We start from the raw sequence: 144,179 nt of genomic DNA on the forward strand, positions 1-144,179 counted from the left end.
TCATTTAGAAAAGAATACTGTGGAATTTTTTTTGTGTGTTTTAAACTACCATTTCTTGGCCCTGTGCCTGGATTCATTCCATCAATCAGTTAGATTTGATGGGCAGATCTCCTCAAAGCTCTTATCTATCCCAATAAAATGACGTCTGTGAAAGTGGAGTGGCGACAGCTGGGAATGTGCATGAGGAAAAATGTGCTCGGTAGGCGTGTCATTGGAAACCAGCAATTGTTTCTGAAATCTATGTTTAACAGGTATATGCTCATTTTTGCTTTGTAAAATAAGCAAAAACTGCAAGAGGCCCTAAACAAGTAGTCCAAAACAAAGCTGCTGTCAGTGAAATGTGATTTTGTTTTATACCTGTTAATACATCTATTGGGTTCCATTCATTTCAGTATTACTCTATGAGATATGAAGCATAAACGTGAAATACACCCATCAATCCACTACAGGATCCATGTCGCTGTCATGTTTTGCTTCGACAAGGAGTGAAAAGTAATGTGCCGTAGGTTGAGGCACCAAAAACCACTGATTAGGGTTATTAGAGGATCATGAGTTGGGTTAAACATAATAAGGCCATAACTTGGTTAGGTCTATCGGCACCAAAGCACCAAGCAATTGACGTGAGTAACGTGACCTAAGTTATTTAAGGTACGTTTAGTGAGTTAAATACGTTACATTATGGAAGTAACTTACTCGGATTACTTAAAATAAATCCACACTGATCGTTGCTTTCTCACTCCAACACCAGTGTCCTGAGTGAAAGTCCTGTGTTTGTTACGTCCAACCACCTCCAACTTTCTCCCTTTGCAGACTTTATCACTCTTTGTACTTTGTCACATTACCTCCTTGACGGTCATACATATGTGTACTTTATTACATGCTTTGGTGTGATACCGGTCTGCAGACTCTTGAAACTTAAGTTGTGTATTAGTGACTATCGTCTGCTTTCATTTTCCTCCAAGTTGTATTATATCTGCGAGGTTATGCGTCACAGAATTTATTTTTTTTACTCAATCTACACTGAAAGGATTGTTCTGTTTTTATTACAACTTGAGTCATATTTTTTGTAGATTTAGCATTCCCACCAGTAATATTAAGACTTTACACACCACATTGTTTGAGATCGTGGGATTCAGTGACCAGTCTTTTGTATGAAAAATCAAGCCAAACAGTCACAGTCATTCTCTGACCACCCGTAGGCTCTACTGCCGCAGTTTAACGGGCAGTACCACCGACACAAATTCAGGCAAAGTTGAAGTTCGTGGATTGTGTACACAACATAAAATAAGCATGACTGCTCGTTTTTTTTTTTTTTTAACACTACACAGAAATGAATGAAACTCGATGGCTGCTTTTAACAGAAGGAAAAATAAACCTGAAAACCTAAAGCTGTACGGCATGCTGTCTTTAGTGATCAATAGAAATGTAATGTGACTCCATCTGTCCTTACGGTTTGCATGTTTTATGAGACAAAATACCCAAGTTTGACCATATATTTGCTTCTGTGTGTGTGGTGGTCCTTCTTCCTGTCTCTGTGTGCGTCTCCAGCGCAGAGTGTGTCAGCTCTTGTTGATTTCCGCAGGGGAAGTTGCCTCAGTGCTATCCTCAGACAAAGCCCTGACCCCGGGGGTTAAGGAATGTGAACCCGGGGCTGTGACGATCAAGACCTTCCCTCGGGGCAGACAATGCTGGACACCTCAGCAAACGGCCTAATGATCTCAGATGCTTTTGTGTGTTTTCATGGCACACCTCTTTCCTCTGTCCTCAATCAACTGGTCACATCTAAGTGGAATCAGATTTAAATAGGATAAATGTCACTTCCTCCTGATGAAGACCAATTCAACATGAGTATAGGCTTTAAATTGTTTCCTCTACTTTGTTAAGAGGCATGGATTGAATTTAAAAATTGGGATTCCAGTAGTTATTAATGGATTAGCTGATTTTGGACTTTCAGAAAATGATATTGAAGCATTTTTCGTTCTTATCTGACAATTTATTGAAAAACAAAACTCATATTTATTTGTACATTCCTCAAGATTGGAAACCATTGTCATTGCCACTAAAGGAGGCCATAATAACTTTTACAGATGAGCTTGTTGTGAATGGTCGAAGTACAAAGGAGACCAAAAGGCCCTTGTCTCATTTATCACCCGCTTTAAGAGAGAAAGGGGAGGAGGATGGGGTGCTGTCAAAGCAACCGTAGTGGAGTGTATCGTTACAGTGGTGGTCCCTCGTCCCCTGAGGCCCAAACACATTGCATAAAGTGGAGAAACAGAAACCGAAAGAAGGGAAAGAACTGAAGTATTGCGACTTAGAGGGAAGTGTCGACTCAAAGACTCGAGGAGGAGAAGAGGTGCGAGAGCGTCGAGGACAGGCAAAACAGCCTCGAGAGGATTTATATGGATGGAGGTGAAGGGTTAGACCACCATTAATCATGGCCCAAGTTGAGGATTAAATAGCTCGGTGTAGTGGGAGGATGAGAGAACCTGGCCTCGATCGAGGTGTTTAAAAGTTCTGTGTTAGGTCTGTCTTTTATTACACAGCGACGGCTGGAGGCGAAACAGCCTTCTGAATCAAATAGGTGTCCAATCCCTGCTCCCCCCTCTACCCCCCCCCTCAACTTTCCCCCCTCCCTCCCTTCTCTGATGAGCATTTAGCCAGCCAATTAACTCACTTAACAGCATTATGCAAACATGATACCATGTGATGACTGATCATTGTTGACGTGGAAGATAAATGAAGGAAATATTCACGCAAAAAGCATCAGTCGCTCTAAGGACTTTTTTTTTCTCCCCTCGCACGTTTTCACACCTACACAGCAACACACACACACACACACACACACACACACATCTGTCCACACACATGCGCACAAAGACACCTTGAATCAGTGCCCAGTCAGACTTGATTTTTCCCTTCTTTTTTTTCCCCTGCACAACTGCCTTTGATCTTTGATGTGCCATGCATTGCATTAATTATGCATCTTGCCTCAGCGCAAAAGTGGCGAACACCTTCTAGCCCTTAATAGGAGCAGGCTCATCACAGGGGCCTCGAGGAGGGCTGCGGGAGACGTGTGCATTACCCCTACATCTCTCCTGTATGCGCTGCATGAAAGGAAAAATTTCTCCTCCAATCTGGGACATTTTTCACTCTTCCCGAGACGCCGGTATGTGTGCAGGACTGAGAGGTGAATGAGATGAAAATGCACACGATGTGGGTGTGACTTGAATCAGGCGTGAACTGTTGTGGTCAGAGCAGATGGAGCAATGATGGAGGAGTGATCTCGTTTGTCTAATGCAGTGAGAGTTATGCAAATGAGCGCTTGCTGTAAAGCCCTCGAGGCGGGGGGAGGGCGGGGGTGAGGGGGGGTTGGGGGGCGCTCATGTGAATCTTCCCCAAACTTTCATGCATCTGCAATATATTCATCGATTTTTTTTTTTTTTTAATTTTTTTCTTCTTTTTTCTTTACATTTTTTTATGCCATGTTGGCAAATCACAGCATACGTTTCATAACCACGGGCAGATCTAGAGTGGAGAGATGTGAGAGATATTCATGTTGTAACTGTGTGCAACTTTAGTTTGGGCAATTTTATTGGTCTTGATTGTTTGTTTTATTGTTTACACATACCTAAACACACTATCTCATTGGTGGGATCATGAGCTTCGTTTTGGATCTGCTTCAAGTTGGTAAAATTTCTGGGTTTGTTAAGCTTTGGGAATCAGAATGGGAAATTAATATATGTTTCATTAGAAAGGAACAATGTGTTTGATGTACCCTGAGAGACATGACTAATTAGGAATGGGCAAAATACTAGTATTATATCAATATCATGACATGAGACATAGATCATCTTAGATTTTGATATAAGTGTTGTCCTTTCCTGGTTTTAAAAGCTATATTACAGTAAAGTCACGTACTTTTGTGACAGTTTGGCTGATCATTTACCATTACCCTCTTGGTCATTATATCCGCATTACTGATGTGTGTTTATCAGAAATCTCATTGTGTAAATGTTTTGTGAAAGCCCCAGTAGTCCTGCAGTATTGCTGATTTCAAAGTATTTGGTCACAAATACTGTGATATTTCATTTCATCCATGTCACCCAGCACTATGACTAGTTTCCATTTTTCTTCGTCTAATTCACAAAACATTCAAAGTTGCAGGTACAAGTTGAGTTGTAGTCCTCTGAAAGCAGTCTGAGCTTTAACAAAATAAGTTACTGAACAGTTCTCAACTGTGAAAGCTAAACCGTGATTCAGCAGATTTGAGATCACTTCCATGTTGGGTATCAGTCCTGCTGTGTAGCTGAATGTGTTACTTCTTTTTTTTGTTCTTTTTCAAGAGAGAGCATATTTCCCCCATTTGAGATTCCCGTCACTGGCTTCCTTTATAACTGAGAATTGAATTTAAAATTCGGCTCCTCACGTACAAAGCCCTGAACAATCAAGCTCCACTTCATATCACAGCTGTCTTAGCACTCTATCATCTCAACACTGAGACCCAAGCGCTGTCAGTGCGGCTTCGCTTCTGGTACCGAGACTTTCCCGGATTAGATGGGAGGCAGGGCCTTCAGTTATTAGGCTCCTGTCCTGTGGAACCAGCTCATTTTTTTTAGTTTCTCTTTTGTTTTGTCATTTGTCATATTTTAGTGAGGTTGTTCTTTGTGTTTATCTGCACTTTGTGTGTTCTTATTTCCATATTTGTCTTTCTTTTTCGCGTCAATAAAACCGAATTGAAATTGAATTTCATGCTGTGGCAGCTTCTAGAGAAAGACGGGCAAAAAAAAAAAAAAAAAAAATTCTGCAGCGAGGAAAGACACTTGAAAAATCTGTCTGCTTCGCCAACAGCCCCGGTTCAACACATGTGACCAGGTTAAAATAACAGGAGATAAGCACTGAGGAGAATAAGTAGCTGCCGCTCAGCTGCGAGGGCTCCACGTGAACAAAACAAAACAAAACAAAAAAAAACTCTACCTCGAGGAAAAAAAAAGTAGACTTTTAATATATAGGATGAAACGTTCCGTTCATTCTTGTTTTTCCTTCTTTGGTGTTGTTCATTTCAAAGTTGACGGCGTGCCTCCGCTTTCTGGCTGGCGCGTCGCTGCAGCGCGGGCTGCGTCGGTGGGAGTACCCCCTGCGCGGGTCCCCTTTTGCAGTGCGGATCCAGTAGTTGGAGTTGTTGTACACGGAGCGCGAGAGGGAGAGGAGAAGGAGTGCGAGCGCAGCAGCTGAGTGAGCAAACAGAAACATTAGGTTATCTGCCGAGACTATCAGACATCGACCTGTCACTTTTACCGCTTAGAGTCAAGTCCTGTCTTCTTCGAGAGGTCCACCACCACCAGCAGCAGCAGCAGCAGCAGCACCACCAGCAGCAGCAGCAGCAGCAGCAGCGCCCTGGTCTGGTCTGGTCTGCTCGAGCAGCGCCGCCTGTGAAAGAAGAAAAAAAAAAACCCAAAACTCCCGAACGCGGTCGTCTCAGCTGGCATGAGCTAACCTACGAGTCAGACATGGAAACCAAACCGTTCTTGTCACTGGGTAAGTTTGTTTTGTTTCGTGACTTGCTGTGTTACGCGCGGTGTTTTTTTTTTGATAACACTTTCATTCGGCTGGTTAGTGTGAAAAGCGTCCTCGCGCTCTGTTGTCTTTTTTTTTTTTTTTGACAGCGCGTGGAGGAGCGAGTTGCCAAATTGATCAACATGTTTGGAGCGGTTGACGCGCTGGAGCGGTCGTTGCTTTATTTAATCTCTCCGACACGGACTAATAGCTCGAAATGAAAGCAGATATGCCCTCGCTGCGTTGCATATCTAATGCTGCTATTTGAGCTGATGACATGTCGCTTTGATACGGAGTGACATCGCTCGAGGGGCCAGGCGGCGTTCGCGCATACCTCGCGTGCGCTGCAATTCAATTTACTCGTTTGAACTTTCGCGTTCACCGGGGACACATTGTGTCCCCACCGCGAGACAAAAGTGTCAACCGAGGTGGAAGTTTGAGCTTTAACCACGTAGGACTGGAGCATTTGAAACATCACTGCAGAAACGGAGGGATTTTTTTTTTTTTTTTTTAAACTCAGGCAAGCAGTTCAGTTTTTCCTTTTTTTTTTTTTTTTTTTTCCTTTTTTTTGTGTGCATTTTTGTCCATGTTAAGTTAGCACATGTGTAGCACTTATGTTTTCAAGTCACTCGTTAACTATTTTTAGGAATATAAATGGAAAACTTTGCAAGCTTTATGTTTCTTTTTTTTTCGCGTGACTCGGTTTAATTTGCGACTGCATTTGTTTTTTTTTTTTTCCATTTTGAAAATGCAGCATAAAACTGCGCTTCAACTTAAAACTGGCCTCAAACTAAATTGCTCGATTTATTGAGGACAGTCTGGGCTCCAGATGAATGCCAACTTCATGTCAGTTACAGGTGACATAGGTGAGGACCTCAAGTCTTGAGACTTGAACAGAAGCCATTTTTTTTTTTTTTTTTGAATTAATAGTCCAGGTGATCTTCATAAAGATCCCAGTGTGTGAAGGGTTTGGCATTCTCAGGGAGAGTGGCAAATTTCACATTCATTTTTCATGCTTGTTTTTTTTTTTCCCAGGAGGTGGAGACTTAAATGAAAAAAATTGGGCTTTTATAAGAGTGTTGTAGTTTTTAAAATTTTTTTTTTTAAAGTTGCTAACACAGGATGTGTTGAAATACACGCACACACACACACACAAAAATACAATTTTGTTGTATATGAATAATATTGTTTCGTAGTCTCGGGCCAAGTCTGATTTTTTTAATTTTTTTTTTATTTTTTAGTGACGAATCCTTAAAATGTCCAGTTGAAAGACACGCAAGCGCTTTCACACTGTAAATCATTCACGCTGAATGCCGCTGTAAGTTTGTCAAAAGTGAACGGAGCAGACCCTCGTCCCCCCCCCCATCCCCCCCGTGGCAGAGACCAGCACGGAGCTGCAGGCCAGCGCTCTTATTGTGTCTGTTGCTCTTTCATGGGGCGGGTGGGGCGTCGTGTTACACCTCGACACGTACCGTCAGCTGCCTGTACGCACCGAGGACATTCACAGGGACTTCTGAGACACCGGGGCGGCTTTCTTTCTGTTAAAGGCCCCGCTCGCTGCCGCCGCCGCAACGCCCTTCATGTGGCTTCCCAGAAATACGCTAAACCGCCAGTGTTACACACACACACACACACACACACACACACACACACACACACACACACACACACACACACACACACACTGACGGGCTGTTATTACAGGTGCACCGTATTGTGTGTCCGCGCCGAAAGTGATTCAAGTTTCAGTTTGCCCAAACGTGCACCGGAGCAGCTCGCGACAGCACGGACAGCCAGGACAGCGGGGGTCTCCGATCTGGAAAGCCTCAGCGGTCGGTGTGAGGCCGGACGCTCGATGGCTTCGGCGAGGAGGAGCGCTTTTCCACGTGGAGGGGCTCGTCTTTTCCTCCAACGCTGTGTCAGCAGCTTTTTCGTCGCCCGCGGTCTTCATCTGTCGCTTCTTAAAATCGCCATTTCTATTTAAACCCGTTCCGTCGAAGGTCCACTCGAGCGCCGATTGTTAATTGGCCGCTTCAAGGACGCCGCTATCTACAAAGTCCTTGGGTTTATCGATTAGCCGCTCACTCAGTGTAATTATCTGCCGCGCCGCATTAGAAATTCTGACACGCAACTGTTTGAAATGACAGCGAGTACATTTTGCCGTTATGGATCGGTTGTCGGCTGTGATGACGACACCCTCTCCTTTTGGCACAGTAGGCTCGGTGCTGCGTGCCGACGTGCTGCCCGATCCCGCTAACAACTCGCCCCGTCTTCAATCCGACGTAAAGCTCTGAAGACTGAAGGGATGACATTGAAAGGAGAACGTGTCCTTTTTGTCGGTGTACTGCGGAGCTGATCGGGACAGCCCGTCGGGAAATACGCCAGTGTGGCTGTGAAAGGGGAGTTTTTGAACAGTGCTCAGCTGAAAGCCACTTTTGTTACGTCATTTGTCCGGAGGTATTGATTTACTGTTTGGCTGATTATTTTGTGGCAAATATGTCAGCGCCGAGGTAGTTCTCCGTAATGAAATCCCACCAGCTGAGTGTTGCACACGTCTGGTTTTTATTGGGTTTTATTGATTTCTTCATTTCCCTTATCCATATCAGAGGGTCTGAGGCTGTTGCTCATTACCTAGTTCAGGTTGTGAAGTGTTCGGAGACAAACCCGGGCAATTTAAAGCAAATTCACTGAAAGAGACTAATGCATGAAACGGAAAGCCATCGTTTGAAATGCATTTTGGATTCTGATTTCTTTCTGATCTCATTTTTGTTCCTAACTGAGAAAACGTCCAACTTTTTTTTGGTTTTTTTTGTAAGGAAGTCTTAACCAGTTTTTCTTCTTTAAATTAGTAGAACTTAATTGGCTCGTACATGTTTAACGAAAAAGAACTTGTCAAGTCTAACTTAAAGACTGGGACGATAAATCAGTTACACTTTAAACAGGGAATCGTCTATTTGTGATAGACATTTTATATACAAACTCTTTCTGATAGACGGAGCTCTATTCATTAAAACTTCGCCCTCCAACTGCCTTTGATAGATCGCCGTGTTAACACGAGTGAAAAGAGCCTGATTTCCCACTCCGAGGCCTGTTTTACTGCCTGCTGGAGGGGTGCGTGTTGTTTATCCTGCTTTCGATGGAACTGCTGTTTGGCGCTCCCTGTTTGTTAGAACATAAGGTTCCCCATCACACAACCTCACAGGCACGCACTTCCAAAATCAATGAAGTTCATGGTCTTTGATGAGAAAGTGAGATTTGTGTGTGTGTGTGTGTGTGTGTGTGTGTGTGTGTGTGTGTGTGTGTGTGTGTGTGTGTGTGTGTGTGTGTGTGTGTGTGTGTGTCGTGGGGGGTGGTACTGAAGGTTACATTCCTCTTCTGGCAGTAACTGAGGAACAAAGGTAATACTGGTAGAGGTTGTGTGTGTGCCGGGAGGTGTGTGTGTTAGTGTGTGTGTGTGTGTGTGTGTGTGTGTGTGTGTGTGTGTGTGTGTGTGTGTGTGTGTGTGTGTGTGTGTGTGTGTGTGTGTGTGTGTGTGTGTGTGTGTGGTGGGAGTGGGAGTGGGCTGGTGGAATTGCGCTTGCCAAAAGCATTTGGCCAAGTTTGTCTTTTACGGCCGTCCAGTTTTGTGTTCCTGATGTGATGCCTTTGCTCCCCTTTTGAGAAAAGGGGCTGCAGCTGTCATTTTTATTGGAGGAGTTTTATAGCGAGAGTTAATGGCTTAAAGTGACAGCTCTCTCTCTCTCTCTCCCTCTCCTCTCCTTTCTTTCTTTCTTTTTTTTTTTTTTTTCTCTCCCCTTTCTCTCAATCTCACCCACGAGGCCTTTAACTCGAGCAAATCAAAGAAAATGTGCTCTCCTTCTACGTGCTCCCCCTCCACCTTCCCCGCCCCTCACCCGTACGCACCGCCGTCCGAACCAAACTCTCCGACAGGAGAATAGATTCGCGCTCCCATCGTGAACGCGGCGAGAGCTCGCGGACGCGCGCGTTCTTCCTCCGTGGAATATCTGTTCCGGTCAGCGCGGGGCATTCATGACACTTCGCGGCTGAGAAGAAGAAGCGGCGTCGGCTTTCGGGTGAAACGGCGCCGACGTCGGCGTGCCGCGCTCTCCCTCCCCCCCCCCCCGTCTCCTCTGCAGCCCACACGTTGTTCTGTTCTAAACGTAGGACGGATCAGAAAAGCGCTCAAAAGGCTCGTTAATTATTTGTGTAAGGAGCCTCTTGCTCGCAGGAGGTCTTTTATTGATAATGGCCAGAGTGAACTTTACACCTCACACCTCGACCTTTGCTCCCCATATGCTCGATCATTTCAGGAATTCGCCTTCGGCATCCAATCTGTTGTTTAAAGTGTTAAAAAGACAGTGGCTTGTAGTTCTTTTTTTTTTTTTTTCCCTTTTGTGCCTATTTCTTTGATGATCTTTACGTTTCTTATTTCTATCCTTCGATGGTTCGTTTTCTCTCAAAGAATGCGCAATCTGATTGACTTTGATCGGAGTTGCGAGTGAGGTCAGTTCACACCCGGTCCGTCAGATGGTGGAAAAAAAACGGGCCTCCCAGAGTTCAAGGTGGCGTCTTCACGTTGCTTTATCGTTTCACCCCATCTACAATCTAAAGCGTGGAAATCTTCTGTGTTAAATGACGCTTAAAAAAAAAAAAAAAAAAAAAGGAGAAGCGGAGAATCTTGACATTTTAAACACCAGAACCAGAGAATATTTGCCGTTTTTGATCCACGCGTGCACCGAGCGCTAAACGTCTGGCGATCAAACGGATCTGGAACATTTACATTCACAGTTTAGATGAACAGAAGCTCGGTCGTTGCCGCGAGCGCTTTCCCTCCTCGGCGCTGGAGTCGTCTGAGCACCACCGGTCTCGGGCTTCACTGCGGGTCCTCCCGAGCGTCTGAATGGCTTTTCTGCGGGCTGGCATTATTCGGGCCGCGTACGGCCGCCACTCTTTTGAAGTGGAAACGGTCTCTGTGGGGATTTGACCAGATCGCTCTGGTAATTCGTAGCGAGGGGAAGGTCGGTTTGCCCTCCTCCAGCCAAGAACTCTCTTCTCTCTGTTCCGTGCGCATCGCAGAGCAAAGTAGGGAAAGACTCAGACGGTCGATGCACACCGAGATAAAAGAAAAAGGACACGGTATAAATAAAGAAGAAAGGAACAAGAAGACCGCTGCGTGTTGGCATTTTTGTCGCGACATTTAAAATGCTGCCAAAAACAGGAGCTGTTGGAGGCTAACTGCCCCTCACGCCTCCGCCACGACCCTCAAGTCGGCATGTTTTCAGCGATTTAAACAAAACAACAACAACTGTCGACTCGTCTTCTGCGATGGCGGTAATGCGTGAGAATATCTGGGCTGTTTGGCACTCATGACGTGTTCATTAATTATGTTGTGAGTGCGCGGGCTTTGATGGTTGTTCTCTGGGGACGGATGATGAATCAAGTGAATCTTGGATATGTCCGGCTTCTTCACGTCATCATACATCCTGACGCCTGCAGTTTTTTCCCACCACTAATTGTAATTGGCCCCAATGAGAACCGCTGATTTCTTTCTTTGGAAAAAACAAAACAAACAAAACAAACCCAACTATGTTGGTTTATTTCACTTGAAGCAGTCATGTAGATCGACGCGGAAGCTCATTTTATTCTCCGCGTCTAGACGACGCGTGACAGAAGTAGGAACAGACTCCGGTGGGCGGCTGCCGCCTTACGTGTGGTAACAACATGGATCCGTTACATTTGGTTGAAGTATCATCGGCGTGTAACGGCATCAAAAGCTGGAACGAGGTGTTTGATGGTTCTTCTCTCCAAAAAGAAAGAAAGAAGAAAGAAAGAAAAGAACGAGTCTACGGACTCCAACCGTGAGCTTTGTCGTTCTGCAGCCGTGTCTTCAGGTGAACACGCGTTACTCTACCTGCCGGTCTTCACCAGACACAGCCCGTGTGCGCCGCCGTGTCTATGTACATGTAAACACTCGCCGCAGCAGCAGAAACAGAAACAAAAACAGAGCCAGAGCCAGGTAATTAAGACTGTGTCTCGCGCCGCTCCATCGCACTTTCTTTTTGAGGTCACTGGCAGCGAGAGGAGGTGTCCCAGGGTACCCCACGCCCTCCCCCTCTACCCACCGCCACCGCCTTTAGGATTGTCTGTCACCTCGCCAGATGCTGGGAGGGGGGTGGTGGGGCTTTCACGCACCGCTGGGCACGGGGCCACGGAAATCCCACAGCATGCAAAACACCTCGGTCGTGTTCTGTGTGTGCATGTGTGACACTGTGCGAGTGGGTGGGTGTTTGGGTGGCGCAAGCAGGACGCGGCAGTTTCAGAGCTCCGTACGTTCACACCCGCGTGCCGGCAAACATCCGTCTGACTGATCGAGCAGCTCCGCCGTCTGTAGATCTGCACGTCAGATTGCTTGTTACCATTTTTAAAGCCCTGTGGTTAAATGCTGTATTTAGATGTCTTTCAGGCTCAGTTAATAGTTTCTTTAGTGTTTTTTTTTTTTTTTTTTTGGCATTGATACACTTTATATTAAATGCAAGGTTTGTCACATGAATACTCCGTGACGAATGTGAAGACAATCTGTAATTTTATAAAAGAAAGGTTTTGAGAAGGTTGGACGAGATTCGCTCCATTACCTGTCCATCGTTTTTCTTCCCCCCAGTATGTGGATTTATATTGGCATGAAAATGAGATGTGACCCCAACATGTCTCCCTCAGACTGTCAAATTCGGGACCAGTTCCAGCTCCCAAGTGGAAATGCAGTTATTTCTTCTTCAGGGGGGAGGGGGAGGGAAGTAATGCTGGCTTTGAACACACAGAGATGCTTTCATAGCTGGAAAATTAACTTATCTGGCAACGGCTGCGATTCAAATTAAACCATGACAGAATCAGGAGCAGTGGCCCGTGGCCACAAACACAGGTAGCTTATAATAGCCAATGACTCAGTTCTCTGAGGTCATGTTTTTACACTGTACACTTTCTCAGGCTACCTGTGGATGTGACAGTAATGTCTATGATGTACAAACCTTAGCCAGTGACGAACTCCACTTTGCCTCGTCACTATCGGTTTGTAAAACCTGACATTGTCTGAGGTAGTAAGACGTTATCTGACAGACATTTATTCATTCTTATTTTTCAGAAGCTCCACTTGAACAAACGTTCCTTTATTTTAACGTTGAGCTCGCCGGGCAAACGCAAGCCAAGATGTGTACATCTGCAGGGAATTAAAATGTAACATTGTCTATTCCTTGATGAGTAATGGAATATCACCATCAGCCCTGACGACCTTGTTTTCAGATACAAATATCATCGAATCCGTAACTATTTTCGTTTACTATGTGTTGAACTCGATCCACTTCCTGAAGCTATTTCTCTTCCCTGCCTTAAAAAAAAAAAAACTCCACATGAGTCTCTCTCCCTATTGAAACCACCTCTTCACCTTAGGATCTCCAAGATGCTTTGTGAACAGCCTTTATGAGGATGTAATATTCAACTTTAAGGGAGAATTCAAAGGAAGTGGCATTATTCTAAGTACTTCCTCAGAGTTTCATAACTTGGTCCAGATGACGCACTGTGGCGGGTTATTATGATGCTGCACAGCAATATACCGCTGCGAGACCTGCTTGTTGAGAATAATGGCTGCTGTTCTTGCATAATTGGATCAGAACAAATGCCACACACTCCAATAACATATTGTATGTACTTTTTGTAAGCTTGGACGCGGTCAGAGACAGAGATTGACCCTGTACACCAGGTGCAAATGGATGCGACTTGCAAGCAACCGTAGTTTTTACATTGCTTATAATAGGACTTTTACAGTAGCCACCTGCTATCGTGTTCTTTTTTTTTTCTGTAGTGACTTTTGCGCCGAGTATACATTTGATCACATTTCAACAACGGGGGGCCGGTCGTTGCTCTCACCAGGTTTTCACATTTGCATCGGTTTCTATCATGTTGTTTAGAGTCCCTGAATATCAGATTGCAGAATAAATCCTGCAAAATAAAGTGAGATTCACTTTCTTCTGTTTTCTTGCCCCGTTGCTCACAGATGTCCTGGTTTTATCATTTCGGAGGTTCTCCCCTCTTCATTTTTCCCTTCCTCGGAGTCCGTCCTGCTGGGACCGGGGATAGTTTAAGCTGCTGTCGAACCAGAGTATTTCCAGATACTGTAGGAGGGATCTCTCAAGACACCACGCATTAGAAAGTTTTCTTTGACTTTCATGTCCATCTTACAATAAAACAACTGGATTCAGGTTCAACTTTTTGCAAAGGGCCCTTTAAACCAGTCTGTGAGATCAAAGACTGCAACTGCAATTATGATGAACAGTAGATCCATTACAGGAACCACCAAACAGTGTCGGATTACTGACGGAGATGCAGGGATATTAAAAAGGATCGACACAGGTCAGCTCAGATTTCGACACGCAGCCTAAATATCTTTGTGTCTAACAAGCTGTTGCTTTCCTATTATTTTCACAAATTACCATGCACGAGAGCGAGCGGAGGGAAAAAAGGATAATACGTGAAGATAGCAGAGGTCCTCGGTGTTGTTGTTTTTCTCTCAGCCTGCAGTAGTGAAAGACCGATTAACTATTTGTTGACGCCTGCAGGTCTGGCGTGTTCACACATCCACCCGGACTGTGTCCTCCACACGCACACGCACACGCGTGTGCTGCAACACTCTGACTCTTGATATTGACAGTTGAACTTGCTGTACCAATTATTCCACCTTGAAGAGCACTGTGAAAAACAAAATGCTACGTTTCTGCGGTTGCCATTTGTAACCGTGTGACATTAATTTGGCTGTTCCTCCCTCCGTCTACCCGCAGCATTCAATTTATTTATTATAATCTATTTTAACATTTTACTGTCCCATAAAGGACATTTACTTCGCAGACGGGCCTTGCAGTAAAATCACACAGCACGGCCATTTAATACAAAACGACACAGACGACATAATACAAGACGGCCATGAAACACAGTAAAGCACTCCAATATAACCCCATCTTGACCACGGTGAGACCAAAATACAGGGGACACTTGTTTCCTTATTTTTTTTCTTCTCTTTGTTGAACTGAGCACCGCTACTTATTCCCTGAAGGTAGAATGGATGAATTCAGAAAGCGCATTAAGTGGTTACTGAGTGAATCTCACTCTTGTCGGTTGTAGAATTTGCTCATGTGCTTAATAGACTGAAAAAGGCCCTCACATTGTGCCACCAAGGAAAGAACTCTTGTCATGTAAATGGATTACGTACAAGGGTTTAGATCATCGCCGGAGGGGAGAGCATTTTTCTTGAACTTTCTTGCTCCTCTGACATGACAAATACAGAAACGCTGTTTAGGAGGAAGAAGTTGAACAACCAGGTATACTAGACGGGCGGACGGGGGCGGACGGAGACGGAGACGGGCAGGCAGGTGCTGGCCGTGTCTTTGTCATCAGCTCTCTGCATACCAGAGCGCTGACAGTTGCCCGCACAAACGGCTCCGACGAGTTCAAGTGTCACTTTTAGGATGCTTTCTTCTGTTTTAGGCCCGAGTGGGAAACGGGAGACGGCGGTCGATTTTTAAACAGGACAGATGGGAGCGCGGCGCTGCTGTTATTGCCCGAAAAATGTGCGTCCGTGTGTGTTTCTGTAGTCACGGCCTGCCCTGCAGCTGACAGTCACTTTCAAAATTCATCGTCGTTGGGCTTCTTTTTTTTGAAATATATATATTTAAATTGACTCATCACGTAGTTCGTTTTTTTTTAAATATTCAAAACAATTTACCCCAAGCTGTCGAGATAAGTGTTTTTTTTGTTGGGTTTTTTTTTTACATTCAGTTTACAAAAACATATAATATAGAAAACAGAGAAAATGCCAAGTTTGAGGAACTTGAACCAGAGCGCGTTGAGCATTTGTGCTCAATCATTACGATCAAAAATCCACGATGCTATTTTTTTTTTTTTTAGCGATAAACTGAAGGATTTGTCGCGCCACATTTTTTGTGTAACTCGAGCGTCGGGACGCGCTCGCACGCGCTCGCTCGCTCCTACGGTGCCGTGCGGACACGACGGGCCGACGCGGCGCGGAGTCCGAGAACCGGAGCGCTGTCTGGGAGACGGTGAGGTCAGGGGGTTGTGGCCGGGTCACGCTCGCCGGGGGGGGGCAGACATGACAGCAGACATGACAGCGATTGGGGGGGGGGACGCAAATCTGATCAGTGGTGAGTCTGGGAAAAAGGAAACGGGAACAAATGTTGTTTTTATTTAGGTCTTGCTTCACTCAGTGCGTGGCTTTGTTTTTGTTTTTTCCCCCCTCATCGTGCGGCTATTGTTAGTAACAGAGTTAATTGTTAATTGATCCAAAGAGCGATAAAACAAGGCAGCTAATCTCCCTCTCTCTAACACACACACACACACACACACACACACACACACACACACACACACACACACACACACACACACACACACACACACACACACACACACACACACACACACACACACACACACGGGCTGTAGAGAATGAGAGTGGATGTTTATTACAGGATCCTAGTGGATGCAAAGGAGCCCTGGGGGCTATTAAAGCCCTCACTTAAAAGGTACTATCAGGGAACAGTGATGTGGGCTGCTTGAAGGAGGAAGCGGTGGACGGGGCTGCAGACGGAGAATGAAAGGGAAGAAAGAGAAGTCCTTGGAACACCGTGCAGAAGGAGGGAATAAACAGAGTGAGCACATCTGGATTGCCTCAGCAGAATATTTGTGCAACATCTGGAAAAATTCCCTGGAATTTAAGGGTCCCCTCCTTTCATTTCAGTTATTTTTTTTTTTTCTCCTCTCCACTTCTTCTCCGTCCTGTTTTCTGCATCTTCAAAGTCTCTTACCTTCGCGCGGCAGGCACGTAAATACTCCCAAAGTAATGCATGTTGAGCCCTCGTGGACTTTATAGCAGGCCAAATTGGGCCCATGTGACCAACTCTCCTTTGTGCGGGGCTGGGCTAATTAAGTGGCACAGAAGTGAGAGGGCACCCGGCTGTGGATCCAGACTCTGGGCCAGGCCTGGGCCAAACACAACCCCTCATAAAAAGTGTGTTGGGGGGGGGGGGGGATGCCTCCACTTTCCACAGACGGTAAACTTTTAACTCGTAGCATTAAAAAAAAAAAAATAACCTCTTTGTTTTGTTTTCAACACAACAAGTTCTGGTGTTCATGAAAGAGCCACCATGTTGTGATTAAAACACCAACAGGCTCCCTTTGTGTTCTTTGGAACACAAGTTGAGCTTTTTCACGTCGTTTTGTTGTCATTGAAAAGGACGTACGGAGATCGTGGTCATGAGCCTCCCTTCGAGATCTGAAGTCCCACCGTGAACAAAAGAGCCTCAGTATTTAATCAAGCGCCATCACTCGCTTTGTCTCGCTCGGGTCTTCGAAGAGTCCACGGCGCTGCGTTCGAGGCCCTCACGGTACATTAGAGATGCGTGGCGGTGCTTTTTAAAAAAAAAAAAATATATTTTTTATCTCGTCTCCGCGGAGAGATCACAAGACTGGTTCTCTGTGCTCTCATCGCTGGCGAAGCCGGCCGGTGTTCGTTAGCGATTAAGATTCAGGGAGTGGGTTGGGGGGGGGGATCGGGGGGGGGCTCCGAGCGCCTTCTGCCTCACCTGGGCGAGGCTCCTCGTGGGTCGGCGGAGCTGACAGGCAGGTAGCTTACTCGGAGCGCAGAGGTACATGCTAATGCGCGCGACGTGGCTGATCAAAAGAGATGCATCACAGGTCCTCCCTCTGATGGGCTCGCTGATGCCGGCCTCCCCTGAGAGCTACAGTATGCACAGGCGGTGATCAGAGGGAGGAAGGAAAGGAGGACGGGGGGTGGGGGGGGGGGCATGGAGGGAGGACGGGAAGAAAGACACGGACGGGGGAGACGTGCCGGTGAACGAGAAAAGATAAAGGCAGAAGGAATATAAAGCAGTTTTGTCCTGAATCGATACGGATTTACTGACTGAACACTTCAATAATTTGCCCGACGAATGCTCGGAGCCTCCGTGTGTTTCGGCCTCAGATATTAGAGGAATAATTTGTCACAGCTGTTGCGCAGCATCTCGCTCGGCCCGTTTCTCATGAAGGTTGTTTCCTTCATTATCTGCTTATCTTAAAGAGGCGGCAACTATTCCTACAATCATCTCTCTTTCTGTGAGGACACTGAGCTTTCTTTTCTTCTTTTCTTCCCCCCATGTAGCTCTGCAGTTGGCCTACATCTTTCTGCCTGGCTGAGCTGGCAAGTTTCACTCTCCTTTCTAGGAATGCTGATGGTGATGATACAGTTGACTGTGTGTCTGTGTGATGTGAGATTATTTGTCTGCCAGAACAGTGTGAGCCGAAAGAAAGAAAGAAAGAAAGAAAGAAAGAAAGAAAGAAAGAAAGAAAGAAAGAAAGAAAGAAAGAAAGAAAGAAAGAAAGAAAATCGGATTTTTAAATTTTTTTTTTTTTTTTTATAACAACACAAACATTGAGCTCAAAATTAGATTATTGAAAAACTGTTTGCGGCCGAAACTTTTTAGCTTTTTTTTGTAAATGACTTTTTCCTGGTAGAGTATCAGCAGCTTGCTTTCCTTCCTTTTCATTGCAACCTCAATAAAAACTCATTTTCACAAAATTGTGATTTTTAATTTTTTTTAATTATTTTTTTCCCCTATCAATTCCAGAAACATCACTGTAGATAAAAGAAGCGCAGCAATATTGGTAATTTGTATTTCCGTTATCGATATCACTTTACAGTGGTAGAAAAAAAAAAGAAAAAGAGAAACAAACGTGATCGATTCTCACCTTTTGAGAAGCTGCTTATATTTGGATATTTTTTTTTCCTGAGTAGATTTTGAACAATTAAATGAATTATCAAATTAGCCGGTGTATCATTTCCTGTCCGTCGCCTGTTAAATAAATTGTTCCGGCTCTCGCAGAAACACGCACTGACACAGAAATGAACAAACGCGGTCACGGTTTGATGATTTCATATCATTTACATGCAGGATTTGTTCCTGGGATCAGATTATGACAGTGCGGTTCATGCTTTATTTAAAAATTACAATCTGACAGCCCGACGGCCGTGTAATCCACGCGACCTCGACGTCCGGCCACGCTGGGAAACGTCCCGGCCCGTGCCTCCAGGTCACGGTGTACGCAGCGCAGCGCGCCGACTCCGCTCTGGCTCGCCCACTTGCCCGTCCTTTGATCCAAATTAACTCGGCTGCTTTGGACTCTTACTTTTTGAGACGGGGCGCCGTTGCTCGGCTCTAAACCGATCTGACGGTCTTGTCTCTCCTGGTCAGTGATTGTGACTTGAGATGAGAGGTTTTTTTTTACCCTGCGAGGCAGATTTAGTATTGTTGGAGCGGCCTCTTGCTTCGCTGGCTCATCACATCTCGCGGCGTCTGCAGGTAGACGTGCGGTGATGTCATCTCTGGCATTTCAGTAGCCCTCCAAAAGTTCCTCGCCCCTTTGACCCGGACCTCCCGACGGCATCAAAGTATACTGGATTCTTATCGCTGTGGCTTTTTTTTTTTTTTTTTTTTTTTTTTTTTTTTTTTTTTTTTTTTTTAATATGCTTAAGAGGACCAGCGCTCTCACTCCAAGTCTACGCAGTAAAACTTCAAATAAATCTCTTTATGTTAACCAGCTGTTTAACTTTTGCATCATAAATGCTTCTAATGAATAATAAAGTTAAATCATTGTTTACATTTGAGATTTTGTAACGGTCATTAACCTTAAATTGAGCGACTGTACACACAGAGCAGTGGAAACGGGAGCAATAATCAGGTATCGTATTGTAGTTGCATTCAAGGAAATTTTTTTTTTGTTTCCATTTCATTATCACTGCCACAACTCAAACATGCTTTTGGCAACTAAACTGTGAAGACTTGTTAGCCAAGATGTCTGATCACTCCTGTGATTTGTTTAATATAGAAGATTTCATTGGGAAGAGTTATGCCCGATACAAAAAACTACTCTTTTTAAAATCCATGTCCACAGTTGCAAGACTTTAATAGATGCTACTAAATAATAACTTGCAGAAAATGCGAAGTTTAGGCATCAGTTCCGTTACGTGAACACGCATACAGTAGCACAGGGGATATTCATGTCATACCAGATTCACGGAGGCATCGGGTCCTCGGTGTCGTCAGTGATTTGAGCCGCCTGGTTTTGGCGGCGTTGTGCCGGTGACCCCGCGAGGCCGAGGGTCAAACCCATCGTAAGAAAGAGTCACATGTGGGTCTGGGACATCGGCGGCATCACGTGACACTGATTGCCTCCGGTGGGGGATCTCCAGGTGGACTTCACTTATTGAAATTATGCTAAACTGGAAGCAGATTTCAATGCAGTTAACCAGCTCAATCTCGCTCTCGCTCTCACTCACTCTCTCGCTCTCACTCACTCACTCACTCACTCATTCTCTCTCTCTCTCTCACTCACTCTCTCACTCACACACACACACACACCCACACACACACATTTCCTCTGCGTGTCGCCCTGCTGTCGACTGACCACAGATATGAATGACTGATTGGTATTGCACATGCGGGGCTCCAGGGGATTGACTGAGTTCATGAATCAGCTTAGCCTGTAGTACTGTGCTTGATTGGCAGCTGTAGTTTCCTGGTTGGATGCAGCAGGGTGGATGGAGATGGGGCACCAGTAGCATCTGACATCTCACAACACGTCACCCTGCATTACTAATGTGTGTGCATCTCAGTCACACATTCAATAGTCCACTTAGACGGAGCTACGAGTCACTAATACGTGCGTCAGTCAGAACTGCCTCATTTTGAGCCATCTAGTAAAATACTAACTCTTAATTGTTGTTGTTGACTGATTTTACTAACAATATCCACATTTGTTGTGCTTATTTGCTTACGTCCCTCGTATCAGGACACACGTTCACACGCTCCCGGTGTCCGGACATGATGGCACACTTTTGCTGTCACTGTGTAAGGAGTTAAAATATGTGACATCTTTTTTTTCTTCTCTCTTCTCATCTCACTGTCCTTTGCATTTCCCCGGGATAATGGGCAGTGTATGTTACAGCCATTAGCCTGTCACAAAGGCGCTGTCTCGCGCTGGAACCGTGTCCTCTCCTGTTATGATCATTTTCATGCTATCTCGGGGTCTCGCTTTGTTTCCCGTCTCAGAAGGGAACGGCTCGCTCAAGTCTTTAATGCTCTGTTTTTGTGCCCGCTGAAAAGCCCTCGCTTCCAACCGGCGACGCAGCGTAGCCGAGCCTCATCCCCCATGGAAGAGAAATAATTTATAAAATGAAATCTACATTTGTTGTGTAAATGGCCACATGCTGTAGGATATTTAATCCCGCCTGCAGTCGATCCCAGTCATGTGACTTGACCCAGTTTTGAATGCCTCCCTCTGCCTGCGTCTCCTCTTTTTTTTTTTTTTTCCCTCTCTTCTATTCTCTTGTTCACTCTTTCTGGCGCTCTCCTGTTCTTCCTCTATCTGTCGTTCACTTATTTTTCCTTTTTTTTTCTTTCTCTTTTCCATCCTTCTCCCTTTTGTTCGCCCCCATGTTGGCTGCTGTCCTTTTTTTTTTTTTTTTTTTTTTTTTTTTTAAAGTTGATCCAAGGATTTGTCTTTTTCCTCTTGATGTGTTAATATCTTTAACGATGTGGCCAATAATGTTGTCTTTGATGAAGTGCTGAAACAAAGTTTTAAAATGAGGCATATCTGTCAAGCGAAGGACATCAGACTCCGTGACAGCAGAATATGGGTCGGCACTGATCTCGTGCGTCATCTCCTCATCCTTGACACGGACGCGATTTGTACCCACAAAAAGAAAACAAGAGGGTTTTTTTTTTTTCTTTTTTTTTTTTCTAGCTTCCCAGGTTTGACTTTGTTCTGGTGAAGTTCACCTTGTCAGAGTCAACGGTTTGAATCTCGTGGTATAAAAATGAAACATAATTCAGGAGCATGATTCTGACTTCATGCTTCCGTCCCGGCGCCGGTTTACACCGCGGCGTCCTTGTTTTGAATTTTAGTGCAAACTTGCAGTCGTGCAGTTCGGCATACATCGCAGTAAAGCTGTAAAGCGGCTCGGCAAATTGTCCGAAGCCACATGTCGCCATCCCGTGTGCCCGTGAAGAGAAATGGAACGGGAGGGCGTGTTTCCACTTTCGTAGTTGAAGTAGAGGACAGGATAGATGGATAAAGGGATGCGTGTCTGGATGGACGTCTCTGTTAGAGCAGCTGCAGCGTGCTCGGCACACCCTCGAGTGGAACGATTCGGTCGCCTCTTGGAATGCGCGGCATGTATCCATTCCTGAAGAGCACAGGAGATCACTCAGCCTTTGGAATAATACTGTAACCCATAACAAGCCTCAGCTGTTTTATTCCCTCCAACGAGCACCGCACGCTCTGCATTTCAGTCATTTCTGCACATTTCATGTTTGTCGTCACGCCGGCTCCTTTTGACGCCGCCTCGCAGGTGGTTTACAGGCTATTATATTACGTCTCTGCAAATATGAATCGATAATGGAGCCTGGTGGATGTCGAGGCTGCTTCTGAACAAATAACAGGGAAAGTCACTTGTTTTTTTTTTTTTCATCTGAAGCACACAGGACATGAATCACACAGCAGAGCTGTATGCAAGGTGTTATATTAACTGCTCGTGGCTGGACAGTCACACTACCGTCACACTTCTTCCCTCCTGAATGGCATCCCAGTGATTGAAAATAAATGACAGCGGGAATGATTATTCCTGTCGAAGCATTCCTTTAGATAAAACTCATAACGTTTAATGAAAGTCTGTTATCATGAACCCATTTTGCAGGATCGGCCCATTTAAGAGTAATTATTATACCGCCGACTTTAAAGGCTCAGAAAGGTTCGGCTCCTTGCACTGTTGCATCATTTTTACATAACGTGCAGAACGAGCCAAAGAGCCAAGTTGAGAACCTCAGTCAGAGTTTTTCATGGACCTTTCGAAAGTCTTTGCTAAAGATCCAAAGATTAATGATTTGGCCTTTGCTTTTCCAAACACGGGGTCATATTAGCGCATTAATCGGCTATGGGATTTATTTCTGGCTTTAAGCTCTCCTTATTATATCGGCCTTTGGAAATCCACTCAGTCGACCTCTGGCCATGAATATGTGACTGTGGTGATTGTAAGGACAGAAGCTGCGGAGAAAGGGATAAAGATACAGCATCGTATTTTTTTTTCTACTCGGCGTGTGCTCACTTCAGCCTCACACAAATAGAAATCATTTCTTCTCTTGCTGAATGTCATTTTTAAATGGCGTGCTTGCAGCTTACTGTAGATGCCAGCTCCTTCTCGAGGTGCAGCGGTCTTAAGCCATGTCATTAATAAGGACCCTAAAACACCGAAGCTTGAAGGTTTACTGGGGGGACAGAGACCTGTTGTCTCCATTTGTTCTCTTGGCCCAAACTCTTCGTTCCAAAACTTGACTTCTGTCTGAAAGCACAGTTCTGCTGTCCAGCTTGGCCCTCTGAGAAGTGCTGATACTGAACCAGAGGTGTGCGCTTCACGACCAGTTGAATATAGATTTGAAGTCCCAGGCAGGGTTATGGCAACGTCTTCCCCCTCCGGGGTCCTCCGCTCCCTCGTGGAGCTTTACAGTCAACAAGCTGTGATCAACATTACTGGTTTTAAAATCTCCGTTCATATTTAATGTCTCCGACTCAAAGAGGCATTTTAGCCAAAGAGTGCACTTAATCCCAGTTTTTAAATCTGTCCTGCAACCACTCTTGTCTTGTGTAATTCTTAGTCTTCTCTGTTATGAATTTCACTGTTGTTTTTCTTTTCTTTTCTTCTTATTGTTCTAGTTTTCAGTGCACACCCATGCAGAGCAGCTGCAGCTCCAGATGTTTTTGTTTCAGGTTTTGCATCATGTACCACTTCATATTAATATGTCTCACGTAAAAGGCTCAAACATACCGTTTCCCATGATATATTTTATATTTTTTTTTTTTAATATACTTTTACAAAAATGATTACGTTTTTATTATTCACCAGTGTCTCAAAACACATCCGAATCACTTTGTGTTTTCATAACAAATGTTAACATTTACCCAAGCAATTTATTAATCAGAAGTACTGAACATTTTCTGGCTCTAGCTACTTTAAATATGAGGACGTGCCGCAGCTTCTCTATTTTATATCGTTATAAATTAAAAATCTTGGCATCTTCGACTGTTAATAATTTTCATTTTTCACAATCCTGTAAAACCAGCCATGCGCGTCTTGTATCATCGGTCATTTCAGAAGTAAAAGCTTCTTCCACAAGAGGACAGAAACCTGTAAACAAAGACATGAAGACACCTGTGTGTTTCACTGTAGGTCACGGGTCAATATTTGGGTGTGCCACGTCAGCTTGAGAGAAACGGGAGGGGGGGAAAGGGGGTCCGGAGAAAGCTGAATAATGCAGATGCAAATGCAAGTCTTGACTTTAGTGTGTGTGTGTGTGTGTGTGTGTGTGTGTGTGTGTGTGTGTGTGTGTGTGTGTGTGTGTGTGTGTGTGTGTGTGTGTGTGTGTGTGTGTGTGTGTCAACCTTGATTGGTGAGTCTGGGTCAGAGTTCTAGAACATATTGTTTAGAAGAGATGAATAGATGACGTGGGTGGCAGCACAAGTCTTTCCTTCTGTTGTGTCCTTGGGCGTTTGTACAGGTTTACATCGTCGGTAGGTGGATTGAAGCTGCACGAGGCCGCGGCGGCGGGAGGAGGTTAACGGGGGACGGAAGCGTGGGCTTGTGGAGCCAAATTAGCCGGCTAACGGGAAGCGTGCCCCGGGACCTCCCACCGGGACTCGGGCGGCGAGCGGGCGCACGGGTCGCCACGGCGCACCGCACCTCGCCGTCTACCGCCCGGCGCCTCCCCTCCTCCGCAGCTCCCCGCCGCCGTTGATGCATTCGGTTCGGAATATTCACCTCCGTACTGCGAAGCCGAGCGTCATTTTAACATTAGTTGCTGGAGGTCATTTTCTTTGATCGCTCCAAAACGTCAACTGCGATCAAGGAAAATGGAGGCCGTGAACTAAGGCCAGAACCGTGTCCAATTGCAGCCATCAATCAAGACTAAAAGTTGCGCTTTTGACGCAAGTTTGAAGCTGTGCAGACCGAGGTGAATCCTCCAAAATATTGGACCTGGGATCCATTAGAGGAAGCACATAAAACCAAGTTTTATCTCTCCCTTTCTGGTGGTGATATTTCACAATTTAGAAAAGGGCCAGTGTGCGCTCTGCCAAAGGGCTGCTGGTGTGGGCAGATAGTCCGTCATATGAACGGCTACTGTAAAGATCAGTGGAGGGATAGTGGATCTTTTTAAATACTTCCTTGTGTGTCGCCGGGTGAAAGGAGCTTCTTTTCCTCCTCGCAGCTTCCAATCGAGTCCAATCACACAAATTGGATTAGAGTCATTTGCCCAAGGAGCTGCTCCGGCCGCTGGGCTGCGGCGAGGCCCTCGTTCCCCTATTTGCCCTGGAGAAAGGTTGACATACAGGAGTAGTTTTTGAACCAGCCCCTTCTTTTCTTCCCCTCTAACCTCATTCACTACGCTCTTCTTCTTCTCCCCCCCCTCCCCTCCTCTCCCCGTTCTGCTCACGAATGGCCCAAATCACGTCGCGGCGACTGAGACAAACCACTGTTGTAAATGCTCAGGGACCTCTGCTATGGCGTCATCTCTGCTGAACACCATTGCGCCGCAATGTTTTATGCAATCCTATACCCGGCGGGGAAGGAGGTGAACCGGAGAGACGGGCTAAAACGTGGGCGCTGGCAAATTCCACCCGTCTGTCACTTCAACGTTTAAGAAGTCCCAGAGCTGTTGCGCTACGTATGCAGGTGGTGCAGCATGTCTGGGGCCAATCAGGTTTGGTTTTGGCTCGGTGTGCGTGTCAGAAAACTGGAGATAAGAAAGACTACGAAATTAAGCAACCTGCAGAAGAGAGCGAGTCGGTTATTTACACCCAGACTTGGAACAGAATTGGATGCCTTTGTGGGCGGAGCTTTACCAGGGGCGTGTTTTGGCACAATCACACATGTTGTTTCAGGATGTGGGTACATTTGACAAAGAATCTTGACAGAGTCATGTTTTCCTTTTTTCTGCAGAGAAGCTCACAAGACGAGGTTGTGTAGATCCACAAAGCTGTGTTTAGGTACAACAATATCTTACTGCAGTCCAGTCGTGTCTCTGTTTGTTTTGAGTCTTCTGCTGCCGTTAACACACAAAAAACAGTGAAATGTCACTTTTCACATGGTGTTTTGCTTGATGTTGCTCAGAGTTGACTAAAGTTCAGCTTTCATTGTCACCGAGTCAAAAACAACAACTCCACCTTTAAATCAATCAAATTAAGATTTGATTTTAATCAACATTACAAAGATCACAAATTTACATTTTAGATTTAAAAATCATCATCTCTAGCTTTTTATCTGATCACTAAATTGAGATTTAGTCCATCAGTCGGTCTTAGAGGTGTAAAAAAAAAGAGCTTTCGGAACTAGAAAGATAGCTGGGACATGTGCTTCTCAGTAATAACAGTCCTGAACGCTTTTACAAAGGTCACTTCTACCTTTCCTACAGATGCCTCACAGCTTCGAATGCCACACCAAGGCAACTGCCAGTTTCATTATCTTGAGACTGTGTGAAAGTGCAGACTCAGTTTCAGACAAAGTAGAAAGCCATGTTTCTTTTCTCTCTCTCTCTTTTTTTTTTCTTTTTTTTAAAGAGCCGTTACAGAAAGGTGCTCTTGTTCATTTCAAAAGCGCCTCAGTTTAGGTCTCACAAAACACAGTCGCTTAATAAGTCATTCAATAAAGCTGTCCTGTTAACTTTTTATTGCCCGTCCAGACCTAAACAGCAGTTGGTTTTGTGACTCGCAACTAAAAAAAAAACAATAAAAAAAAAACACAAATGAAAGTTTCAGATTTTAGACACTTTTGTTTTCCAGTAAAGCGAGGACTATTGATAGTATCAACTTCCTTATCGTTTTGTCAAAAGAAGTTTTGCAACAAGCGATTCGGTTTGTTGTGACTGAACTCGAAAATTTAGTCTCGCAGCCAAGGTCTTCATACGTATACGTTTCTGCAGATTTTGTCTAACCCTTCTGTTGGGGCTAAGAAGAAGCTGTCAGGTTACTGATGTCGCCCTCATCATCCAAGACGGAACGAATCGTAACTCCTAAGAACCTGCAGCCCTGAAGAAATGCGTTTAAAAGCCTTCAGGTTTCTCTGCTTGCAAGCCGTGCCGGGGACATCTTGCTTTAGGTTTATCAAATATTTAGGATGGAATATTCTATACCTTCCAAAGCTGCCTTTGGTCACCTGAGGGGGTCAGCTTATGTCCCGGGATTCACCGGAACTACCGTGTCCAGTTTACTCAGGAACCCTCAAGGTCTCCGTTCGGAGGTCTAAACTGCGGTAGAGTTTCAACCCGAAAGGTGTGAAATGAAGACGGATGCTGTAGTTAGTAAACCATGTGGAAGCAACAACAAAAGAAAATGTGTAAAATATATCAAAGCTATTATTCCAACAAGTATATTACTAGGATCAGCATGTAGGGATTGCCTCCAGTGATCTTTGAGGTTTGCTTTGGTGTCCTGATAGATCTGCTCAGGCTTCGCTCCGGTTGAGATAAATAGGAGCTTCGAGGCATGTTTAAAAATGGCTTCTTTTTTTTTTCTCTTTTTTTTCCTTCAATATGTATATCATGCAGGGAGGAGGAATACAGTTTGCTGATGAAGCAGATATGGATGCTTTCTATGCCGATGATCAGGATGAGAGAGCGATACGGCACTCGGATGATTTTTTTTTTTGAAATTTTTTTTGGACTATTAGCCGAAGAGTCCTGCTCCTCACAGGGAGGTCGCTCAACTGTTGTATCAGCACGTGGACTTTGTCAGAGTGGTAACTGTTGGTGACGTAAGAGTCATCCTTGATGCCCGTTAGGGCTGCAGCAATTATTTCCCCCAAAAACACTCATCATGAGGTTCTTGAGCTGAAGGTGAAGCCTTCGATTTTGCTTGTTTTTCTTTGTCCAAAAGTAATTGTAAAACATAAAAAGCAGAAGAAGACACTCAAAACAGAAAATGGATGGAACTTTTGGCTGAAATGGAAAATCCAATAAAATAGATATCTCAAGAACATGTGGACGAACACATGACAAACACAATTGAGTCCTCAAGGCTGATGTAGAAGCCAGGCATGAAGAGATTGTGTGTGTGTGTGTGTGTGTGTGTGTGTGTGTGTGTGTGTGTGTGTGTGTGTGTGTGTGTGTGTGTGTGTGTGTGTGTGTGTGTGTGTGTGTGTGTGTGTGTGTGGTGCAGTCTTTCTAACACAGGTTTCCTCACATGGCGCTCTGAGGCTTGCTCTCGTGTGTGTATATATTATGGCTGAAGGTGAAAGGCATTCACGATGGTAACCGTAGCGACCCTAACCCCCACTGGTCCGTCCTTATCCCCCGGAGTCCAATGAGGGAAGAGCTTTTTTTTTTTTTTTTTTTTTTATTGTACCTGGGAGATGCCTTAAGGGCCCAATGAACTTTGACCTTGGGCTTGATCACCCTGGCAACACTGGACAGAGACAACTGTTCCGCTTTGGGAGAACTCGGCTGCAATCCCTTAAACTCTCATTAATGCTTGAATGAATTTGATTCAAAAGACTTTGAGTTTGTGAGATATTGTAAAGTCCGGAGGGCCATTCACGGATGGATCTGTGGTAAATGAGAAATGTCTGTTAATGAAAATGCTTCCACTCCGTTCTTATCAGTGGGTTTTGTTGCGGTGGCACATTTACACCTCTCAGTTTCATTAGATCCTTGTCATTAGGCCTTTCTTTTATTAGCCATATATCAATAAAAAGCCCTTCTTTCATTAGCAGAACATCTCAAAGGGCTGCCTTCATTAGCACACGGTTGGAAATGCCGGATGCGATTTCATTAGCGGCCCATCTTTAATGAGGAAACCCCCAGCGTGTTTACATTGCTGCGACCCCACCAACCCCCCCCCCTCCCCCCAACCCCACCCCACCCGCGATCGCTGCTGAGGATAACGCTGATCGGCCGTCGGTGGGGAGGAAGGTTTGAGCTCGTCCCCCCGAAAGATTGGATCACGCACCTATCAAACCCAGTGAGATCGTCGATGCTCGGAGGAGCAGAGCGAGATCAAACATTCCAGTAATCAAGGTCCCGCTGAAAGCGTGTGAGCTCAGCCATAATGATGCAGGGTGCGTTGGAGAGGGGATTTAATGACGGGACGTGTACCAACCTTGCCACTCATGACAGCAGATCCTCAACCTGCACACACACGTCCGCGCGCTTTCATCATTCTACTTCAAGGCCTGGAAAGCGAAGCCCTTCACTGAACATGATTTACCATGCCAACAGGACTGTTGGGGTTTTTTTTTTTTTTCTTCAAATATTTGTACAGCTGTCAGCTAACTGAATGTTTCATGATGATTTTTCTTTTGTAATTACAATTCTTGGAAATTGTACATTTTTGAACCGGAGTTGACGATAATTAGCAAATTACGAGTGTTATATCAGTTCAAGCAGACTATTTATTTATTTGTTTGAAAAGTTCTGAGATCGGGTTCAAACTATTTTGTCCCATTTTCTTGCTCTCCCTTCAAGCTTTAGGTGAAATTCCAACCCCATACTTTAGCAGTACTCTGTCCCGTGGGAACGTTATTCCAGTGGATGGCTTGCAGTGGAGGAATTTTTTTGGAGGGTTGGAGGGTTGGGGGGTTGGAGGGGGTTGGGGGTTGGTGGTTGGGGGATGGGAGATGCTGTCTCTATAGTTTATTCCTGATTTTGGAAACGTGCAACTCGACCGGGAGGCAAAGCTCATATGTTACTGCCTTAATGTTCGGTGACACCGCTGTGAGCTCTGTAGCATGTGTCATTGTTTTGCCCTTTAAACCCATTTGTACAACCAGGAATGTGCTGTGTTCTCGGACAATTGATTGATTCGATAAAGATGGTGGAAATATGTCTGTGTAGTCTGACTTCTCATCTGATTTCCAAGACTTTTTTTTTTCTTCCCCCTCTCTATTGAAGCACTGGAAATCAGTGCTTTGAGGTCAAGTACATTTTCTGGCATCCTTTTAATAAAAACAATTGAATGGCTGATTGATTTTGAAGTCCTTTTGTTAAGCTATTTGTCTCAAAGCCTTGGAAGAGAAGGCAAATGTAGCATTTAATCCATCTGTCCTCCATAGTTTACAGTTGAGTATGCTTTATCTGGAATTTATCAAGTTTGTCGAGACATTAAAGTCAGTTTTTTTTTTTTTTTTTTTTATGTCAACACTTGTTTTAGTCTTTTTTTTTTTTTTTTTTTTTCAAATGTCTGCATGCCATTCTGGATCTGGATTATATTAAGTGTCTGTATGCCTGACGCAATATTCAATAACTCATGTTCTTATATTAGGGAGATGACAGGAAGAATGACAGACTTCTCTTAATTTGGCAGATCGTATTAAACAGATCTCAACTGATAGATGACATCTCAGCAAAGAATAAAAACATTTCTGAGTGTATTTGGGGCGAACTAATCTTATTAGAGTGAGAACACATTTAAAACTTATTTTGAAACACACACACACACACACACACACACACACACACACACACACACACACACACACACACACACACACACACACACACACACACACACAAAGTCTTGACTGAAGTCAGGTCCACTCTTAAAGCTGTTGTTATGCAGAATCCCCAACATAAATTGTCATTACATCGTCTTCATGCCCTTCCATCACGCCTCTCCTCTCCATGATGACCATAAAACTGGGTTTGAGAGGCTTTGCCGCCATGTAGAGAAGAGATTTTCCAACATCTGATAACGACAATAGCAACATTGTGCTCAGCAAACGATGAGATAAATGACGTGAGGACAGTCGTGTTTACTTGCAGTTCAATGAGGCAGTTAAAAATGCCCTCCTCGTCTCTTTCTTTTAATTCATGATGTTTGGGATGATCTCAGCCTGTCTGTGTTTTTGCTCTCGCTGGTTCAGACTTGCTTTGCCTTCTTCGGTCACTGCTTCATCCATAATACTAATCAAAGCTTTGAAGTATGCATCCAACACGATGGTCCACACACGTCTGCATAACTGCACACGCACGTGGCACAAACGCACACACCCTTATAAGCAGAAAAATATCAGTATCCCAGACAGCCTATCAAGAGGAACTAATTCAATATCCCTTTGCCTGTTTTAAATGTCATTCGCTGAGCTCATCCGGAGTGACATGTTTTTCATGGTGGAAATAAAGGAGCTTTATTAGGCTCAGAACACAGTGACGGGGGAGGAGGGGGGACGCGACGACGACTGCCGCCCTTCATGTTTTGAGAGAAATCCAAAAGGTCCTCATAAGGGTGGAATAAAGTTTGGATTTGCAGAGGTCTTCCGACGCCAATCAGATCCGCATGAGGAACCAAGTCGATTTAAGGCTGACTCAGAAGTGCACACAGAAATTTCCACTTTGGCCAGAAGCTGCAGTGTCAGTCATGAAGTGAAATGTCACCCAAATGCCTCATATTTCCTCATATTAAAATCTATTTAAGGAATAATCAAGAGTCGGAGTTAGTGCCAATCAGTTCTGCACTTGTTTTTAAAAAAAAAAAATTATATCATTTATGAATCGATGTATGCTTCTTTTCAACTTGTCGTTGTATCTGCATACATTTTACATTCTCCATCAATTTGGAATAATATTGGGGTGTTGTAATTCAGGACATATTTCTTAAAAATGTTGCTATTTCTGGGTTATATCCAGGTTAGTTTGTAGCTCGTCCTTGCTGGATGACGTCAGTGACTGGTGAGTGCTTGCCTGGAGGGGGTACAGCCTCCTCAGTTGCCTCATTGTGTCGGATAATGACTTCCCTATTGAAAATGTCCCCCCATGACCCCAGAGACAGACAGTAAGACGGCCTCGTCCAGCCGCCCTCCCTCCCCCCTGAGCCACCCTCTCTGGCATTTTGCCCACACAGAGGCGCTAACCTCAGTCCCGCGCCCGACCGCCCCTTTGCCTTCCTCCAGGTCAGCCTTACCGAGCGTTTGTGCCGGTTCTGGCTCATCTGAACCCGGATACAAACACACAGCTGTCAAGAACAGTAAGCTGGTCCGGTGCCCCCGAAGAGGAGGTCAGGGGGGAAGGTCCAGCTGGCTACAGAGCTGTAAATGTGAGAGGTTGACGGGGTCTGATGGCGGCACAATGCAGGTGGAAGTCTTTTAACCCGTCCCCTCTTCATCGTGAGAGCATCGAACGGACAGCTACTAAAGGCAAATTCAGATTTTTGGCATTTAACCGTATCAGCTGGAGTTGGCGTCTGTTGTTAATCCCTGTGTATCACCCACTTCCTGCAAGGCGTTTTTGCCTCTATTCCTTCTCCACGTTCCCCTTCTTCTTTCCGTCTTTAATGTCTCTTCATCTCTTTCCTTCCAGGGTTCTTGAAGCCCCAGTGCTCGTTGGCTCCTCCCATGCAGCGAGGTCGCTCAGGTGAGGTGTGTTCCTGCTTCAGCGGCGTGTGTCCCCTCCATCAGCGTCGCCTCTCCTCAGGTAACACCGACCGTCGAAACAAACCGGGTCCTAATTGGTTACTTGCGGGTTCTTGGGTCAAATGTTGGGGGAAACGCACTTTTTCCTTTTGTGATCTACCAGGTAAGAAATGTGTATTCTCATCAAGAAGGCGGGTGGACACCACACCCATGACTGAATCAGTTGAATGTTAACGGGAGGATTTTTTTTTTTTTTCGGAGCTGAGGAGCTCTAGCAGTTAATTTTGAGCGCATCTCGTGACCCGATGCTCCTAATGAGACTTTCTCACCATCCAAAAATCCCTTCTCATTTAATTTAATCTGTTTCATGACATCAAAGGCTGATGAAAATTATATTTCTCATAGTGCTCCACTGAAACACATTACTGTTTCTTAACTCGCTTGTTTTTTTTTTTAACAAAAATTAAGACTATAAACCTTAAAGAAACCCCCCCCCCCACCTAAACATGACTTAAGAGTGGAAAGTGTTGCTGGATGCTGCTGCACAAACACGCGTGCACACGCCGCCGCCTCCGGTCAGAGTCTGTTTTTTTTTTCTTCTTATGATTAATGGTGTCTTTGCATGCGGAGGCCCCCGATGACCGACAAGTTAACAGAGGTGCTCTGAGCTCCCCCCCCCCCCCACACTCCCCTTCCTCCCGGCTCCTCAGCCCGCCCTCTCAGGCGAGCGGAGTCTGACATCAGTGGGTCCTCTGAACTAAACTGTCTGGTATGTGGCTAATGAATAAGGGGGGTCCGAGCTGTGCAGAACATGTGGTTAATGCCGATACATTTACCCCTCCATCCATCCCAGAGGCTCGCTCCGGATGCGGCGTCAGAGCGCTGACCAGCTGAGCTGCCTGTCATGTGAGCAGAGCGTGACTTGCGTGGCAGGACAAAGTCACTTGAACATATCGAAATCATGAGATCACGAGAGCGTCTAGTCTACGTGATTCAGAAGGTGGATACTTTTCATAGAAATGGCAGAATCGGAGTGTTTTTGTGTTGTTTTTGAAAAGACGTCTTTGCGCAAAGCCTCAGATATGAATCTTCTTGAGCACATTTCTGTTTTTGGTTATTTATTGTTGTAGAGTGCAGCCTTCTCCTAATCAAAACCAAGTGCTTTTTGTCTTGTTTGAAATTAGACCAGAGTTTAATCTCTGTGTTCCATTTTGTGCTTCACTACAAATTAATCAGGGTCCTTCCTGCTTTGCTTGATTTAATTCATTTCTAGTCTACTTTAAGTGCTCTTTGCTGCATTAGTGGGATTAGTTCGTTAAAGTGCTTCATTGGATTTAAACATTTACAAGTAAATATTATTAAATGTTCTGTTGAAGCAGCCTCCCATGGAATTTTACAATCAGTTTTACCAAACCCAGGATACATTAAGGAAAACACTTCACGTTGAAATGTTCAGATATGTCGAGCCCAAAAAAAGAAAAAGACAAGGCTGTGTATCATAAGTTCTAGATAACAACAAAATCTGATCAATCTACAGTATAATCTAAATTTGATAAGCAGACACAGAATCTGTGCATGTTTCTTTCAGGTCAGCACCAAAACTGCTTGATGTCCCTCTCTACGTCCATTTATATCTGACAGTGAGACGTCCAAAAAAACCCGAAAAAGATACAATCAAATTTACTAATACGGTTACACTGATTCAATCCAGCACGTGTTTCTTTGGCTTGTCAGAGTTTTTATTCCAGTCAAAGTTTATCACTGAAGAATCAAGACACTCAGTCGTCCTGGAAAACTCCAAAGGTCATTCTTTATAAAGAGATGGAATATGAACGTGTCGTATACCGCTATATCACATCTGACAGTGTTGTTGTTAAGTAGACCATGTTAACTACTTGGTGGCAAAGTCAGAGCAGGACATTGAACCTCAACCTGCAGCAGGGACACACTTACTGTCTGCTTTTATTTTTGTTTGATTTTTTTTTTTTATGGCTTTTTAAAGGAAAAAAAAAAAAAAAAAAGTAAAAATCTTCTTTTTCTCAATTAAAGACCATTTATTTTGTTCATGCTTCGGTGAAGGCCCAGTAAGAACCCACTGCCCTCTCTTTCACTGGAAATACTTTTTCATGGACAAGTTTCAGCACGATGAGCTGCACAGTTATTCCACCTACCTCGCCCCCATTTCTGAGTATATCTTTGAGTTATCTTGATTGATTGCAGCATATTTTACTGTCACAGCTTGTGGTGAGGGTGGATGTGTTTCCTGAAAAACCGGGACCATCTGGATTAAAAGTGCAGTCTGTGCTGAAGTATGCCAAGGGTTTTTCCCTCTTTGTGTTGTGGCTATTTTAAGACCTTATAGCACACTAAGTTACGAGTCGCATTTGATTATTTTGTCTCCGACTCAGGGGCGAATGGAGAGGAGCGTCTTTTCTTGTTGCCGTTTCACTACACGGGATGTTTAAGTCGCTCAGTGGTGTGTTTAGCGGCCAACAGCAGAGCGTACCTCCTGGAGAAAGCGAAGTAACTGTTAAGTCACTGCAGCGGAGGGCAGACAGCCGCTCCGGAGTCTGAAGTTTATAGACCCTGTAATAATCATGGGTCTAATTATGGAATGTGTTACTATAAATCCACCAGTGTCCCTAGATTATGTGATTGTCCTCCAATCTCGACGTTCCAGCTGCCCGACTCGAGCCACAATGACAAGCTGGTGTGGGAGGCGTGTAGCGGTGACCAAGCAGGAGGTTTCTGGGAAGGCTGGCGAGCCTCGCCCGGAGGGGAGCCGTATTCAGCGGCAATCCGCTGAACTCCAGGCAGCGCACTGATGTGGCCGGGCTCCGGTTTCAGCGGTTTTACATTGTTTGGCCTTTTAAAAAACAAACTCTTACTGGAAAGGGACCGTGAGAAACGTAGTGTTCAGGACCTCGCGTTTCCAAAGGATCGCTTCAAAAAAAAAAAGCAATCTTTTGCTGTTTTATTTTTTTTTTCTTTTTTTTTTTTTTTTTTTTTTTTTTGAGTAAAAGGAGTCGTGATGGGAAAAATGTTTTTTCTTTTTCTTTTTCTTTTTTGGAATTGTGGTGTATGAGGTGAGAGAGAGGGAAAGCGTAAAAGAGAGACGCCATTGAAAACAGAGCGTTTTTAACAGGGCCATACAATGCAGGCCTTGTGCTGTGATTTGGTCCGTCCTCACCGAGCTGAGCGGAGGAATGGAAAAGATTATCCGCAGGAATGTCTGGGGTGCCCTCAAACAGAGCGGGCCGCGTGACTGGCCAATGGGAGAGAGGCCTGCAGAGCGGCGGGCTAATTTTTTCCTGATGAACTCAGCCGCCTGCTCCACAATGCAGTCTGATTGCCAGGGCTGAACTCACATATGGTCTGTGTTTGGAGGGTCCAAATGACAGGACCAATTCTGCCTGGAGAGAAAAGGAGGGGGGGTGGTGGTGGTGTTGGATGTAGATGATTATTAGTGGCTCTCCCTCTTTTTATTTTTTTTATTTCATTAGCTTTGGATGTGGCTAACTGGTGCACCCGAAAACATATTTGGACTGTCCAACGCAACATGCATCAGGTATACTGGGAGTCATCACTCTTTATTGATTGTGCTCCGTAAGTAGTAATTATACCCAAAGCCAAGCCACATAACTGTTCAGTGCGGTCCCACTTCATTACAGTGCCTCTCTGAATTATCTCACTGCCTCACAAATCCTGCCAATTAATTTGGAACCCGTTTACTATTCAGAGAACTTGGAAAGAGGCTCCGCTGCCCCCTCCACCTCCAACGAGCCAGAGTAAACTGCAGGGAAATGCAAGTGTCAGAGCTCCAGCTCTGTGCAAGTCATGTGTGCTTACTCGCTCATTGTTTTTCTGTGTTGCTTTTTTGCATCGGCACGGCAGCAATAAAGCATGTGGTGGGCCTCCGGAGAGCGGCAGCATGTGTTTGTAGACCTTGTGGTCGCACAGCAGGGTTCGAGACTCGCGGTCGGGGCGGTGGGGTGAAGGAGGCTAGAGAGAGCAGTTCTGGAAAAGGGGTGGGGGGTCGAGTTAAAGTGGCTCCCGGCTCCTCATGTTTCCCATCGCGGGGTCCTGCAGAGGTGAGGAGGGTCACGGAGAGGGAGCTCGTTAGCCTCAGCGTGCTTCGTGCTCCCCGCGCTCTAATTGGCTGGCCGGATTCAACGCTTTCCCTGGCTGCTTCCTGCTAGGTCAGCAGCCAGAGGGGCTGGAGGACACTAGGCTGACATTTATGGGACATGGACTCATTTCTTTGATACACAAACTCCCAACTATCCCTAACCTTTCTCAAGCTGCATGCAGCCAGTCGGTGGTTTTCTTTGTTTAGTTTTTTTGTGGTATGCGGTTGACTTGTGGCCAGAGTTCTGGGATTTGTCATAACTGAGATAAGAACTGCCAAACTGTGTCGTTAATTGGCCGTTTGGATTTAATATTAAACTTATCAGATACCTCGATACGATGGCTGCGCTTCCCAAGACGCACCGCCGCTTTTTAATGTCCATTAGGATCATTTTCAAATCCCTGACAGTTGAAGGCTTTATGCATTTATACGTACACAACACATTAGCACCGCTCGCTATTTTGGTAAATAGCTCAGCCTGTTGTTGACAAAGCGGCCCATAAATTGAAAATGATTTTCTAGCAGTGATTTCATTTTTTTTTTAGGTTATTGTTTTGAAGCAGAATATGTAGAACCAGTGAGGTATTGCAAAACCCAAAGTATAATTAAAGGTTAACATTTAAACCTGCGCTAGTAGATTTAAAAAAAATTTTTTTTTGCCATCTGTGGCCAACTCCATATTTGACCTACTCTGCTCAACAAATAGCAGTCAAGGAAAAACTGTTTCAGTCACGTGTTTTCTGGTCACATGACTTACAGTTTGTAAATCCAATGCTAAAAGATGAAAATGCCAAAAGGCCCCGTTGAGCTGACGGGATCTGCAAAAACATTCAGTGTGGGTGCACTGCCATTAGTGACATCTGTCAAATTACACATAGTCAGTTGATACGTTATTAATGCGTGAATATGTATTACAGCAGCTTTCAGTTCACTGCATGACTGATACTTCTATTGATTTGTCCAAAAATGGGAGTTCATGCTGCGTCCAGAAACTCTCTGAATGCTCGTAATATCTGACAGGTATTTTAACTGGGATTCCCCCCCCCCCTCCCCGCCCGAGTGATTTGTCCCCCGGTGGCCCGCTTCCACTGCAGCAACAGCCAGGATTCATATGTGGAGGCGTCCGTGCTGGTACAGAGTGACGGCAGCCATCCATGGAGGGTCACTAGAAATCAGAGCGACTAAGCCTTTGATAACTCTCTGAGCCTTTAATCTCCCTGCAGCACCATCAGAGTGAAATGCTATCTCATTGTTACAGCTCAAACACAGCGGCGAGCGAGGAGAGCAGGCAGCCGGGGACGTGGTGGACAGGAAATGGTCCTATTCTCGCTATCATTCAGTCTTTGTCATCTCCGTGGTATAAATGAGGTGTGTGTGTGTGTGTGTGTGTGTGTGTGTGTGTGTGTGGGGGGGGGGGGGGTTTGAGAGTTGAACTTGAATATTTCACTGAGCTCAAATTCTCAAAGGCAATTATTATGAGTTTAAATTTGAATCATAGCGGTGCAAAGGAAACAACATTTAAATTTAAATTATCAGGAGTACAGCATAATTTACTGCCTAATGAATATTGGAGCGGGATAGAAATGTATCCATTGTTCCTTTTCCCTTTAAAATCAGGGGGAGAACAGTCACTTTATTTTTTTGTTTTAAATTCATTTTCCGACACATCCCAGGTTATATTTAGATATAATATATTCTCTCAGAGGCAGTTTACGCAGACGAAGTGAGATTTCATTCTGCCACAGATTCCATCTCTCCGCGGAGTTTATCCTGACCCCTTGAGTGAGATTAACAGCGCAGGGTGTGAGGCTTTGCATCTGGAAAAGAAACAAGGGGGGAAAAAAAGGAAAAAGAAAAGGAATCCTGCATTTTTTATTAACATCAATTAAACATGAATAAGCAAGTTCTCATTCTTCGGGCCCCATGTTGCCTAACACAGAACAGTATGTTAATCACAGCGAAGCACGGCGAGTTCTGCTGGAATATATGGGCAAATTAACCAGTGGCATGAATATAAATGAATATGTACATCTCAACACGGATACCTCACTCCTTTATTCTATCTCTGCTCTAGTCAGCTGACAGAAACATCAGAATCAGGCTGCAGTGTCAGCGCAGCTTCACAGACCTCATCCCGAGTGCCATGTTGATATCAGTGAGGCCGACTAAGTGCACCGGCCTCATCGAACTGCACATAGACATCGGCACAGTGGGACATGAAAGAGTTGCATGTGTGTGTCACATTTTGCATTGGAACAGTCGGGCTGGCTCTGTGCAAACAAACAGTGGGGAATGTGTTCTTTATGTGCTGGAGAATACACCGCAGGCTCATATAAATCACACAAATACAACAGAAAAGGATTTACTCTCTGTAAAAAAAACAACAACTAAAACAGCAACATGTGTTATGATAGATGACCAGGATCACCCAACGAGAGCGCACAAATAAAACATGATTTTGAGAGACGGCATCCGCTTTGGCGCCTCGTTTTGTTTTTCCTCCGTTTGCTGAGATGATAGAGAATCTGAAATGTTTGCATTGAGCATCTGGATCAGTTAACAGCAGTAGCAGCGCCAGATATTTGGACAAGGCCAGACCGAAAGAAGAGGCCAACTTCTGATTTATTTATGAATTTTCTCTCCGAACCAATGCGTTTCCTGTTGTTAATGCTTTGCTTGCTGCAACATCCAGCGCTGCTGTGGTAACGATGAAGGAAAAACAACACGAGAACGCGGGATCGGTTTTTTTTTTCTGGGCCTCCGTTAACTTGTAATGTCGCTTTGCACGTCGGGTGACGATGTTTGATTACATGGCGTTAGACTTTCAGATTTTTCCTCATTGTGGTATCTGTCTTTAATCTGCAGTGCGATCCCACGTAGCGTTAGAGAGCAGATTTCCTCCGTGCCAGTCTTCACTTCGTGTTTGTTGAGGAGGTGCTGACGGAGCTCAGGTGTCCTTTCAGAGCGGACCGGGAGCTCGGTGCCGTCAGCGGCGGCTCGGGCTGCTCCTCTGCTCACCGTGGTCAGATGCTTCTGTCCTCGTCCGTGGGAATTTGAAGGGCAACGGCAGCTCCGGCTCATCAGACCCCCCCCCCCCCCCCCCCCCCGACCTCAGAGGAGGAAGAGCAGGGGGAGAGGGAGAGAGAGGGGTGAGGATTTAGCAAAGGAGAGAGGAGAGAGGACGGGCGGGCGACTGTTGGTATTTTGACGCTAAAGTGATTCGACACGCTTGGCATTATAGCTGGCTTGGCGGTGCGGGGGGAGGAGGGGGAGGGAGGGAGGGAGGGCGGGCGAGCCAGGCGGTGCAACCGAGCGCTTCATCCGAATGTCACCGAAGCCGATCTCGTGAAGTGGAAGGTCAGAAACGTAGCACCTGCCCTCGTGCTCCCGCAATAGGGCAGAGCAGCAGTGGAAGGGTGTAAAGGGGGGAGAGGACGAAGGGGTCGCCGAGGTCTGTGAAAGATGGACGAATCGGGCGGGCGGAGGCAGGGCGGAGGCAGGGTGGCAGAGCCCTGACCTCTCAATGTCACATGTCTCCGCTGCCCAGCAACAGGCCCGCCCGAGTGTGCTAATGCAGGCCGGTACATGCTGGGACGTGAGAGGTGGAAGTGGGGGAGAAGTGTTTGCAACTCCCATGTGCTTTCCCCTCCGAGAGCCACTGCTTTGAGGTGCTTGGAGAAAGAGAAGAGAAGAGAAGAGAAGAGGGGTGGGGTGACGGTAATGCTGCAGCTAATGGAAATGTCTTGTCGGGACTTGGTGTAGGTCCGTGAAGCGGCTGGCCCTCGAGGAGCCGACTGTAGCAACACCAAAGCTTCAGCCGACAACCGAGATGCAGGAAGTCTGACATCCCCTCCCCCCCCCCCCCAAAAAAAAGAAGACCACAGTGGTCGTTTTGGAATTAAAACATTTCGTCAAGGATGATTAAAGCCAGTTCATGACAACTTGGATTGCATCTTAACTGCTTTGGTCCTCCTATTGTAGTAGTTTGTACTCACTGCAATAAGAGACTTTACTACAACCAGAGCAGTAAGAGGATTACACTAGTTGTAAACAAACCAACAGTTTAGCCAGATTATCCAAAGCACTGTATTTAGAGGTAAGATCGAATATGAGCACACCCACAATTGCAGTAATGACTGTGTGTACGTACCAAATACTGTCGGCTGTGACAGATATTTCCCATTGGGCCTATTGGATAATCATTGTACTGTTTGTTTTTGTATTCCTTTCCAAATAAAAGAGGCTTAGAAGAGGATTGTTTGACAGCTCAACAGGTGATTTGTTGCAACTTGGTGCGACAGAAATTGCAATAATTTGAAATTCTACTTTAACCCAGACGTACTTGTGCCCGGACGCAGAGAAGACTTGTGTGTGTGTGTGTGGGGGGGGGGGTATCGCAGGAAGTCGACCTTTAGTGTCTGCCCATGCAGATGGCTCAGTCAATGCGGATGTGTGATGGAGTCGGGACTGTGGGAAAGAGCACACCGAACGCCACAGGGGCATCATGTCCACAAGTCCATTACACTCACTGACATTGAGCTAATTGACTAGCGGCGGTGGTGGCATGACTTTGAAACGAGGATGGGTGAAACGGAGAGTAATATCCAGAGCGGGTGGCAGAGACGGCGAAAGATTGCTGAGGGAGGGAGGGGGCGGGGGGTGGGGGGCAAAGTCAAAGTTGAAACTCGACGGCTCAGCATCGACATATCCACGGTTGTTATTTATCGGATGGTTTTGGCTCCGTGGTTCAGTTAGCCGGACCTTTATGAGTCACACTGATAAGATTTCCTGCTTCACAAACTTTTGGGGTGATGGCGCGGGCACGACGGTACGAAATCCAAAGATAAAAACAAGTCCTAAAAAATGCAAAAAGAACTGAAATGAGTCTCATGTACTTGCAGATGTCTTCATGTTTGTTTTATTTAGAGGAGCGGTTTAGCCGTTGCAGTCGCTCACTGGCTGGGCCAAAAAAAAAAAAAAAAATCTCCTGAATATTCACTTGTTTCACAGGCTGCAGACAAAACGAGACAAAACAATCCCCGAGACATCACCTTTAGACATGACCCTCTATTGTCTGACACCTGATACGTGTCCCGGGCGTGTCTTCTCTCACCTGCCGTGCTCTGCTCCAGCCCGAGGCTCCAGGAAGGAGTTAATCATTTACGTGACAGTTTTGCACTAAATATTATGAAACCATCCAGAGGAGCTGGAATATTTAGTTCCTATCTGGTAATACTCGTCGAGTGTAGATCTCCTCTGCAGCATCAAGACAAGAGCGTAATGCCAGAGAGGAAAAAGACCTCATGCGTCGGCTTTTTTGCGGGAGCAACTGGTATATTGTTACGTGTGCGTGTGGTTATGTATATGTCACGCCTGTGTGTGTATACGCATGCTGTATGTACTGTATTTAAAACGGCTGTGCGCTCTAAATCTCTTTGCCAGCTGTGGCGGATAGCGTTTTAGATTTTAGCACGTACCACCCGGATGAGTGAATAGGAAGAGCTGAGTCCCCGCATTGCCATCCCCCCTCCCCTTCCACACGCACACGCACACGCACACACACACACACATCCAAAATGACTTGTGTTTGCCCTCCGCGCTGCAATTAGTCTCCCGCCCTCCGATGTAACGACTTCATCGAGATGTGATTTTGTAGAACATCTATGTCAAAGGCAAAGAGGAGCGGCAGCAGCTGCCTGTAACGCAAGCTGATAATGAGCATGTATTTGTGTTTATTTAACACCCTCCCTGCCATCTGCTCCATTTATTGTGAAACACAGACAAGGGCACGCGCGTACGAGCCTGACGATTACACAACAGCCGGCCGAGGTCTTTCGCGATGGAGGCGTCTTCCCCGACGCCGGCGCGCTGCCAGTTCCATTATTCAGAGGCGACGCGTGAACCGAAACACGACGAGCAGACACACGGCATCAAGTGTCAAATGCACATGTATCAACAGAGTGACGCGGAGATGCTCGACGCACAGTCAAATTCAATGTGCGCGCGCACGCACGCACGCACGCACGCACGCACACACACACACACGCGCATACCACTTAAAAAGATGTGATTAATGTGAGCGGAAGCCTGCGTGGAGGACCACGTCTGTTGACATCATTATACTTAATACAACAAGCGCTCGCGGTGTTTTTCTGCCCTCCATCTGCCTGCCAAAGGTCACGGAGGTTAAAGGAGCATATAGAGCTTATGGGAAAACAAGCAGGTCTATTATCAATGACGGTGCCTCTGTGTTATGTGATGATTATGCATTTGTTGATTTTGCCTCAGAACACCTGTCCACATAATTATCTTTTGTGAACTCAACACATTTAGCATGTGGGAGTGGAAAAATTAATGCCGGGGCGCAGCAGCACTGCAGGTTACATAATGAGCATAACCTGAAAGCACCCGATCCTCTGAGCAGCATGCTAAAAGCACCATTTCTACCTCAGCTTTACTGCACTTTGTTATCTGACCGCATGAGTTCTGTCTTCTAAAGTTAATACTATCTGAAGAGGGTTGACCTCCTTTATCTCTCATAATCTTAATCATAACCTTACCTAAATTGTAACCATGTTGTCCGCAGGTTGTGTTTATGAGTCGGCAGAATTCAAAACAGAGATATAGATATTCATAAAACCTAACACAACATGTGGAAACACTTTTATGATGCTTATTTTTTTTCCCCTTTAACAGCAATAGCAGCAGTGCAGTAAGGGTTACATATAAAATAAAAGTCTAACGGGAATAGATTGATCTAGATGGAAATGCTACGAGCAAGTTGTACTGATGAAACGGCAAAAAAAATTCACGACACAGATAAACACAAGGGAGGTCAAGCCTGTTAACAGGATTGTGAGTGTGCGCCGAGATCTCCAGATACATTTGGAGCTTGTAATTCTTTATAGGGATTCTCAGCCAGTTTAGGATCACACCTCCATAAAGTTGGACCCACAACAGACAGATTAAACACAAAAAGGAAATGTCTAAATCAAAGCAGCAGTGGCAGAGATATCCCGCAATTTTTTTTTGACTCCGTAAGGGTAACACTCTAAAAACAGTGGATCCTACAGTTCCCATAATGCAACTGGATTGGGTCTTTGACAAGCACATACCCCCCCCCCCTTTTCTTGTAAACCAGGGCTACTGACATCAGTTTCTTTTTATTCAAACATGAAAGATTTTATTTAAAAAAACAATACTCTTTGTAATGCAGTTCTGAAACATCCTATTTTTTCCCACAGTTTCCCGTCTCAAGATTAGTTTTGATTGGCTGGAACATTTTTAAGTGCAGCGCATTGATTGGCAGAGGCGAAGCCAAACTGAGGGCTGACCTTTCTTCCAAGTGGTCTGTGGGTGCTCCACAGGAATAACATGATCATCCTTAAAGTTGCTCTCACTGAGTCTTGTGGTGACTTCAGTTCACGTTTATGTGTCTTCAGTTCACATTTATGTGACTGGAGTACTTTGTTGTCATGCGAGTTATATTATATACCAGTTGAATTAGTATCTACTGAAGACACACCCCAGTAGATTGATTTGTGGTGGTGATGTCCAGATTGATGCACAAATTGTTAGACAGGTGGACGTGCTTGACAGCACGTCTCCATGACTACCTGTATGTACAACAGCTTTCTAGATTTGTGCTGTTTTCTTGCCTGAGTTCTTCCAGTCCCCACAAGAAAAGAGTCAGTTATAAGAAAAGAGTATCAGATATTATTCACAGCAATAACCTGCTTGGCAGATCTGAAACGCTCTCCTCTCGGCCAATCAGATATCCAAAAACAGGGTTCAACAAATGGACACAGCGGTCGAAACTAGTCGGGACGAGCACAGCCACAACCACATAATATCTACGAGACTGTATGTCTTCAATGTTGTTTTGAAGGAATTGATTCTGGTCAGATTGACATAAAAGCAGAGAAAGCCTGAAACATCTCGGCACCCCAAGAACTACTCAGGATGTCCAGTGGATTTCAGGTCTGGATGGCATTACTGACAGCAGGGGTGTGTTCACACGCTGTGTCGTATCAAATATTAAAATATGTCGGGGAAATTTCACATACGAGAGCGTGCAGGGAGGCAGAGCATTGTCTGGCCTTCTGGCAGAACAAATTTTTGCAGGATAAACAGGCGGAGAGGGACCATTTCAAACATTGACAAGACATCAGTTGTTGCTTCTCACTGTGCAGCAGGAGATGAGGCTCATATCAGATTCTTCAAAAATACAATAAATGTGGAGCTGTGGCCTCAGGGTCAAGAAAAGGTGTACATTCAAACAACTCTTCACAACATCTTCTCTTCAGTCGAGGTGTATGCCGTTATCAATAAATCCTTCAGGGTGTTTCATCCCATAATTCAATAATTTACATCAAACCGCACCTCCAGTCTGAGCGATGCAAACGGCTTCATGCCTTTCAACTCCGCCAGAGGAGGAGGAGCATGGGGGTGATTTCTACCTCCTCTCAGCCATCGATGTGGACGCCAATATGTTTGTGAAGGAAGTGTTTGATTTTATGATTCACGTGCGATCACAGGATCTCTTTTCCTTATTTCATCTCCTTATCTTACTTTGGTTTTTAATTGGGTTGAGAAGAAGAGGTTTTGGGGATTTGAAGTTTTTAAGGAAAGTTTTACCCGAGCGTAAACAGTGCTTTAGTTTCACATAAGCAACTGATTCTACCATTCAGACTTGATTGACATGTGTCATTAGGTGCGTGTAGGTGTATTACATAACCCGGGATCAAGCGTTTACCTGTGTACAGGATGAGTGCAAGATTGTAGTTCCTCTGTATGTTTACTTCCGTGACCTATACCACAGGTCCCCGAGCAAAACAAACCAGCAAACAAAGGACTCTGCCTTCCTGTTTGTGTGCTGCCGGGAAGCTGAAGGGAACACGTGCCTAAAAAATGAGAACATGCAAACCTGCAGTCAGGGAAGACGAGAAATATAGTTACTCAACAGTCTCCGAGAGAGTGCTTTATTTACCCTCTCTCATCCACTAAATGAAGCGTATCATAATGTTTTTACATGACGATGTGGCAGCGTTTGATCTTCCTTCATGTTTTCTATCATTACTGCAATTTCTCAGCGTAACTGAGGCTAACGATTCATCAGAGTACCAATCAGGCCAATTGCTTCCTCTTTTTGTTATCTTATTGTATTTCCATGGAAATGCTGTCTGCTTGTAAGAGATTTAAAAAAAAAAAAAAAAAAAAAATTTTTATCAACTATCTCTACGGAGAAATGTTCAAGAGAAGATATGGTTACAGTTAATCACGCCTGGGTTCACCTAAGAAAGTTTTAGTTTTTTGCATTTTCACAATTTAATTGAAATTCTGCATAAAAACAGGTGAATAGAAAAGTGCTCTGCCTCTCCATCCTGTCTCTTCCTTCCCCTCCATCTCACTCCTCCTCTGCTTCCTTCTCCCTCCTGCCTCTCTTCCTCTATTTCTCCACACCAGTAGTCCTGAATCGCGTTCCGGTGGATGTACTCGTACAGCCAATAAACGCGGCCTACGCGACTGATCCTTCTTGCCTGTCTTGTTTACACGGGGTGCGTTTCCCCCCTGCGCCCAAAAGAGACGTTGACCTTTCACCCTCGGGGCAGTTCACCCTCTTTATCTCGCATCGTTGTGCAGCTGACGAGTCCATCGCAGCCAATCACGTGGCGGAGGTTTCGCTGACGATAGCGGAGAAACACGCTTAGGTCTTCGTGAGGGGGATTGGCGAGTGGAGGGGGGGGGGGGTGATTTCCTCCTACGTTCACGTACGTATTTCCATCAGGCCCTGGCGGAGGGCTTATTCCTCGGAGGGAACGTGGGAGACAGAGGCGGTGTTGTGCAACCACTGTGTCATGAATCAACCTCTCCGTTGATCTTGTGACTCGCTCCCCGCCACCCCCAGCACTCCCCCCCCAGGTCAAGTCTGGAGTTCAAAGGTTGTCTCTGAAGCTCGTCTCTAATCTGCACTTCAACGTCAAAGAGAAAAGGTGTAAACTGGCCCTCTGTTGGCAGTAGACCGGACATGCTTGTTGCAGCGTCGTGATTTGTAAATGAAACTAAAGGCCGACATTTAAAAGCACATGCGCTTTTTTTTGTCCAGATGTTTCCATCATTTTACTGTTTGTTTGTGAGGCGTTTTATTTATTTTTTCAGATGTCCGAGCGGCAACGCTGAAGGAAACCCAATCGCTTTTGTCCTGATTATTGTTGATGCTTTTCCGAGTCGTCTTGTCTGCTGAAAATGACCGGGCAGCAAAAAGCGTGAGGCCCGGAAACATCAAAGTTGGAACGTGGCTTTGAAATTCCGTTCATAGTCAAATAACAGTTTAACAGTTCAGAGCGATTATTGAGGAGTATTTTGGTTTGAAATGCACATTCCTAATCCGAACTGTTTGGACTGAGGAAATTATTTACTTTTCTACCAAAGGAATTATCAGCCAATATCAAACTTTGTATCACCATAAAGATAGCAGGAGCAACAATGCAAAAATTCAAGTCAACAGTTTGAGCGGATGAATTCAGTCGGTCAGATAAAGGGTGATCTGTCGAGCAGCCCCACTTTAATATGACACACCTAGTAGAAGTCTCTGGTTTGAATCCCGATATAAGCTCTGAACAACTGGTGAAACAAACATCCAGATCCTTCAGATCTGCTTGGACTGCTGTTATTGACGTTTGCGTCTATATATATATATATTTTTTTATAATTATGGGTGTTGGACTGGAACCTCAAGGTGGTGCCACTTTGGCCCCTGGAAACATGGAACAGGCATTTTACACCATTTTATAGTCTAAAAAAAAAAAAAAGTAATGAATAAAAACTATTGTATTCAACCCAACGTGCCTTTTTTTTTTTCTTCTTCTTCTTTTGCCCTTTTTTTTCTGCTCTTAAATCCATTTTTTTTCGTGGTTGTTTATTGGACCACGAGTGCTCTCAAAACATTTCTGAGCATCGAGCTGTTCCATGACAGAAGAGATCCCGTGTAAAAACACGCTGCTCAGCGATGACAGCGAAGCACTCGGCTAATCTCTTTGTCATGTGACGGTCTCCTTCGCCATTCAGTCGACCCTCTGCGTTTGACCCGCTGACCCCTGAGGTCTGTCCCGTCCACCTTACTCCTGCCAATCGGGTCGGGTTGTTACGGCCACATGGGCGACTGCGGATCCCGTTTGCGGCGTTGTGAAGGGAGCTGACCTCCCGCCCGTGGCTCCTCCATTAGCATACTTGTTCAAGAATGTTTTTCTTATTTGCTACCATCCTTCGCTATTCTCTTCCTTTTACTTTTTTGTTTGTTTGTTGTTGTGCTCCTCCCAGCACTATCCCTGAAGTATGGAGGAAATGGAAAGAGTGAGTGGAGCAAAAAAAAAACAACAACTGAGAATGCGAGAGCTGAGATATTCTACAGGGGATTGTGGGAACCCACTGATAAAGGCTTGCATCTTAATCCATCCTAAGGCCTGTCTTACGGTGTACTATGAGCTTTTATGTGATCATTAAGAGTGTGTGCTCGTATGCGCAGCCACATGCACACTTGAGCAGGAGTGTGTGTGTGTGTGGCTTTGCGTATTTGAAATGCTAATGTTTTCTTTTTTGTGCAATCGCTGATGCAGTGGTGCCGTCCTTTTGAATCGTGCATTTCAAGGTTCTTGGAGATCTTCAGATATCTTCCGTAGAAGCACGACACACCTCATCGCTTTTGGAACAAGGCGACGCTACTTCGCAGCGAGTGCATAATGGCTTGTTTTATAGCTCATAAGTATATTAAAAGCACTAATTAATGCGCCGCAATTCCCCCTCTAATGCAGTGCGCAAGGTAGGGATCCCTCTCCCGCTCTCTGAGGTTACGCCTTCAGCTCCTTCGCTCCTCCTTGAGCTTTAGTGGAATTTGGCTGGTGTACGCCGAAGGGAGGAGAGGAGGGAGGCGCTCATCTTGTTTCAGTGCTTTATGAGTCTGACGTGTACGTCTGTAATTGCGGTTATGGGTGATTAAACTCTCGATGCCCCTCAGGATCCACAGCCAGCTATCAGTCAGCGTCAGCCGCACGGCGCTGCTCACAGAAGCTCAGATTGGTTCATCTCGGTGTCTGTCAGATAATGCTGCTGCATGATGCTGTTTACCATATTCCATCTTCTTATTTTCATAATCGGGGACTCGAATTTGAGTAGTGTTAGTGTGATGGATATGTGTAAAATGTGAAGAAAAAAACAAAACAGGAAACAAATCGCTGTCTGCAAAATTTTAGTTTTTATCCTTTATTTCATGGCAGTCCAATTTTGGGCCCACGGACCAAGTTTGCCCCCAAACCGTTTTTGTTGATGCTCACCACGGCATTTAAGAAGCTTGTGCTCATTCTCCCTTTTCCTAAATACTACAAAATCCAAAACGATGAACGAACTGCACATTTTGTGCAGTTGAAAAGTGCGTAAAATTAGATTTACAGCAAAGTACGGCAGAGTGATGTTAAGCCTCCCTTTTAAATTACGCCGGCCGACGTCTAATCTACAAAGAATGATGTTATTCTCTCTCTCTCTCTCTCTCTCTCTCCTGCTGATGCTCATGTGCTGTTAGTGCGTCACTGACTTTGAGTTGCCATCAGGATGAGAGATGGAGGCAGTGGCACAATAATGTTTTTGGCAATAATTCCTACAAATGACTTCCTATTAAAAAGCGTAGTGTTTTAATTATCCTGAAATCTTATTTTAGATTTAGAAATGTTTAGTATCTGTAAAGCATACATCATTTTAATGGAATTTCCTTTCACATTTGGCCCACTGGTCAGATGTACACGTCACCTGTAGCTCAGAGAACATGAAACATTTTTTATTTAGTTTTCAGTCAGACGACCAATCCTGCAGCGGATTCATTATTTTCACTCTCTTCCGCGGGATCCTCCTCGCTTATATGTTTCACAAACTTGCTGAAGCAAAATAGGAGGCAAATTATGTTCATTTTATAGCTGCTGTTGTGTGTGGGTGGATGGAAGTGGGGTACTGGAATGAAGAATCCGTTGATCATTTCATGGTATCTGTATGTTTATGTATTCATGCCTGTGCGCAATGTGCCGTCATGCGTGGCGTCGTATCTATACAGTGTTGTTTGAAATATATTTATAACTTCAGAAAAGGGAGGCCCTGAGGCCGGCTGCTCGCTGGTCTAATTGGCATGTTAATCATGTCTCTGTGGGTGGGATCTGAGTGTCTGTGTGTGTGTGTGTGTGTGTGTGTGTGTGTGTGTGTGTGTTTATGGAAGATCCATGACTTATCTCCAGAGGCAACACAACGACCGCTGGAGTGTTGTCCTCCTCGCTATCCCGCTCCGACACTCCCACGATGACAGGACACGGATTCTCTGGGCCGGGGGGAGATAAGCGGCCAGGCGTCCGAGCATCACCTATCGCCTGGATTTGAGTCCAAATCAAACACTCGAGTGTGTGCTAATGAGGAGCTGTGTCTGTTTGGGAGAGTTATCTGTCAGTGGCCTCCTCCTCCCATGAGCTTGCTGACTTGGCTGAGCCCTCGTGCTCTGTTAGAGTTGGGATGTTTTCTCTTGTCTGCCCCCCCTCCTCTCTCTCCCCCCTCCTCCTCCTCCTCCGCGCCGTACCCTTGGAGGCAACAAGGAAAAATGAGAAGGAATCCACGCCCTCTTTACCCCGAGGACCCTTGTTAGTCACGGCAGGGCGACCTCATGGAGGAGGATGCAGGGTCATGAGGGCAGGGGAAATAATTTAAGTGTAAGCACTGCAAGACAGAAAAGGAAAAAAAAGGTCGAGAATACAAAAGGAAGGGGAGGAAAATGAGAAGTCATTGAAGAAAGAAGTGTAGCACCACATCTAAAGATCCTGCCTTGACTTGACTGACGCACAGTGTCGGGTCAATCCGGGTCAGCCCGGGTCAGCCCGGGTCAGCCCGGGTCAGCCTCACTCCCTCGCGTGAAGGGCTCAGTCTGTAGAAGCAAGGAGTTGATCAATGTGTGACAGCCCACGTGGGCCTGAAACAGCCATGAATAGACTGTGAACTCTTTCACAGCTACGCTTCTTTAAGGGCTTTTTTAACAGCACGTTTTGTGTTTGTCTTTGCTGCAAAAAAAAAAAGTTGTTAGTAAAGCGGAACAATTTTAAAGGTGCAGTAAGATTAATTCGTTAATTAGAGATGTTTACTTCACATTCCAGGCTGATAACTCATATTAACTAATTCTTGTTAAGGATAGTGAAAACTGAAAGTGAAAAATGACCCATAATGTCGCCATTCTTGGTGTTTTTGAGCCATTTAATCTGCAGCCAGACTTCATCATTTGGTACAAAACACTTAACTGAAGCTTATTTTAAAACCTTTCCAGATGCCACTCGTCATTTTCCACCAATTACCAAGACCCATCCCGTTTTGAAAAGGCCATGCACAACTGCAGCGTCGCCTGTGCTGTTGCACAAGTGCCTCAAGTTTCCTCTTGCACCGTTTCAACACTGCGACCTTGTTGCTATCTTGTGATTACATCCTAATACTTGTGGTACTCTTTCGCCACTATTCTCGGTGTTTTTGAGCATTTTAATCAAATTTCTCTTTTCAGTGGGCAAAGAAAAATAGTAGTTCCCCCTTCAACTTGGTGGAAAAACCCGAGCTGAAGCTCCTTTTGAAAGCCTTGCTGGACAGCGTGTGTTTGTTGGAGAGCTGCCAGTGAAAATGCGAGCGAGGGGAAGTCAGCAGACTGGCTGTCTTCTGTTCACTGTTGTTCAGATTGACTCTGTCAGGCCAGCCTTTGAGGCCCGTGATCCAGGTGGTCTGTTCTGCACGGCGCCCTCTCCTCTCCCCTCCTCACCACCCCCCCCTCCCCCTCCCCCCCTCCCCCCTCCCCCTCCCTTCACCTCGGCCACCCCGTGCCCACAAACACGCCTGGCATCAGCATGCTTCCTCCCGGAGCGGCGGCGTCGTCCCTCCGCCAATCGCGACGCTCGGCAGCAGTGGGCACATCGGCGCGAGCCAATGAGCGACACCTGTTTCTCTCAAGCGTGGCCGTCCGTGCCAATCATAACACCCACTTTATTTGGCCTCTGTCGCCGAGCCAATCCCAACACGTAATTCACGGGCATACAGGCCATGAGAGGCACACAGGCAAAAAAAAGAAATACGGATTTTATCGCTGGGGAACGGAAAATAACTTTCCCAGCACAAAAGTCACAGCGAATGTGCGTTGCATCATTGCATCATTGGAAAAAAAGTATCTCGCATTAAAGCAACCTTTCGACAGGACTGAGGGATCATTGTTCAGCGGTGAGACTGTGGGAGAATGACTAATTTTTATGCCTTTTGAAAGGACTACAGCTTTCCCCTGTTTGTATGCACAGCTGAGAACCGAGGACAGAATCGCATGTTTTACTTTTTCATACAAATAAATAGATTCGTTTATATTATGGAGCAGATGTAGCTTGGTTGACGGTCTTTCCTTGTTAGCAACAGCTGTCAGTTGATGTCCTCCAGAAATCGTCAGAGATTTCTTTGCGAAAAGCCAACAGATTAAGTCAATAAAACCACTAAATATAAAAAAACAACATATAAAGACTCAATACTTGGTCAAATAGCTTGTTAGACTGCTTTTTTTTTTTTGCCAATTGTTTGACCTTTCCCTGAAGGATAATACAACACAACAGGAGTCACATGATTGTGTGAGACGTCCGCTTTTACATGATAACTTCATTTCGTCTTTTTCACTGAAGTAAGGTCTCAGACGTCCATGAAATTCTCTGGTTTGTTTCTGATAGCGTGTTTGTTCCAGTGATAGAACCTTCAGTTTGCAGGAGACACAATCATAAACGATGACCTTCGTAGTGCAAGAAAGAGGGAAGGAAACCTGAATTTCATTTATTTATCCAGCCAAGAAAAAAATGTCAAGTTTGAGTTTTTTAGCAAAGGATGTCAAAGTCAAACTTCCAAACAATCCGATCTGAAACTTTGATGTAAAATGCTAAATATTTGACACGTTGAAAAAAAGACACTGCAGCCTCCTAAATCAGACATTTTATCCGAGCTACCTGATTCTACATCCTTGTTCCTTGATGTTGTATTTATAAGTTTAAATTATAAATGAAAGATTAACTGGGTCGTGATCTGCAAGACGGAACGCGTATCACTCTAATGGGACTGAAGGCACAGTCGTGGTTGCAGATACGTTGCAGAGCGGAGGTTCTCGCTTCGCTAACAATCACCGCCTGGCAAAGAACATTGGACGAAGTGCTTATGATAATTAGCATTAAAGTAGAGGGAAATCATGAATAATGCCATGTATCAGTCAATCCTCAGTGTGACCAAATCATTTTTTTCTTTTTTCTTTTTTTTGTCTTTACACAAACTTAATTACCATTCGCATATTCAGCGACACGCTCGCACTGTACAGACTGGATGTCTCGGAGAAGAGCAGCACTGCGACACTGGCGTGCTGCAGGTGGAGGAGATGTGGTGGAGTGGAGTGAAGACGGGTCTGGATTTTAATCAGCTTTATTTCATTACATACAGATCCGATGAATTATGCTCCGATTGTCCATGACACCAATCCTCCCTCAACGATTTACAACAACAACAACAACAGGCAGATGAATAACAACCTGCCGGCAGGCTCATATGCCGTGTACACAAGCATCACTGATACTCAAACGTTCTGGATCGGTGCCTTGAGCGGGTCGAGCTCGATTGCGGTCGGAGCCGCGATAGTTTTTTTTTTTTTTTTTTTTTTTTGGCAATTAGCGGTAAACAGTTTGGATCGTCAAGGAGCCGGCTACTGATCTCAACCTCCAGCTGCTGAAGTTAATAATAGGCGTATCGTTCAAGATAATACTGGTATATGTATATTGTGATAAATGCAATTTTCCGACCTCATGTTGACGTGATGAGGTCACACACACACACACACACACACACACACACACACACACACGTGCGCAATGAATCTCACCGAGTCATTGTTGTTTCCAAACAGAACTGAGAGATCATTTTTGCTCCGTTTCGACTGAACATTCGAAGGCATGATGTTACATTTCTGCCGACATATAAATCTGGAACACTTATTTTGTTCAAATTGCGTGTTAATACAGCATTCAGTATTTTGTCACGTCGTCAAGAATGTCTTCATCGCTGAATACCCAGACATGTCGCGATGTTATTTTAGAGCAACATCGCCCACCCGTATTTAAGATAGTAAATATTAGCTGAAATGTTTGCTGATGATTTTATGAGTGGCTACGGCGTTACTGTTTTGCTTTTTTTTTTTTTGGGGGGGGGGGGGGGATCTGCTTGAAACCCCCTTCGTCCCCGGGCTCGTCACGAGTATCCACAGCACACATCAGAGCGGAGCAGCAGCCGGTGCTGCTGTTTAACTCCAACACCTGGCGATGGATCCCGCTCCCCGGTGTTTGTGTTGTGTTTGTGCTGTCTAAACACCAGCTCGCAGTGTTCCTCACGTCCCCGGCAGAAGCGATGGGCTTCCAATTGAAAGAGAGCACAAACGTGTGAGAACACGGAGTAAGAAAGGGAGAGTGGGGGAGGGGGAGGGAGGGGGGGGGGCTGATGCAGGTATCTGTAAAGAGGAGAGAGAAGAGCTGGCAGCACTCTCCCCAGCGTGTCTTCCCAGGACATGAAAGGCTCGCTGCTCCGAACTGGGATTATCCTCCACCTCTGGGGAGTCCCTCTGATGAGCGGAGAAGGCAGAAGGAAAGATGTGGAAAGAAATTGAAGGAAACGGGAACAGAGGAGGAGGAGGAAGGATGGGAAAAAATGAAACGTGAGAGCGCGAGCGAGAGTTAAAGAGACATGCATCCGTGGGCTCTCACCCACACTGATGCCGGCTCCACTTCAGGGCCTGCTGATGATAATGGTGCTTCAGTTTCTTTCCTCCAGCAGCCTTCAACCTTCGTGCTGGTAATTCAGCAGAGAGCCCTGCTCCTGTTTGATCTGACTTCCACCTGAAAATCATCTCCGCTGGCTCAGATGTGATCAAGACAGGAGACTCAGGGAACAAAGATTTTAAAGAGTGGTGCGATAATTTGATCATGTTTCATCTTAAATCAGTTTGTTTCAGGAATGTCTTGAATCAAGTGTACTTTTTTATATCCGAGTGCGGATCATTCTTGACAGCTGTTGGTTTGTAATGGAAACTTGGCTGAAACAGGGTAATAATTCAGTACAGTGACAGACAATTCAAGGTAAAGGATCATTTCGGACACACAAATACCAAATATTTTCTTTTGCCAGCTTCTCAAGTGTAAAATGTATCATTTTTGAATTATTATATTTGGGTTTTGGACCATTTGATGGGTAAAAGTGATAATCAGAAGGTGTCATCTTGAGCTTTGGCCAGTTGTGATGGAAATGTGTCACTCTGCTGACATTTTTACAGATCAAACAGTTTATTAATTGAAATCATGAGATGAATTAACACTGAACTTTCAAGAAATTTCTAAAATTGTTGCTTTGGTTCTTGTGCAGTAATGTTTCATTTGCGAGTTTCCTTCAAAGAACGTTTGAAGTATTTTCACTTGTTAGAACAAAATGAGTTTGAAGATTAAGCTGAGGAACTTTGAAACTTTACGACTGAATGAAATATGTGTTTAAAACGGAGCGTTCTGGGGAATGAAGTTATACTGTTGACATAAAGTGTTTGAGTTGTCCACGGGACTTATTTTGTTAATAATGGGCCAAAAGGTAATTGATTTTGTGTGTACTGGACAGACTGTATGTGTGCAATCGAGCAGTGTTTGTGTGTTTGTGTGTGTGTGTGTGTGTGTGTGTGTGTGTGTGTGTGTGTGTGTGTGTGTGTGTGTGTGTGTGTGTGTGTGTGTGTGTGTGTGTGTGTGTGTGTGTGTGTGTGTGCGCTGGGCTACATTTTCCTGATTTAGTTTATTTATCTTGGATACGGCGTGCCTCCGATCCTTCGCCTCCACCCCACAGGATTTTGTGCTATTTGTTTGCTGTGAGTCGATGTACCGATCCAAAGTACACTCCTCCGGTGACAGACACGCGCGCGCACGCACGCACACACACACACACACACACACACACACACACACACACACACACACACACACACACACACACACACACACACACACACACACACACACACACACACTCTCTCTCTCTCTAGGACATACAACCCTTGCTCTTAGTGAAGCGCGTGTGTTCCCACCCGGCTCGCGAGGCCTCTTCCTGCAGCACGTACACACATAGTTTCCCATCGTTCCCCCCCCCCCCAACACACACACACACACACACACACACACACACACACACACACACACACACACACACACACACACACACACACCCTCTTATCCCCTCCAACCGGCCCCCAGGGTCTCAAGCTTTCTCCGAGAGGCTTTCCTTTTCCACTTTCTCTTCCTCCTGCTCCCCGTTTCACTGTTTCAATCTCCTATCTATCTATGAATCGCTCTTTCGCCCCCTTCTACGTGTTCATCGATCGATCAATCCATCTGTGCCCATCCTCCCCTCTCCCTTTATTTCAGGCTTGTTCCCCATAGGGAAAATGAGAAGAAGCAGGGTTGGGGGCAGTTCTAGCTCAGGGCCAGGAGCCAGAACCTTCTCCATTTGGATTTCATTACAAACAGACCAGCACCTCACAGCCTGCAACAAAAGAATAATAATCAGAGGGAAAAAAATGAAAGACAGGGGAGGAGAGAGGGAGAGGGAAGGGGGGGGGCGTCTCAAAGCCTTGTAATGTCGTCAATAAATTCAAGCCTTCCGTTAAAAAAAAAAAAAGATTATTTCTATGTCCCAAAACCTAAATGGGAACCAGCTTCTTTTGTCTTCGCTGACATAAATTGAAAAGGATCTGTTCTCCTAAATCACATGTGAACACGTCCAGATTTGTGGAAGAGGACAGTAACCACTTTCAGTGGCCCGGTGCTGCCTCTCCAAATCCAGCCGGGGGGGAGGGGTGGACATGAGGCACTGTGTTAGCCAACATCTGCCTTGGGCCCCGTCCAGGTGTTGCACAGGATCAAACACACACACACACACACACACACACACACACACACACACACACACACACACACACACACACACACACACACACACACACACACACACACACACACACACACACACACACACACAGCAGACAGCAGACAAGACACAAAGCACTCAGCTTTTGATGTGTTTCGGTGTTTCCTCGATACAAATGGAAGTCGTCAATCAGCCGCTGTCGCCGAACAAGTCGTCAAGTGACAAATTCCTCATCCTGACGCCACCAAAGGGTAGGGACCGTTTGTTTGTTCCATCTTCGTAATTGGCATAATTAATCTTCGACGACTGATGGCTTCATGACTACCGAGTCATACCAAGACCCACCTTGTGGATAAACTGATCTTCCTCTCCTCTCATCGTCATCGTTTACACTTATTTTCCCTGCTAACGATGATTGTAACGACAACCTTGTTCAAGACAACAATGCATTACACAGTATGTCCATAGTCCTGATGGCTTAAGACCAGTTTTAAGATCCTGGACTGGATTGGGAGCTGTTTGGCTGTTTAGATCCAGTTGTGATGTGGCTTTTTTTTTTTCTTCTTCTTCTTAAATTTGCAATATCGCTTTCAACATTTCTACAAAAATTGACCTCTTATAAATTCAGTTTCTGTGCGTTGTACGTAACAACATTTGGTTCCTTTATATGTGATTGCAACTAAATGGTTAAAATAGTTGAACTGTCGGCAACAAATTCCGTATTTGTATTTCTAGTGGTGTGTCAACATGGACCGGTTTGTTTGTTTGCTGAGCTCTTCCTGATTACATCTACTGAAGATATCATGTGTTTTCCCATCGATGTGTCAATCATGCAACACGTGCCGTGGTGTTTTTCCTCTACCTTTCCAGAAGCCATGTGTCCTTTCCGTTCGGTGCAGAAGAGTAACCTTTTTGGAAACCTGACGCATGCTTGAAATAGATGATTCATCACCGTCGCTGTGTCAACGTTGTCATAACATAACTGACAAAAAGTATGAAAGAAATCAAAAGTAGTCATCGGACTCCTCGTTTCTGCCGTTGTTAGATTATGTTGTGTTTTGTCGGCAGGTTGTTATCTCTCTGGGTTTGTGTACATGTGCACGCTCGGCCGTGTGCCGTCGAGCGTGTTTTGGCAGATAAGGACTCGGTGTTGTGATTTTCATCTTTGGGCTCAACAAAAGAGGAAGAATCAGAGTTTCCTGGCTGCTTTGTATATCCCCGGTAAATTGTATTCATAGAGCGGTGTTGACCGCTCACAGGGCTTTAAGAAGCAGGAATACTTGGTGTTTTTTCTTTATTTTGAACCGAATCCACAATATAGAAAAGAAGCCACAATGGTCGGGTCCCTATAAGGATAATAGAACCAATAAAGTTGAAGCTTTCCCGTCATCTCCAGTAACACATTTCACCTTAAAGCCTGTACTCCCCATCTAGTTAAGGTAGTCCAAAAAGCCGTACTGGAGTTTACTAACTTACTGTTCTGTTGCTCCTTGCTAAGCTGCCTTGTTGCTGAAGAGGTAATAAATCCTCAAATGGAGCAGAAGAGCATCAGTTGCAGTTGCAATCTTCTTCTCCTGACGACTGCTCCACAGGCTGCGCTGGTAATTATAGCTCCGTGCCATGTCTTTGATCAACCGCTATTGTCAGTTGCTGACCAAAGCACAGCCAGTGTGATACAATCAGCATGCTGACTGTCATTCATTTGCGGAGCACATCTCCTTCTCGGTAGCCTCGCTGTTGTTCTCCCTCTCCTCGTGTCTTTGTGCCTTTCTAGCCATGTGTTGCTCTCTTGACTAGTTCAGGTGGTGTAGGTTGATGAAAAAGGTGCACATTTGCTGTGCGAATAAAATAGGCTGCTGTTGGTGGTACTGCTTGGTGAGACCACTATTCATACCTGAGGCTATTTAGGGTTGGGTTTGATGACACTTTGCCAAATATGAATCTATTAGCAATCGAAATTGTAAGAAAGGATAATAAGAACCTGGCACTTCACTGGATAACAACAACAAAAAAATGTGCCTTTTTATCAACAAATTATATTCCACAGCCTTTTAATACAACTCTCTTTTATTAATTTTGCAGCCACTGACTGATGTAATAGTGCTGCAAAACGAGAATTCAGAAGTTTTCATTTCATTATGTAATAAGAACAAAACCAATGTAACTCACTCACAATCACACTTGACAAAAAGAGCTCTTCACCCTACTAAGCCTACCCGACAGTGACTTAGTTTGATACAGAAATCTATCTTCACACACAAGCAGCTTCTGTGTCCTTAAGAGGTGGACTTATGTCTGCTGGATGTATTGTTTCTTTTAAGAACAACGGCGTGTTAAAGCTGCACCACTCTGGAAAAAGTGAGAATTACAATTTTCATGCTTAGAATTGAGATTCAGATTCTCTCTTCCCGTTTTTTTTTGTTGTTGTTTTGTTTGTTTGTTTGTTTGTTTGTTTGTTTTGTATTGCTCTTATTTACCTGATACAGAAGGAAGCCCAACAAACGCTATGATAGTGTCTGATATAGGGCCGGCACATTCACTCCATTAACTTTGAACAACGGAAGGAAAACGCTCTTGTTTCTAGTGTAAATGCAGCGGCTTCACGAATCTCGTGCTGAATGTCAAAACAATCAACGTCAGTCTCTTAACTTCTCTTATTAAACACAAAATTCTAAAACTATGTTTTGGAACACATTTTTTAATCTAGCTCTCTCTGGGTTTATGTTCCTTACTGCTGGTTTCTACCGCTCTGAATTACGGGGTGTAACGATGCGTTGTTATTTGTTGAGCGAGAAAATAGGAATTCATTTTTTGTTGTTGCAGCTAATGTCGTTTAGAAGTCAGATGACAAAGAGGTATGAATGAGATGGTCATCTTAAGACAATTAATCATGCAGCCCGAGGCTGTGGTCACTTTTGAATTCAGTCAAAACATGGTCTGTATGCTCAATATAGTTTCCCCAAATACATTGGCGCTTCAAGAATTGAGAAGAGCGGTCGCGTGAGGTGCACGAGAACATACTTTTACACAGCCTGCAGATATGATATCACAATAAAGAACATGTTCAAAAAATATCCCCCTTACATTTCCTTTATATTGTCCCTGATGCTTCACCAGATGTTGGTCAATCTGTCTTTGGCTTCTTTCCAAATAAGATAAGATCAATCTTTTCTGTAAGTTAGGCTTGAACTTGAACAAGCAGAATGTAAGATACCTCATCTTAAAGTATTTTCAGGCTCATCGAGCGCAGCAGCGTTCGCAGGCCGGCCGGTGCTCTGCCTCGGAGCGCCCGGGGAGAGATGGTATATCACCTCTGAGCTAAAGAAAACAATCGGGCCATATCAGCAGATCAGAGTGTTGGCAGTCAGGGCACAGTTTGCAACAGCGCCAGTAATCTGTGGCTTAGCTGGCACCTAGCCACGACCAGCCGCGGCTCCATGGCCTCTTCAGACACTTAAGAGTCACCGAGGGCACCGGCATGCCCCGGGAGCTGGCGCTCTCATCCGCGCACTATCGGGGAAATTAATTGAAATGGGAGGAAAATAAAGCCCACTAGAGACAGAAGAGAGTAAAAGGGAGGCGGGAGGGGAAGAATTAAGTCTTTATTGAGGGCAGTTATTTCAGCAGGCAAAAGGAATCGGGTATATCAACACTGTATCAAATGATGGCTGTTAGCAGCCCACCTACTGTGAAATTATGGGTGGCCTGTTTGGATTCTTTTCTGCCACTTATCCCACATTAAGGCCTTGTTTCTGTTCCTCTCATGTTTTCTCTTTTAATCTACAAGTTGGTTGAACAATACCAGCAGATAGGGGCCTGAAGAGACGGTATAAAGTGGGTTTGGATACTTTTGATTAGAGCTGTCACAAAGATTCAACAGCAGTTGCAGCTGCTCTGTCTGATGGTTTCTGGTCCCGACAGGAATCGTTGTTAAAGCTGAAGCTCTCATCACTATGTGGCTTTTTGTACCTCCTTCAATCCTCACATACTGTACTGAGGATGTAGGATTAGAATGACAAGAAGGATGGGGTGGGGGGAGGGGGTCATGTAAACTTACTGTTTTATTTTCTCCTGCAGTGAATCTGTAATTGTGCAGGGATTATAAAAAGCTCAAAGACCACATGGCGCAAACGACAAAAGGCAAAACCCTGTTTTCCTCAAGCATCCTTTGTCCATTTAATAAAGCTGTGAAATCCAACTCGCAGAGATTCTGGTCACATGCTTCGATCTGCAGCTGCTCATTTCTCCTCAAATCTGCTGTGCATCGTTTTGCATCAGAATTTGCCTCATTTAAAAATCACACTTCCGTCGTTGGCTTTGTGTAACAATCAGACATATTCTAGAAAAGCATGGTCTGAAAAGAAAATGTCATTAATAAGTCACTGCTGACCATAATTTGCATCACAGGTGACACGTGAGCTCTTCAACTGTCCTTCTGTTCAGTTCACAACTACTGATTTCTATTTAGTGCTTTCCAGTAGGATATATTGTAATATTACAGTATACGAGAAGAATGTTATTGTTATCTATTGACTCATTTATTGTATTTCGTCCACCCACTGAATATGAAACGCCTTTAGTGAAACTGGAAAGCACAGAGCAACGCAGCAAAGTATCTCATCAGTTGAGAAGTAAGAAAAAGGGGAATAAAGTGGATTTGAACAGCTGCCAATGACGTTTGTTCCAAACAAAGAGTGTTGCTGTTTCTGAGTTGTGCTAAATTGATCATGTGTAGGTAGAAAAGGAGGCCTATGTGTACTTTGAGTAGAACAAGCTACAGACGTCTGAAAAACTGCCAGAACCCTGACAATGTGGGTCACCCTTGCGGATGATGGAAAGTTCAGCTGTAAGCTATCTTCATTTGTATGATGAGGAAATTAATCGCTAGTAAATCTCATAATCTTTTTACACCATTTATCAAGCAAGAATGGATGGATGTGTCAGTTTTCGCTCATCTTTTACGTTATACATTAAAAAAAAAAAAAAGATTAAAAAAGCTTCTTAAAGACACTGTCTTGGGCTGTTGGAAACTGTGGAGGCCATATTTCAGTCCAAATTTGGGCATTTGATTGGCTACATGATGAGAATATTTTAATCTTTTCTATTTTTTCAAAGTGCAATGCTCAACATGTTTCACATCACCTGTTGTCAGGTCATCAGCCAATGATGAGCACCATTCCCTACACCATCCACCACCCACTATAAACACACACACACACACACACACACACACACACACACACACACACACACACACACACACACACACACACACACACACACAGAGTGCCCTCCCCGACACACACTCCCACCACCTCTCCCCTGTTTACAGAGTAAACAGACTCTGATATTTACACTTTGAACCTTAACTGAAGGCACCAGATTAGTTTGTTTGTATAGAGGAAAACAGAAGACAGACATACTCAGATTAATGAGCACACACACACACACACACACACACACACACACACACACACACACACACACACACACACACGCACGCACGCACGCGCAAGACATGTTAACTTGACAGATAGAAAGGGAGATAATGAAAGTGAAAGGCTGATGAATATATGATCTAATTGTTGAAACACAGAAACATGCACAGACAAAAGCAGTCTGCTGTCGTCATGGTGATATAGACATCAGTGGTAAAAACGCAAATGAAGCTGTTATAACGACTCTTGCGGTATTTTGGGCTCTGGATTTTTTTACGCAAGCCACTGAATCTCCTGGGTTTTTAGCTGAATCTTTTTTTCCCCCCCCGTCTTCTCTCTTCTTCCTCTGAACACATCCGGAGAATTGCTAATGACTTCGCTTTCTATCCCGGCTGTGCTCTGACGCTGCGCTCTTAAAAAAAAAAAAAAAAAAAAAAAAAAAAAAAAGTGACTCACCTTCCTCTCCTAAAACGTCACTGTAAATAATAATAATAATAATAATACAAATAAATGTGTTTGTTGCCTCAAATCAATACAAGAAAAACTAAAAAGGAGGGGGGGCTCTGTTGTTGTTGACAGGCTGTGGTTCCATCCCGTTTTCTCTCTCTGAGCTGCCCTGGTTTGCTAATGCACTGCAGCGTCGGTGCAAGTGACTCATGACTGCTTCATTTACGCCAAAGTCAATCCATGAAATGATCGTTTTTTTTTTTTGTTGTTTTGTTTTTCCTGGCTGCTGTCTCACCAATGCCATCATCCCTCTGCTGAGCCACTGCCAGCAGGGTGGTATAGAAAACACATTGTCTGTGCAGGGATCTGCACAGAGCCTGTATGGATTTATTCTTTATGTGTTTTCTAACAAAGTCTCTCCAGAATGTGGGATTGGACGGGAGCTATAGGGGTTATTAACCTAGAACTGGCAGTATTGTATGCATCCTTTTGTGAGCCCAAACACAGAACATTATGATTCATGCCTTTTGACAGTCAATTCCACTGCTCATGATTAAAAAGATTTAACGGCAACTGGACATAAAGTGTGCGATTTGCTGAGATTTATGAGCTCTCCCTTTCAGTTTTTTGCTGCATCACACGCCCTCGTGTTCTGCTAACTCTCCACTGTGGCCCGAGTGGATGAATAATAGAGGAGAGTTAGCCACGGAGTGAAAAATGAGCATCTGTCTGCATCTGTATGGTCACGTACTTACGAGCGTGAATGCGTTTTAAAAAAAAAAAAAAAAAGGCAAAACGGAGTCGGACGTCGGGTGAAAGAGACGCCGGGCGGGCGGGGAGCAAACGCGTGACGCCGCAGACGTCGCTCGCGAGACCACCGGCCGACGACGGAAAGGCGGACGCGCTTTTCATGCGTTTCATCTGCTCTCAGGATGGTTCGGACCGTCGTGGGGGTGCGGCGGTGCACTTTCCCCATCCATAATGCATCATCCTTCGCCGGTGGCGGAGGCAACGGGAGCTCATGGGCTGCTCGGGGAACGCGACTGTCGCCGTGAGCTCTGCAGACAGCTGAGTCATTCGCAGTCTCTCTGAGGCTTCATGTGGGAGCAGCGGCTCCTCATCGTTCTGGGTTGGAAGCTTCCGTCACGAGTGTCACGTGTGAATCGGATGTTTACGATGGTTGGGTTTTCTTATACGTTAGTTGCGTTTGTGTGCTAAGAAGCCAAATTGATCCGGAGTATTGCACGAGAAGTTTAAGTTAAATCAGGTCGTACTTTTAGAAAAAAAAAGTCCCCAAAAATACAAGTGTCCGATACAGAAAACATAAAAAAGCATGACTCTAGAAGATGAAGCTGCTATAACATTGTGAAAATGCCAAGCTGAGGCATAGAAATCTGTTTGTAAAAAAAAGATCTCATAAAAAGGTTCATATTTATTTCATTTTCTGTGTGTGTGCGTTTGTTAACCCCCAATTGGGAACCAGTAGTTTCAGAGAAACGAGGAAACGTCGGAGCATTTGTTTCAGACCAAACAGTCGTGTCTCCTTTTATCAGTCAAGTTTTGTGTCTCGCTCGACTCACACAGTCGATAGAGCGCGGGGGAAGGCAGACTCAAAAAGAATTGAGAAGAGATGGAAAACCAGGCAGGTTTCTGTGTCTTTCAGCAGGCTCTGTTTTGGCTGTGTTGTCTCAGGACATGCTCCTTCCTACCGACCAGAGTACCACTGGAACTATAGAGCACACAACCTCCTCAAAGTGCCAAAGAAGATTGTTAGTGTCTCCCGAAAACATCGTCCTTGACCACCATGAAGGTACCGGTTAAGAGTAAGCTTAGTTAAACACCTTTTAAAATTTTTTTTTTTTTAAAAAAGACTAATGTTGAGTGTGTGTTGTTTAAACCACACTTGAAGAGAATCGAAGAGCTTTGCACAACTTGCACAAGACGGCTTTTTCGCTGCAAACCCCGCCGCCCGGCTCGTACCTGCGACCCGTCCCGTCTTTCCGTGACCGGAACCGTGCAGCTTCTAACATTCCTTTCGCTTTCATTCTCGAGCAAACTCCCAACGGCTTTGTACTATTTTCTGTTTTGCTGTTGAACAAATGACAAATGGTGTAGTTTTTTTTCTGCAAAGGGCGGCCATTAATCAGGACCAGCAGCAGTTCACCTGTCAGACGAATGTAAACAGGTTGTTTCCAGCCAGTGGAGAAGAAGCGCCACGTGCTGCTGTTTTCACGTCGAAGACCGTCTCCTTTCATCCACTCTCATCTTGAATCATCCATTTATCATATTCTAAACACACAAGTCAGCAGCAGCAGCAGCAGCAGCAGCCAGAGCATAAATTGGGAAATGTCCTCTGTGTAATCTCACCTAACGGCAGAACAAAAGAGCAAGAAAGGGGAGAGGAGGGGAGGGAGGCATTGTTTAGAAATGGGAGATGCTTGAATGGAGTACAGAGGCGATAAGTGAGGAACTCGGTCTGTAGCTGCCGGTGAGATGGGTCCTAATTTGCTTATTTGTTGCTGTCAGTTGTGTTTTTGTGTGCGCAGCTATCCGGACCAATTGACAGGCAGAAGGAGCGCCGCTCAGGAGACGTTTTCGGCCCCTATTTAAGCTCAAATCAGCCTTTTTTGCTGTATATTTGTTTTCCCTTTATATATATATCTGGGAAAGCTGGACAGCTGCCACCCTTTTCTTGGATGCTTTAATACTTTTTATTCCTCTTCCCTGCCCTCGCTCACTGATTCGCCTTACAAACTCTTATCTAATCTTGCAAGTATGTTTATTTAATGCTACTTTCAGGTAGTGCAAACTGCTGCCAGAGCTCGTTGTGTTTTTTTCAGGACTGCTCATAAAACATCTTTTACTTTCCAGTTCAACAGGGTGAGATGAAAACTGCTCTGTGATGAAATATGGGAAGAAGTGTCAGTATGTTTCTTTTCTTTTCTTTTCTTTTCTTTTCTTTTCTTTTCTTTTCTTTTCTTTTCTTTTCTTTTCTTTTCTTTTCTTTTCTTTTCTGTCATTTTAATTCTCTCATTGTGCAGCTTGGCCTTTTCTTTTCTCTTCTTCCCTTTCTTGTCTCTCCTCCTCTCTCCTCTTCCTGTTCCTCTTCCTCACCTCGCATCTCATTTCCATTCCTCCTGCTATCCTAATTAGTACTTTTTCCTCGTTTCCTCTCCTCTCCAATCCTTTTTGCGCTTTCTCCCTTCTACTATCCTAATACATATGTTTTGTTTCCTCTCCTTGTCTCCTCTCCTCTCCTCTAATTTCCCCTTCTCCTTTCCTCTCCGGGGAAGATTAGGACAGAGTCCTTTTCATCCTGCTGTAATCCGACACTGGCAACCCAACTCAAACAAGAATAAACATTACAAACACGTACACGCAAACACACACACACACACACACACACACACACACACACACACACACACACACACACACACACACACACACACACACACACACACACACACACACACACACACACACACACACACACTGCTATGATAAATCTTTATATTCTGGGAGCTTTGCCCAAACAAGACCATCCACATACAGTGTTACCACAAAGCTACATAGCATGCTTCAGTCATGTGGAACTAGGACGTCAGAGAGAGTAAATGTTCTTCTCCGGTCGTTCCCCTGCTCCTCACAGTGGAAGAGAAAGTTGGAGTGAATGGGATAAAGAGAGACATCAACACCTCCCAGCCTGTCTCTGTCATCCCCCTCTAGGTGAGGCCTTCTTGGGACTCTGTCAGCAGAGCTCTCACCTCCTGCTGAGACCTACAATGGCAGATTGGCAACCCTAATACCACAGCCTGCTTTATCTGTCTGAATTAAAACCCAATTGGCAAAGGGTTATGGGAATTGCTGGCTCAGGGAGATCTTCTTTTTTCATTTTTTTTATTTCATTTTTTTTCAGGAATTATGTGTGTGGGTGCAATTTTTTTTTTTTTTTTTTAAATGGAATCAGATGGAATCAGCTCGGGGGATGTCAGTCAGAGGATTAAACACTAAACTAATACAGCAACATGTAGAGATTGTTGTTAGCCCTTTTATTAAGAAGGATGTTTGTTTTCTGAAGGATAGTGTGTGTGTGTGTGTGTGTGTGTGTGTGTGTGTGTGTGTGTGTGTGTGTGTGTGTGTGTGTGTGTGTGTGTGTGTGTGTGTGTGTGTGTGTGTGTGTGTGTGTGTGTGTGTGTGCTTACAGGAAGTGTTCATGAGGCAAGAAGGATGTTCAAGAAGTTTTTGGCTTGGCTTGGATCAGCTGGCAGCTAGGTTGGTGCTCAGAGGATTACAGATACATGGAGAAAGATGGGGAAGAATCCCCTTTTTTGTCCTCCGTTCACAAGAGGTTTTAGAACAGGAATACACCTCAAAGAACACACACAAAAAAAAAAAAGATCCTGCAGAGACAGCTGGGATGAACAGGAACATCGCTGGGAACCGAACTTGTTACTCAGCTGTCAACTAATTGAGCCATCCATCAGTTTTATCCCGCTTCACACAAACCGAGGAACCTTATGAAACATGGGAGTGTGACAGACAAGCCACACTCCAAGTTATTACATAACAAGAGGCCATGTCCCCGCTGCAGTCGGAGCAAAGTTGTAGAGTCTAAATAGGACAGGATGTAAAAGCAGGGTATTTTAGGACAGCAGACTAACCGAGGTGAGCCTCGGCTGCCTCATGCCAGCTGTCGGGATGAACAGAAAAACTGTTATGAGATTATATAACTAGGCGGGAATATTATTTGTATTCATGAAAACAAAACACTTCATCACATGGATTCCTCTCGTAAAGCTGGTGTGCCCATTGTTTCTGCTCTTAAATTCCTGACGTCATGTTACACATCATCTAACACCAGGCAGCAAGATAAACAATTGTTATAATAATTATGACTGCAACTAAGAATTATTTTCATTTTCAATTAATCTGGGGATTTTTTTTTTCTCAAATAGTCAAATAACTTCGGAGACTTTTTGTCTGGCCAAAAGTCTGAAAACTATTTAAATTACTATAAAGTTAGATGAGGAAAAGTACTAAATCTTTACATAAAAGAAGCTGAAACCATCAAGTGTTTGGCATAATGTTTAAAAGCCAACTCAATCAGTTATCAGAACAGAACTTGGATTAGTTTAATGGCGTTCAACTAATTGTTACAGCTTGAAAAAGAACTGCTTATAGATGAATAGATTAATGCTCATGAAGCTGAAATGCAATTTGTACTTTTCAAGAGTCAAGTCAAGTTTCTTTGCGTACGCCACAGCCCGAAATCTCAAGTTCCTCACAGTCTGAACGGCCGGCGACGCCCTTTAATAGACACTCACACAGGAGAATGGAAGTAGGGCTCTATTATGGAAAGTCGAGGAGACAGAAGTAGCAGAGGGTCAGAGTACGAAGAGGGGACAGGAGCAAAGACGGACACGATCATGAATGGAAAGTAAGAGAGAGAGAGAGCGAGTGAGCGGCGGTGTTGAAAGTGGAGACGGAGAGAGAGAGACTTGTTATCAGTACACATGCGACTCCCGTCAACGGAGCCTCAGTGACTCACCGCGGTATGTCAGGACTTCTTTGCTCACGTTCCTGTCTGCCTCATATCTTCCGTGTTGACAGCTGATGGGGAGATAGCCCGCTTCGTCTTGGTAAAGACTCGTGCTGAGCCTGGGAGGGAGACGAAAGACGGGAAGAGCAGATGGGCTCTGGTACATGCGACCTTATCTCTCTCCGTCTCGAGTCTCGCCGCAGTTTTCTCCTCAGCTCTAGTGCAAGGTCATGTTTTTCATTCTCCTGAGCTCACTACCCAACCCATCAGGCGCATACATTATAGATATACAGTACCGTGCATCCTGACCTCCGGGATCCCTGAGGGAAGCACTTTTGTAGTTTGAGGGGCAGAGTTGCCGTCGGCCTCAGCTCTGCCGTTAGTTTCTGCTGTTTCTCCACTATGAGCTCTGTTGGATTTACTTGTCTCTGGTGTTTTTTGCTGAATTGGCGATTTTTTTTTCTTTCTGGAAGACGCTCAGATTCAACAACCGCGTTCACACTTCACCAGATGTGTTAAACGGCTGGTGCCAACTACTCTCTTTAGGAAAAAAACTCAAATTAGCCCAAGTGTGAAACATTTTTTTTAAACGTGTTTGTGAATTTTTTTTGTTTTTAAACGTTTTATTTTGAAATTGCAAAGTGTTATGGTGCACCGGGTTTGGCCCATCTCATTTTGAACTGAATTTTATCATGTAAAAAACAGTGGTAGCCATGACGACAAGGACAACACAGAAAAAGAAGGCCACCTACTGATTTTTTTTATTTATTTATTTTTTATATATGCACAGATTCGTCGGGTCATGTGACCTCCTCACCGCTGGGCTCGCCCACATCCCACCGGGGGATGCACCCGTCTCTGCTCAGCCCAACGTCCATGGGGCCCTCCGGCTCTCTCCACTCACCCATCAGCACGCTGAGCTCACCCATGAACGGCCTGGCCTCCCCCTTCTCCGTCATTAGCTCACCCATGGGGCCCCACTCCATGAACTCACCTGGCATGGGCTACGGCCCCAGCGTCAGCCCCCAGGTAAGGCCAGTAACAGACTCACAGACATGTATGCTGCTACGCACGCACACACACACACACACACACACACACACACACACACACACACACACACACACACACACACACACACACACACACACACACACACACACACACACACACACACACAAAAGCATGCTTTTCATTGTAACATTGTACAGATGCTTACAGACGGATGCACATTCTGACAGCGTAGGGAAAGTTATTCAGGTATTTGGTCTTGTCAAGGTTACACGTATTTCCTGCAGAGCCAGAGTCTGTATAGCAGAGAATACCTGAGTTAGAGGCAAAGATTTGGTATGTGAATACATATTTACTTCGTAGCCATGATAGGTGCATAAACAAACACAGACATGCACATTTATAATAAATGAAACAGTAACATGTACAAACCAGGAACTGGTGGCAGGCATTTTATAAATCTGACCGTATTCATCTCGAGTTAGACTATGAGCTCTCTGGATACGATAGTGTGTCTGAATGACATAGAATCACATATGATATCGGTCGAACTCTGTCTGAAAGTCATAAACTGACATTGTGGAGGAATGTTTAGTGAGACAACAAGGAAAAAAGTGTGTTTTTAAGGTGTCTTCATGGGCCATTTGTGTTATCTGTATTGTCCCTTGGAAAATTGCAAGTTGTCATTTTAAACTTTGGTTTAAAAAAACATTGCACAAACACGACATTAATCATGTTATTCAGTCAACTTTTGCAGTGCCGGTTGCCATTTTATTATTTCCCTTACTGACAGGGCCAGGCTCACTATTTCCCTCATGCCTCTTCTATATATATATATATATATACATATATATATATATAGACATATATATATATATATGCTAACTATATTTACGAAAGCAATATTTATCTCGTCGTTTAACGCTCAGCAAGACGGCAAACAAGTATATTTCACAAAATGTTGAACTATTCGTTGAAATGAACAAATACAGTGATTTCTACTCTGCAGTGCTTCACCTGCTGCAATGCAGTAGCTTTGCTGAAAGGGCAAACAATTACACCCCAACCAGCTAACCAAGTCCAAATTATTGTTGTTTAATTGCATTTTGATAAAGACAACAGTTATTACATCCACACATCACATTACAATGATGTCAAAGTAACTGTCTATCATTTAAAGTATTTAAATTAAATTGAACTTGCGCGTGCTTAGCCACATTACGTCACGTCACGTCCGACACGGCGTGATTCTAACGTAAGCTCGATCCAGACGGAGTAGGACTCTAAGAGCAAATATACTTTAAACAAGTTGAATAAGCTGAATTTATAAAAGGCTACAATGTCTTCAACATCATGGAGAGAAAAAAGACGACACTGGAGCTGACAAGTCAAACAAACCTTTCAGTGCTGAAGTGCGTCATGTTTCTTTTGAGCCTTTCTGATGCTGCTGCATGCTTAAATCAGGACATTTTTTTAAATCAAATTCTTGCTCTCTCCAGGGAGAAGTGGTACTTGGAGAATTTGGTTTGGTGCATGGTCTGAATAGTTTGGGAAACTCGAGCACATAAAGTCCTGGAGGTTGCCGTGTGTTTGGGGCTAAGCCACATGTGTGAAGCTCAAATTTGACACATTCAGAAACCAGAAAGATCCACGCTCAGCAGCCTCCGTCGCTGTAATGTGGCTCCATGAGGTTTCTCTGTGTGTCTGCCCTCAAATCACAGAGAAATACAGCTGCCCTGTAAACCAACCAGACAACCGGCTGTGTATCATGTCTTTACAAACTGCACTCCCATGTCTCAGAAGTGCAAATTACAGAGACACACACACACACACACATGATTTTCTTCAGCCCGACCCCAGCAGACAGAGGCCCTGCTTTGACCCCGTGGCACAGTTAATCAAGGCCCATTCAACTGGGATTCCACAGCTCTTCAGCTCTGTCACTCTTCCTTCTATATCTGAAGCATTTTTGTCACTCTCTCCCGCCATATCTCACCTCCTCCTCTATCCCCTCACTGGTCTTCTTTCTCCGGCTGTCCTCTTTTCCTCTCGTCTCCCTTTCTTGTTTTCATTCCTTGTCTCTGTCACATCATCTCCGTTTTCTCTATTTTCCTCTCTGTCGTTTTTTTTTTTTTGTTCCATCAATAAGCCTCGGTTTTCTTGGTATTAAACGCACACACACAGACACACACACACACACACACACACACACACACACACACACAATTAAGACATCAAAGCTTGCAGTGGCCCAGTTTCCGTCTGGAGCCATATCTAAAATTGAAATTGTCTTACCCCCCCCCCAAAAAAAAAAATGCGGCTGCCCTTTTTTTGTGTGCTTGTTGATAATTGTGTTAAAGTACGTCAGCAGTGTGATGCTGTTTGGGATGGGCTCTCCTCGCTATTGTTGAGCTTATATCTGCACCTTCTTAAAGAAAGTGTCCCAAATGTAATGGAGTTAAGAGCGGATTAGGGGCACTTTGAGAAAGCGGCCAGAATCTTTCATTGCTAGAAAGCCCCCACACACACACCCCTCAGCCCCCCACCCCCATAAATCCAGTACTTCCATCTGTGCTGCTGTTTCTGTCCCACAGTGGCTTACTTTGTATGCAGGTTGGGTGTTTAGGTAGCAAGCTCAGTCTGCCTCATCTGAATCTATAAGCTTTAGTGTTTTTATAACTTCATAAGTATACAAATATAGCCTGTAAATACACAGCACATGTAATTATGGCTGTCATAAAAAAGTACCATGTGCTGTAGCAGTGCTGGTGTTTCTTTCTTTTTTTTTCACTTATCCTCATCACCTCCTGGCTAATGCTGCCAAATTTAATAGCAGTTTAAACAACACGTTGCAGCTGTGTCTGTCAGTGGTGACTGTGTTGATGCTGTATGTACAGTAATTACAGCACGTATCTAACTTGAGTTGTGGGTTATGGCTGGTTTCTAGTGTTTTAACAGTGCGGTATTGTTCTGAGTTCGCTGCAACAGGTGGTTTTCGAGGTAGATGCTTCAAAGAGTCGACAGTTGCTGCTTCTCTTCTTATTACAGTGTTTGAGTTGTCAGACACTCATTTAGTGATGTCAGTTATGGCTTAGTATACAAATTAAACTAGTTCGGATGCAATTCCTCAATTTCATTATTGATAGCAAAACAATGATAATAATACAATGAACACAGTTTTCTGTAAAACCCTGTTTTCATCAAAGGGTTTCAGGATGGATTGGTTCGGGTTAGGGCGGGAAAATAAGCACCACCCTCTTCAAAGCTCCCCACCTGTTTCACAGTGCCAGTCTGTGGTAAACATATTCAAATTTAAACAGTATCCCTTGTTAGTCAGTTAACCCCTCCTCATCTGACACCACACTGACATTGAACCACAATACTTTTTTTCATTTTTGAGATTTTAGACTGCTTCATCTATTTTTTTGTTTTATTAAAGCAACAGATGTAATCTAGTAGATGGACTGACTGTATTGCACCAGTAACATTTTCAGTCCCTCTATTTTGCATTTATAAGCGGCAGTACAGCAACCTTACACACGTTTATTAAAGAACATATATTATATTCTCTGGTGGTTCGCAAATAGGATATTTCAAAGTGTATTTGACAAGAATTAAAACTTCTCCCATAAAGATATTTTTTACATTATGACAAACTGTATCCCCTTATAAAGCATCTATGTAAAACTACCTTATAGTGTTGAATATATGTTATAAACCATTTTTTTATATGTATTTGTTTACATCTTCTAAGTGCAAAGTAGGAGACTTTAAGTTTTGTTATTTACTTAAAGAAAAAATATTGAAAAAATATTTATACTCGATGTAAGGCACAGAAAAAAAAAGTGATTTTAGTTGTTCTATGAAAACTCAGTGTAATAAATGCCCCTGTTGAAACATATCCAACAGCACCCAGCCCCAAATGTCATGGGAGCGCCTCACAGTGAGCGTCTGCGTGACTGAGAGCGTGGAGTCCTTCAGACTGTTGCTCAGCGAGGGTGGAGAGCAGCAGTTGGATGTCAGAGCGTGGCTCAGAGGTTAAAGATGGTGGCACTGCCCCTGTGGTCGTGAGGCGCGCCACTTCTGATGAGACGTGATTTGAGTCAGGCGGCGTATGCCACTTACTCTTAATACTCGGCTGACTTGATTTTTTTCAGGAGCAGTTAACTGGAACGAGGTCACAGCTCAGCCTTTTCTCTACTTAACCGCCTAGTACAAGACCCTGCTTATGTTAACCACACACACACACACACACACACACACACACACACACACACACACACACACACACACACACACACACACACACACACACACACACACACACACACACACACACACGTTGCATAGGCATGGACACACACTTACTGACTTCACAAATTTGTATAAGCTGTCATTTTTATTCTTCCTAATTATTTTAAATGCACACAAAAGAAATAGCTATGCCTTGTTTATATTTCTTCCTTTCCTTACTTCTTATGTCATTTTAAACTATCTTCATTGTAAGAACAGCTTGTTTACTATAAACTGCAGCGTCTTCTTCTACCAGGAAACATTTCATGCGTGGAACCATACGATTCGGATGGATATCAGGCGGAACCACTCTGGTTCTGCCTTAAAAACTGTGTATTTTTCAATAAAAAAAATATGGTAAAAATAAAAAGCAGTGAGTTTAAACCATCCTCTACATCAAAGATGCAAATGACAACTTGATGAAAACCGGGGACAGGATGAACAAAAGTTCCATTCTTACAGGAATGTTGCATCCTCCGAAAGCCAAACCACATGTAAAGAGGGAGACAATCCTTTATCATCAGCCAATTATTGCATCTCAAACAACAGTACTTCCCCTTTGGCTATGTCCTAAGCATCCGCACACACTGACAAACTGTGGCTATGTTTTTTTGTTTTTTTTGTCTTTTAAGGGAGAAACTTTTTGGTTTGTCATGCCTGTTCAGTGTCTCCTGGTTGTCTGCTGTGTGTATGGCTCAAGATCAGAAAAGCATCTGCATTCTTCTGAAGAAGGCCACACACTGTCAGCAATCATACTTTGACAAGACGAGTTTGGCTGTGACGTGAAATGCATACTTTGTCTTTTGTTGTGCGGTTGCTGCCGTTACGGGACTTGTCGTCTCTTTTTTTGTGGAGTCATATGAGGGGTGAGACGGCAAGACATCTCCCCGGGTATCTGGTCCGGGGGCATTGCCAGGCCACAGCCACGCTCATTAGCATCAGACCCGCCGATGGTCGCGTCTGTGGCCGCGAACTCACTGACAACACAGACCATCCCTCGATCACAGACACCGCAACTCTCCAAGCAGCTGGAAGGGATTATACGCAAGGGTTGGAACACATTTTACACTTCCAGTGACAATGGCGAGAGTTGTCTGGCTGTTGCTCTTTGCAGAAAAACTGGTTCTTTATCATCGGACCACTGCCGGTTCCCAATTTCCATTTTGCGGCTCAGCCTGTCCCCCCTCTGGCTTCTGCGCTCTCCCACTGAAACCTCCCTGAGAATCCTAAACCAACAACAGGCCTCCAGTGTCTCGCAGTGCGCCTTCAAAACACACACAAAGCTCTCGTGGTTCTGGAGTCTTAACGCAAAAAAAAAAAAAAAAACACCACTAATGTGAACAAGGTGTAAAGGTTTTACAAGAAATGGAACATGCGCTTAATAAGTTATAAATGAGCGGCGGCGGTGATGTCAACTGCTACTTTGGAATACGTCTTGTCCGGGCAAGCGTCGCTAAGGAGACCAAACCAAAACACAACACGCTTGAGAGAGAGAGAGACACAGAGAGAGAGAGAGAGACCTCAGTGTCTTCTTGTGTGGGACTAATAAAGGTCCATTTCTCTCCTCTTTGATGGACCTTGCTTTAGTCACTCTGCATGACATCATGGTTAAATGGACGCACAAAAGAGCTGTGTAGGATCCCAGGGGAATCATTAAGGCTCTCTAGTGTCAATCAACCCTCAAATGGATTGAGGAAAGTTTTTTTTTTTTTTTTTTTTTTTTTGAAGTCCGAGCTGTCTCCAGGTGGCAATTAGAAGCAGTTTTAGAGCTCACTTTTTTCCCTCGCGCTGTTATTTCAAGGAACTGTAACTAATGTGCACATTTCATTTAGTTGTGCTTCACTTGAAGTTCAGCACACTGTTCTTAAGTTATTAGAAAACCTTGCTATTCTTAGAGACCGGCCTTTATTTAGAGCACTAACCGTTTTACTGCATCTGTTCCATATTAAATCTGTTCCAGCAGTTCGGGGGCCAAATTCCTCGTCTGTCCCCTGGAAGGCTTTTATTCTGAAACACATGCAGGAAGTGTTTTGTTTAAAGAAGCTAAAATTGAAGAGAGTTGTGAAAGCAAAGGAAGCAGAATAAGAACACAACAGAATGTTTTTTAAAAAGAGAAACTCACAGCAACAGAGTAGTCAGTTGTGTTAACGGACATAACTCAGTAGAAATACACACAGCTGTCACAATACAGGCAGGTTTCCTGTTTAATTTTTGCTGTTATTGCCGTTTACGTTCGTAATTTTCTTTTTATTCATTGCTTTTTATTTTGCACACCCTTTTTTTATGTTGCTCAGACATACTGCAGGCCATCATTTGAGAACGGACACCTTAAGTCCTGTGATATTGTTGTGGTCTGTGTTTGAGCTGACATGCGTGGAGGCCACACAGAAGGTGGCTGCTGTAAGGGATTGAAACTGTAACATTAGGTGTAAGTTTCACAGAACTGCCTTTTAATGCAGACTCTAGACTTTGTGGTTAGATGCCTCTGGGACACACACTTATTTTAAAGCTCGAAATAATCCCTTTAGGGCTTTAATTGCATCTCCTGGTGTGATCTTACAGCAACTCAACACTGTGTGGACAGACATGTATGTCTGGGAAATGGAATGACTAATTCCACTTTTTTCACTGCTCACACACCTGAAAACCTTGTAGTTGTGACAGGAAGTAGGTATTAGTCTTTTTATCACAGTCATGTTTGTATTATTTGTCATTCATTTGTAATTTACTTAGTCGTATGTGTGAAGGTATGAACCTATAGATAGTTTACAAAACAATGCGAGATGCAGTAAAGCACAAACAGAACAGGCAAAAGTTTAGACTGTCCTCCAAAGATGTGATATTGGAGGCAGAAAAAACAGTTTACATCTTGGTTATCCTGCTGAAGTATCAGACGGATGCATTTTATGGCATTTATTACTGTCAAAATAGGCCTTCTCATTCATTACCAACTGGGCTACATCCACACCAACATTTTCTTTATTTTAAAACACATGGCTTTCCCTACATTTTCGCAGGAGGAAGTTTCATCAGCATCGGTGACAATACGGAGAGCTTGGAGATTGAACGTCAAACCTCATTCTGCCAGAATTTAGTGTTAATCACCCCCCACTTCCTGTTGAGGGAGTTGATCAGTTACTCAAATTCATTCGTGAACTGTCTGTTTACTTGTTAGTGGCCAGGAAAAGTACTAGTGAACCCAGTGGCTGTGTGACATGCTAATATCCAAGTAAAAAAATATCAGCCTGCTAAAAGCTTGATGACTTGGTGGATTTATCATCCCAGTATCTTCTGCATGGTGCACAATGGAAATACAAGTGAATGACTTCCAGGATGTGATTAATTCAATTCAATTTTATTTATATAGCGCCAAATCACAACACAGGTTATTTCATGGCACTTAACACATTAAAGTCCTTACAGCAAGACTTTCCAATATTATAGAGAAACCCAACAATTCAACAATTCCCACATAAGCTAAGAGAGAAAAAAAACTCCTCTTTAAGGGGGAAACCTCCGACAGAACCAGGCTCAGAGGTGGGCGGCCATCTGCCTCGACCGGTTGGGGTGAGAGGAGAGCAGAGAGAGAAAAGTACAGCATAGAGATAGAAGAGAAGAACTGTTGGTGGAGACAACAAGCGCAGGACAGAGACATGCAGCTCCATGACGGGACATCTGCAAAAGAAAAAACAGAAACCACACGAGCGAGGGAACTGAATGGAGACAACAGATAATAATAAGAAACTATGGGAGAGAAAAGGATGGTGAGGTATGAGTCAGTTAAAGAGTAGGAGGAAAGAAAAGAAGCTCAGCATGTAACGAGGTCCTCCAGCAGCATTGGCCTATAACAGCATAACTAAGGGTTGGTTCAGGTCTACCTGAGCCAGCCCTAACTATAGGCTTTATCAAAAAGCCAGTGAAGAGAAGCTAAAACTGGAGAAATATGATCTCTCTCGCTAAATCCCGTCAGTACTCTTGCTGCAGCATTTTGGATCAGCTGCAGGGTTTTTAATAATTTGGACATTACAATAATCTAGCCCAGAAGTAACAAACACATGAATGAGTTTTTCTGCGTCACGCTGAAGAAGGATTTTCCTGATTGTATTAATATTACGTAGATGAAAGAAGGCAGTTCTGGAGATTTGCTTTATATGGTGGCTAAAGGACAAATCCTCATCAAAGATGACTCCAAGGTTCCTCACAGTTTTGCTGGAGGCCAAGACAACGTCATCTAGAGTAACTAAGTGATTACAGAAAGAGTTTCTGAGGTGTTTAGGACCAAGTACAATAACTTCTGTTTTGTCTGAATTTAGAAGCAGGACGTTTTTGGTCATCCAGGCCTTTATGTCTTTTAGACAGGCTTCAAGTTTTACTAACTGATTAGTTTCATCTGGTTTTATAGAAATATATAGCTGAGTGTCATTAATCAAACTACTGCTGAATTCAATGGTGATTTGACACTTAAAATACCATTTGAACTACTGCTGGATTATGTGCTATTTGACAAAAGAAATACCACTCTGTTCATTTTTACGTGGCACACTGGAGGACACGTAGAAAGCTGTGATGTATTACTTGGTGATAATGGAAGTAACTCCAGAATGAATCACTGGATGGCTCTTGTTTGATACCGAAAAAACATCTTCATTCATCTCTAAGTGATACGTAACACAAAGAACGGTCGTTACAACGACTTGCTGGAGGACATCCCAGTGAATGCACAAGTCGAGTACTAAGAACTGTAAAAAGGAAACACTAATCACTTATTTGATCATGGGAATGGATGGTCAGTTAATTGCTGCAGGATGTAATAAAAAAAAAAAAAAAGTAACTAGCCAATTTACTACTGAATGAACACAAGCATAAACAGGCTTATTATACAAAGTCACAGACGTTAACTAGGTTTTAAACTTGTGAACCGTTTCCCCTGCGCATCGAGCTAGATGGATGCAAAACGCAGACAAATGAAGGGAAACACACTTTTGGGAAAACGCTTTGGGTTTGTTTGTATCCTGTTTATGCAGATGATTCATGGACAGAAAGCAAGCCATGCACAGTGCAGCGTCTATTCAAAATGTGGGTTTATTAGCACTATGTGTGCGTGGGACTACGTGGTTCTGATGAATACGTGTGCCGATACATTTTCTGCAACCAGACAATGCTCCAGCTTCTTTTATTTGTAAGACTTAAAAGTATTCAAAAAATACTAAGTGCTGACACAAGTGTTTTAGAATAACTTCCCTACCATAATATCAGGAGCCATAACTGACTTAATGAACCATGCGCAGTTTCACTGTATCAGCCACTGTACTTAGACATGCATAGCTTAATCTTTCAGACAAACATAGGCTACTGGTAAGATCAACCAGATATATGCAGGACATTTCCACTCTTAAGTTACACACCTACTAAAAAATAATGCAAAAGGTTTTATTTTGTATTTTCTCAGTGCATGAGGATGACTAGATGTTGATACTGTGTGTATCTGCATGATGAACATGTATTCTTATGTAAATAATAAAGACCAAAGGAAAAGGGAATATAGGTTATTAGGTGAGGTGTGTATGGAGGAGACTGAAAAGATCGTAAAGTTGGACAAGAGTGTGAAAGAGTGACTTGTTGTACGAGTTGCTATTTAACTTGTAGGCTGTACAGTGCCCACAGGAGCAGCAGCTTCCTTTTAAAAGGAAATACAAACTTAATATTTGTTTGGACTGTGTATGAAACACCATATAGCTTTTAATTTGAAACGGGGGCTTTTAATTTGAAATGGATGCAGGAAGTTGCAATATTTCACAAATGTACTTTTGATCAGACTCGCTCACCCACTCACTCAGTGACAGACACTCACATGTATAGGGATGATCACTGTATGCCAAAAACAGAAGCACACACTCCTGCATGCACACTTAAAATCCAGAAGCTCAAACATACGTGTACATATACAGTTTAAAAATACACATATGCGTGCATGCCGTAGACCCACCCCTCTGTGCGCACACACATTCTCATGGATGCCAAAAACACTTAGACAAACACATGCCCAGATCCTGCCATGCTGAGGTGAGACAACAGCTGAAAGTCACTCCGCGTATTCCCACTTCACTGCTGCAAGGCTTGTAGCTTTCATGCCACTGATAGTCTTAATATCCGTTTTTTTCCACTATAACAAAGGTTTCTGTCAAAACACACACACACACACACACACACACACACACACACACACACACACACACACACACACACACACACACACACACACACTCACTCAAACGAGCGCCAGCAGTGCTTGCGATGATTCATTTTATCTTTTGTGGCACAGCATGGGGTGAGTCTTGGAACCCTCCAAGCTGTCTAGAATAATGTCTGCTTCTACTAAATTCTTCCCACTGGGAGAGAGTACAGAGTGTTTTATTAGAGCTGAGTGACAACAATCATGGAGCTCTTTTACAATAAGGCATAGTAAGGAAAATATTTATCAATAATTTACCAATGGCTAATAGATCATTTATGTATTTGCTAAATAAAACTATTAAAACACATCAATTGAAGCCAGGTTATGAGCCCATATGTAAGTGAGAGATCCCTTTCATTTCATTGGATTCTCTGCCAACATGCTTGAATGAGAACCTAATGTTTAAAACACAGACTCAATTGATTGCTGTGACGTTAAAAACCCTTCATAAATACAAGCTTGTGGTTTTGTTTCCACTCAAACTATATCACAAAGGCTCAAGCTCACAGCCAGCCAATCCAAACGTTCCCTTTAATTAAAACTGGAGTGGCAGCTTGTTATTACATTATGTGAATATTGTAATGATTGATCAACCATCAATCAAGTGATGACTTCAGTTCTGTGTGATGTATAATTTTTTGTGCTAAAACAATATCATGTATTATTCCTCTTTCCTATTGTTACTATTATTATCTTTTCTTTTATCCCTGTTTAGTCTAAAAAAAAATGAATATATAGAAGGAGTAAAACTGACAAATCTGGTGATATATGGATGATAACATTATTAAATCTTTCTTTATGCCTTTTGAGTTGACAAGATGAAAAACGACAGGTTTTTTTTTAAATGTAATGTTTTGATATCAGGGCAAAAACAAGTTTTAAGATGTAAAGATGAGGAAGGTCATTCTGCACATGCTGAAAGGGCAAGAATCCATCTTTCCTTCCTGCTTCCTCATCCTGAGCATGACTCACGTGATTTACAGTGAAATGACAAACCTATTTGCAGACCCCCAAGTTCAGCCACAAATAACTGTGATGAACCATTCTGTGCGCTGTATATGTTCTCACATCCCACGTCTGCCGATGTGCGGTGTGTGTGTGTGTGTGTGTGTGTGTGTGTGTGTGTGTGTGTGTGTGTGTGTGTGTGTGTGTGTGTGTGTGTGTGTGTGTGTGTGTGTGTGTGTGTGTGTGTGTGTGTGTGTGTGTGTGTGTGTGTGTGTGTGTGTGTGTTTTCAAACAGGTCTTTTTCAAACTGAAACCCAAATTCACTCTAATGGTTGTATTACTGTGAATATACCCTGAAGGCCTCAGAGGAGGAGTGTCCATCAACATACCTACAAGCATGAAAGCCAAACCCCCTCTTACCTCGCACACACACACACACACACACACACACACACACACACACACACACACACACACACACACACACACACACACACACACTGCAGTGCCGAGAAGAAAGTTCCTACTCATTCCTGCTATACTTTGCAGGACGGCTGAGATAAGTTTGCTTTTAGCAGGAAGTGATTGTCACAGGGTGTCAGAGGTGAAAGGGGACTGTGGGTTATCATGAGGTCACATCAAGACCTGATCCCTGTCCTCCCCTCTCAGGAGACAACGGGTTTAGGCCTTGTCTCCTGTCAACAGATGTTTTATATCCTGTCTGCTCACACTTCTGCAGCAGTCATATCTTTGGACAGTTTTAGTTTCTTGCCTTCAAGCAAAAATAAATTAAATTTACAAAAGTTAATAAGCAAAGCGTGTTGCAGTGAGTGCTACGTTTGTGAAGGATGAGATCTCTCCCAGTGGATTGTGAAGCAGAACGTTGTACTCCTGGTCATGTTGTGCTGCTGTTCGATGGGAAACCATGTGAAGGAATTCCGTGAGGCCGTTATGAAAGAATACTGTGAATATAACTTTGTCAGCGTTCAAGCAAGGTGCCCTTGAACTGGAAAGAAACTGAAGTTCCACATGAGGGTTGTGCGTCGAGGAGTGGTGCGCCACGATTTGACATCTCCTTTTGAAGTGTCTTTATGAGCAGACTATGCTCTGACTCTCTGAATCGAGCTAAGCCCATCTTAAGCAGAGGCCTCACTGTCTCGGCTCCTCTTTCCTTTTTGTCCTCTGTTCACTCGAGGGACGACGGCGCTCTTTATATTTTTCACCACCATGCGTGTTGTCATAGCATACTAATAGTTTGCAGGACCTGCTCTGCTGCCAAAATTATTCTCTCTATTAAAATTAATTAGGACTGAGTGAGACACCAGAGCCAAGCTGACTATTAACACTGACCTTTATAGGTTGTTGTTAGATTGATTATTATTTATTTCTTGTTTATTTTTGTTGCAATGAGGCATTCAGACCAAATTTGTAATAGTACCTATTTGTCATGAGATTGTGAATGGCTCTGTATTTATGATATATTTGCCTCTCTGAATGTAAATTTGTAAAAAAAAAAAAAAAAAAGGGTCTGTTTGATTTGATCCCTTTATGACTAGTTTTTGTAGACTGCGTGAATATATATGTAAAACAGGGTACCGACTCAATTGTTTTGGTCGTATCTTGCGTTGGAAAATGCCTTGTCATTCGGTACACTGCATCCACAACAACGCATTTTTGTTTGAAAACTTTGGCTTCCTTCACACAAGAGTAAATCTCATTGAGCCAATACAGTGTTTACCATACGCAGCCTCTACTTGTGCAGCAATGTTCATATTGATTGAATCACTCATTTTCAACAGATGTGTCTATAATCGTACATCAATGCACCTTATTTCAGTCTCTCCAAACTCATTTTTGTCCATGTACCCGAGTGCGCTGCAGTAACAGGAGGCTGCTCTGCATGCAGCTGGAAAGGGAGCGTCAATCCATAGCATTTGAGGCACATCAGTAAATTGCAGTGTCAATCAATAACTATCATGTGAAGTATTTTAGTGGCATCAGTTTATTGTAGCTTCAGAAAACCACCACGGTTACTGTTGCTGTAGTGGTGTGATGTAATTATATTTTAAATGAAATGTATTTGATCAAATTGGTATTGGGAAAAAAGTACCAGTGTTGAAGTCAAGGTATCGGTAACTGTACCTGTATCAAACATTTTTGAACAAAACAAAGTTTAAATTAGCTTTGGAAAGATTGATTGATTAAGTTTGATGACAAAAAATTAAAAGAAAATTCTATTTCATAATTATCTTGTCACTTCAGTGACATGTTTGCTGCTCCTAGCCTCTTGAAAGAGAGCTTTTGCTGCTTTTCTCTTTTGTCGTTTTAACATATCTTTGGATTTTGGACTGCGTTGTTGTCAAAGAAAACAATATAAAGATGTTCACTTACGGCTCGGGTATCTTGAGATTTGCAGTTTGAGCGATCTCTTCTTTTGAATTTCTTGATGAAAAGTTGAGTAGAAAAATATTGGAAAGGTTCATTTAGAAGAACAATAAGTAACTGTTGCAACCCTAGCTTATAATATAAATGCAGTTTCACCCTGTACTGAGCATTACTTGCAATTTTAACCATAGTGTGTGTGTGTGTGTGTGTGTGTGTGTGTGTGTGTGTGTGTGTGTGTGTGTGTGTGTGTGTGTGTGTGTGTGTGTGTGTGTGTGTGTGTGTGTGTGTGTGGTGTTTTTATGTTACCACTTCTACCAAAAATGTAGTTTCTACTAACTTTCTATAAGCTTTTATTGTATATATTTTGACCAATCCCGATGTCTGAAACGTATTCCCGGAGCTCTTCATGGCTAAAAACCTGTTTGAGGAACTATTAATTCATCACCTTTTGCCGAATGTTGGACTCCTCCAGCAGCCTGCTGAAGCCAGCAGGTGGCACGGAACATATAATCACTTATATCAGTTTTGTGCAGAATTTGACACCCACAAGCAGACAGAGACCCCCGCACCGTACTGCATGTAGTAATCGAATGTCCTCCACAACATGTTATGTAACACCTGCAGCACACGAAACAGTGTTCGTCAGCCGCCCGTGTTGCACGTCGTACTGCGGGGAATCTTGTGTCCTACATTTCAAGTCCTTGATGTAAAATGCCCCTCGTTTGTTTCTCTCCTTTCGTCTGTAAAAGTTTGAAGTCGAGACCGTCTTCTCCTCAGACAGTAGCAAGGAGAGGTTTGTCGGTGGGGTTTCCCCAAAGCGGTGCGCCTGTACACACAGCTGGCATACCTCCCTGTGAAGGGTCACATGTATGTGCTGTCGGGGGGGGGGGGCGCATGTATTCTATTTCCAGAACCAGTCCTGAGCCACTTTAATCCCCCCGCCTTGTCTTTATCGCCAGGGGCGCAAGAGAAAGAAAGGCCCCCCTCCCTCCCTCCCTCCCGCCCTGCCTGCCCATCCCACCCCACCCTACCGTGGGGAGCAATGTTGCTGCGATTGAGTTGCAGGTTTACTGAAAATAGATTGTGAGAGGAAGAATCGTTTCTGTCAGGCAGACAGAGGGTTTGATAGGGCCGATCTCCGCCGAGGAGACAGTTCTGTTAGCGCTGCGCTACGGGGGAAAAGACTAGACACTGGTGTTTAACTGAGGTAAGACCTTGTGGTGTGTGTGTTTGGGTGTGTATGGGTGTGGGTGGGAGGGGTGTGTGTGGGTGTGGGTGGGTGTGTGGGTGTGCGCATGTAGGTGAACATGCAGAGACGTGGAGGATGTGTGCACATGCCGCCACAGTGATGCAGCTTTGTTGGTACCTTTTGCTCTAAAAAAACAATCACCTACTTTGCTTTAAGAAAGGCTTTGTCAACATAGGAAGACATTGCCACCATAAAGTTAACAATAATTTGACGTGTGTTTCGTTAAAATACTGCAAAATGATTCTTGTTTGACTCCTAAATTACTACTTCAGTATAAACTCTGCAAAACTTTTCCTTTGATATTAAAAAGTAAATAGTGTGCACCTAGGAAGCTCTGCATGATAATAACCTAAGATTATTTTTCAAAGCTTAAACTTTGTGTGTATGTTGCCTTCAGTGTGCATTTGTGTAAACGGGGTGTGAAGAGCAGGCCAGAGGTGGTTGCCCCGCGGGGGGGGGCGACTGCACATTTTCCTTCAATGGAGAGTGTTAACCTTTTTTAACGCGCCGAACCCACCAGTGGATCCTTCATTCAAACCAACATACCACATAAGCTTTCATTTTGAAATTCAAGTCGGGTTCCCAAGTTCCCATGGCACCCCATATGTCACGCCGAATTCACTACAAATGTGGATAAAATGATGCACAAGACATCCAGAATTTTCAATTTGATGTGATGGTAAAGCGCCATGCTTTGGAATATTTCTCTCAATGGAAGCTTAGTATACAGCGGCTCCAAGCCAAATATATATTTAAAAAATATATATTTATATATATATATATATGGCATTGCTGACACTTTTACTAACTTTGAAGCTATTAAAGCAGAATAAAATTTTAGAGTGAGTTTCAAAAGGTGAAATGAGATACCAGGAGCCACAGCAGCTGGGCGTGTACACTTTGTGTGCATGGCTGTGTGTATAGTGTCATATGCATATCCATGAATGCATGTGTATACTGCATATACATGCCTATTTGTTTGTACTTCTGTGTGTCAAATCAGCTCCCACCTTTACAATGCACAGCCAGTGTTACCTGCTGTAGGTGGAACGATGCTCCTCAGTTCTATTTGGGGACATTTGGATCTGTGGTTGTTGGACTTTGAACCATAACTAACGGCGCATTCAGGCAGCTGGGAATTGGGAAATGTCCCATTTGCCGCAGTCCGACATTCCAGTTGAGAGCGTTCACATGATGACAACAAACAGGCCGCCCCATAAAATGTGCTTTATTTCTGCTGTCAGAACGCAGAGAAGTGACAAACAGCCTTGTCATCATCCATATAAATCAACACAGCGACAGATGGAACTCAGGAGGTCGAACGTGTCATTTCTACACGTTTTGGTTTTCTGCCGTTTTGACATGTGACGGGCTAACAAACTACACGGGCGATGCTAACCAGGTCTGGCTATTTCACCCCGTTTCCAAAGCCAGTACATTTCTCTCTTCCACCACAAGAACTGCCGTATCAAGTGACGTCAAGCCTCTGACCTTTCAGAAACCTCTCACTTTCCTCGTGGGAGATTCCCAGTTTGACACGCATTCAGGGTTATTTTCCCTCTCGGAAGTCAGAACATTTCCACTTCCCAGTTGCTCATGAACGAGTCAGGATATCTCATCTGCTTTGGTTTTAGTCCGTAGCTTTTCAGTTCCCAGCTTCACAGATGTGTGATAATAAATAGCTGGAGCAGTCACATTCTCTGACACGAACATGCTCTGAGACATACACCAATATACATTTCTCCCTTTCGAGATTATTTGGATGATTAATTAATCTGTTCATAATTTTAGTGGACAGAAAGTCAGAAAATAGTGAATAATACCCGTCTTGATTTCCCACAGCTCAAAATGTTTTAACTTGACGAATAACAAGCGATAAATAACTTTGTCCCACTGTTAATTGGTACTGCTACAGTCTGCTGCACTGTAATTGCTCAGCTTTGTTGTGTGTCAGATTTTATACCATTGTTTGTGTTATGTGTCGTTACACATTGGAATTACAAAATATTCATGTGTAATTTCTTGAGAAGTAATTGGAATAATTTGAATAATATCCAATTACAAAAGCAGCCGATAATTGCAGCTGCATAAATGAATGTTCTCTGTGTGGAGTGGAGGAACCACCTGCCAACATCCACATACGCCGAGAGGCTATTTGGTTTGTGTACAGTGTGTCTGAGGAGCAGCATTGTTTGCTGTGAGGTGTGTTTCTCCATGATCTTCCATGGCGTTGCTAATGCGCTCCGTCAGATGGCTGCGACCTCGGCGCGGGATGCGTTTTATAATGACACAACAAGTTTTGTCGTTTCATTATGAGAGGAAAGAAGTTCTTCTGCTTCGCCCGATCCCAGCAGACGGAGACAGACTTGCTCTGCAACAGCGTGAGCTCAGTTTGGAGCCAAGAAAGTGTTATGAGCCCGCATGAGCCGGTGTGGCCGCTCTGCCAACTCTGCTCTGTGTCACCCCTCTGTTGCAGGTGTGTTTGTGGAGATTCCACTTGTCTGGCTCTATTCAAACACCCCTCTTCCCCCCCCCTCCACACACACACACACACACATATCTTTGTAACGTCAAAGTACTTTTAGCCCGGTTGAGCAGATTAGTGCGTCTACTTTTCAATTTGTTTCCTTATGGTGGTGCTAATGGTCGGCTTGCTTCTGTTCCATCCAGTGCATTCTGTGTTTTAAGATAATTCATATCCGGCCCCGCAAAGTTTATCTCCTCTGGAAACAGCATGTAGCTCGTTATAATAATTAGCCTCCCCTTGCTCTTCACTTTTAGCAGAAGGCGAAGAGAGGTCACTTTGGAATGAGTTTTTTTATTTTTTTATCAAAGCTCTCCTTCAGAGAGAGAGGCAGACGGCAATTGAAGCTCGACTTAAGGCTGCAGTTGCAGCGCCGTTAAAACAAATGCTGTCTCTTTATTCCACTGTACTGTTAAATTTTGCAGCGGAGTTATGCTAGCGCTGAACATTTCGGAGCCAGCGGGGCTTGTTGAGAGCATGAATAAAAGAGTTCCCGGGGTTGAGTGGTGCAGGATCCTGCTGTGCCAGATTTAGATCTGGAACAGAGGGGAACTGAAGGGAGGAGAGAGACGAGAGGGAGCAATGAAAGAGGTCCTGTTGGTACTGCTGACCATCTGCATTGAATATCAGCAGTCATCATATCCTATTCACTTTGTGCTTTTAGCAAATTGTTCAGCACACTCTGCATGACATAACTGCGCTCATATTTAATGTCACTGTTTGTGTATGTAACCAAACCTTGTCTCTCCTTAGCATAGCTGCCCCTCGTTCAATACTTAATGTCATCGGCTAAACTATGTGACAGGGCTTTATGCGCCGGGGTGTGTGATGTTGCCAGTCCTGATTTGAGGCGGCTGCTTTTTGACCTGTCGGCGTGTGTGTTTGGGTGTGTTGATGTTCCAGCTGAACTCGCCGATGAACTCGGTCAGCAGTACGGAGGACATTAAGCCCCCGCTGGGTCTCAACGGCGTGATGAAGGTGCCCGCCCAGCCCTCGGGCACGATGCTGTCGCTCACCAAACACATCTGCGCCATCTGCGGTGATCGCTCCTCAGGTGAGTGACATCACACTTTCTGCAACGGAAGTATTTCACAATGTTCAACTTCTTTTTAAAAAAAAATCTGTAACAACTAAAGTTCATTTCACTTGAGATGACTGTTTAAAAGTGTGCACGAGTCAAACCCTAACCAGAAAGTCCTGGGAACTTTATGTATAATTTTGATTGCACAAGACTCTATAATCAACAAATGAAAAGAAAGCAGGACTACACGGCATCTTGGTCAACGGCACTAAGAAACCAACAAAGATGAACTCTGGTCAGAGAACAGCCCCGCGGACCGCCCTGGCAGAACCACACACTGCAGCTTCTTGCAGTGGGAGATCTTCCTGGAGGGACAACAGTCAGTGGAATTATTCACAAAGCTGGGATAAATGGCAGCGAGGCCAAAAAGAAGCCGCTCCCGAGGAGAAGGATACGAAGGCACATGAAAGACACTGAGGCAAACGATCGCATGTTTGGATGAAACCGAGTCTCAGTTCAGCTTCTGCTGAAACAGAGAGGCGCTATGTTTGAGGGCAACCATGCACGGCTCATCAGTGACCACGGAGCATACCTACCAGGAAAATACAAGCACATGTTGAAAAAGAGCAAATTTCACAAGCGCTGCGTTTTCAGAATTACGGTTACAAAACAACAGTGAAAGTACAGACACTCACATAGGGATATAAAGATACTTTCTGTAGTGTTTAAAACGTTTTCTTAGTACATAGTGAATGGGTCACGTCGGTATCACTGTGATGATATCGTTTTTAAATGAAGTCAATTAAATGTTGAACCTTTTGACATCTTTGTGAAGCAAGTTCAGTTCACATGTAACTTTTAGAGATGTCAACTATTAAAAAGCATATATGTGTGATATTTTACAACAAAGGACCAAAAAAAAGAAAACATTAAAGTTCATGTGACATCCTTAATTTCCTTAATATTTAGTCCCAAGTTCAAACTGGCTCACGTAACCTGTAGCGTCTACAAATTAGCATTAGTATCAATTCTTGGAAATTTTTTGGCCTTTCTCAGAACACATGCTCACTCCAGGGTTCACTTAATCTCCGACTATCATTTCATCGAGAACAAGCTTCACCACTTAAACCACAAGAGCATTTAACCTCTGGTTAACCGTTTGCCCAGGGAAGTGACTCACACAGTAGTCTTCTTTGCAGAGTCTTCTTAAGCGTCTTTACTTTTTTTTTTTCTTCCACACATCCAACAAATAAGTCTGTTTCAATGTTTTTTTTGGGATAACCATGAAAACTTTTTAGCCCCGGGATGAAGGTGGATGTCTAATTCATTGGACAGTTTTGACTGTCATCCTGCGTCATTGGTGCTGCTTGCACCCGAGGGGGAAAATCAAAACAATGTTTAATAGCAAGTCATGCTTCATTTAGTTGTGCTCGTAGGCTTTATTTATCTTCTCTGGTGGTCTGAGCAGCAAAGAGCTAACAAAGAAACAATCTGAGCACCACTGGAAAATGCAAATGGACTCCATCCATTATAAATAACAAAAAAAAAAGAGCTGTTCGGAGCAGGGGAAAAACAACATGCTATGTGAAGAGTAACACAAATCCACGGGGCTTGCCTTCAGTAAATCCTTCATTTTATTTTCCTTTGCCACAGCAGTGTAACCCCGGAACACAGAGTCTGTTCACTTTAATAGATCTTTGATCATAATTTCTCTTTTGTTCCCTCAAAAACTGGCAAGAAAAATGTCACCGTGATCTCAGCAGGAAAACCTGTTAATGAAGCACTCAATGATGTCTCGGGGTTTCAGACAAATTACTACATGACAGTAATGCACAAATAGCAAGAAAAGCAACTGGCAGCAAATATTTGACTCTAACCACTGTCACCGACAAAATATCTGAAAATATTAGACAAACCTTGTCTCTCTTTCCTCTCCCTCAGGTAAACACTACGGCGTGTACAGCTGTGAGGGCTGCAAAGGCTTCTTCAAAAGGACCGTGCGCAAAGACCTGACCTACACCTGTCGCGACAACAAAGACTGCATGATCGATAAACGCCAGAGGAACCGCTGTCAGTACTGTCGCTACCAGAAGTGTCTAGCCATGGGCATGAAGAGAGAAGGTACAGCACATACCGTTGAGGATAAAGTCCCACTTACCCATTTCCCTCACTTCTGTACTAATCCACACACAGCACACATTCAAACCAAGAGGAGGGGGTTCAATTTGGAAGTCGGTAGCATTATAGTGCAGCCAGCAGCGGTATAGATACGGTATTTTGGTGACCAATGACACGGAGTAACTCACAACCGAGACTTTATTTGGCAGTGTGCTCCAAGCTATTCTGAATTTGGTGTGTTCTTAAACTGCTCTTAAATTTGACACTGTGCAGATGCCACAATATTCACTGTAACTACTGGGTTCATCAACGGAAAGTCTGCAAGACACCGTAGAAGTCGCCTTTATAAAAAGTGTGGTACTTCCTTCAGTTTCAAATCTTACAGTTTTCCAACGTTAAAACAATAAGGTTAAAATTGTTTGATCTATACTGGGCAAGCTTCAACTGATGCAGAGCTAAAGAGGCTAAATGTATGGCAACCATCATATCACATTAAGGTTAGATGAAGCCCCTTTTCACATACAAATACAATTTTAGAGAGGCTACAGTGATTAAAACGACTCTTCTTCCAGCACTACTTTGGATATAACGTGTTGACATGTTGCGTGTGGAAGCAGAGTGAGGGTCTGAGAGCAGGCAGGCCTCTGAGACTCCGCTGATGCAGACTGGAGGAATAAAAACACAACAATAGAGCTGTGTGAACTGCTGCTGCCATTGCGTCATGGAAGTCGCCATTTGTACTCTAACTAATTTTGTATATACTTGGAGTTTGTGTGGAACAGCCTACCTAGTTATTGTAAACAGGCTTGTTTTCTCAAACAAACATACGAAACACGAGATGGTTTGCGTGCTTATGTTGCAAGTTATTCGATGCTCAAAATTTAATCAAAGTGCTCAAATTGGATAATGTCCTGTAATTGTAGAGCACAGTGAAAAATTTGGACCACATTCCTCAAATTATAGGCCAGTGATGGTATGCACACACTTCTCCTGCCCTTTTTAAAAAGATACAGGGATTTAATTGTCTACATGGGGAGACCACATACAGTTTACAGCTTGTAAATCAAACCCAGTTCATTGTTAGAGCCTGATTCATAATGGATTATTGGGGCCAATAACAAAAAAATATTTGGATATCAATATCTCGGCCAAAATTCTTTATGTATATGTTATATATATATACATATAAACACACATTTGTTTTCAGTGATCCCTCCAATGTAGTTATTACAGGCCTTTAACACAGAGCTATGTAATGGAGGGAGGACCTTTAACAGTCAATTATCCACACTTACATCAGTGCTCTCAAACAGCTAACTTGTTTTAATTAATTCTAAATAAGTATAAAAAACAAAAATAGAATATTTTTAAATGTATCCTGAACTTTTTCTGCATCATGTTCTGTAAAAAAGTTGTCATGTTGACCGACATACACCGATACCAATATATCTGTGACAGGCCGATATCTGCTAATTAAATCGGCTGGTTGATATGCAAGTCAGGCTCTCATCATTACGGCCTGAACAACCACTACTTTTAGTCCCCATGTAAACATTGTCAGAGTGCTGTAACAAATACATAAAGAGGCTTTATGTCATTTTTAGGATCCATTCCAGTGCACCTAACTACACTGAACAGCTTATTGATAACGAACACTGCATGTTTCTGCATCAATTCCAGTTTGTGATTAATGATTGACAGTCAGGTAACATATCCTCCCAGAGTGGACAGCAAGACCGTCAGTAAATCATCCATTTATTCAATAATTATTCAAAATGCATCAAACAACATGACACTGGAGTTTATAAAGTGACTCGGTAACATTGACATGATTTATTTTGACCAAGTCCATCCCAGCTACAGAGCCTACGAGTTTCCATGACGCTGAAGAAATATTCATCCAGCGTCTCCCTGCAAATAACTTACATTTTTTTGTTGATGAGGGACTGATACATGGGAAGTTTCTTAGTCAGTTGAAATTGAACTTCTGATGAATACTTTCTGATGCGAGTAGCGAACATTTCTACGAGGTTCAGTTAGTTTAACATACTTGGCATGCTACCCAGAAGCAGACAGTAATGCATGTCTCTGAAATATGAATTTACCGGCAGATAATGTGGTTGTAGATACGTTACCTTCAAACCTTTGCCAACCAACAGTTGTTCTGCACAAATCCAATCCTCAGCACGTGCATGAATGAAACTTAAACACTAAATCATGTTTGATTGTTTTTTTCATTTTCTTAAATCAGCAGAGCTCACCGATCCGAGACTGACTCACGAAGTGATGAGACTGTTTCAGTTAGGTGGCAGCTGAGCATTTAACCTTAGAAACTGAACTTACTACTGAACTGAAGATAGTCAGAAACGGCACTAAACATTGTGGTGGTCTGAACAGTGATGCGTTCACTTACTGATAAATGAACTAAATTGTATTTGACTGATGATAGTTGAGGTAAAAAGTGAACAGACTGCATAGTCTGTGACTACAAATCTTGAATTTAAACTATTTGAATCAGTAATTTGTCATTCCGCGTCATTTTATTAAATAATCTTTAGCCTGTTTAAATGAAGAAACTAACATCACATTTCCGTCACTCACATCTCTCAGCAGTCTCCGAGGTCTTGCTCATCTGTGAGACATCTAAGCTTATACAGTCTCCAGGAGAGCCGTCCGAAGTTGACCGAGTTCTTATTTTATCCGTTACTGGAGCATTGAGGGGAACTGGTATTTTTGGGATTGTTAATTTTTATATATAGTGACTCCACGATGTTGAGATCAGATCTCTGTGGCAGCGAACTTATCTGTAGCAGGACGCCTTTCTCTTCTTGATAGGTCTTTACGACACGGACTTCATGCGAGGGGTCATTTTCATGCCGCAGAGTGAATTTCCGACCATTCAAGTCCTCCAAAAGATCCCGTTTAACCACACTCATCTGGACTTCAGGGTGGACCAAGGTACCACGGGTTCTGAGTTCAGGGCTTTGGTGTTTGAAGGGAAGTCAGGTTGATACATCTTTGGTGTGCTGCACTCGGTTCCCTCGGCCAACCACTACGTTTCCCGTCTTCAGCTTTGTCCATATCTTCGGGCTTCTGCTTGAAAGCTTTGACAGCATATCTGGAAACATCCGCCTGCTGAAAAAGACATGCAACAGGATGACCACTTGTTGCTGTGGTGGAAGAATTTTACTTGAGACTGTAATGTTGTCAGCAAGGTCACCTTTTTAGTATGACTATCCATTTTCTATTCCCTCTACACACCTGTGTCTGTTACAGCTCTTGATTGTGGGTCAACATAAATATATTGTTGTTGTTTCTGTAACAGCATACAAATATGTCAGTTAAATATTTCATGATTTGCAAAATAAGTGTTTGGAAATCTGATATTTCCTATTGACAAACCAATACAGGATATAAACAATAGACAACTGTTTTATGAATTATCTAAAGTCACTCACTTTTAATACCGCCTTTAAAGACTGAAGCATTTGCACACACACAGTCCCTTTTGATGGATTGCTTGATTTATTGCTTCCTTTTCATATTCTTTCAGTGCAGGCGACTGGCTGGAAGGACCGCCTCCACTGAAAATGCTTTTCATTGTTTGATGATGATTGTTACTCCCTCCAGTCTTAAAGAGCGACCATGAACAAACATTGAGTGGGAAAATGTTATTTTGTGACTCACTATGGATCCGTACAGTAAAGCACCTCCGGAGAGTGATTACAGTGTGGTTAATGGACGGGAGGAGTGTTGCTGTGTGAGGGGAAGAAAAACAGTCGGTGAGGTGTGAATTTTAACACTCCTCCAAGGTGTTAAAAATATTATCACTCTCATTCGTGTTCATAAACACTCTTTCGCACATTGAACAAATCAATCACTGCCTGTCACAGTAACCATGGTTACCAAATAGAGAGTGCGTTAATTATACTGGTTTAGTAAAGCTAGGAGAACTGACAATGCGAAGATGGTCGCAGACCAGGTGTGTGTACGATGCCGGCTCGTTGCTGAACAAGAAGAATGCCTGCTGTTCTTTGGCGATAATTACATTTAGGAAGCTGTTCTATCTGAGGCCAGTTTATCTTGACCTTAACTTGGCCTCCCCTCCTTTCCCTCTCACTTTTATTTATGTCATTGTTGGGCTCTTTATTCCTTTCAAGGATATTATCATTTACTGCATTTTGCCTCACTCACAGTGCTGCCTAAGCCTCCCCCTGCACCCCGAGGGCTGTGGTTAGAGAACAAGGCAGCAGTAGCCCAAAAGGCTAAGCGAATCCACAGAAAAACAGGATTAAATGAATTTATGCTCTCCCAGTCAGAAGAGGAGAGGAAGAAGAGGGGGGAGAATAAAGCTAACATGATTTCAGCCCTCCTCACCTCTGCCTGACTCCAACACAAGTATTTTACCCTTGGGCTGACCTCCACCGCCAGACAGCAGTTCCTCTAAAGTGGGGCCCCTTTCCCGCTCCGACTCCAACAACCCCGGCTTCCCTTTCCCCCCACAACAAGACCACGGCCTCTCTGATTCAGGACTTGGAATAGAAAGCAGAGTAGGGGAAACTTAAGAAGCCAGATCATCCTACAAACCCCAGTGTGTTTGATATATATGTGTGTGTGTGTGTGTGTGTGTGTGTGTGTGTGTGTGTGTGTGTGTGTGTGTGTGTGTGTGTGTGTGTGTGTGTGTGTGTGTGTGAGAACACAACTCTCCAGGTGTGTATATAAACCGTTATACTGACTGTACATTTCCAAAAGTCCTTTGTCATACAACACATTAGGTCAAAAACGTTTTTATTAATCTAGTGGTTGGAAGAAAAACTTATATAAAAAAAAAAGCCACATTCTTTCTTCTGTGGTGTCTTAAATAAGTAAATTACAGCCTTTAGAAAAGACAAAACACACTCGGGCATCTTTTTCATTTTCAGTTGAGGGTGGACGTGCGGTTTATTTTGCCTCGGCCACAGTGAGTCTCGGTGTGCTCTGCACACAAACCGTTTCCTGTGTCTACTAGCCAAGCCAATCAGATGACAGAACCAGCACGGCTGTGCTTAAATCTGTTTTTATACAAGACAAATTCTTCATTGATTCATGTTCAGGCTTTTTTTTGTAAGATGTTCTGTCTGAGTGACAGGCCAGACACTATCTATTTGTCTATAAATTATTTGTGTACAAAAGGAGCTGTCAGTTTGAAGTACATGGAAAAAACGCATCTCTTCAATAAGGAAACTGGAAGAGGTCTTTGAACATTTCCACTCGGCCACATTGCTCATAATCCTGAAGTCCAAGGTCATTATATATTCCATTTGCACTGTCGAGGCAATTATTGATGATTGAACTCTCTTGGTTATGTTTACTGGCATAATACAGAGGGTCATACACTATTCACTGGCTTCCCAAAACACACTTAATGGCTGACACAAAAACACACTCAAGCAAGCGCATGCATACTGTATGGCACGTCTGTACAATTCCAAACAAGGACCGGCGATATAGTCACTTTACTACTGAAATCTGGACATTTTGTTTTCACAAAATCACGAAGAATTCAAGCGTTTAATCGAAGGGACGATTCAGCATTGAAAGCAGGCTTAGCAAAATATTGGTCTAGATGTTTTTTTTTTCACTAGCTTGTTGCTAACGTTGCCTGCCTCTTGGTGTTGGGCTTGTAGCTCGCAGCTGCCTGCTGTAAAATTTAACTATTAATGATTGAAGCAGTGACACTGAACCAAACTGTAAATGTGCTGCAAAACCATAACAATTGTTAAACCCTAATCTGGAAGTAATCAACACCATGTCGATTCTGACTCTTTCATGTAACACACATGTGCTCTTTAACACATGCTGACATTGTAAAACAGCAGTAGTGACCGGAACCAGTTTTGTTACATGCAGCCGTTCAGGAGGAGCGCCAGCGAGCCAAGGACAGGAATGAGAACGAGGTGGAGTCCACCAGCTGCGCCAACGAGGACATGCCCGTGGAGAAGATCCTGGAAGCTGAGCAGGCGGTGGAACCCAAAACCGAGACCTACATCGAGACCAACCTTGGCGTGCCATCCAACTCGGTGAGTAGGCATTTTTTTTATATATATATGTTATTTGCCAAACACTTAGACACTAGATTCTACAACAAGTCATCATTCTGTGTGCATATTTGTGGCTACACATACACACAATGAGTGATTTGTTTGGAGTTACCCCAAGGCTGGTGGAAGAGTGTTTTCTTTCTCTAGACACTGATCTCCTGTCTTACCCATTTAAATACTAAGTTCTGATTGTGTTCATTAAAATTATACACCTCAAACAGTTCAAACCTAGTTTTTATGAACAACTTCACTGCTGTACCTAATTTAGTGTGAAAGTGTAAGTGCAAATAGCCACCAAGGCGTCAGTGCTTGCTTTGTTTTACATGTGAAAATGGACTACAAGCAAACTGCGTGGCAATTTGTTTAGGTACAACAACAACAAAAAACTCTAAGGTGTCCTGAACAAAAACTATATATATGTAAATGGACGTAGTTCCTGCATGGGTCTGAAGCCAATGCAAAAGTTCACCAAAGTGCAATACCACCCAAAAAAAAAGCACTGCTTCCACTAAACTAACATCCAAAAATCATCAACTTTCCTCATGAAACACAAAATCAATACATTTTCTTTACAAGTCATTATTGTCTCATTTGCTGAATTCACTCCTTCTGATCAGTCTTCTTGTTGTTCTTCTGAAAATAATTCCCTAATCACTTACATATTAGCCCTCAGAAGGAAGTCATGTTTGGGGGGTCTAGTGTTCTCGGTCAGATTCACCCCTTGTTCCTCCCCCGCTTATCCAAATATGGTCATTTCTGGCTCCAAAAAAACAAGATGGCGATAGCCAAAATGACAGTCTCTATTCTTTATATTGGCAGTTCACAAACCAATGTGCGACATCAGGGTGGGTTGCTCCTGACAAAGACTTTCTTTCTTTCTTTCTTTCTTTCTTTCTTTCTTTCTTTCTTTCTTTCTTTCTTTCTTTCTTTCTTTCTTTCTTTCTTTCTTTCTTTCTTTCTTTCTTTCTTTCTTTCTTTCTTTCTGTCTGTCTGTCTTCTGCCATTTCATAATTTGTGTGGCAAATTGAACAGTTTCACTGTTTGAAAATTTAAAAAAATGGCAACAGGTCCAATGAGGCTTAATTACTGCCGTGTTAAAAGCACTCTTAAAATACATCCAGCATACTTAATACCATGGAAGAACTTAATGCCTTATTTTGTACTAATGTAAAATGATATCATACTCGCGTCAACGGCCATCAATCAAGTCGTGACTGTGTCCGACAGTGCTGCCAGCAAATCTTAGAGAAAACCAAACATTAATGTATTTCAGATTCGTCACTCATGACTTTTATTTTAGACTCTTCTGCTTTCCAAAACCTTACTGGAGCTGTTCCACCTTTGTCCACGAGTTCTTTTAATTTTTTCCATCTGCGAGTAGTTTCTGTATCTCATTTTTGTGCTGTGGAGTCCAGAAAGAGCTCACTTACAGGTCAGGTCAGATTAATCTGCATGTGTATGTGCTGTATGAGAGTGAACTTACTTTTCATTGTAAAAAAAGGTTTAGAATACATCAAGCTTGTGGTTGTTTTTGTTGTAGAGTCAAGAGCTGACACTGTGCTCCCTGCTGGTAGAGATATTCATGAATATCAGAGATGAGCACTGCTTGTCCTTTTTCTTTTTACTTGGTCCCTTTGGAGTTGATAGGTTATAGTCCAGAGCACTGGTTTACCTGTTTACCTTACATCAGCTCCTTCAATCAGCTGTGAGTTTCCTCATCTATCCATCCCATCAGTATCAACTGGGTACTATGGGCTGTCTTTGACAGAGTAGACTAAGAGTGATGAACAATGCAAGACTGTTTCTGAAAGCATCCCACAAAGCCTCAGCTTTCTCAGGAATTCTGCTGAAAGATGGGAAACAGAGGAGCAGCGCAGCAGCCTACCAAAAGGAAGGCAGGCTGAGACTGAGCGGGGGAGACGGAAGAGGGAGGGCTTCTTCTGGGATTCATCTGCTTCAGGGAAGGGAAATGTCCTGTGAGGTAAAGCTAGAAATGCAAAGGCTGTTATGTGAGTAAATGGGAGCTATTTGTTTTTTTGGGGGGGATGGAAATATAGGAGATGAGCATGGAAATCAGGGAGAGGGAGAAGGAGTGGGGACTCACCGGGGAACGGCTGGCAGCCCAGACACGCTAATGCACCGAGTGTGTGTATGGACTCAGCCGTGGTGGGTCCCTCGATGGCCTGCTGCCCGCCCAACACCAACAGGATGTTTTGTGAGGGACTTCAGTAGAGATGAAAACGGCACTGATGAGCTGCACTGGGATGGGAAAGGTATTACTGATCAACTCTAAGTGAAATCATATCGAGATCATATTGAAAAAAGTTTGAAATGAAATGTCGTTCATGACAGTGAGAGAATTCACTGGATAGAATCCGTTAGATTATGTACATTTACATGACGATGTTGCCACAGCTTCATCTGGCTTAGTTTGTTTGTGCAGCTTATTGTTTCCAACCACCTGCAAAAAAGTACGTGTCTTCTGATGATCGCCATGCCATACATCCAGTGGAAATTCCAGGAAGCTCCTCCTCAGAGCTGAGAAACAGTCAAGCGCATCCCCCAATGTACTTGCAACGCCTTATACTTGTTGTTGCCTCCAATACATTTGATTATATAGTCTATTAAGAAAGTCAGATTACCAAATTCACAATATACACTTTTTTTAATTGCACATTATTGCAGTGCAGATGATTTGGGTTTCATATCACAAGAGTTTTGGATGCTTGCCTCTGAATCTTTGGCTGCCACCTCAATACAATCGAGCTGAATGGAATTTTCAATGTTTTGCAATGATTTCATGTCAAATATTTTATAATGCAAACATTTGAGCACAACAGCTGAAGCTCCGTTCACCTCCCTTTGTACTTAAGTGGCAGCAGAGATCTGAACAGACAAGCAGCATCCAAAAACATCCAAAAACATGCACCTCAGGTCAGGTTACCTGGCGCCGCGCTAGTGGCAGCCTGTTGCAGCAGCTCCCCCCTGAGAGCCCCCCTGCTGTAGCGAAGAAATTTCCCCTCGGGGAGTAATAAAGTGAAATTAAAAAAAAGAATTAAAAAAAAAAAAAAAAAAAGCAGCCCTGGTGGCTCAACGGTAGCTCCCATTTACCAGACATGGCAAAGGCTGCGGGTTTGATTCCCAATATTGGGAGACCATCACAGGCAGCTGTGCTCTTAACAACCATAGTGGGCCATGTTGTTAAGCCTGGATGGGTTGTTCTCCTTGTTGCTGGACTAACCGCTCTGGCTGGTTGATTCTGCCTTTGTGCTGATGCCCATTCCTGGCAGGTGGAAAGAGGAAGCCTGGTGTTATCAGACATAAATTCACTCTGAATATATGAGCCAGGCCATGCTCCAGTCGCTGCACCCTACTGGGCGTGGACCTCGGGTTCATTTGGAAACTACTGGAGCAGCCTTTAACCAAACACCATGAACCACCGTACAGTATCTAAAAACGGGGCAACTGAAACCAGAACTATCAGCGTGGTCAGATTATCGCAAGAATCAAGCAGGAAAATATATTTTACGTTTTTTACAATTTTGGGGGAATAATCCTTTAACTAAAGTGGAGCCTGTGAGTATTGGCATGCAGGTTGTCCTTAGGACTCCTCTCTACCCCCCTCCCACACCCGCACACACACACACACACGCACACAAACACGCACACATACACACACGCACACCCCTCCCCCCTTGCTCGGCCCCCATTGAGAGGCACTGCCCCGTGCTATAATTAATCACAGGGCCCAGGCCATGAGTGTACACCATGAATAGGCCACCGCCACTGTCTAATGGCCCGGGTCTGGCCAAGCTGAATGAAGTGTGTTTATCTCATGGTGACCTAGTACAGGAGTTAAACAGGCATCAGTAATATGGCTTCAGTCAGACAAGGAGAGGTCTTCTCTTAAGGAGCAGGGTCAGAAGAGAAGATGCTATCGTTCACTAATCCTCAGGGTGTTTCTTTACTTCTGTTTTATGCTTTTCTCCTTCTCCTTCCTTCACTCTTTCTTGTGTTATTTCTGGATGGCTGTTCTACTGTCTTTGCATTAATTTTTCTAGAGGTTTATATAACTTAACGCCTTAACTTTATGCGGGAAGCACTGCTGTTACTTAGATGATAATTAGCTGATGATTCATCAGGACATGAGGACAGTTTCTTTGTTTTTTCTTTCAATCTAAAAAAATGGGTCACTTGAGTAATTCATTTTCAGACTGATCTGTATGAGTACCCAATTTTCTCTCTGTTGTCACGCTACTATAGTCTGGTTCAAGCAGAATAATGAAAAATTGAAAGGCAAATCTTTCGTCTCCCCTCCTCAAGTGATAAAAATTTCATAGGACAGTGCGCATGCCTGGCGTTTCTCTAAGTTGCTGGGATGATCAACCACGGTGATGAAGCGCGCCTGGCTATAAATCCCTTTAATTTGCCTGGAATGAAGACAGTTTTGTTTGTGGCAGACAGTGAAAAAAGTCATCTCAGAAGGGCTGAAACTTCACTCTCATCCACTCTGTCCCTGGTGGATGTTTTAGTCCAGGCTTCCCCCTGCTTGTTTGCTTATTTTTAGCCTGCTGTGAGAGTGACTCCTCAGTAGAAAAAGAAGAGGAAGCAGCTCTTACAGTTGACTTGTAAGATATTCCCAGATGGACTTTGATAATTAAATACAGGGAGGTTAAAGTTATTCTCTCACAGGGCGCAGCGGGCCGCTCCACCGTGGCACGATAACATCCCAAACGCTGCTCTGTCACTTGAACAGTAAGTACAGTAATGTGATGCCCAGAGAATTGTCTCAGGAAAGTGTAAGCTCCTCTCCCCTGTCATCCCCACAGACAGAGGCAAAAAAAAACCAGGTCAGTGTAAACACGGCTAAGATAGCCATACAACATTCATGAGCCTCGCCATGTTTAACGAGAACCCTGGGACTTGTATTCTTCTGAGGAGGGGTGGCTCGACCGTGGCGCACACTCAAGCACCCTTTTGTTTTCCTTTGTTTTTGCCGGGCCTGCCCTTTGGAATGAATTACCCGAATCTGTTTATGTGTTTTTGGGGAAGGAAGTGCAGCTCACGAAAAGTGTCGCGCTGAGCCGCGCCGTCCACGTCTCCCACGGAGATCAGATGCTGAAATATTCATAAGATGCCTGTTTTCTTTCTCCCCCTGAAGAGAGTAAATGAGGGAAAAAAGGACGACTTTCGGTTTTCAAAACAGTGTCGGCTTTGTGTCTGGTTTAAGTTTTTCATATTTCAGCTGCGTGTCTGTGATGCTCTGCAGTCAGTCTGAGTTTCACACCGTAGGGAGGGACTGTGGAGGAGAGGACGGGAGAGACTTTGGCCTGCGTGTTAGAAGAGGAGAATGTGAGTGGGGAGATGTTTTCCCCTTCATCTTGAGCTAATCTTCTCTGGAGAGCTGCTGTTGATGTCAGGATCCTCCCGAGCTTTTAGCATCGATCTGTGGGATTTGGAGTAGGAAGTTGGGGAGAAGTTGCTTACTGATTTTGTCAGAGTGCGAGTTCACACAGGGATACTTAGTGTTTAAGAGTGTTTACTTGATTTAAAATTATGCACAAAAGCGTGTGCACAAAGTCTTTGTTTACACACATGCATATGAAGAGTTTGTACTCCTGGGATGATGGTAAATTACTCGTCAGTGAACTCTCGGTGAGTTCATCTTACTGTATGTGTGCATTGCATTAGTATTCCACTACTTGTCCCTGTGGATCAAAGAATAATACTTCTTAATCTAATGCAACAGGACAGTTAAGGAGAAGCAGTCCTTGTCTCTGGACTGCAAACAGAAATGATCTTCTCCATCTAAACAGGACAAACATGAATTAAACACACGTGAGCGCACACAGATCACTCACTTTGTATTTATTTTTTACAGGAAAGACGATATTCTGGCCACCTAAAGTTAAAAACGTACAAAAAATTGACATAATTTGTAATTAGTAATGAAACTATCGATATTTTTTTTTAGACTAAAAGCAAAAAAAGAACAGAAATAAACGTTTTTATTTTTTGGAGGACTTTTTGAGAGCTTTTAACCACAATAAGGAACTCACATTTCTCAAATCCTGTGTGCTCTCTTGTCCACAGGTATATTTGTTTTCACTTTTTCTCAGTGCAGCTCAGCAAAGCTAAATTGTGCAATTTAAGACATTTCAGTATTTGATCAAGCATGTTTTCAGAGCAGCAGTGTTCTGTATGTAAACACTACAACTGAGATTACATTTATGCTTTTTAGGACCTAAATTGAAGAGAGGCTCTTTTCAAAGCATATTCACTTTGTCGCAAAGCTGCAAGATCCTGCTTTATTATTTTTTTCCCTTTATCATATGTTTGTGTCTCCTCAAGGCTTAAGTGGGTCTAAAGAAGTCAAATCAATAGACCACAGCAACTTTGTACTTGGTTCATCTGAACCCATTATTTCAGTCGGTGTGTTTATTTTGAGCACTAAATGGACAACGTACAGTATTAGCCAGCTCAGGTAGTCTAGAATAGCTTGTTTTTCTCATTTGAACAAACTTTTTTAAAATTTTTATTCAAAACTGGTGACCTTCAATAACAGCAATGAATCTTTTGGAAACTTAAAACAATGTAGAAATAAATAAATAGGTACTTAACTGTGAATTTGTATTAATTTTTCTTCTAGTTTACTCGCGTGACCTGCAGAACAGCTACACAGCTACTTTATTAGCATAACTGTGACTAAATATGAATTATCATTATGCGCATACATTGCACACTTCACAAAGCCCGTCCTGGTCTGGTAATAAAGTCCCCTTTGAGCTGCTAAGCACTTGTTCTGTTGTAAAGTGTCAGCAGAGCCTCTCGAGGGCCTCTTGAGCTCCACTAGCTGTCCAAGAGGCTGATTTGTGTTTTGGCTAAAAGGTCCCCAAAGAAGGAGTCGGCTCAGTGAAAGTTGTTTTTTCACCGGCAGCTCTCTGCAGGTATTTCCTCCACAAGCTGGGACAGAATCACTGTTTGTTTTGTCTTCCTACTTGCTCCTCTTTAGAGGATATTATTCACACCATAGCGCTAATGTTAGTGTCAAATGTGTGTGTGTGTGTGTGTGTGTGTGTGTGTGTGTGTGTGTGTGTGTGTGTGTGTGTGTGTGTGTGTGTGTGTGTGTGTGTGTGTGTGTGTGTGTGTGTGTGTGTGTGTGTGTGTGTGTGTGTGCCTGAAGTGCAGCCTGAAGATACTCATACACCAAAACAAAAGTGTGACACTTTTTCATTTCAAGCCGTACCTGGATACATCCAAATGAGTTGTTGTCTGTGTTTCTCTGCAGCCCAACGACCCAGTGACAAATATCTGTCAAGCAGCTGACAAACAGCTCTTCACCCTGGTGGAGTGGGCCAAGAGGATCCCCCACTTCTCTGAGCTGCCGCTGGACGACCAGGTCATCCTTCTACGAGCAGGTCTGTCAACACGGCCTCACCGATATATATATGCAGACTTAAGTGTTGTGCATGAAACAGCCAACAAACAGTTTACAGCACTTTCCATAATACGTTTATCTCAAAATGACCATAATGATGATATATGGGTACTTTGAAAAGTACAGCAAAATAGTTGAAATTGAATTCTGTGCAAATAAACATTCGTGATCGATTCATAAAAAAAATGCTTGAATCAAGCCGTTGCTATTTAAATGAATGTTTTTGTTGAAAGTCTTGTTTTGTATGATAAAATGGTAAAACATTACAGTGTTGTTGAGTGCTAAATAACCATTATAGACAAAGTACATGACCATTTATGTTTTGTTATTAACAGAAAAAAACATGAAACATATTTTAGCTGTTGAAACAAACCCTGTAAACACTGGATTACAGATGACTGTGCTTGCTCTCTCTAAAGTAAAATATTATGTGAACAGACTAATGTGGCCCAAACCACAAATCACTCTCCTGGTCATGTGACTGAGACAAGAAACAGACCCGCAGTCACAGTATGTTTGTGCTGTATGTGGAACAGCAGGCTAACTGCTCAGGATCACAGAAACGGCAACATAGCAGAGAGTGAATCATCTGTCACTTCTGCTACACTCACTGACATCACATGCAGGACGGTCTTTTGGGTTCTCACAACACATTGCCCTTGTTGCCTGCTTGTCGCTCCAAATTACACCACCATATTATAAATCCACCCCCAGGAAAGAAAAAAAAAATGCTATTACACACCCATCTCTTACCCTGAAGATCTTTTTTTTTTTTTTTTTTTTAAACCTTCCCATCATTCCTTATCCTGTGCACATACAATGATGGAGAGACTTCAGCAAGGCAGAGAGAGACATTATTCTGCAGCGCTCGTCTCTTCTTGGCTCTCAGGTTTTCTATAAATAACCGCTTTAGTTCTGCCGTATCACAGATAAAAGCATCTCTCATACCCAACTCAACTCTGGGGAGAAGAGGCGAGTGTTGCCAGGCAGAACAGTTAAAGGAGCCCTGTCACTCAAAAGGCAGCGTCTTGTGTCTTGAGTGCTCTCTGTGTCAGGCCCCTGCTTTGGCACATCAAGCCTGTTGTCTTTATTGTGATGGCAGGCGCAGTTCATCCCTTTTACACGCTTGTCTCTTTAGAAAGCATGATTCAAATGTCTTAGTAATAACCTGATGCCCGTGCTTGAGAAAGCTGCAAGCTTTTACGGCGCAGCTTAATTGATTCATTGGAATTCCCTCTTTGTTGTCACTTTCATTTTGCTTGAATGCTGTGTGAACTTTTGTACTGGGATTTGCTTATTCTTTTTTTTTTTTTTTTTTTTTTTTTTGTCCCTTCTCCCTCTCTCTCTCTCTCGCTTCATGCTTTTCCTCAATCCCTCTCCTCAACTCTGCCTCAGGTTGGAATGAACTCCTCATTGCATCATTCTCGCACCGCTCGATATCGGTTAAAGACGGGATTCTGTTGGCGACGGGGCTGCATGTCCACCGCAACAGCGCCCACAGTGCCGGAGTGGGAGCCATCTTCGACAGGTCATTATTACCATATTACGAAGGTTTCTTGCACTTAGTTGGTGTTTAAAATACACATATAAAACCTCAACAACCACTTTTATAAATGTATCTTTTCTAAAGGTGTGTGTTCAAAGAGGAGGTCAATTATTGCTAATTACGAACCATAATAAGACATTAACAACAAGAACCTTTGGTTTACCAAGTTGTGAAAAAATATTTTAAGAAGTATCAATGCAACTGTGCTTCCTTTTTAGGTTACTAAACCAATATTAATTACCAATAAAGTATCAGTTACAACCTTAAAAAAACAACTTAAATAAGTATGTGTGGATTCGCTTTTGATGGCATGTAACATTGAAGGCACAGCAGTGCAGGAACTGCTGAGCGACTCCAGTGTATTAAATATGTACACCTGTATACATTTGGGATCACACGGACACTCTGAATTGCTCAGAAAAGAAATCCATGCAAAACACAGTGACTGTGCAGGTCACCCTGGTGACTGGTATTGACATTTCCAGGCAGGAAGTTGTCTGACAGACTGAGATCTGACTTCCGTCTGTGGTGTGCGTTCAGCCGCATCACAACTTTAGCAGAACGGAGATGCACAACTTGAAAAATATCCAAGAAAAAAATAAAAGTATACAGAAGTATTTTTCGAGTTGTATTAATCCATATGATGCATTGGCAGTTTTTGTCATCGTAATTTATTTTGAAAATAAAAATTCCCCTTGGAGCGCGTGTCCGTGCAGAATGTGAGAGCCCGCAGAGAATTGGCAGCTCCGGCTGCCGTCTTCACACCGACACAAACAGCAGTCACACTTTTGATATCTTCTGTCTTTTCTGGCGCCGCTGCCTCTCTGATCAGCAGCCTCCGTGCTCCGTCATCAGCGCTCACAGCCACAGGACATATTCCATCTCTGCATTAACTGTGGCAAGCATTAAGATACAGAGAACTGATAATGTTTCTTTATCTAGTCCCCTCTCCCTCTTCCCCATACAAATGAAGAGGCTGATTAACTTAAACACTCGAGTCCCTTTCTCTTTTTTTAGCACTGTTATTCCTCCTCGGAGCAAATTGAATTAGAATGAGCTAAGCGCCACAATTGACTTTACTATCCGAGTGTGAGGGGCAGAAAGAAACGGAGCGAGAGGGAAAATAAAGAGAGCGGCGGGGAGAGGGTGTGACCGAGTCAAAGAGGGGTGAGGAGTTCGAGCGACTCTCCCGACACTCCCACCAGTGATGTCACACACAGACAGTGGGAGTGCTGGTGTTAGATTACAGCTTGTGTTTACTCTGCGGCTTTCCTTTTATGAAAACCATGTACTAAATATAATTGCTTTGCAGGGTTGTAAACTTTTCCACTGATCTAACCGGCCTCACCGTATGCTTATGTGCATTTGTTTTTAAATAGATATGTGCTGGATCGTAGTTAAAAACATATTCTAAATGTACCAGTCTGGATAATTCACATGAAGAGCAGTGTGTCATTTGCAAAAATGTACCAATTAGACTCGAATGGTTTTCTGTGATCTCAACATTTCTGGCACTCGTTTGGTTGCCTGATTCAACAAGAATTAAACAAACTTGAAACAGTATTTTCATCTATGCCTGATTTTTACCAAGCCACAACTCTGACTTTGTGTTTTTTTGTTGTCTCTTTTGTGCAGAGTGCTCACAGAACTGGTGTCTAAGATGAGGGATATGCAGATGGATAAGACAGAACTGGGGTGCCTTCGAGCTATTGTCCTTTTCAACCCAGGTAACTATCGATATATATATATATATATATATATATATATATATATATATATATATATATATATATACGCTTTCATCCGGTGCAGTGTGATGACACTTAATGTTTCAAAGAAAGGAAGAGACTATACTGTAAAACAGTCTTTAAATTCTAGCTTCAGTTTTATTTTGAACCAAACAGTCATCTGCCAAACAACAATACAGATATTTTAGACTTTTGTGGTGTTTTATTTGCTGTCTTGAAATCCATAAGAAGATCATTTTTGTGGGGGTTTTTTTAGAACAAAAAAACAACTCCATATAGTTTTACATCTGCTCTCATGAGCTTCTCTCTGGAGCTGTTGTGTCTTTAAGGAGCATCGATGTCAGCGAGCCTCTTTTCTGAGTGACACATGCCCAGGCCAACCACAGGTTTACTGCGGCCTCGTAGCTCGCTGGCTGTACCACAGAACGGTCATTTAGTTTTCTTTGACATGAAAGGTTGAACAGTTGGCTGTGTTGATGGTGGCCATATGAATTGAGCGTGACTTTGTGGCATCACAAACTTAAGGAAGGGCACGGTTGCTGAATACAGGCTGTGTGCTTTTTGACACTTTCACAGTATTCACTTAGACCTCAAAAAGGAAATAGAAATGCAAATGTATTCAATACGGGACCTTGAAGCATCAACCACAGAATTCAATACTGCTGACACTGTATTTCCTCATTGGTCGGTCAGAAGAACACTGTCGTACTGACCTGCTTTACTTGTTGAGCATCAATGTATTACACCACAGCGGAGCTTTTATAAAAGTTCAACAACTCCCTGCACTGTCTTGTGGGGCTGCTCCTGTTTTCTACAACCAGCTGACGCTGACCTTAAGATTGCCAGAATTAAAGTAAGAGTCCACACAAACTCTTTCATTTTGATTATCAAAGCTTCTCCACCAGCCGGCCAGAAATAGAACTTGTGTAAAAAAAAAAAATAAAAAAAAAAAAATAAAAAGTTTCCCATCCTGATTGTGTTCAGCTTAACTTTGGGGAAGACGCATCAAAATGGTGTCTACATTTCTCAAACCACTCCTGCAGCATAATCCACTTTCTCCACTGCAGCACGTCAGGTGAAGCTTCACAGTTTCAGAGAGGACGATAACAGGTTTTCATTCATGTAATTGGTACAAACGGAGCGTATGTCTGAGAAGAGGATTATGCTGCAGTATTCGAAAAAATATATAAAACTTGTCACCATTGGGATTCCTTTTTTTTTTACTGACTGAATCTAAAATTATCCCAGGTGTCCACCTTTCGAGCCGACTTAGCAATTTTGCCACTCAAAATATACATTAGCTGCTGGGTGGAGTTTCACTTTTAAGTTTAGTTTGACTTCATTTATGAAATGTAAAAATTGGGGACTGGCTTTTGTTGTCTTTGAACCTGACCTTAGGACTCTTTTAAGGACTTGAGACTTGTTGGTCACGTGTGAAACCGATGTGGCTGTAGAGCTTTAAAGGGCACAAAAAAAGAAGCAAAAAAGCTGATACAGTCCATATCTGAAATCAATACATTCTGATTCATTTTGCAATTTGACATCCTCGTGTGGCCTCCTGTAGAGATATGACCGTAAAAAAGGCAGAGAGACTGAGCTTTCTTTGATCGAGACCCATGGTTTGTTAAAGCGTGTCACCCCCGCTGCGAGTGTGCCGCTCTGTATTTAAACCTGTTCCAAGTGCACTAAACCGGCCCGCGAATGTACCCCGGCTTTTTGATGACTCGGTGTGGGATCCTCCCACCGTTCCTCCGAGGACCTGCTCACCCGAGACACACTGATCCTCTGTGTTCCACATTTTGTCCGGGCCACATCCAGGCCCACTGGCCTCGGTTCACTTCTCCGCCTGATTCCCTGTTAATTAGGGGTTTGCGGGACCGGTCTGACTGAGAAAAGCGTAGGACGGAGGGGGCAGAGGGGTTGCGGAGGAGGGGGCGGCGAGGCTAAAAAAAGATCCCTCCGTCCTTCCTTTCCCACACTGTGCGAGCTGGTCCGGCCATCAACAACAAATGTTCATTCATTGTTCACCAATTGCGCAGAGCTTTGTTCGTCAGAAATGTTAATCAATGACGCGTTTGTGTCGTTAATCAAAGATGCGTCCTTCAGTGAAGCCTAAATTGGCGCGACTTGGAAATTACAGTCTTAATTGGTCTCACCCGGAATGCGGCGACACACGTCCACATCGAGCCTGCGGAGTTAAAACTCAACCTGTGAGTGAGGAAAGGCTCTGCTTCCCGTCAGCAGCTGAGGCAAGCTGGTCTTGAGTACGTGTAGATTTTGGGAGCTTTCAGCACTCGCGTGCTTCCACTTGAGACTGAAGAAGGATGTCCAAATGTATAAATATAATAGTCGTACAACTTCCACCTCAGCAGTTTTAAAGTTGTTTTGTGTGTGTGTGTGTGTGTGTGTGTGTGTGTGTGTGTGTGTGTGTGTGTGTGTGTGTGTGTGTGTGTGTGTGTGTGTGTGTGTGTGTGTGTGTGTGTGTGTGTGTGTGTGTGTGTGTGTGTGTGTGTCTCTCTCCACAGACTCTAAAGGTCTGTCCAACCCAGGTGAAGTCGAAGCTCTGAGAGAGAAAGTCTACGCGTCTTTAGAGGCCTACTGCAAACAGAAGTACCCCGAGCAGCCGGGCAGGTAGGATCACAATCACAAAACAGTTTCTCATGAGGTCAAAATCCCAGCAACTGCTTAAAGAGTATCCAGACAGGCAGGCGGGTTCACCTCGGTGCCCGTTCTGACCGACTGCTTTCACAGATGGGTGTGTTTTAATTACAGCAGTAGCAACGCAACCGCTTCTGTTTTTACCTGACAAAGATAGTTGTGCAGATTTACATCATTCGAATACAACCACTTCACCGTACAGACAGTGAATACATATATACACAATGCATTACTGAGAAAAGAGCGTTGCTTTTCATTCGTTATTTCTCAACATTGTTTCTGCTTCTCATCGCGCCATGTCAGCTGTTTATTAACTTCCTGTCCAGTTTCTGATTGAAACTGAAGTCTCTGCTTGTACTTGTCGACGTGAGACACCACCGAAGTACAGCTGAAGACACCATGAAAAGAAAAAGAAATACCAGCTGCGTCAATTAACAATAACGTTTTGCTTGACTTGTACAACAAGCCTGAACAGCTTTGGTCCTAGATTTTTGTTTGTACCTCAAAGAAACTCTTTAGCAATATCGTTTTGCTTCAGGGTGACCTCCCCATCCCTCCCCATCCCTCCCTCCCTCCCTCCCTCCCTCCCTCCTGTCAGATGTGAAAGGCTGATGTTTCACTTTCATCTCTTGTTTGATTTTGTATCACGACAGGTTTGCGAAGCTGTTGCTGCGGTTACCGGCACTGCGCTCCATCGGGCTGAAGTGTCTGGAGCACTTGTTCTTCTTCAAGCTCATCGGCGACACGCCCATCGACACTTTCCTCATGGAGATGCTAGAAGCCCCGCATCAAATGACATAATAGCAGTGAGGGTTGACCCTCCTGCCCCCCCCTCCCTCCCTCCCCCCTCCTCTCTCTCTCTCCCCCAACCGTCCTCACCCACACCGGCCGCCGGCCCTGGAACCTTTTTTCAGAAAAATAAAATAAAATAAAACCCCAACTCCAGGGACGACTTCGGACGGAGAACCTCCCCCCGTCCTCCCTCCGTCCCCTCGACGCTCTCAACTCCCTTTGATGTGTTTTCGAAACAATGAATTCACCATGTCTGTGGGTCTGTTTTATACCTTGTAAAAATATATAAATAAGAAATATATATATATGAAAATCACAAAACAACACGGAGTGACGGCAGTGGACTGACATGAGGACGGACAGAGGACAGAAGAAACGTATTGAGCCATCGTTTGCATCGTCGCTTTTCCTGCAGCGTGGCGGGAGAACAAGGCAGAGATGATCAGGTTTTGACCCACACAGTTATGCTTGCAGGTATATTCACAAAAAAAACAGCGATGACGTCACATTTTGGACACTCAGCGTTGTGATCGGGACAATCGTGGACTCTCGGGAGCCTCTCGGGCTGTTTAGACTCGGACCTGAGCCCTCTCTGTCTTTCAGGACTGAACTTAACTGACGGTCGGGGAGGAGGGGAGAAGGGGGGGGGGTACGTCTGCTTAAAGGAACTCGTCCGTTCCCGCCTGACTCGACCGAACACGTCGGGTCTTGCACTAGCTGTTTTTTTTTTTGAAGTGTGAGCTTTCTGGAGTCGAGCTCGGAGGTGGGTTGGCAAGATTGCAAGAGCTCAACAAAAGGAAACCCTCAGGTCTCTGCCCAATTCCAACGAATACAACCACGTCTTACTCTATTAGCACTGTGCAACACGGGAAGGGTGGGGGGAGAGGGGGGGGCAGGATGCCGTTGTAGTCCACTAATCAGCCCCTTCAGTCCGAGTATCGCTCGAGCACGATGTCGGAAGAGCTCGTTCTGTACAATCCACGCCAGTTCTCTCGGCACACGGGGGAGCGTCCAGGCACATCGGCCACATATTTAGCTTTAGGCTGCGGGACAGGCTCCGGGACAGGCTCCGGGACAGGCTCCGGGACAGGCTCCGGGACAGGCTCCCAGCAGGAGCGGCTTCCGTCGTCCTCGTTCAAGCATCCGGCCTTCGTGGCGCCCTCGCGGCTGATCACCAACCCACCTGGAAGGCTGGAAAAGCGAGCGCACGGTCTCACCGGTGGAGGGGAGGGGGTACCATTGTTTTTGCGGGTTTGGAGCTCCTCACCGTCCCTCCTCCGCCCTCCTCCGCCCTCCCCCGCCTCTCATTTCACGTGAACTCTCAGCACACCGTTTACACCTCCACACTCACAGATTCCTCGCGCTCGCCGCAGCGGGTGTTCGCTTCTCCAAAACGCCTCACAATCTACCTGGACAGAAAGTTACAACCGTACACAGTATTGCCATTACTTTTTCTTTTTTTTTTTGGGGGGGGGGGGGGAGTTTTCAGTCTAACAACAGCAATGCACAATTACCTCCGGCTCCATCCCTCAGACCTTCAGTTCCTGACACTCATTCGGGCTCCAACCGCAATTCAGCACGCGAGTAAGTGCTCGCCGTTGCAGCAAGAGCCGTTGTTTGTTTATTATTTTGTTTGTTACTTTGGCACTTAACCTCATGACGGTGGAGTCGGGTTCCTCAAAAGGAGAGCCGACGTTGACGTGACGGACCTCCCGAGGTGGAGTTCGGCCCCGGTCCGATCGGGAACGCCTGGATTCTTTTCGTCCTCAGAGGGACACGCCCTCGCTCTTTCTGCACTTCTCTGGACAACCGAGTGTCATTCAAGTTGAACTGAAATGTTAAATATCTCCATGTTATGTATAAATATGCTTTGTGCCCATATTCTGCTTTTTTTTTGTTTTTTTTTTGTTTGTTCCCCTCTACTTTTCTAAATGCTGCAGCTGCTGCAAAACTATGCATCGAGTGCATTTCCAAAGATTGTCCACAGACGGGTGTTTGAGACGCGTGGGTCCACTGTAATATTTGCCTGGACAGGAGTAAATATTATTATTTTGTTTTTTTCCGCCCATTGTTCAGATATTTAATTGTCATTTCTGTTCTGGTTTAATAACCTTTGACCGAAACAAACAACCACGAGCATCATCTGAGAGCGTCTTACGGGACGGTGGAGCGCGGCAGAGTTGAAGGACACGTTAGATTAATAGTCGCGGTTGAGTACGACGCGAAAAAAGGGACTAAAAGAGAAGGAAATTCAAGCAGGTTTTTTCTTCCCGTAGCTGCATCCTCAGCGGTCTTTCATAAGCACCTCGACACCATCTGGACCTGGCAAACAAACAAACAAACAAACAAACAAACAAAGGAACCCAAAACCAACCTGAGCACTGTGTTTTCATTATCCTTCGATAAACTTCTAATGTGGTGTGAGCGTATGGGGTCTCGAGTGTGCCACTTCAATCCTCTTTTTTTTTTTCAGTGTTTAATTATAATTAATAAATGTAAATAAGTCAATCTGCATAAATTAAACATATCGATTGAAGAACATGAAAATAACCTAATTACATTTTCCAATTTCCTTTGTCTTTTAAATTAATGAATTGTATAATTTAAAAAAAAAATCAAATCACGCCGCTGATTTAAAAAAAAAAATACTTTTCAAACTTTATCTGTTGGTATTTTTGATGCATATTTCCTCATATCCCATCTCATAATCAGTCTTTTGCTTTAACATTTCCATTTTTTGTTTTTGTTTTTGTTTTTTCATGTTCTGATTGCTTTCACTTTAAATGGCGCGGAGAATCGAATGGGAAATGAAACCCACAAGCTGCAGCAGGAGCTCAGCTCACTGTACATCGGTCAGCTGTCAGCTTACTGATCTGCTGCCCTCACAGCTTTTTTTTTAAATTTTGTATTATTATTTCCAGTTTGTCACCACGTTCATTGATTATAATCAAGTCCGAAGAAGTCCCTCATTTTTTTTTCTCGCGGCACCATCGAGACTCCACAGAGCGCTGACTCGACTGAAACACCTTTAATACAACAGCCACGTGTCGATTCTTCTTCATTGTTCGGGGATCTTGTCATGGGATGGGATGGGGGGCATCATCCACCGGGTGGGGTGTGTGGGGGGGTTATTTGTAAATGTCATTCCACCTCTGAAACTGATCCCCAGACGTCCAGTGATCTCCTTCCTCTTATGAGGAAAAGGCACACACACACAAAAAAAGCCGGTTGGTGTGGCACATCTGAAATGTCAGCTGCTCCTCGAGCAGGACGACACGGTTTACTTCGGGTGAGAGAAGTTCGGATGAGAGAACCTGTGAGGGACGCGGTGCCGATTAAAGAGCTGCGAGCGCCCTCTAGTGGAAGAGAAGCAGCACTGCAAGATTACTTGAATGGTTTTTTTTTTTTTTTTTTTTTCTACAAGTATTTAATCAGACAAACGGATGGCACTTTTCTCACTGCGTTATTGTCCTCCATGTTCCTTCGGATCAGACTGAACCTCGGCGTCTCTGCTTGTTAAAACCGAGAACAGCAGCACTAACTTTGGATATGACCCGTCGGCTTGTCGTTGGATTGTTCCTCCTCGTTCAGGGAGGTGGCCTGTATTATTACAACCCATCCAGGTGACAATATTGACTGCCAGCTCGAGCTCAGTTTATAGTATTTATATTTTGGAAAAGAAAAAAGAAAGAAAAACCCTACTACGTTTTCAAGAGAAACTTCTGTAAGACCAGTATGAGACGTATTTTTTAGACACTGATATTAATCCAAAAAGTCAGATATTAAGCAATCAAATGCTTTTTTTTTGTTTTGTTTTGTTCCCCGACCCCGGTGACCCAGTTTTAAAATGAGCCGCTTCCTGTTCTCTTCAGTCTGACGTCTGCTCCTCCTTTAGTTTCCTGTGATTTGGTGGCTGAAGGTGTCTTAAGCCATAAAGCGGATGATGTGCGAGCTCGACTCCGCCTGCAGGAAAATTGACAAGACGATGATTTTCTTGACGAGATGACGAAATGATCACCCTCGTAGAATGATGACCTACGCGAAGGCTTTATAACATAAAGCTATATTTTGTTAATATGTATATGTGTATATATTTATAAATATATATCGACAGATCTGTTCGAGCATTTCCGACATTTGAAAATGGGGAGACAAGTCTTTCAGACCAAACTGTTCCACACCAGGTGTTCTTCAACTCCAGAGTTTTATGGTGGTTTTTCACAATCTATCTTTTTTTTTTTTTTTTTTTAATCATTTTGACCTTTATAAAAAATGAATCCTGATCAACCAGCAGAATGGCAGCAGCTCAAAAAGAACCAGCTTCTCAGCAGTTTACGGGACCTCAAAAAAAAAAAATAAAAAAAAAAACGAGAGAAAAAAAATGGTTAAGACTTTAAACCCTCCAAAATGTATTTGTTGCTTAGCAATTGTATGTTAAAAAAAAAAGAAGTGTAATCAGGAAAAGCTGAGCTTGTGACACAATCACTGCTTTCTTTGTTGCATAGACGGTAAAATGTTCTAGTTTAAAAGAAGAAAAAAAAAACACTTGCATAAAGATCTATTTTTGTACAAAGGTAATTTTATCCCTTGCTTATTCCCTGTTCTTTCCCTTCTCTTCTGTGGGCTGTTGTGTACGTTGTGGAAAAGCTTATTTGACGAGGCGAGAGAAACCTTTTCAGATTGAAGAGGAGTAGTCGTCGGGCTTTGGCACTTTGGTAACCGTGTCGCCTTTACTTTGCCATTTTTTTTCAATCTGTCGCTGCGAGACGGGAACGTCTTCTTTTCATTATATTTTTTTTTTTGTCTATTTTTAAGGAGATGGAATTTTGTCATCTGTTCTTTGTGGGTTGTTCTCTGATGTTCTATCTTTCATGGACAGAAGAAAAAAAAAAAAAAAAGGTTATTAAAAAAAAACAACTTAAAAGTGACAGATGATTCCTGTGTAATTTAAAAACAAAAACAAACAAAAAAAAAGGGCAGGAAAACACCTGACACCACTCGACATGAAACATACAAAAAAAACTGCTTTTATTAAATTGCGGGGGGGTTATAGCTGTCAAATGCAAACATATATTCCACAAAATCCAGGTTAACTACAGAGAACAGAGGTGTCTGGCTGCGTGTGCAGAGCTACGAACTAATCAAGCAGAGAAGAACAGAAAAAAAAAAAAAAAAAGACAGCTGATGAAGTCTCAACGCATATCGGCATCATATGGGCACAAAAACTAAAACGCAAAAGAACTGCATTTGGTTGCTGGTGTAAATTGTAAAATGTTTTAAGGAAGCAGTCGATCCAATGCTCCAACAGCATCATATATATATAAAACAAAACATTAATGACATTTAAGTTTGTTTACCTGTCAAACTTTTATGTGACATCTTGTATCAAATTTCCTTGAGGCGTTTTCAACTTCGTTCACATATTTGCCAACCTTCGCCGAAGTCGAACCCTGCTGTCGCTCGAAAAAGTCACTCGACTCCTGCGTTATTGGCATGAAGCGCTCACTTCGCATCGAATATCCGACATTGTCGAGGGAACAACGAACACGGGTACCACCTGAATAAATTAAAAATGAATCCTCGGGCGTCTTTTTAAAGACGTTAACGGTCACATCCTCACTTTGAAGTCCTTCAGATGGTACTGCAGTTACACGGGCGAAGCAACAACAACAACAACAAAAGGCAAAAGAAATCATACAGCAGACCAAATAACTGTTTACATTTATTGTACGAGACCAGAAGTGTGTGTGTGTGTGTGTGTGTTGATATGAGGCAGTGACATCAAGAATAACGCAGTGTTGAAAATACCGACGCGGCAGAACATCGCTGTGAAGTTAAAAACCAAAGTCACTCGTTTCCCCTAAAAGAGCCGACGACAAAATGTTAGACGGGACGAGGGGGGCGGGGGGCGGGGGAGGGCGTCCGCGGCAGATCTGGGTGTGGTCGACTCGTGTGTCTTGATTTGGACCTCCTTGTTGAATTTCATGACTTCAAAGCTCGCTGCATCTGGCAGGATGTCCTCTTTGTCTTACAACAAAATGTAGGAAAAAAAAAAAAAAAAAAAAAAATTTCATGTATATAAAAAAAAAAAAAAAAAAAAAAAAAAAAAAACTTGAAGGACCCAAAAGGGGCTTTAGCAGTCGCTTTTCCATAGCTTGATGGTTTTGTCGTTTTCTAAAGCCGCAGACGCGATGATGTTTTCTGTCGGATGGCAGGCGGTCGAAATGACGACATCTGAAAAAGGACAAATAGAAACGGTAACAATAACTGGAAATTACGTTTTTTTTTTTTTTAACATACCACCAGAATACTGTTCATTAACACGCAGTCACAAATGTGCTTTAAACGTTCATTTTGTTTTGTGTTCTTTAAGGTTTCCAAACAATGCTGTGAAGCCTTTAAACACAACCGATACTGCAATAAAAAAAAATTTGCATAGGAAGACTTAAAAAGGAGCAGTGTGTAGGATTTAGCGGCACCTAGTGGCGAGATTAGATTGCAACATGGAAAAGGCGTTTCGCTGTTGGTCGGGAACGATTCAACGATTGTTCAAAGAACTTTTTTTGACGGCTGCCGTCGTCTTCGCACGTTACTGCCGTTTGTACGAGAAGAAAGGAGTTCTCCTGTTCACGTTGCATGGAAGTCGGCAAAACAGTTTTTGGGTGACTCACTGCCACCTTCTGGTGGTTGTGAAAGAGCTCATTCTAAACTAATGAAAATAAAACTATTAATTTTTTTTTTTTAAAAACCTGAATTATGAAAGTTATATTCCAGTTCTGGCCCCCTTAAATCCTCCACACCGGTCCTTTAAATCGGTGGTTTTCTAAAGACGTGGCGTCGGCTGTACCTGTGTGGCCCTGCAGCTTCTGCACGATCTCCTTCGTCTGCAGGTTCCAGATATAAACCATGTTGTCCTCGGAGCCGGACACGATCCACTGCGAGAGCGCATCGAGTGACATTCGGGGGAAAAAAAATAATAAATTAATCCCCAAATAACTGCAGAAACTAAATAGAAGTATCCCGTTGAGATGTAAACAATCGAAGCTCACCTTCCCGCCGGTGACGGAGAAATTTGCAAATATGCAGTACTTCTCGTTTTTATGGCCCGTGTAGGTTTTCAAGCACTGAAACGTCGGGGGGGGGGGACAACAAAAAAACAAGCAGATGTTAATAATCAGTCTAAAATAAACAAACAGTAAAAGTTGCTTTATTGTATTTTAAAAGCTAAGAAGCCGAAAGCAAGACCACGCACGCCGTCGGCATAAAGATGAAAAGGTACCTTTTAAATCTAAATGTTAAAACAAAACAAAAACTACAATTCACTTAAAGAACGAGAGCAGATAGAATGAAAGGATAATCACCTTTCCTTTACTGTAGTCCCACAGCTTCAGCGTGCTGGAAAAGAAACACAAACAACAACAACAACAGCGCGGTCCCGTTAAGACACCGAAACGTCAACACAACCAGTTCAGCACGCTGCCCTCTGCTGGTCAGAAACACGCATGAACCCCCCCCCACATAGAAAACAAACACAACAACGTCAAACACAAAAGAGTGAAAGAGGACTTTTACTGTGAACAGAACACTCACTTATCCAGCGTGGCAGCCAGGATGTATTTCCCGTTGGGGGAGAATTTGACAAACGATACCGGAGGGTTGTCGTCGTCTAACGGGGACAAAAAGGCAACAACAAAAGCGGTCGGCACACGGGACGGGGAAATCATATCCAAACACCGCTCGGAGATCCTCGCGCCTTTTTACCGACTCGGAAAAGAACCAATTCGTCACCGGTGTTCGGGATAATCCCCCGTTTGGTTTTTAAAGCGAAGTGACGCCGGAAGCGAGAATGTGAAAAGGATCCGGGGAGAGAAGTTCACATCGGAGGAACCTTCCAGATGAGCGAAGGCGGTTCGGTTCGCCGACTGTAAATTTGGAAAAGCCTCGGTTTTTTTTTTTTTTTTTTTAATTTTGTTAATGTCGGAATCGTCTCGTCGGCCTGATGACGACGCGAGTTCCCCTCCGGCGGAGACCCGACGTTCTCCGAGCGCACGTCGGCGACTCGTCTTACCTATGAGTGTCTTTAGACACTGTCCTGACGCCGTGTCCCAGATTCGACTGTGAATGAGACAGAATGCAGTTGTTGTTTAATTAGCACAGGAAATAAACACAGGGACGAGATACGTGGACAGAAAAGACATCGCATCGGTTTCGATGTGATAAAAGTGAAGCGGGACATTTATTCCTTCAGAAAAAAAATAAAATAAATAAAAAAGAGATTTCTTCCAGATCACAAATATGTCCAGTGTGAAGCTTCTCGAAGTTGAACAGGATTAGCGCTTTTTTTGGTTTTTTTTTTAATTGCTTCAATGCTAACCGGGCTGTATTCAGAGACTCGGGCTTTAAAGCATAACATATTATTATTATTATTATTATTATTATTCTTATAGCGACGGCATTATGCACTCACCAAAGGCCATCGTAGCTGCTGGACACGATCAGCGAGCCGTCTCTGTTGAAGTGAACCTGGAGGTGGAGACGGGAGCGTCAACGCTGTCGTTACCGTCGAGTCAACGGGACGGGACGCTTCCAAAGGCGAGAGTTAAAAAAAAACCAAACTCACCGCAGACACCGGATCCGAATGAGCCGGCAGCGTTTTCAAACATTTCCCGGTCTTCACGTCCCATATCCGCACGCTCTCGTCAAACTACAAACAAACAAAAAAACAACAACTAGAAACCCCAGAACCACAGAGAGACGCTGCCTCGGCCGCTCGCGGGACATTCGGCGAAGGTCCAACATCTGGCTTTCCACTCGGGGCTTTTGTTTCCGGGACTCACCGATCCCGACACGATGAGGTTGGACTGGGGGTTGAAGTTGCAGCAGAACACGTAGTTGCTGTGACCTTTCAGGGTTTTTAAGCACTTCCCCTGGATCCGAAGAGGAAGAAGAAGAAGAAGAAGAAGAAGGGTCACATTTCTCACCCGGTGGGGGGGGGGGGGGGTTCGGCGTCGGTCAGCGCACCGCCTCGCCGGGAGCTTCCACGAAGCTTTCCGTTTTCACGCGGCGGCGCGCTGACCGACGGACGCCTGGTCCGGCCCGCTCTCTTACCGAGCTGACGTCCCAGATCTTCAGGGTTTTGTCGTCCGACGCCGACACCAGGAGGTTGGAGTCCGACGACCAGGCCACGTCGGAGATGCCCTGCGCGGGAATCACGGCGAGATGGTCAAGAGAGCGTTCGCCGCCGCCGCCGCCCGTTTTCAAAAAGGTGCGATCTGTTGGAACTCACCAGCTTGTGTCCGGAGATGGTTTTCTCAAACTTGCCGTCGTACGCCCCCCAGATTTTGATGAGTTTATCGGCGGCTGTAAAGACGACGCAAGAAATGTGAAACCCGGAGCCGCCGCCCGCCGCCGCCGTCTCCGTGACTACGCTGCGGGTCCACTGGTGACGCCGGCATCGTGTCAGTGAGGGCAGAAAAAAAAAAGGTCTCCGAATACCATTTGCGGTGAAGCTGGGGGGGGTTAGCTCAAAGTAAGTAGTCAATCGGGAGAAAAGGAGTCGGCCTGACGGAGGATTCAAATTACTTCCGCCGGGGTTTTTTTTTGGAGCTTCTCAAATGTGACAGTTTTGGTTTTCTCAGCCACACGACAGGAAACGACCCCCCCCCCCCCCACCGCTATTTGTTTGTTCGATTACATTCGATGAACTGAACAACGGTTTGAGACGATACCTGCGGATCAATCGGTAATGAGGAAAGGCGTCAAAACTCACAGGAGCTGGCGAGCCATTCTCCGCTCGGACTGAACTTGACGGAGGACACGGCCTTGGTGTGGCCGGCTAACGTGAACTTCAGGCTGTAGTTTGGCTTCGCGGGTGCAGACTGGCCACGCAAACAGAAACACATCGGAAAATGAACCCATGTGTGACAAGTGAGCATGAAGATTTATTTACCTGAGCGTGCATCAAATTCAAAAAAACAACCTTTGTAATTTACCTAAAGCATCTTTTTTGTTGTTGTTGTTGTTTTTGTTTTTTTTTGCTCCATGTTTTAGTAAGACAAGTTTTCACATTGGTGCGTAATGTCCAACATGGACACCAATGTCTCTCTGACTGGACAATATTGTTTGATCGAATGTCAGCTGGGCTCGACTATCGAGGTAAAGAAGCTCCGTTAGAGCTGAGAAGGAGGCAAAACAAAACAACAACAACAACAACAACACAAACACAAACACCGACTGGTCTTTTGGAAATATCCTGACCTTGCTTTGGCTGGCGGACGCCGACGGTAAAACCGGAGGTTTCGTGTCGGTCTCTGGTTTCTTGTCTTCTGTTGCCATGGTGACAAAATTAGCACCTACCGGGCGCAATCCTGGAAGAGAAGAGACATCAGGGATGAAAAGTAGTTTACGTAGGAAGTAATCGGTTGAGGACGGCGACGGTCGGCCGCAACGTAAACGTGCGTACGGCGTCGTTGAGGAGGCCAAAACAAAACAACAACAACAACTCGGATTCATTCTCGTCTTCTGCTGAAATCTCGTAACTCCGAACGTTCGCAACTCTGCCGACGTCTCGGAAGAAATCCTTTCGCCCGAGCAGCTGAAGAGCCTCGGCGTGTTGATCAATGTTTCTTTATCGCCTTTCGGCCTCAAAGCTCTTTAACGTGTTTGTTTGTTTGTTTGTTTGTTTGTTTTCCCCCGTTCACCCACTAATGAGACAGGCCGCCATCAGGAGCACATTCACACACCGGTGCTTCGCTCAGGGTTCAGTGTCTTGCTCAAGGACACTTTGGGACACGTGGGACGGGAGGAGCCGGGGATCGAACCACCAACTTTCAGGGTTGGTGTCCAACCGGGTGTCCCGTCCCAGCGTCCCTGTGAATTAAAGGTTAGGTAATTGAGGGGACATTATTTTCACGACAGCAGCATACAGGAAGCAATAAGATAAGACGTATTATATTACTTATTATTATATATATATATATATATAAATTATACTACTCATGCATTACATACCTAAAAAAAAAAACAGCATGAAGACCTGCAGCCCAAAGTGTGACATTTACTCCCAAACAATCACCTCATGATTGGCTCTTTTTTTGTTGTTGTTTTCCCTCATTACAAACAAACAAACAAACAAACTGTTCCAGTGTGATCCCTCCACGTCTTCTCTCCCTGCGGATGAAGGAGTAAACATCACAACCTCTTCGGCCACCGCTCCTGTCGGTGAGCACCGACCCGACAGGGAGGACCGGGCTCTCAGCAAACGACGTGTTTCTATCGTTTGGTTTGTTTGTTTTATCTTCCAACCCGGTAGTTAGTTTTAGTTTCTGTATCTCGGTGGGGTTGTTGTTGTTGTTGTTGTTGTTGTAAAAGTCCGACAAACCGTGCGGCTGCTGCGGCTCCACCGCTTAGCTGCCTCGGCTAACTCCAGCTACGTCAGACAGCCTCGTTACGGTTCGTTAAAAGTCACGAAACGGGAACATTTCGGGAAGTCGGTGAAGACGAACCGGTGTTTATCGTCCAGGCCGTGACGTTAATTCGTCTTTATGTGCAAATAAGTGTTGGATAAATCAAAATAATATAAAATAAAAAAGGAGGGAGGGGTGTGGGGGTGGGGGAGGAGGAGGAGGAGGAGGACTCCGCAGACGCCTTTGAGCGGCCCTCCATTCAAACAATGAGCTCCGTTCAACACTCACCGGGCTCAACAGCAGCTCCTCCGGCCGGTTGGTTGCTCCTTTGGGAAGGCGGACGAGACAAACGAAACAAAACCAACCCAAAAAAAAAAAACGGTTGTTCAGATGATCATGGAGGAGGGAAAAAAAAAAAAGAAAAACAACCCCCCAAAAAAAAAGGGCAGAAAGGAAGCAGCGCGCTGCTGGATGTTTGTCTGTCGGCGGAGCGACTCGCGAAGAGAAGCGGGGAATGTGGTGTGCGCTGAGGCTTCGCGCATGCGTTTTACGGTCAGAAGTAACGGACACCGATGAGGGTCAATTGTCGAAGGCAAAAAATACTTAATTTATTCCTTTGGCGCGGGAGGTTATTACTGTGGTAGTTATTCATTATCCATTGGAATTGTTCTGTTCTGTGTGTGTGTGTGTGTTTTTGTTTTTTTTCCACTTGACGGGAACAGTATGATAAACTGTATTCTGAAAAGTAACTAAAGTTGTCATACTGATGTAGTGGAGTAAAGAGTAAATTAAGTAAAGCTATGTCATTGTGTAGAACCTATAATGCCACATCTAGTGGAAATTCTCAAATAAAGAATAAGTACCTCGAATGTGTACTTAAGTACAGTACTTGAATCAAGTTACCTGGTTACTTTCCACCACTGGCCTGCAAGTGATAAGGGTTGTACAATTAGCATCGAGACAAATGGACAGACTTTGAAATTATTGGTATTACGTAATCATTTTGTATTAATTCGTTTGGCCCTTTTTTTTTTTTTTTTTTTTAATGTATTTAATTATGTCTATTGTGGTTGTTGTTATTAGGGCCCGAGCACCGATGGTGTGAAAGCCATATTGTTATACAAGCGATTATTATTATTCTCCGTAAACAACTGCATTTTTGGAGGCTTTATTAAAATCAAAAACCCATGAAAGTTGGTACACCCGTCTCTCCCGGCTATCAAAATAATTTGTTTCCATCGATCGGTGTGGCCGTGGTGTGGCAGCCAAGAAATGACCCACAAGTCATACTATAGCAGGTCGTCCAAAATGTGATTAAAAAAGTCATAAAAATGACTTTTGGGTTACTTTTTTCTATAGTATGACTTTTATTAAAAGTGGAATCTGAACTATTAATAGAAACCTGGGTGAAGTAGCATCTTTTACCTGTTGAGTTAACCAGACTGTTGAGTCACTGGAAGCTCTGAGTGAACTCCGTGAAACACTTTCTCCTCTCTCCTGAAGATAGTCCAGTGGTCGACGACGCCACCGCTTCAGAGCTAGAGCAGTTGCCTCACAGTGAGAAGTAACTGGCATGCATGTCATTTCAGAAAAGTCATACTCCAAAAAGTGATAAAAAAAATTCATATGGTATGTCGAAATATTTCAAAAAGTCAAAAGTCAAAAACTGGCCCAAAAGTAATTTTTGTATAGAGTACATAGTAGTATAGATATATAAAAAAAATTCATATGGTATGTCGTCCGAAATATGTAATCAAAAAGTCATACTATAGCATGTCGTCCAAAAAGTGGCCCAAAAGTAATTTTTGTATAGAGTATATAGTGTAGAATATATAGTATAGAGCATATAGTATAGAGTATATAGTGTAGAATATATAGTATAGAGTATATAGTATAGAGTATATAGTGTCGAATATAGAGAATGTAGTATATAGTGTAGAGTATATAGTATAGAGTATATAGTATGTAGAGTATATAGTGTAGAGTATATAGTATAGAGTAGAGTATATAGTGTAGAGTATATAGTGTAGAGTATATAGTATAGAGTAGAGTATATAGTGTAGAGTATATAGTATATAGTATATAGTGTAGAGTATATAGTATAGAGTATATAGTGTAGAGTATATAGTGTAGAGTATATAGTATAGAGTATATAGTGTAGAGTATATAGTATAGAGTAGATAGTGTAGAGTATATAGTGTAGAGTATATAGTATAGAGTATATAGTGTAGCCAGGGCGATGCGGCTAAGTTTGATGTTTCGCCGTGACACAGGAAGTTGATGTTTAAGGTCAAACGATGCTCCAAACCTCACGAAACTTGCGTCAGGCACCAACTTTCATGAGTTTTTGAAGATGTTAAAGCCACCAAAAAAAAAAGCGTTTTTTTTTTTTTTTTTTTTTTTTTTAAGAAGAAGAATAAGGAACGAGATCGAGAAAATAATTAAAACTGAAAGGGGGAATATGCAACTGCTTGCAGTTTGAATTTTGACTTTAATTTTGCGAAACAGGATTAGACCGTAGGATTTATATTTGTATTTTTTTTTTTAGTGTTGTTATAATAATAATAATTATTATTATCTCTTAAAACCGTAATGAAACGGCACACTCCGGTACGGTAGGTGGCGGTACGCACCTATTCAAGCCGGCGGCGATCCGCCAAATCTAACGAGCGAAGAAGAAGCAGCGGAAGAAGAAGCCCGAGTCCGCTGCGGTGTGTTTTGAAGTTTTCTCTCCGGGGTCGACGCGGCTCGGCTTCACGTCTGGGCGCGTCCTCCTCTGAAGTCCGGCAGCTCCTGAACTTCCTGAAAGAAAAAAGAAAACAAGTCAGGAAACGACGCCGTTGTCGGCTCGTGTTGTACGTTTCTTTTTCCCTCCGTCGTCCCCTGAGAAAGTCACGCACAGCTGTTAATGAAGGCGTTGAGAGAAGACGAGCTGAAAGGTAACTTTGATCACTTTTACTAAAAGTGGACTTTCTCGTGTTAGATCAGCTTTTATTTTTTTATTTTTTTTTTAATGCAAAGTGTCACTATTATAAAGGTAGTAAATGGTAAAAGATGAAAAGCTCGTCGCTCACTTTGTCCAAACCTTGTTGTTGTTTTTTCTCTCCCTCTGTCGCGTGCGCCTTAAATCAATAAATAAAAATAACAATCAAGCTTGCCAAAACATTTGACTCACTACTGAAGCCTTCCTTTGGTTGTCTCTAAATAAATACAAAAAAAATAAACAACCTCGGTTAGTCACAGCTTGGCTAAAACACGCTCAACGTCATTAAAGTTGTAAATGTGGAGGGCCACAAAAACAACAACAACAACAACAACAACATTTCACAACCATGTGAAATGAACCCTTATTAAATCCTGATATTAATCAATGTAATGTGTAATAATATAGGCTTTGCTTACTTAAAGCAAGCCACTTAAAACCGCTAAATACAGTGTTCTGGTACATAAATGTCTTTTTTATTTTCTTTTATTCTTTTGGGTCATCTGACCTCTTATCGGTCGGCAGTCTTTGTGTTTCCTGTTGACATGTACAGGGCCGCTACTGTTGTAAAATTTTAGTAAATAGTTTTGAAATTAACAATTTATTTGTCCCTTCTGTTCATTTAATGTCAATGTTATAGTATAAGCCCACCCGTAGTTTCACAATACAAATACACACCTTATAAACAGGAGCTATTTATTGGCAGTGGTGCCGGGTTACTAAATCCAGGATGTTAACGTCAGGAGATGGTCATAAAAATATGTCTGGTTGAACATTCAAAGTTTAAAGCGCATCAAGATGCAGTTCATGGTGCTAATTCTCCATAAACCACAGCAGAGAAAGGAGCAGCAGCGACACCGCATCATGAAACGAGCGCCGGTTAAATCTCTTAACGGGGCGAATCAACGCGGGAATAGTGATGGAAATATGAACATTTCTGTTACTTTCAACGGAAATAAAACATTTTTAAGAGGAATGGAAACGAATGGTTACGCGAAAGCTTTGCCGTCATCCCAAATAACTGCAATCGGGCGTTTCTGTAATAATAGTGACGGGACTCGTCGCACACTGCGGCCTTCAAATTTGAGAGTAGACACGGCGCGCGGTTACTTTCAGCAACCTCGTCACCGGTTTTATTTTTTTTTTTGGACCCCGAGTGGCAAACCGTTCTCACTGCGCTTTCATCTACGTCCGCAGGTCTCCTTGCGAGGTACGAAAACTATGTCTGAGGTGAACTGGCGTTTCCTCGGAGCCTTTCACCAGCTGACGGGCGAATCGCACAGAAAGCAGCAGACGTGCCGCCGTCATGTCGGCGGACGCGAACGCGCAGCCCCCGCGGCTCGTCAACCCTCCGCCCCCTGAGGTGACCGATCCCAACAAGTCGGGCCGGAAGACCAACCAGCTGCAGTACATGCAGAACGTGGTGATCAAGACCCTGTGGCGGCACCATTTCTCCTGGCCTTTTTACGAGCCCGTTGACGCGGTCGCTCTCGGACTACCGGTGAGTAGTTTGCACTTGACGACCGTGAAGCTGACTTGATTAGTCGATTGACAGCAAAAAAAAAAAAAAATTTGCATTACATTTTTTTTTTTTTACCAATTCATTGATCCGTGAATTTTTCAGGTGAAAATAATGAAACCGTGCCATATTTGCATTACGCAAGATTTGCTGCTTTTATCCGCGGTGTAAAACCCGTATGCCAAATTATTTTAGGTTTCTTGTCGATCTGTTTCAAAAGTAATTGGGAGATTAATTAACAATTAAATTCTGTTTTATTTTTTTTAGCCCCAGTTTTATGATGTTAATTATCAAAGCAGCTTTCATTATATTTTTGTTTTATTGTCGAAGTGTAGTGTTATTGTTTGTCTTATTTTATATATAAAGTATTTCCATCCATCCATTATCTGTACCCGCTTTACCCCGAGCAGAGTCATCAGTTGACTTTGGGCGTAGGCGGGTTCAGTCCACCAAACAGCATTTAATTTACTTACACACACACACACACACACACACACACACACACACACACACACACACACACACACACACACACTCAAAAAACAAAAAAAAAAAGAGTTATTTTAGCTCCACAAATATCTGTTTCACCCGTAGTGGCTTTATTAAGTTGTATATCTGCTGTTTGGGATATAGTGTGTTTATTTTAACCACTGCAGTTGTGATAAAAAAAAAAAAAAATTTAAAAATCCCTTTAAGGGGGATCTATTGACAGATATGAACAAAAATATGCATAATTATGTTTTCATTAGTGTATAATCACCTGAAACTAAAAATACATACATGTCATGAATTAGATGAGATTTCTTTACACTCGAGTCTACACTGTGTAACGGTCTGTTTTCCTCTTCTGTCACTGGAGTAAAACTGCTTCTCAATCCTTCAATTTCCTTGTTTCTTGTCATTCTTTCATTGTATCTGTTCATGTTGTCTTCAGATTTGTTCACTGCTGTTCCTTTGTTCCCCCCCGCTGTGTTTTATTGCCTCTTAATTCTCATGCACGCTCCGCTTGAACTGCACAGTGAGTATAGAGACATTGTACAATAATCACACTCCATCCTGTCCAACACTGACCGCTTTCACTTGAATGAGAAGTGACCCTAATGAGATAAACCTGAATTCGGCATTTTTAACACGATAATACTTAATTTAATCTAAATTGGAAGTAGGTGCGTCAGTACTGAAATTGAATTTGACAAACTAGTTGAAGGACTCTTGTCTTCAACAGTCCCTGCTGCAGTTTATAGTGCAGCCTAAGTAAAGCTGTTTCCAGTGAGTTCAGAGGATTGTTCAGATGAACTGTTTTGAATGAAGTATCGTCGTTAAACTGAAATGTAATGTAAAACCAAATTTCAGTTCCCGGCATTGAGGTGAGGGCAAAAATCCAAGTTGACAAATATCCCAGCTGGACAGTGTACCCGGTTCCAGGTTTATTCCAGATGTTTGCAACGTGGTGTTCTCCTTTATGTCGTTCCAGGCCTTCATTTGTATCAGTTATAATGACTTTACAGTTGCCAAACTAGAAACAAAGTGAAACTGGAGTGAGCAGACAATCAGATTATTAACTGGGTAACCTCTTAGCCAGATTATCTAAAGCAGTTTGTTTGGAGGTAGAACTGCAGATAACTTGAGAACGTTATCAGGCGGTTTGGTAATACATGAAACGGTTTACCTTCATCTCTGCTTCCACCTGTCTCACTTTCTGACTGTTACAGTTTCTGGCCTCAGTTGACTGCGTCACTCAGTGAGTATCATGTTTTGACTGACGGGAATCACTGCCGGAAAAACTATCAAAAATAAAATCCACATTGGAATCAACTGGAAAATTGGGCACTGAAATGCCGCACTACTGAACGATTCTTCATCAGTCAAACTTGAGCAGAGCTTCCTGAGAATGTAACGACAAAAATCAAGACTATATTCATCTGACACTGCCTCTTTCATTAATCAGGATTACCATAAGATAATAACATCTCCCATGGACTTGGGAACCATCAAGAAACGCCTCGAGAACAACTACTATTGGAGTGCGAGTGAATGTATGCAAGACTTCAACACCATGTTCACCAACTGCTACATATATAACAAGGTGAGGAGCTCGATGATTTGGAAATGCACAGTGCTGCTTTGCCTAACACATGCTGAATCCTTGTCCCTCTGTCCTCTCCAGCCTACGGATGACATCGTGCTGATGGCTCTCGCTTTGGAGAAGGTCTTCCTGCAGAAAGTTGCCCAGATGGTTCAGAAGGAAGTAGAGATCCTTCCTCTTGCAGCCAAAAAGAGAGGCAAGAAAAGTAGCACTCAAGGTAAGGAGCTTGCTTCTCTTTCAGGCCGCTTCACAGGCTCTGAAACGCAAAATGTTTATCAGAGATGAGAAATCAGGTCACGTGAATTCAGCAAACTGCACACAGCGTGGAGCAGCCAGATGTCGCATGTCAGAAGGTGTCGGTAACGAGACGACACTTTGTGCATAATATGACCAATTAATATGACCGGAGAAGGTGTTCTGCAGTCGGTGCCCACAAATGAGTCCGATTTGTTACGGTGAGCCGAAAAATGCCTGAAAAATGTCTGGGAGTACTTAAATGAAATGAATTATTAAGGAGAATTCGATTGCATAAATCAGGCATTTTGAACTGTTAGAAACCTCACAGAGACTTTTTAGTTTTTCTTATGATCAAAGTTCCTCTGTTTTGTATTAATTAAACCCTTAAAACTCATCTCTGTTCATCAAAATTATATATTTAGAATTTTGTTTTTCAAGAAAATATCCCGCAACGCCTTAAAATGGCTTAGATGTACTTCCTATTTGAAAAAGCGTCTCGTGAAATACAAAGCCAATCCATTTTTTTCCCCAAAAAAGTCATATGGTGTCATTTGCTCAGTTTAGGTGGTCCTTCTGAAAATATGTCCTTATTTAATTCGTCATTGCAATCTATTTCATGAAAATCAAAAGGTCTCAAGATCGGCCTTAAAGTATTCATATCTAATCAACACTTAAGCATTTTGCCACATCCCGACTGATACTGGATTTTAAGGGCCAATGCAGATATTATGAAGTGAAAAATTACAATGTCAATATTCTTTGTGGTAAGATTGTAGGAATTGTTTGGCCTCAACCTTCTGCATATGTACAAAGCATTGTGAATGTTGTCATATTAGTTTGATGATCCTCGTCTGTGCTTCTTTTTTTATGTATTTCTCTTTGGGATGTTACTGCTCAGTGCCCCAAACTTTAAACGTATGTTGTCTCTGCCCTTAAAGTCTTTCAAGTCATTCACAGTCAATGAAAATGTTTTGGTTTTTTTCTCAATCGACCTGAATTAGAGCTGGGAAGTATACACAGCTATTGATGCTGATATTTTTCTGTCTGCATTCGGGGGGGGGGGGGGTGTTATCAGTCGTGTAGATCTGTGCGTATAATTTTCACAAGTAAGAGGGGAGAAAATTGTCCAGATTATACGTTGTTTATTTTTTTTTTCTCATCTCCTTAAACTTTAATCTTTCTCAGCAGCTGCAACCGGTCTGAATGATTTATCAGAAAGCAAGAAGAGGTGTGAAAGTGGAGGCGGTTCCACCGCTCCCTCTGAGGGCCAATTTGAAGAGCAGGAGTCGCCTCAACCAGAAACCGAGCGGAGCGGCATGAGCAAGCAGCTCAAGTACTGCAACGACATCCTGAAGGAAATGCTGTCGAGGAAACATTCCGCCTACGCCTGGCCTTTCTACACACCTGTCGACACGGAGGCTCTGCAGCTGCACGATTACCACGACATCATCAAACACCCCATGGATCTCGGCACCGTCAAAGTACATTCACCTCAATATACTTTTATACTTTTTACACATCCGACCCCTTTGTTAAGGATTGACTTCACTTATTTTCCAGAAAAAGCTGGATGGGGGAGAGTACCAGGATGCTCAGGGATTCGCTGCAGATGTTTGCTTAATTTTTTCTAACTGCTACAAATACAACCCTGCTCATCACGATGTCGTCATCAAGGGCAGAAAACTTCAGGTGAACGACTGACTTCACTCATATAAAAAAAAAAAAAAAAAAAACGTCTTTGGACTCTGCTTTCCGTCTCACTCCATTCTTCTGTGTCCTTCAGGGAGCGTTCGAGAAGAGTTTTGCAAAGCTGCCGGGCGTGTGCGTGGAGCTGAATGTTCCGGTTGGTGCAGGTTTCAGCGGGAAAAGTGGCAACGGCTCCTCCGGTTTGGACAAGTCAGAGCCGGCGGAGGAGGGCGCCGCCCGACTCTCAGAGCTGCAAGGACAGGTGGGTTCCTGTACACATCTGTACAGAAAGTGTTGGCAGGGAACACAACAGTAAATGCTCTCTCTCTCTCACTAATGCTGCCGTAGTTATCATCTACTACCTGTAAACAAATAAAACAAATAAAAAAGCTTCTGACTGCTGTTAAATATGATAACACAGGTTTTTATACATGTTCAAATCTCAGCACACACCAGAATGTTTCCACGTGATTTTTTTGGGGGGGAATTTCCTGGAGGTCAATTTGGCCTGCAGCTGCTTCAGTATCGCGTACAGCATGTAAACACAGATCAAGATTTTGACAGCGTTTCGGTGTGCAGTGAGATCTGAAGTGCTTGTACAACTTCGATTTGAAGTGCAGGACCTCTGCCAGGAGCTCGGGATAATAACAAACCGCTCGGTAACCTTCCTTTGTGGCTCTCAAGTACACAGCAGGTCAAAACAGATGAAGAATATCAGATGCAGAGGATATTGTTGACTGACACAATCATAAACTGAGCTGGACTTGAGCGCAGCATACAGGAAATCACTCCCCTTCAACCTGTTCTATCACACTGCAGCTATTGTCTGACTCCCACTTCTTCTTTGGTTTCTTGGTGCTAATTCTCTTTTTTTTTTAGTTTTAATATTATTACGTGGCACCACGGCAAACCCTTTCTGCTGACTCTCTTCCCAGTTTAAAGCTGTTCATGAGCAGCTCGCTGCCCTGTCGCAGACCCCTCTGAGTAAACCAAAGAAGAAGGACGAAAAGAAAGAGAGCAGCGGGCAAAATAAAGGAACTATCCATTGCGTATGCGCTTCGAACTCCAGCTTCAGGTGCGATGTTTTACATCACCGAAGATCTTAGTTTCTCTTGTACTACCACGCCCAGAGAGACCCGTCACCGCTTTTGTCTTCATTCCAGGCAGTATCAGAAGACCAGCAAGGGCTGGGATTCAGACCAGGAGGCTTTGGCGATGACGAGCAACGAGAAGCACCAGCTGAGCCTGGAAATTAACCGCCTCCCTGGGTTGGAGCTCAGCCACGTGGTGCACATCATTCAGGCACGAGAGCCCTCGTTGGGTGACACCGGCCCAGACGAGCTCGAGATCGACTTTGAGGTCCTGAAGCCGTCCACTCTGCGCGAGCTGGAGCAATACGTCCGGTCTTGTCTGCATAGGAGGTTTAAGAAGTTTCAAAGTAAGTACAACTTCACTATCTTAAATCATTTTAAGTTACCGTGCAAATTCCCCAAATCACTTCATTGCCACTGGTATGTGAAGCCTTTAACCGGCGATGCTGCTTCTTTTTCTCCTCTTCACGCAGAGCAAAGCAGTCAAACTGCAGCTCCTCCTCCCGCCGGCGCCAGCGGCAGCAGCAGCTCTTCAGATTCTGCCACCAGCTGCTCCACCCACTCAACTTCAGAGGACGGTGACTCGTGATCACTGGATTGTATTTTATTTATTTCCTCTCCTGTCATCAAAAGACCCTTCTCGAAACACGTTTATTTTTCTATTCAATCTATTTTCAATGTATGGAAAGTTCACACGTCTGTGTCAGCGCGCCGCCTCTTCTTCTCTTTCTTTTCTAAATCACAATATCCGTCTTCGGTGTTTCTTATCGGACGTTATGAATCGGAGCTGCATGGCATCCTGCTCAGGAGGGAGCGCATTTTTGTCCTATTATGTCCTTTTTTTTTTTGGTATTCAAAGGTTCTCTAACTATCAAGTGGCTTATTCTAAAACGTTCTAACTCGAACGTTTGTATTCATCCTTAAGTGCCAACCATACGGAGTTTTTTATAATACTGACGCTTGAATGCATTGTACATAAAAGTACCTTCCTTGTTTAGGATTTGTATCCACGAATATGCTGCTTGTATAAAGAGGTTTGTACGATCACCCGTAGTCAGAGTCTCTGATGGAAAACATCTGACCAAGGGCGAAGCTGTTTGTTAGTTCTTGTTAATAAAAGCACAAAGATTGCCTTAAAGAGTAGTTTGGAAATGACTTTGTTTTTTAGTAAACAAGTAAACCGTGAAAGAGCGCCGTCTCGAGTCAAACATCCCCAAACTCCACTTCCAGCTGGCCTGCCAACTGCTCCGCTCAAACTGGCAGCAGCCCAACGCTGCCCGGCTCAAACAGCTGCTGCCTCCGTCGGCTCGCACTCCGTCTGCTCTCGGGGCTGAACGTGTTTCAGCCAGCGAGGCTCATGTGAGAAGCCTGCGGTAACACGGACCACCGACTCCCTGGCAGAGAAAAGATAGAAGGGAATACAATGATTATGCAAACGAGGTATCTGCGGCTCAATGCTGCGTGCAGTTCAGCCGTCGACCCGGAGATGGCGACTGCGTACCATCTTAACCTTTTGTTAGATGTTAACGGTTACAAAAAAAAACAAAAAACAACAACACTGCAGTTAAACAGCCTTATCCAGTGTCATTCTCTCTTTACTCATTTTATCTGTCGGTACACTTTCTGACCTATAAAGCGTCATCATTTAGATCACTTTTAAAGAAAACGGATTTGATGTTTTCTACTTGAGCTCTCCCCCCTTTTAATGATTTACAGTAAAAGGATACACGAGTCCTTTATTGTAAATCAATCGTTTATCGATGCCAGAAAACTGGAACGCCCAAACGTATTCACGCTGCGAGGCCATTCATCATTCGCCCTGTTGTGTGCGCCAGCTCGGCTTGCTGTTCTTGCGCCGTGCGTGTTGCAGGGCGTCGTGCTCTTTTGTGACCTGCATCCCCATCGTGGAACGTGGCAACCTGGGGGGGGCCCTTGGCAACCTGGGGGGGGCCCTCGGCAACCTGGGGGGGGGGGGGCATGATTGATCAGTGCCACAACGCCAATGACAAGCAGTCATTTCTGCCACTTCTGGCCATCACTCAACGTGGATCCAATGTTAAAAAGACCACACACACACACACACACACACACACACACACACACACACACACACACACACACACACATATATACGCATGCACGCGTGCGGCTCTGCAAACACATCACATCAGAGACTGTTTGCTGTGATTAATGGACATGTGGTTTTCTTTTTACCACCTCGTGGAAGACCGATGAGAAATAAATAAAAACTCAATTAATGTAGTTCCATGTCGATGTCGGTTTGAATCGAGGTGCATGGACTGAACATGCATGCACTTCTGTCGGGTAAACTATTTATGCTAATGTGGCATGTATCGAGAACCTTCGTTGCAACTTAGCTGATACTGTTTTCAATGAAGTGAAAACCTTTTTTTTATATATTATATATGCTCAATTAGTACCAAAGTTTATGGTGCTTATTAATCTATTTCAAAACATATTTCGGAAGACATTTCAGTGAGCGTGATCTTTCGCAACGCAGCACTGCATTACATTCACACAGTGCATTCCCTCTTGGGAGCTGCTCAGGACCGTGAGCTAACAGTACTCAACTGTATCAGTGGATCTGTTCGGGCTCGGCATGCCTTGCACAAAGGTAGTAGTTTCGCAGGGGCTGGAACCAAATCATTCCGTCTTTCTGGGGATCAACCAAGCGACCTTCCAGTCATAAGCCTGTTTCTCTCACCTCTGATTGTTACTTTTGTTTACAGATGTCGCCCGGTTCTTGGTTTGTACACGCTTCGTGCTTCCCTTGAATGTTATCTGTTTGCAGTAAAGCACGCGGCCAAATTAAAGCCATAACAAGATGCTCCTGCCGCATCTTGTTGAAATTCGTCCACCTTCGGTTATCTGCCGAGACGGGGTTTAAAGACGTTCTTATCTTCAAACAGAGACTTAGTAAATTGTGTTTGGCGTCCCATATTATCATCAGAATAATATCTGGTCGTGTTGACAACCACAAAGTTCCTTGAAAAGTGCAGCGAGTTAAGTCTCTTTCTCTTCAGCTGCAACAAAGTGGCGCCCTCTCCAGCTTTCTCTCTCTGATTCTTTTATGGCTTTTTTCTAACTTCCTTTGGCTCTGGTATGAGCGTGACAACACAGTTCCCCTGCAGATAAGGCCCTGCTTAAAGATTTATAAGCCGTATTTTAGGCTGATGGGACTGTTCAAACGGTCCTTAAAGGTTAAGTGATCTCTTGGCTCCCAACTCCAAAGGCCAAACTCAAAGACCATTTGTACATCCCAGAATTAATTTAGCAAAGGACATCAACATCCATTTATGCAGCTCCGTGATTTTCATGTGAACGGCGTTGCACATGGAAGGTTGCAAAGCTTTTTCAGAGCTAAGTGAGGCTTTAATTAACCATTAAAGAGTCCAGATCTGGCATCGTGTTAAACAAGTGGTGCATTAAAATGTAGCTTCAGCTCACAGTATCAGTCTGTCTCATATTTTTCTGCTGACAACATGCTTCTTGAAGGTCGGGACTGTTGGAAGGTCAGGAAAGTAAACCAAGAAGTGTTTTTCAGAACAGGGAAACCACAAAGGATGAAATATCTCAAGGCTTGGAGAGATTGAAGGGGGCTCCTTACTTCTAACCTCATCTTCCCAATAGCTCTCTGAGTGATTCCTTGGTGAGTTTTGTCTGTTGTAGCCTTCAGATCAGGGTCACGCTTTGCCTCGCTTAGGCGTGAAATAAAAAGGCGCCTTCAGTTTCGGAACAAATAAACCACATGGTTGTGTTTAGAAAAAGATCATAGTTTATAATGTTATGTAAGTTGTTATCACATAAGTTAAATGTTATTTAAGGGAGAAAAAAAAATTCTATTTTGACTTTTGTTTTCTCTGCAAAAGTTCTCATGAACGCCGATCTTTCAGGAGAAAATCCTGTGTTTGTTCCTTCCAACCACCTTTGCCAAACAGACCTTATCAGTCTTTGTACCGCTGGGAAAGGGAGCAGGCTGGTCATACGTGTGTGTACTTTTCACGTCTAGTTGAAGCAACACGGGACACTGATAGAATATCCTCCAATGCACTGACGGCTCTATTTCAAGCTTTGGCGTGATACCGGGCTGCAGGTGGTGGAATTTAAGCCAGTGAACCTGAGGCCTGAGATGGTTCGAGCAACACACAGTCAGAACACAGAACATTTAACAGGTGCTGTTGAAGGATTGACTACAACATTTGCTGTAAATGCTAGAAAAACGATCTCAAGGCTCCTCGTGTCCAACAAAGTCCGTAGAGGAGTAAAAAGTGTTGGGAAGGATTCCAATACGTCAAAATGAAAGTGCTCAAATCACTGCTCATACAAATTGAGTGGTTCAGACTAATCCTTTAAGTCCAGCTAGATATAGACCCCTTTATAGAGGCCATGATCTAGTCTTTTCTGTTTTTCCATATCAGTGCAAACTCTGCAACTAATGGGAAAGACTTTTCTTCCTGCATGAGGTAGACTAAATTATTTGAATTGGGATCGCCATTAAAAAAATGTCCCCTCGGGGATTAATAAAGTACATACCTAACCTAACCTAACCTAACCTAACCTAACCTAACCTAACATTTACGCCAATATCTCTTTGTTCTATTTGTGGCTTTCGGCTACAGTGAGAACATTTGATGCCTCCATGAAGCTTTAAGGTCAACAGCAACCTGCTATAATCACCAAATTCCTATCCACTTTAAAGAGTTTAGCAATCAATCCTTCCTGAAGCCTCTATGTAAACCCACTAATTTTTCCATATTGGTGATTGCCAGCTTCAGCTTCCTCATTGGGGCTTCATGATCATAAAAAGCCTCTTTCAAATTCAAAAGAAGCACAGAACATTTGGTTTTGCTCTGCTGCTCTGTTATATGCTTGGTAACAGTGTCCCTGTGAGAAACTGGAGTTTGTAAAGTGCAATGATGACAGAGTTGAGGAAGTCATGGCACATGACAAAGGCGGTTTAACAAGGAAGAGATGGCATATTGATGTAAGTGTCAATTAAGTAAATCATTGGCCAACTGTGATTATTTTATTAACAAAAGATGACATTGGGAAACTCAGGAAGAGAAGAGTTATCAGGAACGGAACAAGGGAAGTATCCAAATGAAGAAGAGAACAAAATTAACCTAAATAGGAGTAAACTATGAATAGAATATTATTGATCGTAGAGGATCATAGGATAGAGGAAAATATATGTTTTTATTCCACTTAAATATGTGAAGCCTGAAAATATTTTTCACATTTTAGCCTAAGGCTGAAATGTTAGCTCTACTTGGGGGTAGCAAAAACATGTTTGTAATACAACAATGGAATATTATCAGCTTTAAAGTTGATGTTGTGAACCTATTAGTGCCACTTGCTTCTTCACACCTCCAGCAGATATGAAGCACACAATGTTGTCTCGGTTTATGGAGGTGTTAAATTCACGCAACAACCTGATATCACACCAAAGCATGTAATGTACTCATCAGTCCACTAAACAATACCGTGTTACGTTCTGTCTCGCCTGGGCATGAAAAGTAAGGTGTCTTTGGTTTGGCCACCAAAAACCATGTGGTTAGGTTCAGGAAAAGATCATGTGTTAAAGGTGACACGGTGGCAGTTTGGGTTTGATACCAAAATGACTTGGTTAAGGTTAAAAAAGATCAATAATTTGGTTGAAGTAAGTAGTTTTAGTTAAGTAATGTTCTATACACCATGAAAGTTAATGCACATGCATTGTGTAAATTACATATGTTACGCTATTTACGTAACTTACTAACGTTACTTAAAAGAAATCCACTTGGACGTTTGCTTTCACGTAGACTTGAATACCAGTCATGGGAGTAAGTCTGTGTTTGTTCCATCCAACCACCTCCCCCAGTCCCCCTACTCAGACTCTATCACTGTTAGTGCTTTGTCACATGAGCTCCGTCACATGTCCCCTCCTCAAACCTGGTCATGCATGTGTGTGTTGTTCACGTCGGGACGAGGTAAAATGTGACGCACACACAATATCCATATAGTGGACTGACGGGTGTGTTACAATACCGGACTGCATGAAGGTTATCAGAAGGCCTATCGTTGGTAATACCTAAAAAAAAAAACAGCCCGCATCAATTCGCAAAATCTGATCTGCCTCTGATCATCTTGCCTTTTTCAGAGTAAGAAGACTTGGTTCAGTGGGCCATGACAGAGTAACAGTTAGCCAGCATTCACCACACCAGGATCCTGAAAGTGAAGCAGGCAAATGGATTTAAATGAATTTATTCCGGTGCTGGGATTTAGTGTATGACAATACAAACACGGTGTGAAATGTGTCACTTCCAAACTCCACAGGCTCTGTTTGAAAGAGACTGTATGGCATCACCAAAAATGTGATGTATGATGGAACAATTCATGACAAGACAGTCACATTTCTTAGTAGAAGAGTGTGCAAAGCATTTGCATCCATGGCAACTAGAGTGGTTTGTGTTGTGGGTTTTATGACACTTTGATACTCAGATTTATATACATACAATTGAACTGAATCTGAATCTTACTTTACAAAAAAAAACAAATTAATGGTAATTTAAGTACAAAACATATGTATCAGATTCACACAAAAAAAATGGTCATAATTGAACATTGTGTTATGTCAAAGAGGAGACGCTGAACAGTTTTCTAACATTGTTTGTGATCTACAGTATGCGAGACTGACTATGGATCAGTGTTCTCATGGAATATTCTGGAATATTTCCCAGTAACTCTCCATTACCTGCAGACTGGTTGCTTTCACTGTACCTATTCCTTGTTTATTATCTGTTACGGTCTACAATGAATGGCTCTGTCTTGGGTGGTAACTTTATTTCCCTTCACTGTAACTGTCAGCAGGATGTTGTAAAAGACCATCTACAGCAAGCCAAAGTACCCTGTGAGTTAAAGCTAAATACATATTGCTAATTTTGGAAATCTCTCTTGTGGGAAGCCATAAACATTGTGTTCCTGTTTGTCCTCCTATTACAGACCATTATGTCTGATGTTGTAGGTAGGTAGGTAGTTACTTTATTAATCCCCAAGGGGAAATTATTTCACTACAGCAGCATTTATAGATACAGGAAAGCAGTAAAATAACAGTAAAAAATATTAAATATAAAAATACACAGCATATACAATAAAATAGAATAAAATAAGATAGAATAATTAAATTAAATTAAAACTAACTAAACAATAGTGCAAAGTTTTTTTTGTTTTAAAAAAAATTATATTTAAACAAACAAGAAAAACAGACAACGGTGTTATTGTTGTGTGATGGATTTAACCAGAGGTGAGTTATTGTACAGTCTTATTGCAGTCGGCAGGAATGATCTCCTGTATCAGGAATGATCTCCTGTATCAGGAATGATGTCCTGTATCAGGAATGATCTCCTGTATCAGGAATGATCTCCTGTATCAGGAATGATCTCCTGTATCAGGAATGATCTCCTGTATCAGGAATGATGTCCTGTATCTGTCCTTGTGACAGCGGAGCTGGAGGAGTCTTTTGGAGAAAGTGCTCTGCTGTCCCTGCAGCAGGTGGTGGAGAGGGTGGTCAGGATTATCCAATATGGATAATAGTTTGTTCAGCGTCCTCCTCTCCACCACCTTTTCCAGGCTGTCCAGTTTGTAGCCGATGATGGAGTTGACCTTCTTAACCAGTTTGTTAAGTCTGTTGGTGTCACCGGCTCCAATGCTGCTCCCCCAGCAGACCCCAGCGAAGTACAAAGCACTGGCCACAACAGACTGGTAGAACATCTCCAACATCTCGCTGCACACATTGAAGGATTGAAGTTTCCTCAAGAAAAAGAGTCCACTCATCACCTTCTTGTAGACAGCATTGATGTTGGTCTTCCAGTTCAGTCTGTTGTCATGGAGAAACCAGGTACATGTACTCCTCCACCATGTCCACCTCCTCTCCCAGAACTCTCAGCGGTTGTGGAGCCGTCGCCTTCCTCCTGAAGTTGACCACCATCTCTCTGGTCTTGGCCACGTTCAGGAGCAGGTGATTCCTTCCTGCCCACTCCACAAAGTCCTCCACTACTGCCCTGTACTTGTCCTCCCGTCCATCCCTTATACATCCTACCACTGCAGAGTCATCAGAGAACTTCTGCAGATGGCAGGACTCTGAGTTGTACTGGAAGTCAGTGGTGTATAAGGTGAACAGGAAGGGAGACAGAACAGTTCCCTGTTGAAGAAACAGTTTAGCTCATTGGCCCTCTCCAGGTTCCCCCTGATTGTTCCTCTCCAGGTTCCCCCTGGTTGTTCCTCTCCAGGTTCCCCCTGGTTGTCTCTCTCTCCCCTTGAACCCAGTAATCTCCTTCATCCCGGTCCACACCTCCCTCACGCTGTTCTGCTGGAGTTTGGCCTCCAGCTTCCTCCTGTAGGAGTCCTTGCACTCCCTGAGCTTCCCCTTCAGGTCGTGCTGAACTCTCCTGAGCTCCTCCCTGTCCCCAGACCTGAAGGCTGCTTTATTTTGATTAAGAAGCACTTTCAGGTCACTGGTGATCCACGGCTTGTTGTTGGGGAAGCATTTTACAGTCCGGGATGGTACGGTGGTGTGTTCACAGAATTTGATGTATTCTGTGATACAGTCCGTCACGCTGTTGATGTCCTCCCCATGTGGTCCACACAGTACATCCCAGTCCGTGGACTCAAAGCAGTCCTGCAGGCCGTCTTTAGCCTCCTGTGTCCACCTCCTCACAGTCCTGGTGGTTACAGGCTGCCTCTGCACCAGGGGAACATACTTTGGTGTCAGCAGGACCAGGTTGTGATCTGACCTACCAAGGGGGGGGGGGGGCAGTAGCACTGTATGCATCCATGGCATTAGCATACAGTAGGTCCAGAGTTTTATTGTTTCGGGTGGGGCAGTTCACATACTGGTGCAAAGTTGGCAGTACTTTATCCAGACTGGTGTGGTTAAAGTCTCCAGTAACTGCCAAAAATGCACCGGGATGCTGAGTCTGCAGTTTGGACATAGTGGAGTGGATGGTGTCCACTGCTGCCTCTGCGTCAGGTGTGGGAAATGCCTGTCAATAACAGTACCTGGTTTCTACATCTGAGAGAGAGTGTGTGTGTGGTGGGGTTCATACAGGTATTCCATTGAAGGGCTTCTGTGGAAATTTAGTTTGACCTTCAATAAAGTTGTTACCCGAAGAAAAAACAGATTTAATAACGGCCCCCTTGAGTGAAAATCAAGTTGTTAACCTTCTTAACATGCCTTTGTGGTATTTCCTATATTGTACAAGGTATATATATCGTGAGTGAAATAAGCAGTAAACTGCACTGTCAGATAAAAATACAGATTCAGACAGCCAGGTTTCATACATCACAGACCTAAGGAGCCAATCACATCAACTTGATGGGTGGGGGACTATTTGCATATCCATTGACCCTTGCATACTGCAGGAAGGCAGAGAAGTAGAATTATAGCTAAACATCAGGGTGGGTTTAAAAAAAAAAAATGGAATATATAATTTTGATAAACAGCAATAATTGTTTGGGGTTTAACCAATGAGAGGAGATCATCATTAGACTTTCAACACTGTTGACAATTTAATGATGTAGTTCATAATAATAGGCACAAGAACCAGGTGCTTTTACTTTTGATGTTTTATGTGTGTTTTCCTGATTAATATGTAGCCTACTTTTACGTATAAATAAACTCCTTAGAATTCATTTTAGGGAATTGGAATGGAGTATTGTTTTAATGTCATTGGTACTTTTAAATAAAGGAGCAGAGTACTATTTCCACCATGCAATAATCTACATCATAGTGGCTGATTCAATCTGATTACTTTCTACCAAATTACACCTGCCAACAGTTTTATTCTGCACAGATGTTACTCTGTTTGGAAATAGCTGTTGTTATTGTGCCACTCTCACATCCTGTTGAGCTACTTTGTTCTGGAGCGACAAGTCCAAACCACCACGGAAACATCAGTGTGAACAGATCACACAGCAAAGAAGAGGAAAATCTATTTGTCCTTTGTTTTTCTTATTGTGCCTTCAATCGCTTGATGTCAGCGGCCCGTGCAGTGCGCGGCTTCACCCGTCAGAGGGCGCAGAGCCACAACTCTCAGTTCAAAGAAATACTCCTTGAAACTCACATTTTTTGAGTATGGAGCCACTTTGGGAAAGTGTGGACGCACTACCCGAGTCGTAACTTTACATAGATAATCAGCACGTGCGAGCTGTTTCAACCTCCTGGGTCGGTAACCGCGCCTTACGCCTGGACAGCTTTTTCTCGCCAGAATCTGTGCCTCTCGGGTCGGGGAGTTGGGACCGCCAAACATTTCTCCGTCCGAAAGGGAAACACGGAGAGGGAGACGTGGGAGCGAGAACGTGAACGGAAGGGAGGCAGAAATCAGAGAAAAGCCAAGCTGTTCACACGGATAACGCTGTTTTGGATCGTGCGTAAAGGCGCGGAACAGTCACAGTAACAGGATAAATGTAAACACAGATTCCTTTTTTTGTGTGTGCTCGTTCTGGACATGTTTCCGCTGCTGGAGAGCGACGTTTAGACTGTTGTAGAAAGAGGGTGATTCAGGCTTTGTGGGAAACCTACTCTCTGCGCTATCTCTTTTTCTTTATTTGTTCGCTCTTGGGAATTAATGGAAGTTCTTGCTTTTGACGTTTAACTGAGGAGGAAACGTTAAATGCAAATGCGGTAGGTGACTCCGGGGCTTTTGTTCAACATCTAAAGAGACTTGGAGCGCCGCTTTTTCCACATTGCATAGTAGACTGTGCTGTTTGGTTCACTGAAATGTGAGACAGCAGTGAAGTCGGTACATGACAAACCTCTGCGTCCAGCTGTTTTGTTTGCCACGATTGTTACTCTCCGTTCACGCCTTTTGGATTGGATATGCTGAAGAAACTTTTTAAGAATGAAGAGAAGAAAATTCCCGTAGCACGCCTCTGTTTTCTGGTTCCATCGTCGCCGTCTGCTGAAGTGGGTCTCTGTTATTATTTCAATCTTTTTCGAGCCTTCATGTTCAGAAGACAGGAGAGCTGACATGCGTCTGGAATGGGGGATATAGTGCGGTGACCTACTGCGATTAACATAAAGTTGTGAAATTACCAGATTACGGACCTGATAGTGAATGAAACAGACACCCGGACCTTGGAGGGAATCAACCGTAGTGCCTGCTTCGTGTGCGCCGTCAAACGCCGCTTCCCAGCTCACCCTGAACCAGTTCGAGGACCCAGTTAGTTTGCGCGGAGAGTCTCCGGAGCCAGACATGGAGGAGTGGAGACAATGCGGGCGGTGGTTGATAGACTGCAAAGTCCTGCCCCCGAACCACCGGGTTGTGTGGCCCTCGGCGGCCGTCTTTGACTTGGCACAGGCCCTGAGAGACGGGGTACTCCTGTGTCAGATGTTGCACAACCTCTCCCCTGGATCTGTGGACCTGAAGGAGATCAATTTCAGACCCCAGATGTCACAGGTGAGTCGGCCTCGGTGTGAACTTTAAACCAAACTGATGATGGATTTGACTTACACCATCAGGCGTGTGCCTTGTGATTGTGAACACACACTTTAATATGCATTGCTCTGCTTGTCATTCACACATTTGGAGATTGCCAGGGCAACCGCCGGGGATATTCAAAGATTGATTGTTTCGAAAGCTCAATGGTACTGTAGAACATTCCCCTTTCTGGATTATCTGGAGATTTAAACCGGAAACCTTACTGTCACAACAAGCCCACTTCTTGGCACAACCTGGCAAAACTACTATCAATATCTGTGACAACATGTGAGGTTAACAGATGCTCATGGTGCATAAACAAATAGGTGCATTAACAGGTTAAGAAAGAAAATGTGCCCGCAAACATCTTTTCAGAATAAGATGTCACATATCCAGGTAGTTATTCTACAAATAGGCCTCGAGGTTTATGTGGATCTGTTTCCTGTTAAATTTACCATGTATAGAATGTTCATTTGTCATGTTGGGGAAATGAACTCGCAGCTGCTCTGCAGTGACAGCTACATCATCTTCACATATGCTCAAAAGGGTGTTAATTGGGTATTATCCAAGTCAGTCTGACTCTGAGTGAAAGTGAGCAAAGATTACAATCTGCTCGTGGAGGAGGAAGTAAAGCTTTTACACATCCTTGGTGAAATAATTTGCACCAATTTTTCTGGCGGGTGTGGCAGCTCCTCAAACAAAATACTGTACAATTCCTGGTAAATCAGGTGCTTGTGGATGGTTGAGCTGATTCTCACTATCTTGATGACTTAATAAACTCATCGGGTGGCAGCGGTTTAAAGAAGCTGAGAGTTATTTGTGTTTAACCCACATTGCACAGCGGCAAAGGAGGGAAAGCACAAACTGAAGTTTACTGGAAGTCCTTTGCGGGTCAGAGAGGAATAACCGTCTGGGTGTATGATTAGACTGTAAATGAAACATAAGTCTGCATGATGGTGTGATTAGAGGTCTGGATGGCATGTCACAGGCTTCTGTAAAGCTCCCTCTCCACTTCAGCTCATTTATGTCTCCAAAGCCAATGTGAGGAAGTGTCGGGTGCCACAGGAAGTTTATACGACCACAGCAGTGGAGCAGAAGTGCATTGTGGCAAACCTTTCTATTGACTTTTATTCACCCTGACGTCTGCAGTGAAATACCGCCGAGCCTCCAGTGCTGCATGGTGAGAAGTCTTGAGGGGTGGGGGTGATCGGCACGATGAATGGATCTGGTCTGGCCGCGTGGAGAGTATTTTCGGTGATTCTCATTGTAATGACCGCAGAGGCCGAAAACAGCTATCGCACGAGAGAGATTGCCTGCTGACAGCATGCTCGTCTGATATGCTTGACACCCCTTCCGTGACCCGTTTCTGTCACAATAATGTGTGAAAGTGTGTTCATCTGTCTGTCTGCCCTCCACTTTGTCTGTGTTCGATGCCTCTTTCCAGTCAACATTTCTTGATTTTTCTGTGATGTCTCGAGAAAATGTAAATTGATTGGCTTAATCAACAGGAAATTGATTTAGAACAACTGGTTTCCGGTTTTTAAATGTGCTTATTTTCTACTTTTTTGCGACATAATAAGACGGAAAGGATTAATTAATCAATGGAAATACATGTTATTCGAAGACCTCGTCTCCAGTCCTGTCCTTTTTTTGCCCGGTAACCAACAGTAGCCTTGGACTTATCAGCTCCAGAAGCTACTGACTTCCATGATTACAAGACGAGAGAGGTCTGGATGGCAAGCTTTGATCCGCCCACTAATCCCGCGCTCCCAGTCCCACGGAGTGGATCTGCAGCGAGGGTGGAAGGGGTGTCCTCAGTGACAAATTGGGTTAAACAAAATCCTGGCAGCAGAACAGTAGTATGTGATTTATGATAAGGAAAAGGTCAGAGCGCATGTGCTTTAACACTGTGAACACAGAGCTGGTGGCTTAGCCAAATGAAGAGGAGGTGAAGCGGAGCGATTACATTATTTGCTCTGGACCAAATTTCTCTTCCCCTAATCGGATCCACTTGTTCACTCTGTGAT

General features: G+C 43.7%; 4 protein-coding genes across 15 annotated transcripts in view; 3 read left to right on the forward strand and 1 right to left on the reverse strand.

Annotated features, from left to right (window-relative positions):
* Positions 1-5,168: 5,168 nt before the first annotated feature.
* Positions 5,169-110,287, forward strand: rxraa (retinoid X receptor, alpha a). 4 transcript variants are annotated; one of them, XM_069705212.1, is made up of 11 exons: positions 5,169-5,535; positions 32,004-32,117; positions 68,416-68,663; positions 87,171-87,321; positions 89,230-89,409; positions 95,281-95,465; positions 102,775-102,904; positions 104,320-104,452; positions 106,106-106,197; positions 108,744-108,849; positions 109,530-110,287. In XM_069705212.1, the coding sequence occupies exons 1-11, from the start codon at positions 5,508-5,510 to the stop codon at positions 109,675-109,677; spliced, it is 1,515 nt and encodes a 504-aa protein (XP_069561313.1). In that variant the 5' UTR covers positions 5,169-5,507; the 3' UTR covers positions 109,678-110,287. The 4 variants fall into 4 exon arrangements, with proteins under 4 accessions (XP_069561313.1, XP_069561328.1, XP_069561322.1 ...); XM_069705227.1 differs by having other exon boundaries at positions 95,296-95,465; XM_069705221.1 differs by having other exon boundaries at positions 68,416-68,654.
* A 4,387-nt stretch (positions 110,288-114,674) lies between these two features.
* wdr5 (WD repeat domain 5) lies at positions 114,675-121,431 on the reverse strand. Of its 3 annotated transcripts, XM_069705079.1 has the most exons (15): positions 121,356-121,431; positions 120,411-120,537; positions 119,926-120,035; positions 119,438-119,546; positions 118,955-119,028; positions 118,777-118,866; positions 118,506-118,595; positions 118,289-118,372; positions 118,136-118,191; positions 117,737-117,783; positions 117,259-117,334; positions 117,030-117,063; positions 116,718-116,792; positions 116,516-116,603; positions 114,675-115,902 (listed from the first exon to the last, which is right to left on the reverse strand). In XM_069705079.1, exons 3-15 carry the CDS (start codon positions 120,001-120,003, stop codon positions 115,802-115,804), a joined length of 1,002 nt encoding a protein of 333 aa, XP_069561180.1. In that variant the 5' UTR covers positions 120,004-120,035; positions 120,411-120,537; positions 121,356-121,431; the 3' UTR covers positions 114,675-115,801. The 3 variants fall into 3 exon arrangements, with proteins under 3 accessions (XP_069561180.1, XP_069561172.1, XP_069561164.1); XM_069705071.1 differs by lacking the exon at positions 120,411-120,537 and having other exon boundaries at positions 121,362-121,426; XM_069705063.1 differs by lacking the exon at positions 121,356-121,431 and having other exon boundaries at positions 119,926-120,504.
* Positions 121,432-123,774: 2,343 nt separating this feature from the next.
* LOC138624705 (bromodomain-containing protein 3-like) lies at positions 123,775-131,490 on the forward strand. The gene is made up of 10 exons (XM_069705093.1): positions 123,775-124,012; positions 125,254-125,557; positions 127,524-127,661; positions 127,743-127,878; positions 129,084-129,379; positions 129,459-129,587; positions 129,682-129,846; positions 130,520-130,659; positions 130,748-131,022; positions 131,149-131,490. The coding sequence occupies exons 2-10, from the start codon at positions 125,363-125,365 to the stop codon at positions 131,262-131,264; spliced, it is 1,590 nt and encodes a 529-aa protein (XP_069561194.1). The 5' UTR covers positions 123,775-124,012; positions 125,254-125,362; the 3' UTR covers positions 131,265-131,490.
* A 9,334-nt stretch (positions 131,491-140,824) lies between these two features.
* vav2 (vav 2 guanine nucleotide exchange factor) overlaps positions 140,825-144,179 on the forward strand; it is a 211,894-nt gene continuing 208,539 nt past the window's right edge. For all 7 annotated transcript variants that reach the window (XM_069705143.1, XM_069705160.1, XM_069705187.1 and 4 more), the window contains exon 1: positions 140,825-142,131. In XM_069705143.1, coding sequence (XP_069561244.1) covers positions 141,790-142,131 — 342 coding nt within the window. In that variant the 5' untranslated portion in view covers positions 140,825-141,789. The remainder of the gene's footprint in view (positions 142,132-144,179) is intronic.

This window comes from Brachyistius frenatus, unplaced genomic scaffold (assembly GCF_029030835.1).
Source record: "Brachyistius frenatus isolate BFR_SWC_R1_liver_20210118 unplaced genomic scaffold, ASM2903083v1 Contig_3, whole genome shotgun sequence".
Lineage (NCBI taxonomy): Eukaryota > Metazoa > Chordata > Actinopteri > Embiotocidae > Brachyistius > Brachyistius frenatus.

Bases quoted from the DNA above. Each gene is read 5' to 3' on its own strand.
- rxraa (XM_069705212.1), top strand. From the start codon at position 5,508: ATGGAAACCAAACCGTTCTTGTCACTGG. The intron at 5,536-32,003 runs GTAAGTTTGTTT...CTTTCCTTCCAG, and splicing joins CAAACCGTTCTTGTCACTGG to GGTTCTTGAAGCCCCAGTGC. The intron at 108,850-109,529 runs GTAGGATCACAA...GTATCACGACAG, and splicing joins TACCCCGAGCAGCCGGGCAG to GTTTGCGAAGCTGTTGCTGC.
- wdr5 (XM_069705063.1), bottom strand. From the start codon at position 120,180: ATGAATCCGAGTTGTTGTTGTTGTTTTGTTTTGGCCTCCTCAACGACG. The intron at 119,029-119,437 runs GTGAGTTTTGAC...TCGTCTTTACAG, and splicing joins AGAATGGCTCGCCAGCTCCT to CCGCCGATAAACTCATCAAA. The intron at 118,867-118,954 runs GTGAGTTCCAAC...ATTCCCGCGCAG, and splicing joins CCATCTCCGGACACAAGCTG to GGCATCTCCGACGTGGCCTG.
- LOC138624705 (XM_069705093.1), top strand. From the start codon at position 125,363: ATGTCGGCGGACGCGAACGCGCAGCCCCCGCGGCTCGTCAACCCTCCG. The intron at 127,879-129,083 runs GTAAGGAGCTTG...AATCTTTCTCAG, and splicing joins CAAGAAAAGTAGCACTCAAG to CAGCTGCAACCGGTCTGAAT. The intron at 130,660-130,747 runs GTGCGATGTTTT...TCTTCATTCCAG, and splicing joins GCTTCGAACTCCAGCTTCAG to GCAGTATCAGAAGACCAGCA.